Source organism: Nelumbo nucifera, chromosome 2 (genome assembly GCF_055504915.1).
Source record: "Nelumbo nucifera cultivar China Antique chromosome 2, China Antique-T2T, whole genome shotgun sequence".
Taxonomy (NCBI): domain Eukaryota; kingdom Viridiplantae; phylum Streptophyta; class Magnoliopsida; order Proteales; family Nelumbonaceae; genus Nelumbo; species Nelumbo nucifera.
The window spans coordinates 100,119,369-100,263,547 of NC_142650.1; the positions used below are offsets into that span (position 1 = coordinate 100,119,369).

Genomic DNA, 144,179 nt, shown 5'->3' on the forward strand with positions numbered 1-144,179 from the left:
ACAAACAGTTCAGAGATTAGAACAAACACTCAGTTCATTTCAACCCCAAATTAACATGCCCAATGACTCCAATCTGTCAAATCGTTTTAGACAGTAGTTGATACAAAATATTGCAGAAAACGGTATGGCTGTGATCATTCAATGGAAGTTATCTGTTTTTTTTTTTTTTTTTTTCCACCGTTAGGGCCCCTCTTGTTATGGACATGCTAGGTTGCTCCCAGCAAATAGTCTGTATTTGTCCACTATAATCACATAATCAATCATGGCTGTAGGAATTTTGTAGTGGTTTAGTGTTAACAGCAGCATTGATTACCTGAACATAAGCCCAGCCATTGCCATATCTGAAGATGTTCTCCATGACTCTGAGGCAGCAATGGGCACAAGAGAACATGAACTCATCTTCGCCTTCGAGCAAATTGAGACCCCGAGCGACAATTCGCAGAGCTTCGATTGCTGGCACAAAGAGGGAACCCAGACTAGCGCTTCCAAGGTTCCTAGTCATCGCTCTTTGGAAGCAACATTGGGTGTTTGACTGCATTCCTCTAAGATAATATAGAGCTATAACCCGACTAACTGTCAAATTGGATACATTTCTCATCACTTCAGCCGTCCAAGCTAAGCTCAAGAACAGTGCAATCACGATCAAGGGGGGAAAGTAGAAATTCAGGGCTCCAATCACTGCTACAACCCAGAGAGTAATCCACATGAATCCAATACCCAGCATCCAGTAAGTAGGTTGGTTGAGATCAGAGAATTTCGGGACTGGTTCGAGTGATTTTACGAAGACTTTTGCGCAGAAACCAATTCTATGAGAAACCCAACAAGCATAGAGGCCATTACCGACTGCGAAGCAGATAAAGGCAACTCCGACGACGTCTGTAGTTGCCCTCTGGAAGCAAAGCAGAAGAATCCCTGCAGCCAGCGATGTCACAAAGCAGCTCCATAGTATGACCCTAACCATGATTTGAGGCCATTCCCTAACTGCCTTTTGCCATACAAAGGCAAGAAAAATGCTTAGAATCGCTGAGACTTCAACCTGTGGCAACCAGAACTCTAGTATCCGTTTCTCTCTTCTTTGAGTGCTATTTGTTTTCAAGAGCCCTTGAACTGCCTTGTATCCAAGAAAAAAAACTAGCCCAACTGCTGCAACCATGTGCAGAAGAAACAGAAACAGAGAGATTCGGTTCGTGTAAGACCTTGAACTCAGTGTATTGAACGGTTGCTGATTCGATCAGGAAAAAACAACAAAAACCCAGAAAGGATAAAGGTCAATAACTTGTAAAAGAAACGAAACTTCAAGCATATCAGTCTCTTTCTATATGACTTACTTGTGGCTGTGGGGTCGGCGTCGGTGCAGTCTGTGCAGGAGAGGGAGTTGCAACCCGGGAGGCAACCGGCGGTCGGGAGAGATTTGGAACTCGAGCACCCTGAAAGGCTATCCTTAGAGGATTGTAAGGGTTCAAATTCCTCAATCTGGACACATTGAATCTTCTTCCAGTAGAGCTTTCAGCAGTTTTTTCTTGAAGACCCACTTCCTGTTTCTCTGCATCCTTCACATCAACATTAACTTTGTTCTCCTTCTCACCTTCTTCTTTCGCTTCGTTTTCTTTACCCCCTCCCTCCATTACCTAAGAAGACAGAAAATCTCTGCAACTTTAGTAGACCATTAGAAGAGAAACAGAACAAAGCGGCCACTCTGTAGTTCGTTGCAAATGTTCTTACCGGTTCTTCTGAAGCACCCATATGGGAGAGCTGCCTGTGAAATCTATGCCCGTTCGGTCGTCCCCGGCGGTGGCCGTATCTGGTGGGTTTGTCAGTTACTTTCTCTGGCTGTTGTTGTTTAGCTTTCTTTGAGCCGTTACCCTCAGGCCTCAGCTTCTTCTTTATTATTATTTCTTTCTGTTTTCCTTTTCTTTTTATCGTTTTCAACCTTACCTCAGCTCCACGTACGATCCATCCAATTCCAACCCACTTATTTGCAGATTGATTAGCAGAAACATGTGGGTGGCTGGGGATTGGGTTTGGATCTGATTTTGGTTTGAATCTAGTCGGGTGAGAAGGTTTGATCCAGATAGGTAGACAGCCAGCTTTGGCTCTTTGCCCATACAATTCGGATCAAACAATCTTACAGTGGCTAAGTGATTCAGAGCCCAAGAGATATGAACCACAGGATTGAACATGTAGACAATCCAACCGGTTGGATAGAGGGTCTGGATTGATCATAAAATCTTCTACGTGGTAGAAACAGGATTGGTCGTGAACCTTTGTCCCTATTATTTTGACTATTCTTCTGGTAAAGGGGTGGCCATGTGGAAGGAGCAGTGACCGGTTGGAGGGGGACAGCCGGCGGCAATGCCACAGCAAGGAATACAACTGTGCCGGTTGGCCCAGTTGCCACAACCCACATGACTGCTTGACACTATAAAGCCCATTGACTGGCTAAGTGGCTAGCCAAAGTTGGTCGACCAAGGATCTCAAACCACACAGTTGGATATTCTGGCAGTTCAGATAATGGGTCCCACACACAATGTTCCGATTTCCGAATGTGTAAATAGTTCCAGCTTTAGACCGGTAGAAAAGACTTGGGTGGATCCGAATCCTGCCCAAACCAAGCATTGGAGACCGACCCATTTGGTGAGATAAATTTCCTATCTCAGTACTTTGGAAGCTTGTTGGGCATTTGAGTTGGATAGGAAAGATAAAGTTGAGATGTTGAACGGTTGGGATTAGTCTAGGATGTATCTCTAGAGTGTAGAATCATGAGAATGACTGGATATTAACCCCTGGATGTCATCACTTGGACTTGGGAGGCTGTGCCTGTTTTAAGGCATTATTACCAATTAGGGTTAGATGGTCCTTTGGAAATTCAACTTGAAGAATAGATTAATATTAACATATGACTACTTGTGTAAATGAAGTTTGTTTAAAAAAAAAAATTGAGAACATTCCAAGGAGACGGCAAATTTTTTGAATGAGGTTGTTATTGTATGTACCTAACTTCACTCCCCCAGTGGCCAAAGTCTGCCTCGGAATGAGTTGAGTACTTTGAGTGGAGTCACCAGGCAAAGCTTTAATTAGACTGTTTTCTTTCAATAAACAAGTGGTAAGACCTTGGTCTTGATGCTTGATAGTCTTACCAAGTTGTTTTCACTCACTGGATGATTCTTCTCACTAACTCCTGTTGTTTGGTTGGGATGGGTCATAGGCTCATAGCCTTATAGGTGGGGGGAGTAATAGGTCTCAACTGAACCTGGTGGAGATGTCAATTAAGCATGGAAAGCTTCTCTCTTTTCAAAGGTCAAATAGTTCCTTAACATGCCTGTTATGAGATGTATTTGCCCATTGTATTAGTGGCTTAGAATTAGTCTAGTTTGATTTCACAGAGCTTTTCTTGGTGGGCAGGTAAATGGGCTATAAGTCTAATACCTAAAAGCTTGATTAACTGAATACGCCCAAAAATAAAGGTGGGTTAGGTGGTAGAGCCTTACAGATGAGACAATTGAATCCTGCAGGGATAGTAGAATTTTCTTTGGAGCTTTTGGGCTTCCAAAATCCTAACCAGAGAAAAAGAAGAAGAAAAATCAAAACAAAACTCTTGCGGTCTTTGTACTGAAATAAAAAAAAACATCTAACACGTCAACATTGCAAGGAAGAAAAACCAAACAGAAGAAAAAATAGTGAAGTTTCATACAACTTTTTTAAATCAAAATCCATGGGAGATATCTCTTTGGGTTTGGCGTGGTATCCCTTAAAGCAAAAACCTAAGACCTAAGTCCTAATCAAAGGTATTAGGTGGAGGGTCATAAAGGGAAGAAAGATCCATCTTTGGCTTGTTAAACAGACAAGCATCCTCTCATTCAACCAATCTATTCCTCTCGACCTCTGCCTTGGCGATTTAGGGAAATTGGATGTAGGCCCATAATTAAATTAACATCTTTCTATGAATTAAAATTAGGATTCATGTATCTGATCCCATATGGTTGGGATAAGGTTTGGACGATGATAATATTAAATAAATTGTATTTAAGAAGAAATTAGATATTTAAATTTAACTTAAAAATAAGAAAAATTAATATGAATATATATAGAAATTTATCTAATATATAATACCAAAAAATAATAATTAATAAAAATGATGAAAATTAATACAAATTTACAAGACAATTCATAAATCCAAAGATAATGCCTAGGGTGGATTCAATTAGGCTTGAAACTGGAAGACTCTTTTTGTCTTAATTTCTTTTAACAAAGCCCATATGGGATTAATTTGCAATTCTGACTTCTGAGGTAACTCACCTCCACCTCTTCCGATTTTTGCTTATTAGTTATATTTTTGTTTGTTTCTCTTTGTAAATTACATTAAGGCTTTTTATTAACACAAATAAATATATACAGTATAAATACAAAGGTTTACAATGCAATGTATAAGGTTTTGCACTCTTACCGAACGGACTATGAAGTATTATAGCATAGTTTGAGATGGGTGTAAATAAAATATGCATAATACAAAATCTTGTATATAATTATTTGTATTTTTCATCCTTGGATATAAAATTTGTATTATAAATATTTGTCTTTTCATTAAATTGAAGAGATAGGATACACAATTTTCCGTGTAAAGGGAAAGAGATGATGATCGAAATTCGTTCAGTCTCAAAAACTTTACAGAGACTTCTCAATGCAGCCAAAGTGACTGGATAACCCACTGAGAGTGATGCGATATTCCATTTTGGATTTGGCATATTTCCAAAGAATGATGAGAGGTTGGACTTGATTTCTCTTGACCTTAGAGAACGTTGGCCATGACATATGGTGGTGGTGTGGCTTGACATCACTAAGACGATGGACACAGCTTTCAACATCGATCCTACGGCCAAAGGCAAACCGCAAAAGAAAGTGAAACTTTATATAGGTCAGATGGTACCTCCTAGCTAGAGCAATATTTTCAGAGTATAAATGTTAGTTTTGAATAGACCTTCCAACCAAACACAAGAAAAATAGGGCGGGTCCATATATATAGCAGAATAATTTACTATAAAGTAGATTGAGAGACACATAAAAGAAAAAGGGGTTAATGAAATCATCATCTCAGATGAGATGATCGATAGTGGGTGCTTTAATTATTCTAGATTAAGTGAGAAAAACATGTGTTGGTAGAAGATGACTTAAAGTTGATAATGGAAAAACGACATCAACCCATTGAGCCTTTAGATGGATAATCCGGAAATCATTTGGTAATTGAATCTGAAAAGAAAGAAAGAAAATCTTACAGTTGTCTTTTGGGTTGATCTGAGAAATATTTGTTGTTACGTTATATATGAGTGTTGTCATTTTAATTACAAATATATATATATGTGTATGATTAATCATTTGAAACGTTAAATTTGTGGTTTTAGGTAGAAATAACACTTTGTATTGATCAATTCGAAACATTTTCATAATTTTTCATGTAGAAAAATCTCTCCACATAAATTTGTATTAATCAATTCAAGATGCAACTGCAATAGGACACTGTACTGTACAACACACCCTCTAATGGCATAGATGAATGGTGGATGGTTCGCGATACCTACACTTTTCTAGTAAGGATCATTATCATGGTTGCTTGTTTTGGTACCAAATGCCAATCATTCTCGATGGGTATAAAGGGGGCCACCTCTCTCTTCTAGTATATTGTTTTCTCTGATTTTCTCTTTCACTAAGGTTATGTTTGGTTTGAAGGAAAAAGTAGGGAAAGGAAAGAAAGGTAAGAAAACCTTTACAAACCTTGTATAGGTTTTGATACCTTCCCCTTCCTTTACCTACATTTTCCTTCAAACCAAACATAGCATAAAACAAAGGCATTGCTGCAAATTGGAAAAAAAAGGGAAAAAAGTAGTTATTGTCTGTTGGACTGGAAAAATAGAGTCCCTCCCATTGCTTTTTACGAGCTCTTATTGGCTAATGCCACTGTTACAACCAGCTAGAAATCAGTGGAAAGGAGCATATGTAGGATTTCCATTTCCATAATTATACTAGAGATATTAATATGGAAAAGCAAGGAAAAAAGAATAATAAAAAATACTTTTCCTTTTGATAATGAATAGAAAAATACTTGGAAGATGTTTTACATCAGTTCATGATTATATTTAAATTCCCATCCCCTACCTGAAAAACGGAAGAAAGTCACCTTTCCATTAGGACTGTGAATCGATCAAATCAAATCGAGTATAGGTAGATCCAAGTTTAATTCACTTATATTTTAATTTGAATCAGATCTTACCCATCAAATTTATATGGACTCAATTTAAATTTGGATTGCAATTGAATATTGAATCGTATTAATAATTTAAAGAGAAAATTCCCGATTAATACCCTGTAGTCTAGTGCCGCTTTGGACCCTTAAATTTAAAATGCGATAGTTCAGTACTCGAATTTTCAAAACATGTCAAAATCCAGTATCTATTGTTAACCAGTCATTAAATGGCATTTGAAAAAGACACAAATGCCCTTCAAGTGTTATCTAAATTTCTTTATCAGCCATTCAAACATTGACAAAAAATTAACAATCCCAAATCCTTGTTTCTTCTATTCAAGAAAGTTGGGGTTATGTCTTAATAGATGTTCTGGGCTCCAACTTTCTTAAATAAAAGAGTTAAGGATTTAAGATTGTTAATTTTTTGTCAGCGTTTGAATGGTTGATAAAAAAAATTATATGACACTTGAAGAATATTTGTCTTTTTCAAATGTCATTTAACGACTGGTTAACGATAGATACTGGATTGACACGTTTTAAAAATTTGAATACTGAATTGTCGCATTTTAAATTTCGGGAACTAAAATGGCACTAGACTACAGGCTACTAATTGGCAATTTTCCCTAATTTGAAAGTTCGAATACTGAATTCTCCAACTTTCAATTGGACTAAATTTAAAGATTTATTAAGCAAAAAAAAGGAGAAAAGGAGAAAAAAAAAAGATATGGGATTTGTGGGCCATAACATGTTTGGCATTAGGGAGGGGATTAAATGGACAGCTAAACAAATTTTTGGGGGCTCTCATTTCCTACATCCCATAGTATATCTTGTATTCCAAGGGATAACACCTTGGCCTCTTAAAGCCATAGATAAAGAGTTCGGTGATCCAAAGGTAGAACCCTTGGCCTCGGCTTATACCAAATGCAAAATTTTACTGTAAATCATTCATCAGAATTAATTCTGGTGTTTTCTTTATACACACAAATTGTTGAACTAGGTTAATTCTTGTATGTTTTAATTTTCTCTATTTTATCTTATTTCGCAATCTACTTTTTTATTGTGGCACATTGCATGGACAAAAATGTGAGTGATCAATTGTCTCAAATTTGAATGAATTCATATTATGGGAGACCTCTAAGGAGGGGATCTGAGGGCAATTTACCCTGAAAATTTAAAAAAAAAAAAATTCATTGAAACCCGGTGGACATGGAAAGACCGTTGACTATTTAGTCAAAAAACCATTCATAGGTCATGGTTTGAACCAATCAAAGTCTTTCAAATTTAAATTATGTAGGGGTATTCCACAGTCTGGTTCAAAGAAGATTTCAGACCAAATCAGTAAATTACAGTTTAAGAAAATTTAAAATTGAACCAAACCATTTTGGCTAGGGGTGCAAGTGGGCGGATTGGGCCGGGTTTATGGTCAACGCAAGCCCAATTCAAAGATATTGGCCTAAGGCCTGAGCCCAAACTGAGCCTGAGGTCAAGCCTGATCTTCCCAACCCAAGCTCAGCCCACATTGTAATTTGAAACACTCAGGTTGGGTTCCGGCTTGGGATGGGCTCAGGTTGGTCAATGAATCTATTCTAAAATTATACATGTATGTATGCATTTATGCAAATATTAATACATATATGCAGGGGTGTTGATTGGACTGGATTTGGTCCGATCCAATCTAGTTCAATGTGAGTCCATTACAAATGGACCAGGTCCAATCCAATCTAATGAATAATTTGGACTATTTTGGACCCATCCAATTCAATGTTTGGACTGTCTAATTTATTTAAATTCATTAGAATTTAGATTGGTTTCAACCCAAACCTGGTCCATTGACACTTATATTCTTATCTTATATCAATAGACCGGATATTGACTTAATCCAACCAAATCCAATATTAATTTATTATGGATGGACCAGGTCCAGTCCAATCTAATAAATATTTTGGACCGGATTGATCCAATCCACTATGTCTTTTTGGTCCGTCCAATCCATCCAAATTGATTTTGGATTGTACAGGGTCCAATCCTAAGCTGGTCCATTGATACCCTTACATATATGTATGCATAATGTAAATATGTATGTATATAAATACATATCTATATATGTATATATGAATGTATATAGTCGGGTTGGTTCAGGTTCAGGCTACCTAAAGGCTAGGCCTGAGACCAGTCCAAATTCTTAGGCCCAAGCCCAATCCGAGGACCAAAAATTCAAGTCCAACCTTTGTAAAATTTTGGACTAGGTTGTTTTGGGCTCGGGTTGGGCCTACCCAAGTTAAACCCTAATTTTGGCATAGAAACCAAGCCAGACTAAAATGTTTTATTACGGTTTGGTTCAGTTTCTAGTACTGTTTGAGGACATTGGACCATTCTATGATTCTTTTGAATTTTAACCCAATTAAAAATCCCAAAGAGTATCCTTAAAAATTAAGACTTAAAACTTTTATTTTATTATAAAATAAAAGAGTTTATTATATATTTATAATTTTGTACATTCAATTGAGATATATTATATTATATATAATATTTATACAACATATACTTACGTTATTATATATTATAAACGTATAATATAATATAAATTGTATTGTATATTTATACGGTTTGATTTTTGGTTTCTAAAATCCAATAAGCTAAACCATTTTAGGTATAAACCGAATTAAACCACAGATTTAGTTTGATTCAGTTTAGCTTTACAGTTTGAACTATACAATGAACAATCCTAAAATTATGACAATATTCATAATGCCCACAAAAAAAAAAAAAAAACGTTGACCAATCAAAACTCTCACGAATAGCAATATCAGTTGATTATTATACCTTTCAAAGATCATAGTCAGACTCTTAAATTATATTGTATGTGTTGCAGTCTGGAATGGGCCGAGGGCGACAATGTAAAATCACTTCCGTTAGCCGAGGGCTGATAGAACCAAGGGCCTGTTAGTCCGACCTATGGAAGAAGAAATGTGTGAGAGGCCCCATGTATTATCCCAGGGCAGAGGCTCCGATAATCAAGTTAGCAAAGGAGTGGTTGAAAGGAGGGACGAGGCTTGAATATAGTAGGTGAGAGAAAGTCACTTAAATGGTTAAAAAATCAGAGCAAAAAATGCTAAGATGTCTTAATTACAAGTAGACGGCCAGAATGTGATCTGCCTGGTACCATGCGTTGCTATCCTGAATCTACCATGTGCACGCATGACATTGCGTCTGCCACATTCGCCTACATCATTATCTATATTAGGAGGGAGGAGGTGGGATGGGGATGACTAAAGCACCAACAACAACGACAATGATATTGTGACGATGACAGTGATGACTCTAAGTTGTCTCAGTTGTTCTCCCTTCTTCTTAGGATATATCAAATAACTTAATATTCAGATCCAAGGGCTTAGATTTTCTTTTGACAGTTTAACTCGTTCAACTCAGTAAAATTGGTGATCCATCACCCGAAAAGAGTTTGATTTTTAAAAGATTGATAAACATCTTCTTAGACTACTAACTTAGAGATGCAGAGAGATTTCTGGCTCCATGTTTTCAATCCAAAGTTGAATCAGCCGGTCAGATTGGCCGATCCATCATTGGGCATTTGGGCCATATTTTTGGGTCCATTTCACTCCAAACTATTCATCTACAAAAAAGTGAAAAATGACTTGATGTTTGGTTTAGTGTTTTCTTTGGACCAGTCGATCAGATTGATTGATCTACTACAGGACCATATTTTTGAACATCCATTTCATCACCCCAAACTGTACGTTTACCTGCAAAAAAACCGTTGACTCCGTAGTCGAACCATCCAGTCAAATTGGCACTATTATTGGCCGGTCCATATTCTTTTGTCCATTTCACCCCAAGCTGTTCACATGCAAACAAACCATTGACTCAGCCAATGACCTGATGACCTGACCGATAGATTTGTACCCGGTCAGTGGGTTATACATTAATTAGATCATTATTCTTTTATTTGTATTTTCAGCATTAATTCTGTAATTCAAAATAATGATATTTCTAATTTGTCACACTTATTTTTATTTAGCATGACTAATATATTAAAGTCATAGCCAATTTCTTTATGCAGTTTTTTCATGAATTTTTCTATTTTTTTACATAGAAAAATACTGTTATTAATTCCATCATTAATTAAATTAGTATATATTTGGCATCGATGTTGCAGATGCGATGCAACACTGTTTTCTAATGTGTGGGTTGGAAGTACCGTTTTCTAAGAAAACGATATCTTTTATTTTTTGTTTGGAACCGTTGCTACCAGGTAGGATGTTTCCTGGAGCAACAACAACTTTTTCTGTTTGGCACCAATGCTCCAGGAAATGTTTTCAGCATTGGTACCCATTATCCAGTGCCACATCACTGCCCTGTTGGCAGCAACGAGCTGCATCTCCTAGAAATGCCAAATTTGGCATTGCTCCAAGCCATACTTTCCCGATTTTTGAAGCGTGATTTGGAGCACTGTTTTTTTTTTTTTATGGAAAAATGATTCTAAACAAATGCCCGTTTCTTGCAGCACCGTTTTTTTCCAATGTAATGCTGATGTGGCACCATTTTCTGGAGCAATGGCAACGATGCCAAACAGACGCTTAATTTATGATATCACATGTTAGAACCATTAACCCATGACCTAGATGAAAAAGTAGGTCTATTTCTAGGTCAGTTTTAGAAACATTGTTTAGTTATCATAAATAAACCTTCCACCACCCTTATCTATTATCAATATTATGCGCTGATGCGGCGCGATCCGGACACTCCTAGCTGGCAGCTGGCTAGCTCCTTGTTGCCAACACGCGGCACCTGAGAAGATGAAAGGAAGGATTCCCGGGGACTTGCCCGGTGGGAATACTCCGATGCTTAAGTTAGTACTGTGTATGGGGAGTAAAGAGAGAAACGAAAGCTAAGAGTGGAGGTCACGCTTTATCACTATATTCGAGAGGTTAGAGGTCTCAATAAGAAGTTTCTCCTCTGCCCCGAGGGCTTTTATAGGAGCGCTCTTGCGAGATCGGGCATAACTGCCACTGGGTCCCTGCCATAGCCGTTACCTGCTAGGGCTGCGCAGGTGGCCGTTGGGACGTACTCCTTACTCGGGCGAGTGACACGTCCCCAAAGTGACAGGCACGCCTCCGCCTACCGAGAGACGTGGGCACAGTCCCTATCGAAAGGACAGGGACTATGCCGTCAATTAGGGACGTGGCCCAGTCTGACTGGTACGGCTTATTAAATAGAAGCTTCCCGAGGAATGCTCGTGCGGCCCATTCGCGAGCTACTTTGCAACGAGCTTCGAATACTTCAAAAGTACCCTTAGTAGAATTGGTCCTCGGATGACTTGCCTTGTTCGGGAGCTCGGGCGAGCTGGCTTTCTTAGCTCGCAAGTTAAAGTTTGTCTCGGAATATCCCTTGAGGTAGATCGGGGGACTCGGAGCCCGCATTGTGGCGAAACCCTCCTTTACCCCGCCACCATGTAGCGAGCTACTTTATGGGCCTATCACTTAGTCGTACTAGACCACAATGCTGAGCTGTCGCTTACGCTGAGTCAGCATCCACGTGTCGCAGTTTTATAGGTCGGGTCAAATCATCCTTCATCAATTGCCCCCCACTCCTTGGGCTAAGAGTGCCGCCTTAGCGTGGGGAGTTTATGAAGCGCGATGGACTGATTTGACCGAAATTCAAACTTGATTGATTGTCTTCAATAAATGCATTTGCGGGAATCAAGAGATCTTCTGACTTCTCTGACTTTTCGGATTCCGAAAACGTGCTGAGGTGGCCTTTAATTCCGAATGTCGTGTGGCTGCGACTACCTTAATTGTGGAAGACGTGCCGCCAATCGCCTTCGGTTTTCAGAAGGCGCGCGGTCAGGGCGCCCGTGGACCGTTGGATCTGCTTTGATCCGGGCCATCGGTTTGAGAGGGCGAGGGCTATAAATGGGGAGCCCCCCTCGGCCCTATCTCCGTCCACGCCATCTTGCTTTGGGCTCTTAGGTTGTGTACTTCGCTTAGTCTACTCGAGTTTCTCAGTCCGCTCTGTTTCGTCTACTCTGGTGAGTCCCAATCGCCGTCAGCCATGTCTGGGTACCCACGCCATACCTACCACAGGGGTGATAGCCAAGATGATGATGCTCCCTCGGGCTCGGGGGGAGCCTGGGAGCATATCCCAGAGGCTCAGGAGGCCTCTGGCGACGTGGCATCCACTTCTAGGGGGAGGGAGCCTAATACCTTTGGCCCTTCCTTAATGACAGCGGAGAGACTCAGGTCTCTGATCTGCTACTTTCGCCTTCTTGGGGACCTGGTTTACAGCCTCCCTACTGGCAACTTCCCTTGGGAGCATGGTCCCAATGACATAGTGATCTTTCAGGAACAGCTTGAGGCTGGCCTACGTCTTCCCCTACACCCCTTGATAGTGGAGGTGCTGAACCACTTCAACGTCACTATTGACCAGCTTCACCCCAACGCTATTCGAAACATGGTTGGGACTATATCCCTATGTCACGAGTACTGCCTCCCTTTGGACCTTGACATTTTTGCCTCTATCCTTTGTATAAAGAATGCTGCTCCTGGGGTTCCCTCGGAGAGGCGCTTTTACTACCTCTCTCCCCGTCGCGGCTACAGACTTTTGTACGAGCTGCCGAATAAGATCCCCGCCTGGAAGAGGGACTACTTTGTGGTTCGTAACCCCGAGGGGTGGCCCTTTCCCACTGCTTGGAGGGGTGCCATCCAGGACCCCGGGGCCGAGCTGAACCCTGAGATTCGGAAAAACGATGCTGTCCTGGGCGTCGGTAGGCTTCCTTTGCTCGGACTACTTGGCCGAGGAGAAGCTTGTGCAGGCAGGCTTGAGCCCGGGTAGGTCGGCCTTTTAGATCGCGTAGTGTCTTGTGACTATTGTGTACACGTGCATTTTGCTTCCTGTTGGACTAATATCTTGTGGTCTTTTGGCATCCATCATGTCTAGTGCCGATTCGCACCGCCTTCTCTCGGGCAGCCAGAGACGCCAAGTGAAGAGGACGCGCCTCGATCGGACCCCTCCTTCGGGAAGCACTGAGTTTGGATCTGCCAAGCCGGTCTCCTCCGCCCGAGGTTCTGATGCCCCCTCCTAAGGGGACTAGTGAGGTAAACCCTGGGGGAAGCGAGCCCTCTCTGCCGGGGGAGGCTCCCTTCAGCCCCGTCCTTACCCCCGATTCCCAATGAGAAACTGGGAAGGGGTAAACGATTATCTGGTAGCTCGCCGGAGGAGTCGGAAGGCAATCAATAATGATGAGATCACTCAATGGGGAAACATAGAGCTCGGGGATCTCTCTATGTTCGCCTCTGCCCACTACATGGTGGTAAGTGGCATTTTTCCCTTTTTCCCTCTCGTTTTGCCCTTTTTTCGTTGTCTTCTGATATTCTTTTTCGTCGATAGGTAAATTCCGCCATCCATGCCATGGCTCTCCAGACGCGCATCCATCGCATCGACGCCCTCGACCAATGTGCTGCCAATCAGAAGCTCCAGGTCGAGCTTGACCGGATCCGGGGCGAGCTCCATCACACTCGCAAGGGGAGCGAGTCTTAGGAGCTGCTCGTCCACCACCAGGAGGCTCAAATCGCTCGGCTTAAAGACTCCTACTGAAGAGAGCGCACGCTATAGGGAGGAGTCGTCGAGGATGGCGGGGGAGAGGGAGCTCCTCAAGCAGCAGGTGCGGGAGTTGGAGTCCACTCTTCTGAATCGGACCCGAAACTTTGATCAGATGGTGGAGGCTAAGCGAGAGGAAGCGGTCTGGGATTTTAAAGACTCCTAGGAATTTCATGACCTCCAAGCGGAGTATGGTTCGGGTTCGTACCGCTCAGGGTTTAAGCTTTGTCGGTGGCTGGTTCGGAAGAAGTTCTCCGGGCTCAACCTCGACGGCATTACTATGAAGGGTCTGTCCCCTGAGACAGCAGACCAGGCAGATGAAGAGGAGCCTGACTCTCCGGAGGATGAGGAGGCGGATCCTTGAGGTGGCATTTCTCTGGGCTTCTGTGGCTTCTAGGTGCCATATACCCGGTCTTTCACCAGTTTTTCGGTTGGGTGGTTGTGCCCTATGATGATCAAACCTTTCCCGAGCTATTTAGCTCGGTTGCTGCACTTGTTATTTTCCTTTACTGCATTTGTTTGTTTGTGTTTTTTTTTTTTTTTTGACAATGAAAGTCTCTCCCCTCTTCTGAGTATGATGAACTCCTTTCATTTTTGCTAAAGCGATCTCATCATTTGGGTTATTGAAGTTACCTACCCAAAGTAGGGCTCTTCGGTAGGCGTTCTCCCTATTTGTCATGTTTAGGGCCTCCGTGGCATACCGCGAAGTGATTACTACGTACATCCGAACTAAGCATTGGTTGGTTATCCCTTAGTTCGACCGATGTATCGAGATGAGATATGCTTCATATGGTTTGAACCCGAGCTGCTTACGCCTTTAATATTTCATACTTTGCCTTTACCATTGAGGTAGCTGTCTTTCTTCACGCCGAGGTCTTCGTTAGCTCGGTGTTTTGGCCCTTAGGTTTAGGGAGGGACCCGTAGTCCGCTCTTGGATTCTCCCAAGCCGAAGTGGCGATTGGGGTCTTCTTGTGCCGAGGTCATGTTAGCTTGGTATTCTGGCCCTTAGGCTTAGGGAGTGGCTCTTGGCCTACTCGATTCTTATAGGTAATATTGCCTCAAGTTGACAATATTCCATGCTTGAGGTACTTGTTTCCCTTCGAGGGTCTCGAGCTCGTATGTTCCTTCCCTAAACACTCGTTCACTCGGTAAGAACCTTCCCAGTTGGACCCGAGCTTGCCAGTGCCGGGCTCAGGCACCATAACTTTACAAAGGGCCAGGTCACCAACGCGGAGGTTTCGCTTCTTGACCCTGGCGTTATAGTACCGAGCTACTCTCTACTGGTAGGCTGCGGTCCTAATGTACGCAAGGTCCCATACTTCGTCGAGTAGGTCAAGGTTGGTACATAACTCATCTTCGTTTGTTTGATCACTGTATGCTCTAGGCGCAACTTAGGTACTTCGATCTCTACGGGGATCTACTTTGGTGCCGTAGGTGAGATTGAAGGGTGTTTCTCCCATGGCGGTCTTCTCCGTGGTCCGATAGGCCCATAGGACACTGGGTAGTTCATCTGCCCACAATCCTTTAGCTTGGTCTAGCCGTGCCTTTAGTCCGCGGAGGATGGCTCTGTTCGTGACTTCTGCCTGGCCGTTTGCTTGAGGGTGCGTGACTGAAGTAAAATTCTGTTGGATCCCCATGTCTCGGCACCAGTCTTGAAATTTGATGTCCTCGAACTATTTTCTGTTGTTGGAGATCAATACCTGAGGTAATCCGAAGCGGCATACAATGTTCTTTCAAAAGAAGTTTTGGACATTTCGAGCTGTTATTGTTACAAGGGGTTCGGCTTCTACCCACTTGGTAAAATAGTCCACTGCTACCACTAAGAACCTCCTTCCACCCGTTGCTGTTAGGAATGGCCCGAGTAGATCAATGCCCCACTGTGCAAAGGGCCACGGACTGGTGAGGTATTTGAAGTCGGCAGCGGGTTGGTGGTGAACATTGGCATGTCTCTCGCATTTATCACATTTTCTAACGAGTTCAATGGCTTCTGCCTTCATTGTTGGCCAATAATACCCTTGTCGAAGCGCTTTTTGGGCGAGGGCCCTGCCCCCCAAGTGTCCGCCACACAGACCCTCATGAGTGTTGCAGAGTACGAGTTCGGCTTCGGTAGGTCACAAGCAACGCAGGTAGGGGAGTGTGTAGGATCTCCTATATAGCCGCTCGTCTATCATGACGTATTTAGCTGCTTGACGTTGCACCCTTCTGGCTGCATTGCGCTTTGCAGGGAGGGTCCCGTGTAACAAGAAGCTCATGAGTGGGTCAATCCAGCTCGGCTCTACTTGAACGACGGGAGCGACATCCTCTGCCCCCACGAGAATGCTAGGCCGAGGCAGGTCCTCTATGTACACGGTTCTCATGGTGATGTCACTAGTGCTGGTTAACTTGGACAGGGCATCGGCCTCGGCGTTCTCCGACCTAGGGATCTATCTGATGAAATGTGACTGGATGTTGGGCAGGGCCTCTCTGACTTTGGCTAAATAGGTGACCATGGTCGGCTTGCGAGCTTCATACTCGCCCGTGACCTGGTTGACCACGAGCTGAGAGTCGCTGCAGATAACGATGTGCTTGGCTTTTACTTCTCTAGCTAAGGCTAGTCCGGCTATCAACGCCTCGTACTCTGCTTCATTGTTAGACGCCTCGAACTTGAAGCATAGCGCGTATTCCAGTTTCATGCCGCTTGGGCCGTGTAGCACTATTTTGGCACCGCTGCCCTGTTGGTTCGAGGAGCCATCTACGTGAAGGATCCAGGGCTCCTCATCCCAGCTCACGGTTGGCCGAGCTAGGAGAGGTGCCACACTAGCTACTACTTCACGGGGTTTGGACTCGACCGACCTGGGAGCTTCGGGCTCACCTGAGGTGGGAGCCTCGCGCTCAACCGGCCTGGGAACTTCGGAGCTGAATGTGCATTCGACTATGAAATCTATTAAGGCTTGGGCCTTAATGGCAGTTCGTGGCTTGTACTGGAGGTCGTACTCGTTGAGCTCAATGGCTCATTTCGTCAACCGATCGAAGACCTCGGGCTTAAGCAATACTTGCCTCAGAGGTTTGTCGGTAAGGACGATAACAGTATGAGCTTGGAAGTACGGGCGGAGCTTCCGAGCTGCAATTATCAATGCGTATGCTAGCTTTTCCATCTCCGGGTATCTCGCTTCTGCTGCCTGCAATACTTTGCTAACATAATAGATGGGTCGTTGGACCCGATCTACTTCCTTTATTAGTACCAAACTGACCACCTCATCGCTTGCCGAAAGGTAGAGTTCTAAAACATCGCCCTCATTGGGCCGGGTTAGGGTCGACATGCTAGCAAGGTATTCCTTGAGCTCGTCGAATGCGAGCTGGAAATCTTGGGTCCATTCGAACCCTTTGCCCTTTATTGCCTTAAAGAACGGCAGACAGTGGTCCGCCGACTTAGACATGAAACGGCTTAGGGTGGTTATGCGGCCATTCAACCTCTGAACCTCCTTCGGCTTCCGGGGTGGTTTCATGTCTAGGATGGCCTTAACCTTATCCGGGTTGGCCTCAATGCCGTGCCGGTTAACGATGTATCCCAGGAATTTACCCGAGGTCACATCGAACACACACTTGTTTGGATTCAATCTCATATTGAACTTACACAAAATTCCAAAAACAGAATGCAAGTCTTGTATTAATTCATGTGAGAACTGGGTTTTGACGACCATGTCATCTACATAGCATTCTACTTTTCTGCCGATTAATGGTACAAACAATTTATTTACAAGCCTTTGAAAGGTTGCCCCTGCGTTTTTCAACCTAAAGGGCATAACCTTGTAACAGTACAGGCCGAATTCAGTGATGAAGGCAGTCTTTTCTTCGTCCGCTGGGTCCATCTTGATCTGGTTATAGCCTGAGTAGGCGTCCAAGAAACTTAGCAACTCATGCCATGAGGTCGCGTCCACCAAACGATCGATTATGGGGAGCGGGAAGCAGTCTTTCGGGAAAGTCCGGTTCAGGTCGGTGTAGTCGACGCACATGCGCCACTTGCCATTGTCCTTCTTTACCAGGATGGGGTTGGCTACCCAGCTTGGGTAGTGGACTTCTCTTATGAAGTCTGCCGCGAGGAGCTTCTCGATTTCCTCGTTGACCGCTTTCCACCGTTTCGGGGCTAGGTTGCGTTTCTTCTGTCTAACGGGCCTAACTACAGGATCAGTGTTCAGCTTGTGAGTTATGAGTTCGGGGTCTATACCGAACATTTCTGCCGTGAACCATGCAGAAATATCTTAATTTTGAAGTAAAAAACTTACATGTTCGGATCGTAGGGGCTCCTGGACGGAAGCGCCGATCTGGAGCGTCCGAGCTGGGTCTGCTGTTGAGGTCAGGACCGCGACTATTTCTTCCATGGGCGCGGCTCATTCTTCGCCTTGCTCTGTGGGTCATTCCAGTTCAAGGTTATCGGCCACCTTGGTTTTCCCCTTTAGGGCGGCAACGTAGCACTTGTGGGACTCGAGCTGGTCGCCTCGCACTACTCTCACACCGAAGTCTGTTGGGAACTTCATGGCCAAGTGGTAAGTGGAGACCACCGCCCGTAGGGCATGGGTGATTGGTCGACCTACTATGGCATTGTAGGGAGAGAGGGTCGCTACCACTAGGAAGTTGTGTTCGAATCTGACCACACAAGGCCATGTGCCGATCTCTACAGGTACTATTATTTTCCCAAGGGGCCGGACTTCTTCTCCGCTAAAGCCTACCAAAGGAGTGTCTGCGGGCTTCAGGTCGCTTCTCTACAACTGGAGCTGGTCAAACGCGGCTTTGAAGAGTATGTCGGCCGAGCTGCCCGAGTTGACGAGTATGCGCCTAACCTCGAAGTCATTGATTCTCAGCTTTATTATGAGCGCGTCATCATGGGGGTAATGGACCCCTCGCGCATCGTCTACTATGAAGAAAATTGGCTCTTCCGTTCTCGGCTGCTTTGGGGGGTTCTGTTCCTCCCGGGTGACCTCGTGAACCGATGTCCGAGCTGCCGCTGAGGTGCACCCTTCCACGATCGAACCTCCCACTATCATGTGGATAGTTCCCCGAACTGGCCTCTCCTCTGGAGACTGTCTCTACGGTTGTTCGGCCGGCCTGCTACTGGACTCGGGAGCATCTTTACTGTGCTCCCCTTGCCGACCTGTCCTATTACTATTATTATTGTTATTATTATTTTGTACAAAGTTTCTCAAATATTCGCGACGGATGAGCTCCTCTATCTCGTCGCAGAGGTTTTTACAACTCTCGGTATTGTGACCGTGGTCCTTGTGAAAACTGCAATACAGACTCTTATTTCTTTCATTGGGATTCCCCCTCAGACGAGGCGGCCACTTCATGTACGGGGCGTCCTTGATTGCCATCAGGATTTCGGCCCGCTTTGCGTTCAGTGGGGTGTAGTCAACTCGGTCTAGTGCAGGAGCTCAGAACAACTGACTCGGCTTTGTACCCCAAACTATTTTCTTTTTTCTTCGGGTGTCCTCTTGACTGGAAGGTTCCCCTTCTCTCTTTCTTTTTTCGGGTGCACTCTCACCCTTCTGGTTGATCTCCTCTTCGGTGGCTATGAACTTATCCGCAAGCTTTAGAAAGTCGGTTATGGTCGCGGGTTGGTTGACGACCATGTGCCACTTGAACTCTTTGTGCTTTACGCCCTTCTTGGCCGCTGCTAGGCATACGGCGGGGTCCAGGTGCGGTATCTACATACAAGCATCGTTGAACCGCTTGATATAACTTCAGATGGATTCTCCCTCTCTTTGGGCTACGTTGAAGATGCTTTCTTCAGTTCGCGGGCACCATTTGCTGGTGACAAAGTGGGACGTGAAGGCTTGTGTGAACTGCGCCTAACTTCTTATCGACCCAGGTGCCAAGTTCCGGTACCACGTGCGGGCTGCTCCCCTAAAAGTAGTGGAGAAGGCCACGCACATGCATGACTCACTGGCTCGCGCCAGGTGCATCTGTGACTGAAAGGCGTCTACATGATTATTTGGGTCGAACGACCCATCATACTTGTCAAGAGGGGGAAGCTTGAAATCCTTGGGCATCGGGACTGCCAAGAGTTCGGAGGACAGGGGGGACAGAACCGAGAGGAGGGGAGCCTTGGCTTCAGCTGAGCCTACCTCTTCTTTGCCCATGAGCTCGAGCAAATCGTGGGTGACAGATCGGCGAGCTCGGCGGCGGCGTCTCTGCTTCTTGGTGGGCTCGGCCTTCGTGCTGCTCACCTCCGCGCTGTCTAGAATGGTTTGCGTCGGGAGTAGCCCGGTCTGCTGGTAATGGCTGTGGACAGAAGGGGCCTGCTTAGAGTCTGTTGCCAGGATCTCGAACCAGTTTTCAAGGATCGGGGTTCCGAACTTCGACTGTCGAGGTGACGTTGACCTTCCGAGCCGAGGTCCTCCCGACCTGTCCACCCGTGGCGAGATCGGGGTAGCCGGTCTCTCCCGTCTACCGTGGGGGGAGGCCTGGTTTTTTGGGAGATTTTGGGGGGCCTCTCCTCAGCCAGAGTGCTCGCTCTGGCGGTGAGATTTGGCTTGCTGTGAGGCCAGGTGCTGAGGCTGGAGCTAAGGCTGTTGAAGCTGGGGGAATTGCTGCTGATACTGGTACTGGGAGACTTGGTGCAGCACGTGCTGTTGATAGAGTTGAAGTTGTTGGAACTGTTGCATTTGGGCCTACATGGCCTTCATGCACTGCATCATGTCCTTTATCTGGGCCTACATGAACTATTGCATTTGGGCCTACATGGCCTTCATGCACTGCATCATGGCCTTCATGCACTGAGGGTTCGGTGAATGTCGTTCCGACTGTAGCGGGGAGTGGGGCGATGACAGGTGCCATTGTGAGAGGCACGTTCAAGCTGGGGATTCCGCCCGCTGAGAGGGGGACGGTGAACTGTCCAATACAGACAGTAGGAGACTGGGGTTGCTCCCTAGAGTTACCCATTTCCATGCTTCGTCCGACGTTGCTAGAGGAAGCCATGAGCGCTGGGTTGTTTCAAGGAAGAAGAAGTAACTGAAAGAATTTAAAGGGGAAGGCCTTTTGAAGCGTTCCCACAGACGGCGCCAAATGATGCGGCGTGATCCGGACACTCCTAGCTGGTGGTTGGCTGGCTCCTTGTTGGCAACACGCGGCACCTGAGAAGATGAAAGGAAGGATTCCCGGGGACTTGCCCGATGGGAATACTCCGATGCTTAAGTTAGTACTGTGTATGGGGAGTAAAGAGAGAAACGAAAGCTAAGAGTGGAGGTCGCGCTTTATCACTATATTCGAGAGGTTAGAGGTCTCAAGAAGAAGTTTCTTCTCTGCCCTGAGGGCTTTTATAGGAGCGCTCTTGCGAGATCGGGCATAACCTTCACTGGGTCCCTACCACAGCCGTTACCTGCCAGGGCTGCGCAGGTGGCCGTTGGGACGTACTCCTTACTCGGGTGAGTGACACGTCCCCAAAGTGACAGGCACGCCTCTGCCTACTGAGAGACATGGGTGCAGTCCCTGTCAAAAGGACAGGGACTGCACCGTCAATTAGGGACGTGGCTCAGTCTGACTGGTACGGCTTATTAAATAGAAGCTTCCTGAGGAATGCTCGTGCGGCCCATTTGCGAGCTACTTTGCAACGAGCTTCGAATACTTCAGAAGTACCCTTAGTAGAATTGGTCCTCGGATGACTTGCCTTGTTCGGGAGCTCGGGCGAGCTGGCTTTCTTAGCTCGCAAGTTAAAGTTTGCCTCGGAATATCCCTTGAGGTAGCTCGGGGGACCCGAAGCCCGCATTGTGGCGAGCCCCTCTTTTACCCTGCCACCATGTAGCAAGCTGCTTTATGGGCCTATCACTTAGCCGTACTGGACCACAATGCTGAGCTGTCGCTTACGCTGAGTTAGCGTCTACGTGTCGCCATTTCATAGATCGGGTCAAATCATCATTCATCATGTGCTATTAGGTTATATGTTGAATTCCCATTTAATTTCTTGTCTCATAAAAAAACCATTTAATAAAGCTTTAAATAGATTGATAATGAATACCTTTGAGTTTATTAAGAACCAGTTTTTTTTTTTCATTAAGGTTGATGCCTTGATGGTGATGAAATGAAGACTGAAATTTCATTTATTTCATCGCTATAACAACAACCCATATTGTTTGATTCTCAAGCTCTAGTACCAAGCTCTACTATTGATTTGATATTCCTTGATTCCTTCTTGTAAATATGTGATGATTTTTGAGGAATTGAGGTTGTTATCTTGTTTTCTCTTCTTTTTTTCCATTAAAATTGTCCTTGCAACTAATCATCTACTATTGCAACATATTGGTTCTAAGTTTGACCGGCAGTTCAATAATCAAATGTTTGGCTGCAATTCAGATTTACTGTCTCCTCCATCTCCCTGTCTTGATTAGTTTTCTGCTCTAGCTTTTATGAGAAAACCATTAATCACTGTGTGATGCTTACAAAACAGATAAAGCTGTTTCAGCTACTTCCGGGGACCTTGGGGTTTGAGCTGTGGTTGATATACGTGGAGCATCAGAATAATGAATGTGACCAATAATACATTGTCCTTTTCTGATGTCAGAATAAAGCAGATTTTATGAAGATCAGATGTATATGACGTGGAACCATGTCAGATTGTCCTGATGAAAGAATCCCTTTATTGAATTACAATCCTAAAGAGATAGAGCAATAATGGGACAAGGGACGGCACAATCCAAGCACACTGATTGCTGGTTAAAAGGGTCCCACTCTCCTACTCCTTCATAAGTGGCTGCTTTGATTCAGTGACAACCTGTTCTTATACATACAGATTGCTCTGCCATCACTGTTTGGATATGTCTTGTCTTTCATTAAAGCTCATGGTTTGATGGGTGAAATCGTGAAGGGTATTGAACATTTGAATTGAACCCGATCACCATGTATGTATGACACCTGTTAATAACAGAGTTAAGATGGGTTTGGGTTGTCTACCTAACTGGATTAAGAGATAAGACATCGTGGATCAGAATTATCTTACTGTCGGAGGGATTTTTTCATAGTTGGGTTCTTTGGAGAAAATTGGAAAAGAAGGAAGAAAGAAAGGGCAGTTCTGAATTCAATTCCAAATCTCTGCTACGACCAACAGGAGACCTGTTGGCACCTTGCAAAGCCATATTTGGATGTCTGAGATGCCGGGGCTGGCCAAGAGTGGCCAAATGACCGTTATAGATTTCGGATATACTACCTACAAGACATTACAGCGGTACATTGGAAACATCTCAGTTTTTATTCATGGGAGATGTTCCTGATGTGCAGATTGGATTTTTGGCTGATTTGAAGAATTTCAATTATATTGGGCTCAGGTAAGGGCTCGGGTCCATTCAAAATTTAACAAATTGCCCATTTGGCCCTCACCCAACTTACACCCCTAGCAGGGTCTTGTCGATACGTTCAAGTGTGGGTAGTAGATCCCAATTTGATTGTGTTGGCATCCTCAGGAGCTCTGAAATATCCACAAGAATGCTACCCACACTACCTACAAGATACAACAGCCATATATTGAGAACATATCTCTATAAATTACATGCTGGTTCGACTATAATATGGAAAAGATATGATATGGGAAAAATAATTGACCAATAATCTGAAAACACAAACCTGAAAACAAATAAGGTGTTAATTATTAAAATTCATGGGTGGGAAACAAGATCTAAAAACTCTTCCCATATCATATCTTTTCTGTATCATAATTTCTCTCCATACAAATACAGAACATGTTTCCCAACTGTGGCTACAGTCTCTCGTGGGTAACAGTGGATAGTGTTCTTATGCCTAGTAGATCCAGCACGTCTCCTTATATGGGGAGTGAAGGCTGTTAAAGGAGTAGATTGGAATTAGACCAGATCACAGGCCACGCTGGGCTAGATTTGGGCTATGCTTTTTCTCTTTATTAATAGAATACATGCAGGCCTGATCTTAGCTTGGCCCAACCATGAAGCCTAGATCTCGAGCCCAAGTCCAATTCTCATATAATGCTTGATGCTCGATCTAAAAATTGGTCAAGAAGAAATTTTTAATTTTACTTAAAGAATTTTTGATTTATTTATATTGAATTACCTCAACCTAAAAATACCGAAAATTGAGAAGAAACAAAGAGAAATAAAAAATATATTTTTTTATTATAGAAAATATTATTGGGCTGGGCTGGGCCGGCCCGACCCATGAAGAGATCTAATCCGAACTTCAGTAAACCTCATTGGTAGTGCATCAAAGATAAAGGTACGGATCGGAAGATATTCTCAATACATGACGAGAATGTGCTGGGGGGTTGTGAAGGGCTGATTTGAACTCAACTACAAGAAATGCTCTCAATACACGGCAGAGATGTATTATAGGACGTAGTCGGGGACAATCTTGGGGGGCTGATTTGATCTCCTCGTAGCCCTGCCCGAACCCAACTTTTCAAAGCCCAACTTTACCTAAAAAACTGATATACAAATCAAACGATATCACGATATCATCTGATTTGGCAGCCAACCAATCAACTGGTATTCATTTTAAATTCAAATTCAGGTGGGTTTTTGATTGGTTAAAAGTTCTTCACGGCATTGGGATGCATAACTTCAGCATTTAAAATCAAACTGTCACAAGAATTAAAGAGTTGTCTGGACCTTCTCTTTGTCATCCACGTGAAGACTGAAGAGAGAGTCTACAATCCAGACCATCTGACCAATCCTCTAGATTGGACATCCTTCAGATTTACCATCCAAAATCTTTCTTTATTTCTTATTTTTCAACAATGAATCAATATAGCTTAGAATGCTTAGCTTGTCCAATCCTCCTCACCTAAAGCGAAAACAGAAACCCAAGAACCAGAGATGTTTTTAATGTAAACAAACAAATGGAAATGATGGTAGGAGAGCTAGAGTCTTGTTTGGTATCATAGTGAGTGTTTTGGCACCATTGTACTTGATTAGAGCATTGGAAATTGAGAAAAAAATTCAGTTCTGACATACAATTGTTTATTGTTATTTGGCTGTATTTGGTTTCCTTTTCCTACCTTTTCCTTCAAACCAAACATAGCCTAAGTGATTAAGTGTCATTAGGCATCAAACGTCATTAGGTGCCACATAAAACACCCTAATTGAAAATGCCCTGAATAATAAACATCCTAATAGTGTTATCAGTAAGTGATTTTTACATAACCCACGGTAGAGTAGTACAAACAGTTGTACTTGAATTAGCCCAATCAAATAGGATTTTGGTTTAACAAAGTCAAAATGCTTATGCAGTGCTTATGTGGCAGTAAAATGACTGTGTAACACCATTGGACAATGGTTTCTAGCTGACCTGGAAAACTGGCACCTTAATAATTATCTGGCCCTTGGACCATATTGAACTGGAAGTGTCTCTCCTTATCCTATCCTGAATTCCTGATATCCAAACTTTCCAAATCTATCCTGGATTTGGTCCAATCCAATCCAGTCCAATGTGAGTCCATTATAAATGGACCAGGTCCAATCCAATCCAATGAATGTTTTGGATTAATTTGGACCAGTCCAATTCAATGTCTGGGTCGTCCAATCTGTTTAAATTCGTTTTGATTTGGATTGAATTCAATCCAAACCCGGTTTATTGATACATATATTTTTATCTTATATCAATGGACCAGATATTGGCTTAATCCAATCCAATCTAATATAAATTTGTTACGAACTGACCGGGTCCAATCTAATCTAATAAATATTTTGGACCGAATTGATCCAATCCAATATATCTTGTTGGTGCATTCAATATGTTCGAATTGATTTTGGACTAGATGGGGTCCAAACCAAAACCAGTTTATTGACAACCTTAATGACCACCAACAATTGAAATCTTGATTTGCCATGGGAGAATATATAACAATTGATGGAGGGTGATTTGGCCCGACCTCGTAGCACGGGTACACATGGGCATGACCTTGCTCAAGCGATGACTCAACGTGACAGCACAACAAGCGCAATTGCAACTCGGTGGGAAGGGCTCACCGAGTTTAGTCTGGCAACTCGGCGGGTTAGGCTACTCGCCGAGAGCCGCCTGGCTTGCACCTCCTTCCCAAGGCTGAGGCGCTCCGAGCTACCTCCGAGCTCGGGGCCCCCTGACCTTTCCTAATGCCCGAGCTCCTCCTAGTGGATTTTAGGCCACTCCCAAACAGGAACACCCCGATCCACCTCTAGATACCCCGAGGTAGAGACACCTCGAGCTAGACAGCTCGGTGTAGCTTGCCACAGGCAGCTCGCCACTTGCAGGGTAGCTCGGTACAGGGTAGCTCACAGAAGAGCAGCTCGACACATCACAGGAAGGCCTCCTGCCCGACCACCGTACCTAACAAACCTGGAGACTGCAACCACGTCTCTCGTTAGACAGTGTTGTGCCCGCCACCTTTAGAAGGTGTCTTACACCTGACAGGTACGTACCTTGCAACGACGGCCCCGCGCGTGCCACCTCAGCCCTAGCTGTAACGCCTGCGGCAGGACGACAGTGGCGGTTATACTTGCCTTGTCAGAGGCAGGTGGGCCTGATTCGACAAAATTCTTTTATAAGTAACCCAATCCCAAAGGACAGAGGTACTAATACTCGCGCTATCTGCACTCTTAGCTTTCTTCCTCTCTTTACATCTGTCACAGAACTCTAACTTAAGCGTCGGAGTGTTCCCGCCGGATAATCCCCCGGGGATCCCTCTTCTTCTCTATCTCAGGTACCTTTCAAGAGCTACGCAAGTGCCAGTTAGGAGTGACCGGATTGCGCACCATCAACAATATTCTACAGGAATAGTGAAATGTATATTTGCTTCCTACATGACTAATCACATTAAGACTATTTACCCATCAGCAGTGCACATGGGAAACTATGTTCCAAAAGTTTATGCATGCAAAATGCAGTTTCTTATTAAAAACTATTAATATGACATTTTTTTCCTTTTTTCTTCATGATAATACAACCACAAATTAAGCTAAACTACTTTGAAATTGAAAATGAATAAAGCTACTTTTATAGGTAGAATCTTGATTAATTTTAAATAAAATATAATCTGTATTGAGTCAGGCAGAATCTAAGGGACCTCGTTTATATTCAAGGAGGAAACTAATGCTTACTTGCAGCATAAAAAGAGAAGCTAATGTTTGCTTGCAGAATTGAAAGTGAAGGGAAGTAATCCTTGAACAAGATGTAGTACCCAGTAAGGGAGCATCACCCATTGGTTAGAGTATGAATGTTGACACCAACAATTTTTAAATCTTATAACACAACCCAAAAAAAAAAAAGGTTTTTCCCTAAAGTTCCCCTGCTTTGCCAGCATATCAGCCACATGATTGGCTGACGTTACAGACTTGGATGTTACTCAAGCTTCCCTTGCTAGGCAAGGTATTTCCCTCATTTGTTGTCTAATGGTCCATATGCCTAAGCTTTTTGTCTGCAACCATCTTATTAACAGTTTAGAGTCTCCTTCCACTCAAGGTTTTGAAAGCCCCCTCAGAGAATTTCCTGCACCTATAGAGCCAGAGTAAAGTGCTATCAGCTTGCCCTCCCATCTCTGAAAACTCCCCCAGCTCTAGTGGGTCTTGGATTACCCAAGAAAGTACAACTATAACAGATGTACTGGTTGAGAAATTTGCGGACAGGGTTACAGGAAACTTTACTGATTGAGACTTCTAAGGGGTAGTCATACAATGGAATGAGGAGGTAGTAAAAGCAAGTAGATCCCCTCTAACAAGATGCACGAAAATATCAAAAGTAGCCATGCCATAATAATTGATGTTGGTTTCTACAGAAAAAGTAATACAAACTTTATAAACAACGAAAAATAGAGAATTTTGAGCAATTAATATGAAGGACAAATTTGAAAAATAAATCAATCTCAAAATAGAGATTGAAAGGGTTTGGTCTGATGATTCATAAGAGAAAATTTAAAAAACAAACATTTTGGTCAAAATAACTAAGGCGATGACTTTTAATTTTTAAGTTAGATATCCAATTGGATCAAATTGGGTGGGATATCTGTAATCCAGATTTAATGAGTTAATATTTGGATTGAAATCATATCTTGTCCTTGTAAATAGATTGATTAATCACCTTTGACTAATTCAAATTCGAATTCATAGCGAACAAATTTACCATCCTGTATTTTGGAAACCCCTGAAATTTCATTTACGATAAAACTCCATAAGCATTTAGATTCTAACACCTTACCCCCACTGTTAACCGGAGGGTGTTAATATATTAACAGTCCTTTTCCAGATTTATATGAACAAAGGATGTATTTCAAAATGACAATAATAGGTAGGGCAAAGCGAAACAAAGCCCTCGCCAAAAAAAAGCAAAAGATTTATACGAATATTGGGAACACCCATGAATAATAACATGTTGATGTACGTGTGAGGTCGGTGTGAGGCACCCTGAGTGAGGAGCGGATCCCCCTTTTAATATCCAAAATCCCTCATGAATCTTGGTTCAACAACTGCTTTCCCTCATATTACACAATCTCTTGTGATATCAATGCACCATTATCCAATAATTTTGAATTTGCTCCTTCTGTCTGGACAAGTAGCTTGGTCTGGAATGTCCATTAATCTAAAATCATAAATAACAAAACCAATAGCTTACATGCTAATGTAGCAGCATCATCCTGCCTAAAGCTAAAATTTGGCTACTAAACATTGGTCTGAAATGTATTATAGTTCACATTGCCCACAAAAACATACTTGTAGCACATGAAACTCATGTCATGAACTAAAATTATTCAGCCTAAACCTAAAACCTGGGTCGCGATTAACTGAATTATGAATTTAAGACATACAAAATTATATTTTATTGGCTCAAGACAAACCCAAAAACCCAAACCACGAATTTAAAGGATTTTGAATGACCCAAAAGTGGAATTCCGTAACTATGACCCATGTGTGGATCATGATCAAAGAAACATATGACATGTGTTTTAACAGAACATTAGATATTAGATTATTATTAGACACCACTAAGTTACTTGTGCAAAAGCCAAAAATAATCTTAATTCTCCATTCTAAATCAAAAGCTTAATCAATCTACTGTATAGCTAAAAAAATCTACCTCACAGCCTAATCTATCCATATGTTACACCAGAGCATACATAACCCAACTCGAGATGGATTTACCAAAATATAATAATCAATGGTGTGACTTTTACTTTTATTACACGTCCATTTGTATATCTTCAAGGAGTTCCTAGTTGGATGCAAAATTCTGGTAGGCTAAACATTGCTTGTTGTTCACCCCCATCTGTGTTTCTTTTATTTGGATCAGGAAATAAAGAAAAGAGAAATAAACAGAAAACAACTAATCTAATGAGCATCTATTATAAGTAACAACATATAAGATCATAATATGTTCCCCTTTGATGTATACAAAAAATACAGATGTATATCTTTGTTTGGAAAGATAATAAAGAGGATATATAATGAGTCACCATTTTAACCGCTGATAATGAGTGAGAGAGAGTAAGACAGTTAAAAGAAAGTTCTAAAGACATGTTCATCATCATTCTTGTAAACTAAAGAGAGGTATACAAATTTATACAAATTATAGGGAGTAGCAAATAAAATAAATTAAAAAAATACAGAGATGGAAAAGAGAAAGAAGCCTTCTCAATTGCCTTCGTTCATTGTGAGGCCCCATCCTCTGAACTATGATGCCTATTGCAAATCAGACAACTACAGAACACCCAGTCTAACCAAGTTTGATATCTTCACTAAATAGGAAATCCTTGTTGTTTGTGAATAACATGTCAGACCCAATTTCAGCATGTTCTCTCTTTCATGCCATTAAGCTGCTCACAAAGGTCATCAAGCTAATGCTGCATGCTGGATAGAACTTCATATCTGAAAAACCAGATGAAACATCAAAGTCGGATGTCAGAGCTTCTTTGTTTCTAGAATAAAATTCAGAAAAGCAAACTGGAACATCTCCACCACCAAACCCAAACACCACTAAACCTACAGCAACAAACCAAAAAGGAATGAGAAAACAAATATGAAAAAATAAAAAAAAAACTAAAACAAAATAGTGCTTCAGTTGAAACATGGGTCGCGATCATCTTGAAGGCCGACAAATACAGAGGTGAGAAAATAAATAAGAGAGTTTTCAAAAAGAGAAAGATTGTGATAGATTGAGAAGAAAACAATGACATGGGTCAGAGAGGCGAGAGATAGAAGAGCTGAGTAGACATTACACTCAACAGGACAATAGAGTGAGATAGGGAGGGGATAGAATTTTCTAGACAGTTTAGCACAGAGAAGGATAAACACGTACCATATCATGCAATAAAATATGTATGATGCACAGGCACGTATTGCACATGCGATCAAATATCCTATTTCCCTTATTCATATCCGAGTTCACCTGATAATTCAACATCACACATTCGAGTGCGAATACGTTGGAATCTACAGTAAGATTCCATTTTCTTAAATGAAAGGGTGCCACGAATCACCCAATCGTATTAATATATATATTAGATTTCGCTCAAATTAGCGAAACAGTTTTATTAACTCAGTCCACTTCAAGCTTCGGAAGTTTAATCTTATTTCTTTCAGTGATTCAAATTCATGAGGATTTTTAAATGCTTATGTAAATGGGATGAAGGTAAGTTTGATTATCGACAGAGTTTCAGTATGAATAAAAAAGTTAATAAAAAACATGTCTCCAATCATCCAATTGTTTATTTCTTCCAATAAACAATGTTTTCCTAGAAAGGAAAACAAAACTAGAAACGACACAAGTCATTTAGTGCTTATCCAGTATCCCAGCCTCTTGGTAGCTTCTAACAGAATCAGAAAGGGTCTCCTCCAATGGTCTGTATTTCCACCCCAATTTCTGTAATTTCTCAGAACTATAGGTTTCTTCTGCCATGATCTCCTCAAAACTGCAAAATGAACAATACGATTAGAAGAAGAAGAAGAGATTTCTGAAATTTGAGAGGCCAATCATGTAAACAAAAGAGGGTTTTGTTGAATGTCTGATTTTGTTTTTCAAAACAAAAAACAACTGCAACACGAACAAAACTAAGAAGATTTTGCTGATGTGAAAATTTTGTTTTGAAAAACAAAATCATACATATTTGCTAAGGATGCTGGTTCAGTTTTCAAACCAATAGCATGAAGATCTTAAGTGGAACAAAAGAAAAATCTAGCAGAGTAAAATACCAATCAGCTGACAATATGGCAGATTGACTGCCATATTCTAATAACAAAATTGGCAAACACTACTGACTAGGGGGATGATTGAAACCGTGGCCGTTTTTCTGAAAAAGAGTGTCACGTCAGATGTGTTTCAACAAACACCCATATACATAATTGGAAAAACGCTTGAACCATGGACACATTTCATGCACCGGTGAACCATTGTCCCCAACGGTTGACTGATTAGTGATTACATGTATCCTATGTCATGCTTATCTGTCAGCATATACATGAAAAACGGTGATGAAAATCACCTTACCAAACAGTATAATGTTACTGCCTACGTGACAGAAACACTCTCAAACAAAATCAAAACATTTTTTATGAAAAACAGGTCTTGAAAGCATAGACGTTTTTTCTTAAAAATTGGTCCCAAAAAACACCTGCGTTTCCAAACACTATCTAGATTGAAATACTTACTTCTTTGGATAGTTGTAGTCGGGATACATGATCCTTAACTTCTCGATCAGGTCCTTTGTTCTGATCGTATATGCTAGACATATGTATCTTCCTTCTGCTTCAGGCTTCTCATATGCCAGTAGAAGTGCTTCAGCTACATCACGGACATCTACGATTATACAGATTTTGTTCTCCAATGATTCAAATCCCTCTGTTTGGTTTTGGACACAATAGAAGAAATTGTACTTAGAAATGGAAAAAAAAGAAAAGAAAAATTGAAGTCCATAAATTCCATGGAAGTTCATTTTCCCGTTCTTTTTATTTCAAATAATTACAAGATACTAAAAAGTTTCAGTTGTACTTGGAAAGAAAAAAAGCGTTTGAAAGATAATATGCCTCCTCCCTTCTTGATTGTATTTATTCTGTTTACATATTGATTGTTACAACAGACTGCACACTTGCTTTTGTTATGCTACAACAAATTGTTCAACTTGCTTTTTGTGAAGAAACTATCTGATGCACCATATTGCTGTAGTTCCTATTGTATTTTATCTCTTATTTTATTATTTGTTCTTCAGCTCTGTAAGGGCCTCTCTGTAAATTCTCTAATTTCATTTTCTATATAAAGGACCCTTGGGATAGGGTTGAAGTCCATTTTCTTCACCCCAGAATTCTGTTTTCTTCTCTGGGTTCGTTGGCATGGTATCAAAGCAAGCTGCTCTGTAATTTCTGTTCTTTCTTTTCTTTTCTTTCTCTTTGGCCATATAGAGGGTATTGTCTTCTGGATGTTTCGACTGGTGTTAGGGCTGTGCTCTTCAACCCTAATCCTTGTTCTTTGTGGAGGTTTCGGTCTGGTGTTAGGGCTGTCCTCATATCTGTTTTTTTCTCTCAGAAAATCCATAGGATCTGAAAAGTCTTGGGGGAGTTCTGACCACCTCTCCTGGGTGGCAGGAGCCTTTCTTTCTCCCACTGTGAACTGGTTCCTCCAGGGTGGCAGCAACTTGGCCTCTTAAGGTTCAGTTTTGAACAGTAGTAGACTAAGAAATCTCAACAGTTTGGCTTCTTTCTCCTTCAACAGCAGCTGTTTTTGAACATTTTTTTGTTTCTTATGCTTCAAACTGAGGAACTTCAATAGACATAAGGTTTCCTCTTAAAGCTACTTTGGAAAACTTCTCATTTCAGGTTGTTGTATCTCACTATTTTCTTAATCGACTATTGTCCTAGGGTATTTTCTTCTCTCGATTATCAGTTCTTGGAACCCTAGTTCGTGCTGCCCTAGTTTTGTGTTGTTTTGGACCATTTATTAGAGGATTTTGATTCTTCTGTAAAGTTTTATTGCTGAAGTTTCTCAGGATTGGCTGAAGTAATTCACTGCCTAATTCGTTGCTGATTTAAGTGTACCGATTAACATTGCACACATCAGTTTTGCTATCATTTTCCCTTGTTTGATTTTGCTTATGATGGCTGAAAAGATTAACTTTCTCCCTGTAAAATTTGATAGAACTAACTACAATATGTGGAACTAACTACATAGAGTCAGCCTTAGAGATTACCTTACATAAGACCTTATCTATCAAAGTGAATAGAAAGGGAGAGAGTGGATCACCTTGTCTATAACCTCGGAGGCCCTCAATGAAATCAACTGCCAACCCGTTAACTATAACAAAGAAGTGGCTTGCTTGCAAACAACTAAATGGATGGGAGATCCATCATATGGATGGCTGAACCCTATAGGAAGATTGGGCGAAATTTCAAAATATTCTCTCTTTCCATTTGGGAATCGCATTCCTTATTTTAGAAAAATGCATTTTCAATGATCAATCTTAAACTAAATCGGACCAGATTTGAAACCAAAAAGGGAGGAAAGGGATATACTTGATACAGAGTAGCAATAACTCCCAATGAAAGTGTTCACGCCCAAGGAGAAAACCAAAACCCGCTTCCCCTGAAGATGACACAGTGTGTGGTGAAGTAGGATTAGCAAGACGACTCTTCAACAAGAACCGAATTCTTTAGCAAGAATGGAGTAGAGGGCTGGTGAGCACGACTTCAGATTGTTTCTTCTACCAAGAAGCAATATCAAGAACAATTCTTGATCACTCCCATAAGACGACACTCTACAGTTTGCTATGTCTTGTATGGTATCTTTTGCATGTCCACCCTGCTCTCTTATTTATAGCCTTAAAGACACAACCTTCTAATCTGATTAGGAGTTTCCTGATCCAAATCTTTATTTGGATCTGGACTCCCATCAGGTATTACCCTCAATGGTCTTACACTTAACCTCTCAACCCATAATGATCAAACATTGCCCGACAAGAGAGAACCTCTCCCTCGACTACAAGGAACAATACTGCACTCTCTACTCACATGGATCCTGGGAATTAAAACCTTTTGCAAACATTTTGAAACATATATATTTATATATATGTATATCTTTATATAAATATCTTTTGCAAAAACAAATTTCAACAGTTGAAATCAACTACCGTCAGTTTTAGGTTTCCATCAGAGAGAATGCACCCCCGATCATTCACTTTATCCAATAAAGGGGTTGATCCTGTCACTATGATCACCCTCTCAGATGAATTCTCAAGCTGTCATAACATACCCAGGTTTTGACCCCCTCTAAGGATCTCACTGATTGGCATATCAAAAACAGCCCAATCTGACACCTGGTGCAGTACCATAATCGGGTCTAGGGGTCAGGTGTAACATTCCAGTTTTACCCATCTATCTCCAAGGTCTAGGGCAATACTGGAATTTCGGTCCGGTTCAGGGCTTCAAGAAAACCCACACTACATGTACCTCAAGTCTCACCCTAGCAGCTGAAACAAGCCACCCCAACCAACTTGGCGGTACATCAGTGTCAGCCTTGGCAGGATTAATCTCCCTAGATCTATCCAACGGATGTGAAGATTATAAATTAACACGAGTCTCATAAGTGTCCAGTTTAAGGGTATTACACAGAAACACACTACAATGACATGAATCAATTATGTATTTTATTCATTTACAATAAATGTCAAAAGGTACATCAATCTGATTGGAGCTAAGGGCATAATTGTCTAACAACAACCTTTGATCCATTTACACCATAGAACCCCAAAGCCACACCTCCTCATAATATTGATAAAAAAAGCCCAATCCACTAAATCGTAAGCTTTCTCCAAATCCAACTTTATTGTTATTTCCTTCTTCAACCTTTTTTGAGCCTCCACACACTCATTTGCAACTAGAATCTAATTAACTATATCATCAATACAAACATCCCTTAGAGAGGCACTAGGTGTAACCTCTCCAACATAATCAACGCATTTACAACCTAAATTAGGTCCCAAACAAATGGTCCCTATTCATCCCTTGCTTAGAAAGGGTATCAACAAAGGCATTGGCAGTCCTCGATCACCTCTTGTATTCTCAATTCATGTTTATTGTCGGCCACTTAAATTTCATCTCATTTCAGTAGCCCTAACTTACAAACTCCAATTCCTTCAACCACCCCACCATCACGTTATTACCACCTTTATTTATCACATTTTCCAAATCTTTCTCATTCTGAGAAATAATTTTTTAATTCCCTCATTTTCTTCTTTGGCAGAGTCGGTTTTAGATGCAATTTTGTTTTATTTCCGATTTGCAATTGTTCTAAGTACTCCTAAATAGGTTTACTATTTCAATAAAATTATATTTATTGTTCTTAGCATTAATGGTAAACTTTGGCAGTGCATAGTCTCTCTCCCTCTCTTCTTCTCCCCTCAGATCACAAAGACAAATTAAAATCACAAAGAGACATGTTCACAACTTGCTACACCGGTTGTACTAAAAATTATTGAATGTATGTTCATCAACCAATTTGGAGTCATTGAGAATCATCATCTTTGCTGTTCTTAAGCACATTTCTTTGTATGATTCCATGATGTTAGGACAACATTAGTGTATGCATTCTTTGTATAGAAAATTTATGCTCACATTTCTTTTAAGCTCAACTCCCTAGAGTGAAACGTTGTAACTCATGTAAACATATATGCCTCCACAAAGACAAACTACATGGATATATGCATAAAACAAATGAAAAGAAAGATAGTGAAAGTACAAGAAGAGACCTTTCAAAAGATTGATGAGAACCAAGCTGCTGAAATTAATTGTTGGCTGCAATATTGGTCCAAGAACAAGACCTGGACAGACTGTCACAATGTTGAGACCATTCTGTTTTGCATACTCTAAAGCCTGACTTTCTGCTAAAGTTTTGGAAAGGCAATAAAAGTTCTGGCATGAACATGAAACAATGCAAGCTTAGATTTCATAAAATCCTTCCAAATGGTCTACACTCAAATTATATTACTGAAAGAACAAACATACAGTCTGCATTTCTACTTTAGTATTAATGAAGCAGAATAAATACTCAGCGTTACCATTAAATGTAAAAAGGAAAATCTAAAGATAAAATCATGATCATGAGAATGTCGTCAAATGAGGTCATACATAAAGATGGTCCCATCCGCATTACATGTCAAGTTCAAAAACTTGGTCCCAATCACAACTCAACCGAGAACATGAAAAGCCCAAGAGAAAGACAAGACTATTCAAATTCTATATACTCAGGCACCTTAATGGCTTAATCAACTAATCAGTATAGTTGGATTGAGAATTAATTGGGTTTAACATACCAAAACCCTCAAGCCATTTCTTGTCCCTATTAGAATATTTAAATTCTGCGAAAACATGGGCGAGGAAATGGATGCAGAAAGTTGGGGGTGTTGCAAGCAAGCTCCTGTTATCAAGCTAGTGTGTGCTAGCACATCCATGGATGATACAAAACTATTATTGTGCTATCATGAAATCACATGGAGGCCCTGAAACATGGAGAATGCTAGCCTAGGCTTCTGATCTGAGCAACAAACAACTATATGAAAGTTGATAAGCTCAAACCATTGCATCAAATGGGAAAAGTAAAGTGTGCACCGCAACACACATCTTTTTATCCATCCATTCCTTGCTCAGATGTGTTAATGAAGATGGACTAATTAAACATGTGCAAGTGATTTCGAAACATTATTAGTGTCACACTATCACCTCTTAAGATTTTAAGCATGGAATAATTAAATGAAAAATCAACAAATGTAAACTTGATTTTGCCACAACAGAAACCATCAAACATGCTTCGGGTAATACATTCTAGGCAAAAGAGAAAGGATGACTAATTTTGTTTCTCTCATTCAATTATAGCATATTTTATTCATGTTATGAATATGCGGTATAGATGCAGATTTGAGCCTCCCCTATTCAGTACTTAGGCGTAGGGATCAACTGCTAGATGGCTTGAGTACAATTTGTCCATCAAAATAAGGTTAGCACATGGCAGAATGGTAATAATTTTTATATGCCTCAGGTTGTTCTTGTTAGAAAGTGTATGCCCTTAGCTTCAATCAAATTGATGTATAAATACATTTATTGTAAATAAATAAAGGTACATTTTTATTTATGTTGATATTGGTATGTTTCTGTGAAATTACACCTTAAACTAGACATTTATGAGACTTGTGTTATCTTAAAATATTCTCAGCTGTTAGATAGACTTGGGGAGTTTATCCTGCTAAGGTTGACATTGATGTACTGCCAAAAGAAGTTGGGGCATCTTGTCTCAAATGCTAAGGTTAGACCCATAGCACATACAATATGTGTTTGGTTGAAGCACTGAACTCAGACCATTTTCCCTTTATGCCCTGGACCTTGGAGATTGATGGGCAAAACTAGTAAGTCACATATAACCCCTAGGCTTGATTATGGTACTGTACTAGGTATTGGATTTGGTTGTCTTTGATATGCCAATCAATTATCCATTGAGGATCATAACCTTGGTATGTTGGGGCAATATGAGAATTCACTTAAGTCGGTGATCATAGTGATAGGATCGGCCCCTTTGATGGACAAAGTGAATGATAGGGCCTCCACTCTCTCTGATAGAAACCTAAACTACTAGTAGTGGATTTCAACTGTATTTGAGATTTGATTTTGTAATATATATATATATATATATATATGTTTTATGAAAAAATTTTTGCAAAAGGTTTTAATTCTCGGGATACATCCGAGAAGAGAGTCCAGATCCAAATCAGATTTGGATAATCTCCTAATTTGATTAGGAGAAATGCTCCATAAAGAGACAAGAACACCTCTCTATTCTTCTCTCTGTTCTTCTTTTGTCTCACAAGAAACCTTAGTTCGACCACAACTATTTTGGGACTGATAGATATCAATGTTCTTCTGATGTTTACAATAAAAATGAAGAGGAATTTCATGCTTATTTCTCTAATTCGACCCAAGCAGTTGCATTGCAGTTTTGTTGAAAATTGCATTGTTGGACCGGCTTTAGAATACGATGCACCATCTTTAGTGGAGGCTAGTTTTAGGACTAATTTGGGTGTGAATTTTCACATTGGGATCTGCGTTTGTGGCATCTATATCAAGTATACATCTCCCTCTTTGTTTGGTTTCAAATTTGGTCCAGTTTAGTGCAAAATTGATAATGAAAAATGCAATTTTTTGAAACATAGGGAATTCGATTTCCAGAAGGATTATGAAACTTTTGAAAATTCGCCCAGCCATCTAGCATGAAAAATGCAATTTGAGTAGTTAGTAGAACATTCTAAGAAATCAATTCTCAAAATGGGTGAATGATTTGAAATTTTGGTGAATATATTCTAATGCATTATAGAATTGTTCTATTATGGATTCTTGAAATCTTGGGATAAAAGTGTAATGGAGACCAAAATTTTGTTGGCGTCAAGTTTTGTGTACATCGAGTACATTATTTCGATTAGGTGGTCTATAATTAATTTTTTTTCTTTTCTAGAAAGAATGTATTAGGTTTTTTTATGTAAGCAATAGAAATTAGGGTTTTCTATTTTTTTTACATCGAAAAATCACTAGAGTGCGTAGAGAAGACAAAGCTTGTAGATGGAGATCGATCTGAAGATTGCAATTTCGTAGGGATGCAGTTTTTGTCCGTATTGGATTCAAACCATCAAACTATTAACCCTAGCCATTTATTCTATTTGTTTGCTACCTTTTTGTTGTTTTGATTGTGAATCATAACTAAGAATTTCATATCATTACCTATGTGAATTGATGCATGTTTTGGACACCAAACCCTATGCTGATTTGACCTTGTTTTGGTCTAATTTTGTTGGGCCAAACATATGGTTCTTTGGAGTATGACCACAACCACTTGGGTCACGGTTTAAGTGACCCAAAATAGGGTTTAGGCCAAGTGTTTGATGGCCCATTGCATGGACCAGTTTGACCCATACTTGAAAAACCCTTTTACATTAAATTAAAGCAAGACTAGCCCATTTCAACATGGACTTCTATATGGGTCGAATTGCTTTTTACAATTTAGCCCATATACCAAGATAAAATTATTAGATAATTTGGTCCATTGATGGGCTGATCATGTATTAATCTAAATGGATATGAATTTTATAAGTTTTAAATTGATTTGGATCAATTGTATTTGTATTTATGATGTGTTTAATGGATGTGATTCGTTCATGAGCCGTAAGTGCTTGGCCCATGTATTAACTTATAAGACTCTCTAGAACATCATGAATGAATGCACATCATTGTCATAATGCCCATAGGTCATTACATGATCTTCTTTTTCAATGGGCCCCCTAAATAGCTTCCTCCCCAAGAGGAACCTCGTGGGAACCCTATCTCATTAAGGGAACATTTGAATTTGACTTCATGAAAGTCAGTGGAAGCCACTATGGTATTACATAAATCTGACTTAGGGAATAATATACATGTTCCCTCCCGATTAATATAAGTGCAATTTGATAGGGAATATCATAAGATGATTTCTTTAAAAGCCTTCCATCATTAGCATAAAAATGGATTGAATTGGTGGGTGGAGATGCACCATAAAATTGGTTTATCCATTTCACTTAAACAGTCAATGGGATTGTTTCATAAAATGATAGATGCATCATAGACTAGTGGGATGGGTCTATCCTAAAATGGAAGACTCTTCCACGGTACCTTGGGGTTCATGATATGACAGGTTTGCACTTGCTAGACAGAAATATTTAATCTAAAATGGTAATGAACCTTGTTTAATGGAGTCTAAAGGGAAAGTTCATTTGATGAGCAGATATGTGATCTTTCGCAGAAAGTGGTGGGGTTATGCACCTAAAACTGTTAACCCTATACACCTATGTGATTTCCCACATTTCTAGGGACATGAACTGTGTCATCGTCATTGAGATAGGAGGAAAATCTCAGAGATGAGCAAATAGAGATGGAACATAGATAAAATTCCATTCTATGAAAGATAACATGAAATAATATTATGGTCATTGACTACTACTTATTAATGCCTTTTATCAGAAATGGCACACAAACAATTCACTAAATTGTTAGACGACAACAAACTGAAAGGACCCAACTACGTAGATTGGCATCATAAGCTAAATCTAGTGCTCACGTCTGAGAAATTGGACAAGGTTACCAAAAACCCAACACTGGAACATCCAAGTGACTGAGCTTCTAAAGCAATGAGGGAATATTAGGAATGAGAAGAGAAAAATTCTCTTGCACAGTGTTATACCATAGCCTCCTTGGACAATTCTATGTAGAGACAATTTAACAAAATTGATTTCTACAAAGATATCCTGGATAGTCTGAAGACCATGTATGAAGAGCAGAATTGTTCTGCAAGACAAAAGGTCCTCAAACTGTTGATGACCATGAGGATGAGTAAAAGCCAATTAGTTCATGACCATGTCATGCGGATTATAGGTTATATAAATGAATTGGAGGCTCTTGGCTTTCCACTTGACGATGACACCAAGACTGATGTTGTCTTGAACTCTCTATTTTCATCCTTCAATCAATTTGTCATGAAATATAATATGAACAAGTTAAAAGTTAGTTTGTAGGAGCTCAACAATACGTTGCAAAGAGCCAAAGAACTAATCAAGAAGGACAATCCAATAGCTATATTTGTTGAAGGTGGCAAATCTAGCAAGAAGAAAAAGAAGGGTAAGAAGAGGCCTCAGAAAAAGGGAGGCAAATAGAAGAAGAAGAAGAAGAAGAGAGACAAGTCATCAGATGAATGTTACTTCTACAAGCAGACTGGGCACTAAAAGAGGAATTGTCCTCAGTATCTGAAATCCCACAAGAACAAAGGAGGTTGTTTCGAATCTCTTGTCATAGAGACCAATATATTGATCACTTCTGCATCATGGTGTATTGACTCTAGGGCTTCTACTAATGCATGTAATACATTGTAGGGGTTCAGGGAAAGCAGAAGGTTAAATGATGATGAGGTTGTGCTTTACTTGGGGACAACTGCAACTGTTGCGGCTACTGCTACAGGAACTGTAGATTTGATTTTTAGAGTTGTTACGGTGAAAGATTGTCTTTATGTACCATTACTTAGAAAAAATTCGATTTCAGTTTCTAAACTATGTAAGGATACTATTTTATTTAGTAATAAGATTACAATTAAATTGAATAATAAATTACTTACTCATGGAGAACATGAGAATGGTCTTTATGTCCTCCATCATTCTCTAGAAACAAATATAACTGAAACTGTGTTGGAGCATATCCCCAAGAAAAGAACACGTGATGCAGTTAATCCCACGTGTCTGTGGCATTACTGATTTGGCTATATAAATATAGAACATATTATACGATTGATGAAGTATGGTCTTCTAGATTTTCTCACCGTGGAAGATCTACCAACTTGTGAGCCTTGCCTCCAAGGAAATATGACAAAAGGTCATTTACTAGTAAGCCTGAAAGATCTACAAGCACACTTGATCTTATACTTACAGATGTATGTGGTCCAATGAATGTTAGGACATGAAACCAACATTGTTATTTCATAACTTTCACCGATTATTATTCTTGGTATAATTACGTATACCTAATGAGACATGAGTTTGAATCCTTTGAAAAGTTTAAGGAGTTTAGACAAGAAGTTGAGAAAAAGTTGGAGAGACAGATCAAAACCCATCAAATAGATCGAGAAGGTGAATATCTCTCCAACAAAGTTAGGGATCATTTAAAGGACAATGGGATTATATTACAATTGTCTCCTACTACATCTCAATTAAATGGTGTCAAAGAGAAAAATCAGATTAGATATGGTTCGATCACTCCCCATCCATTCAGAGCTACCCATATCCTTTTTGGGACATGCATTTGAGATTGCAATTTACGTGTTGAATTAGGTTTCAACCAAGTTGGTTCCTAAGACTCCTTATGAGCTATGGATTAGCAAGAAACCAAGTGTAAGACACTTGAAAATATGGGGTTGTCCAGCACACGTCAAAAGGATAAGTGCGGATAAATTAGAATCTAAAACCACATATTGCCTATTTGTAGGCTACCCCAAAAAGACAACGTAGGGCATCTTTTTTATGACTCACGAAAACAAAAATTGTTTGTTAGTGGGAATGCTTACTTCTTGGAGGAGGACTACATCTTGAACAATCGTCAACAAGAAATTGTTCTTAGTAAAGAAAGCTTAGGAGTAGTAGGAAATGACCCACAAATTCCAGATAATAATACCTAGCTTAGAAAATATACTCGGGTTTCTATACCTCTAGTTCGTTACGACTGTCATCAAGAAAGTTACTTAATGAAAGCAACAAACAATGAGGAAGATCCCGTAACTTATACGGAAGCTATTTTGGACATAGACTCCTTGAATTGTGTAGATGCCATGAAAGTCGAGATGGACTCGAGGAAAACCAACAAAATTTGGACTTTCGTAGACTCACCCCCTCGGGGTGAAAGAAATCAATTGCAAATGGATATACAAGATAAAGAATGGCCCTAATGGAAAAATTGAGATCTATAAAACTCAACCTGTAGAGAAAGAGTACACTTAGAAAGAAGGAATTGACTATGAGGAGACATTTTTTCCAGTGGCCATGCTCAAATCCATAAGGATTCTATTAGCTATATATAGTTGCACACTATGATTATAAAATATGGCATATGGATATTAAAACCGCATTTCTGAACGGAGATCTTATTGAAGATATCTATATGCAGCAGCCGCAAGACTTTGTTACCACGGGTCAGGAACACATAGTGTGTAAACTGAACATATCTATTCATTAGGTGAAGCAAACTTCTAGAAGTTAGAACACTCAAACAATTTGATTTTTAGCAGAATCCGATGAACCCTGTGTTTACAAAAAGATAGTGGGAGATAATGTTACATTCATGCTTGTATATTTAGACGACATTCTGCTCATTGAAAATGATGTAGGAATGTTGACTACGGTGAATGTATGACTTTTGCGGCAATTCTCCATGTAAAGGTGTAAATTGGGCAATATTGCCCATGGCCTGGCACAAATTTGGACTGGCCCAACCCAGAATGGCACGACAGCCTACGAGCCATGTCAGGCCCAACATAATGGTCATTGCCATGTTGGGCTAGGGTTCATAGTCCACGGGTTGACACGACTTGAAGGGCCCGTAGCGGGCTGCGCTTAGCCCATCCGAAAACTAGCCATTGGGCCCCCCAATGGCTAGTTTCAACCTTTTTTGGGGGGTTTTACATAAATACCCCCTAATAGCTATAAATAGCTATATAGGGGGGTATTTATGTATTTTGCTTATGGAGAGGAGAAAAAAATAACACAAATTCCCCCCCAACAACTATATAACAACTTGTTTAGGGGAGCTTTTTAGTTAAAATAAATAATTTTATAATGACCAAAATACCCCTCCCAAAAACTAAAAAGCAAATAATTTTTAGGGTATTTTGGGTAATTGAATTATTTTCAATTCCTATAAATAGGCTTATCCTCCACCATTCTCATCACACCAATTCAACAATTGTCTTAATCTCTTCTCTCTCTCTCTCTCACTCTCTCTCTCTCTCTCTCTCTCTCTATCTCATACATTCTCTATAATCTGAGTAAACTCTAATTGGCTGATTTTTTTATTCTCTAATTCTCAAGTCTTAACCAGCTCAAGTATATCAAGTTAGCAATTTGGGAGGCTTGGACGTTGAAAGGCTTTATCCGTTGAAATCAAGTTGGGATTTTGAACCGACAATCCAAGTAAGTCCAATTAAATTAATTTTTATTCTTTTAGAATTTAAAAAAAATGGTCGGCTCTTCCCAAAACCAATTTCCCAACATGTTCACTGTTGACAATATTCAATCACATCATGATAGTGTTAGAATTGATGCTATTGATATTGACGGAAGTGGAACCTTTACCCCTGGTAAAAGTTGAGTAGGGGAAAAAAAAGAGGTAAGTTGAGTAGCCCAGTTTGAAAAATATTTAAAGTAGAGCATATTGAGGTGAAGGGAAAAAGAGCAATTTGTCAAAAATGTAGAAAAGACATTAGCTATTGTAGCAAAGGTCGTACTGGCCATTTGAGCAGACATTTGCTCACACATGAGAAGGAAGAAGAAGAAGGGAAAGAAACAACACAAATACAAATTGAGAGGGGGTTTTTGGTACATTTAAATATTCACAAGAAAATATGAGACAAGAATTTGCAAAACAAATTGTACATGTAGAACAACCATTTTTGTTTGTTGAAGATACTAAGCTTGAAAAATGGTTGCATAATTTTGAAAAATCCACAATATAAAAAAGTTTGTAGGAATACTATTAGATAAGATGCTTTAAATTTTTTTCTTCATATAAACAAAATTTAATTTATTTGTTATCAAATTTTAATTCTAAAGTTGTAATTACTTCTGATGTTTGGACATCTAAATTTAACATAAGTTATATTTGTGTTATTGACCATTTTATTGATGAAAATTGGCTTTTAAATAAAAGAATTTTAAGTTTTACTAGGCTTGAATGGCCATATATTGGCTTAGCTATTGCTGCAACCATTTTAAGTACTTTACATGCTTATGAAATAGAAAATAAATATTTTGATAATGCTAGCAATAATGATTCTGCAATAAATATTTTAAAATCTCAATTAAAACAAAGTTTAAATGGTAAATTATTTCATATCAGATGTGCATGTCACATCTTAAATTTATGTATTCAAGATGCCTTAAATATTATTTCTACTCATATTTGTAAAATTAGAAATTGTATTAAATATATTAAAAGCTCAAGGGGAAAAAACAATAACTTAAATATTTATGTCAGAATTATGGTTTAAAATATAAAGATTATATATTAGATGTAAAACATAGATGAAGTTCTATCTATGCTATGCTAAAAAGTTGTATTTCTCATAAACAAATTCTTACTGATTTTTATAATGAAAAAATGTCTAATGATATTATATTCGATGAAGACTGGGAAATGGCAATTTGTATAATAGATTTTTTAAAACACTTTTAATATGCAACTATTGAATTATCAGGTATTTATTATCCAACTAGTTGTAATTTACCTTATCAATTACTGGTGATTAGTGATTGTTTTGCAAAATATAGAAATCATCCACAATTTAATTGTATTATTGAAATAATGGAAAATAAATTTAAAAAATATTGGGAGAACATTTCTCCCATTTATTGTTTAACTACAATATTTGATTATAGGATTAGGAAAGATGGTTTAGATATTTTACTTGAAACATATTGTGAAAATATGAATATTGAAATTGGAAATAAAAAAGAAGAAATTAATAATTTGTTATTTGAAATGTACAATTTATATGAATCTGAAGTATTAGGAAATGTTCCTACAACTTGTACAACATCTTCAACTTCTAATCTTGATCCCAATAGTAGAAGAGAAACTTTTTTATTTAATAAGTAGAAGACAGAAATCTGCTACTTCCACAACAAGTTCATTTACTTAACTTAATTTTTATTTATAAGCAAATTTTTGTACTTTAGGTGAGGGAACAAATAATTTTGATATTTTAGCCTGGTGTAGTGAACATTCAAAAAACTCGCCGCCATGGCACGTGATCTACTAACCCCTCCGGTGTCTATAGTTCCATCGCAGTCTTGTTTTAGTGCAGGTACCAAGGTGTTGGATGACAAGAGAAGCTGCATGAACAATGAAAGTATAGAGATGTGCATCTGCTTTAAGGATTGGCTAGATGTAGAAGATAGATTACAAGACAAAGGAGGGCATGATACTACAACGGATATTTCACCTGAAGCAGATGGTGAAAGTCATGATTCATGAAGCTGAATAGTTGTATAGATTTTTTTATTCAAATTATTGTAATTTTTTTAATTTTTTTTAATTTTTTTTAATTTATTTTCTATTTTTTTAACAATGTAATTTTGTATTTTTAATTTGTAACTATATTGTAATTTTTATATTTTATTAATTTATTCCATTTTCATATTTCATTAATCCAAGTTTCCAATGATCCAATCATATTTCATTAATTTATTCCATCATTCTTATTTGGTTAAGTATTTGTTTTTAATTTATGTGTTAGATGACTTAGATTTCTCATTTCTTAATTTTTCAAATAGTTCCCAAAGTTCATAAGAAAGTTAAATATTTTAGTTTTACACTTTTAGTTAAAAAAGAAATCAAAAATTTCAAAGAAAAAACAAAAAAGTCAAAAAAATCAATGTCTGCCCTTAGCTCTAATCAGATTGATGTACATATACATTTATTGTAAATGAATAAAAGCACATTATTGTTTAATGTTGTATTGGTATGTTTCTATAAAATTACCCCTTAAACTGGACACTTATGAGACTCGTGTTAGTTTAGGATGTTCTTACCTGTTGGATAGACTTGGGAGTTTATCATGCCAATGCTGATACTGATGTGTTGCCAAAGAAGTTGGGGCAGCTTGTCACAGCTGCTAGGGTTAGATCCAAAGCACATGCAGTGTGTGCTTGTTTGAAACATTGAACTCGAACCATTTTCTAATTATGCCCTAGACCTTGGAGATTGATGGGCAAAACTGGTAAATTACATATAACCCCTAAACTTGATTATGGTACTACACTAGGTGTTAGATTGGGCTCCTTTTGATATGCCAATCAATGAGATCCATTGAGGGTCATAACCTAGGTATGTTGGGGCAGTTTGAGAATTCACTTAAGTGGATGATCATAGTGATAGGATTGGCCCCTTTGTTAGACAAAGTGAATGATAGGGCTTACACTCCCTTTCATGGTTCAAAGTATCGATACAATACGCCTCGTATCGAGCGCATCGTATCGTATCTTTTCAAAATGATACGGTTTGAAACACCTCTTTCTAGGTGTTTCAGACCCCCCAATTTTTTTAATAATAAAAAGCATGCTAAAAGCTTCCAAAAAAGAAACAAAATTTGAAAAAAAAACTAAAAAATAATAAAGTTTCGGTCGTTTCTAAGTGTCGATACGATAGGATGAAACTTGTATATATATATATATATATATATATGTGGAAAAATGTTTTAATTCCTAGGATCCATCCGGATAGAGAATGTGATACTGCACCTTGCAGCCAAGGGAGAGGTCATTCCCTATCGGGTAGTATTTGATCATTACGGGCCAAAATGTTAAGTTTAAGAAACCATTACAGGGCTGATTACATGATGGGTTTTATCTTACTTAAGTCTATTATCCTTGGGTCTTTATAGAATTGTTGGATTCAATGATCATTTAATTGTAAATGTTTGACCCATTTGAGTCCATAGTGATGTGCCGAGGGGTTCGCTGCATTTGGTAGTGAATTTGATTAGGCCTTTTTATAGAGGTTGGGCCGAAGTCATGTGGGTTTATGTGAGGTCATTGTGGGGTTCCACACCATACAAATCAAACCTAAATTGGCCAAGCAACACTCTTAGGTCGTTACCCATATAGCTAATGGGACTAAAGCCCATAATTAATATGATTAATTAAGTTGTCACATGACAACTAAGTTGTCATGTGACATGGAGCGAATCTAGGCTTGGAAATGGGTATGGAGCATCCATCCTCTTAAGAGGATAAGGCTTATCTCTTAATAGATTCCAAATTCAAATTAGATTTGGATAATCTCTTAATTTGATTAGGAAAAGTGTTCCATAAAGAGATAAAAGAAGAAGAGGGCGAACCAGATAATAACACCTCTCTATAATGCTCTCTCTTCTTCTTTTGTCACCCAAGAAACCCTAGTTCGACCACATCTATTTTGGGAACGATAGAGATCAGTGTTCTTCTAATTTTTGGAAGAAAAATGTAGAGGAGTTTTGTGCTCACCTCCCTAGTTCGATCCAAGCAGTTGGATTGTAGTTTTACTGAAAACTGCATTACTGAACCGGCTTCAAGAATACGATGCACCATCTTCAGTGGAGGCTGGTTTTAGGACTGACCTGGGCATGAAATTTCACCTTGGGATCTGCGTTTGTGACATCCATATCAGATATACATCTCCCTCTTTGTTTGGATTCAAATCTGGTCCGGTTCAATACAAGGTCGATTCTGAAAAATGCAATTTTTCGAAACATAGAGAATTCAATTCCCAAAAGGATTAGAAAATTTTTTGATATTTTGCCCAACAATGTAGCATGGTTCAACCATCCATATGATGGATCCTAACACTTCCTTCAGTTCTCAAGTCTCTGTTAAGCCATTAGGAAATACCTAGCATGGCCCCAAGAAATTTCTTTCAACACAAAATATTTACAGAAGAACTACATAATTGTCAATTGAATAATTTAAGAGGGGATAGAAAGGTAGATAAAATCATTCTTACTATTTCAATGGGGACAAACAAAATATCAAAGCATACCAGAATTCCGCATTTATTATCATCTAATCTATTACTTCGTTCTCAATCATTTTCAAAAATGACCATCCATCATAGAAATAAATCAAAACCAAAATAATCTTACTTGGTGGTATTTTTTTGATCAGTTACCTTGATTTCCTTGCAGTATTCCTTATCAGACCAACACATTTCGTCCATAACTTGATTCTTTGGCCAATTTGGATTCTTGTAGACAGCAGATATAGATGACACAACAACAACTTTATGCACCTTTTCTTTAGAACATGCTTTGAGTACATTATGCGTACCAGATGCTGCAGGCTCAATGAGTTCCACCTGAAAGATAGTAACTTGAGAATAGATGCAGCGAACATAAAATAAGTTGAATACACGATATTAGAACTGCATTGGCAGGAGCATCATGCACTAGGCTACCCACTTTACACAATATTCTGCATGAGAGATGTAGGATATCCTAGTTGGATGATTTTCCAAGTAAAAAATCAACCCCTAAAGAAAGAACAGAATACAATGAAATAAATTATGTTTCAGTCAAATGCCTGGACTTCCCTAGAGAAACAAGTTTCCCATATCACAGGCCTCTAAGTGTATCTTTAAAAGAAATGTTATAACATCAGGTGAAAGGATTCCCTAGCCAGGTCCAAATTTTCTCATGTCCTATTCCCATAGAGGCAACCAAACGCCTTGCTTACATGATTGTGTGCAGTACCCAAAAGCAGATGATGGCACAAGATATGTATGAAGGTTATCTTCTTCATTGGGTGGGGGAGATTTGGAAGCATAACTTTATGTACGAGGAAAGGATTCTTCACATTAGAAGCATATATACCCGCCATGATGGTGATTTGAAGAAAGGAAGTGAAAATTGAAGCCAAGAGTTTTTGTTCCGAAAAAGGTAGATATGAGGGTTGGTTCGTAGCAATACAAAGCTGTGTGTGCCAGAGGGTTGGTTCGTAGCAATTATGGAAGTTGGTGGTGATAATAGAAAACACATGGTGTGTGTGCCAGAGGATGGAGAGAGAGTAGGATGGAGAATGCTTACAGAGGCCCCACAGGAATTTCTACTGAGTGTAGATAGAAGACAAAGCTCAAATGTTCATGGTGATTCTGAAATCTATGCTAAGCAGAGCCATAAAGATAAATCGAAGGAAGAAGAACAAAGCTTTAAAATACCTCAAGCCATAGTTTGCAGTGACTCTAGAACTCAAAGATTGCTCTTAGATGTAGCGGAAGGAGAATGGGAGAATGAACGAACTGAAGAAAGAATATGAGGTAAAGGGTTCCAATGCAATGAGAATTGGATACCCATGAGATCAATTATATAGTGAACGTACAAATAAGTACAACAGAGAGATAAGCATGATACAGAGATAAGAATAACAGAGAGATAACAGGAATGGCTACACAATGAATCTAATCCTAATATCTAGATGATGCTAATCTCTTGATCTCAACCTTCAGATAACTACGTTATCCGTTACAGAGAAGAACTTGATTCTGACTGCAGCCAAAAGAGTCCAAGATTGGGAGAATGTTGTAGAGGCGGTTAAGAAGAGATTTAATATAAAAGATACTGCTAAAGTTAGACCTTTTGATGGCTCAAAGGCTGTATTTTATGGAGCTGGTGAAGTAGTGATCCCAAATTAGAAAAAGAGAAACACAAGAAGTATTTAGCGCAATGAATTGGCCATTGGCCTTGCATTGTATTTATAATAGAAGAGTTCTACAAAGGGAAAACTCTATCTTAGATAGAGTCCTAGATAACAACCAATAAAGATAACACAACAGATCTCATCTCATTAGGATAACAATTATCCTAACCTCTAAGGATAAATGTTATCCTAAGGATGGAATCCTAGATGTACATAATTGCAACTATTGGATATACTCTAATACACCCCCTCAAACTCCATGATCATCATGAACATGGAGTTTGTCCCGCAAGAAGCAAAACTGATCACCGACAAGTGGCTTGATGAGAATGTCAGCAACCTGATCTTTGGAAGAGATGAATCGCATGGTAAGCCATTTAGCAAGAACAAGATCTCGGAGAAAGTGAAAATCAACCTCAACATGACGAGTCCGAGCACGAGAAACAGGATTGGCCGCAAGGTAGGTGGCACCGATGTTATCACACCAAATAGTAGGGATCTCAGAGAGTAGGGATCTCAGAGAGATTGACATCAAGAACTCGAAGAAGAGAGGAAATCCACAACACTTCAGTAGCATATGTAGCACAAGCACGAAACTCAGACTCGATGCTGGAGTGTTCTACTGTGGCCTATTTGCGAGAGCTTCAGGCAATAAGATTAGGCCCTAAATAAACAGTAAATCCACTAGTAGATCATCGGTCATCCGGGCAACCGGCCCAGTCAGCATTTGAAAAAGCGTTGTAGAGACCATGCATAACGGTGTGTTTGAGATAACGCAAGATGCATTTGACAACTGCCCAATGAACATCAGTAGGAGACTAAAGGAACTGAGAGACTTTGCTGATAGTGAAGGAAATGTCTGGACGGATTATAGCAACATACTGAAGAGCGCCAACAATACTCTGATACTTAGTAGGATCAGAAAGAGGAGAGCCATCATGCTGAGTAAGCTTGGGGTGAACAGCCATAAGAGAGGAAATCGGTTTAGCAACATCCATGTGAGACCGTCAGAGCAAGTCAGAAATGTACTAACGTTGACTAAGAAGTATCCCATTAGAATGCCTGAGAAGTTGAATACCAAGGAAGAAAGCGGCAGGGCTTAGATCCTTAAGAGAGAAATGACGAGAAAGCTCTTGAATGCAGTTATGAATAGCACTATGGGAGTTCCCAATCAGTAAAACATCATCCACATAGAGTAGGAGATACAGAGTAACATATTTAGAGCAAAACACAAATAGAGAAGTATCAGCAGTAGATGCTTGGAAACCCATTTGTGCTAACTGATGAGTGAGACAAGCATGCAAGCTCGCGGAGCCTGACGAAGTCGATAGAGGGCTTTGTGCAATTTGCACACATGTTCTGGTTTGGTAGGATCCACAAAACCCTTAGGCTGTCAAATGTAGATATTTTCACGAAGCATCACATTCAAGAAAGCATTATCAAAGTCAATCTGATGTATACACCATCGATTCATCACAGCAAGAGAGAATGGTGCAAATGGTTACGAGTTTGACAACCGGGCTAAAAGTAGCTGTAAAATCAACCCCGGGAATCTGAGTAAAACCCTGTGCGACCAAATGCGCCTTGTACTTGTCAATGGTACCATCTGCCTTCCATTTGATTTTATAGACCCACTTGCTCCCAACCACATTCATGTAAGGGGAATATGGAACAAGACTCCAAGTTCCATTAGAAACCAAGGCATTAAACTCCTTAGTCATGGCATCATGCCAATGAGTAGATTTGGCTGCTTGGGAATACCTGGAGGGTTCCAAAGTATCATCACCAAAATGAACTAACAAAGACTGTGGTAAGGGATACCTGGCGGCGAGATGAGAACAAGGTGGGAGAGACCCATCCATCAAGTGAATAATCATAGGATGCTGACAGGAAGGCTGAGTAGCAACCAGTACTGATGTAGCAAGGATATCCTATATGGGACGAGTCCCACGGGGTCTGTGATAACTTTGTAGTTTGATGCCTTAAGGGCATCATTTCAGGGGTATTTTTAACTCTGTAGTAAAAAATATGCCCTTTTCCTAGTTAAATTCAATATTGTGAGGTCTAAGGGTCTCTGTGCAAATCTTAGGGAAAATTGGGGAGTTTCAAGGCTAAAATGCAGTTTTTGGGAAGCTGGTGTGAAGTCCAACTAAGAGAGGGGGTGTTTTTGTGAAAAACTGAGCACAGGAGGACGCCTTCTATCTACTAAACCCAGAATGGCACTCCTCCTACTATATTAGCGTGCTTCCCTCTCCTTAGCAAACCTTAGGGCGCCTTCTAACTCATTCTTTTCATCCTTAACAAACCCTAGCTGCCTCTAACTACTAAATCCCCACCTTCAATCCCTTCTAATCTCCACCATTCATTCTAGGGCACTTTCTTTTTAGCATTCTAACCCTAAGGCGCCACCTAACTTCTAATCCTCACCATTCAGCCTTTAGCCAATAGATCTCAACTCTCTATTCCACTCTCTATCTCAACCATCCACTCTAGGGCACTACCCACTCCATTTAATCTCCACCTTTCAACCCTAAGCGTCTCAATCTCCACCATCCATTTCTGGGTGCCCAAATCTCAGTCCTACATAATATTGGGCACCCTCTCCTTTTCTTCTCAGCCTTAAGATCACCTTAGAACCATCCTAACCCTTCATTAGAAACCTTAGGGCACCTAGATATTTGCTAAAACCAAGTTGCCGCCCCCTCTTTCTCTCTAATCCCAATTCTATCCACCATTCTCTATATAAAGGACTCAAGGGCTCCTGAGAAGGGGTTAGATTCTGCCCCCAGGTAAGACGGAAGGCTGATTTTGAGAACTTCAAGGGTAGAAGAAGAGGAGGACGCCTAGGCAAGAGGAGGGGTTCCTGCTTGCAGTTTGCCTAAGCTACTACTGCCACCTTTGGATTCGGATCCTAACCAGTAGTCTTAGATTTAATTTCTGTTCTTTCATTTCCAGTTCCGTTATTTCCTTTCTGCAATTTACTTTCATTCAGTTTGATTTTTGTTTTCTTTTCTACAAATCTGGAATTTGGCTAGGTAAGACGGAAGGCCTTGCTCAAGAAGTTCGAGTGTCAAAGGAGAGATCCGGAGACTGCTACCTCTGATCGGATTACAGACTTTTCATTTCATTCCTTTTATTTACTTATTTCTGTTATTTATTTATTTTTCTTCAACTCTCAATTATGTTCTCTTTCCTGAATATAAGTAAATAATGATTTTTCCCTCGCTTCCCTGTGGATACGACCCGTTCTCACCATTTATTGCATTTGTAATTATTTGAGAATCGAAAAAAAAATTATAAATATTAAAATTGGTGTTCCGAAGTGGTTAACGACATGCTTCCAAACACACCAGTTTTTGGCGTTGTTGCCAGGGAAGCAGTGGAGAAAATTTTTTATTTGCTTTGTCTGGATCTGTTTCATTATTTTTTTTATATTCGTTTGATTACTTGATCTATAATATCATTTTAATTCTTGTTTCTCTTTGATTTTGCAGGACATAATAGCGAAAGGTGGGGTACCGGAGCATTACCGGACTACGGAAGAAAAAAGAAGAGAAGAATTAATTGGGTTGCGTTTCAGGTGTAGTTGTCCCATTTTATTTTTGATTTTTTTTATTTTATTTTTGAACTCTTTTTTTAGTAGAATAGTGATTTTTGAATTTCTAATTATTTTTTTTCTAGATCCGATTTATATTTTTTTTAGTATTATGTTTCTTTTGTTTTGTTTCTAGATCTATTTTTTTCTTTATTTTAATTTCTTGTTCGAATTTTTGTTCTATTAGGTTTGTTTGTTTTCTTTTCAGATAAAAAAGTTTTTGTTCGTCTATTTTATTTTATTTTTTATTGTCGCATAATCTTTTTTTTTTTGTATTTTCGGTTTCATCTTTTGAGTAGCTATTTTTTTTCTTGCAAGAATTTATTTTGGTAGTTGTTAATTTATTTTTAGCGCAATTATTTTTTTATTTTCTGTTTGGAATAATTATTTGTTGCTTTATTTAGTTTCCCTTTAATTAGTTATTTAATTGAATAATTAATTGTTAAATAGAAAATTGTTCAAAATTTCAAATTTAAGTTTAAATTTCAATTCCGAATTTAAATTTTAATTTTAATTCGAATCTGAATTTGAATTTCAAATTTCAAATTTCAAAATTTAAATTTCAAATTTTGAATTTCAAAAAATTAAATAAAAAATATAAAAATATAAAAAAAAATTATTAATATTTTAAAAAAAGTTTTGCATTTGCATTCCAACATTTAGGGTGTGATATTTTAGAGCATGCATCATATAGGTTTATTTAATTTCTGAAATTATCATTGTTAGTTGTGAATGTGTTAGGTTTTCTTTTTATTATTTTAATTGTTCATTTCGCTTAATTAGTTTGCTTTATTATTTTATGTTTAATTGCTGAATTGCATATTAGAAATAATTGTTCATGCATTGTAATTAGTTGCATTTGCTTTGTTTATTTTGTTTCTTTCCATTAATCCATTTAAGGGCAATCAAACTTAAATAAGATAAGGTGGGGATTTCATCATCCTTCCTTGGCCCAAAAATCGCCATCCTTCATGTGTGGTTCACCCTAAACCCTATTTTAAAATTTGTATAGTAAGATCCATTAAGGAGCCTCACATTTGTTTCAAAAGTGTGTTGAATTTTAGGGAAACTTGTGATTACTTTCCATAACCGACGGTTGGTGTCTAAGGGAAGAGGTTAAACGATTAAGCCTAAGTGGGTTTTGTAATTAGGTCTTTGCAAGAGTAAGGGGAGCCTCCCACATCCCCACCTCTTACCTGGCTAACCAAAGCAAGTGGTACAATTCCAAAAGAACGTAAGAGGATTCACATTGGTTGGACCACTAGTTTAGAAAACCCTAGGTCAGCCCTAGGCCATGTGGTTGATTTGCTTGCATTTTTTATTTAAAAATTCAAATTTGAATTTAAATTTCAGAAATTTAATTTTCAAAATCTAAATTTGAATTTAAATTTCAAATTTCAAAAAAAAGAGAAAATCAAAAATTAAAAACAAAATAAAAAAAAAATCAATGGCCGAAGTTTGTGGAATGAGAAACTACTTCTAACCTAAGCCACAAATACATTAGAACCATGTGTCTCAACAATTAGATAAGATTAATGGAATGGCCCAAAGACTTGATCAAGTCCTTGCATTTCATCAACAAAGTGGCCCATACCCAACCTTGTCATCCTATCCAACATGTTTCATTGTGCAAGCCCAGCCCATCATGTTAGCTAGTGCCATGTGGCGGGCCCATGTCAACCAGTCATTCCAAACCAAGTACATGTGGCCAACAGATTTTTCCAACCTAATGCTAACCCATTTTTTGACCCATATAACCTTGGGTGAAAAAATTAGCCCAACTTCACTTATAGGGCCCAAGTCCAAGAAACCACCCTACCAAATATGCACTCTCAATGGTCTGAAGCCCAAACTCACTGTGAGTATAATGATTACCCTGTGACTCAATCGGCTCAACCATGTCAAGCCTATACACAGTCCCAGTAGTACCGCCCATCTAACTCCTTGGCCTAGCAATTTCAGAGGCCACAAGTGCAGAACCAATTCCAGTAGATGTACCCTAGAAATCAACCAGCTCAATCTTATCAAGCCTACTCACAACCTCCTCAAACCCATACAGTTGATGACCAATTCATGCAGTTTCAATAGCTGATCCTAAATCAACAACATTCCATCGATAGATTAGAGAGCCAAATAGGACAGCTAGCCGAAGCCAAGGCGAGGAGAAAAGTAAGGCAACTACTGAGTCAACTGGTTGCAAATCCTAGAAATCAGCCACCGAGTTTTCCTCCACAGCAGATTCAACCATCTCCTAAGAACCCTCAGCTTGAAAATACCAAGGCTATTACAACTTTAAGGAGTGAGGATTTTAGAGGACCCGTATGAGAAAAAGAGAGTTAGTGAAGAAGAAAATGAGCAAAAAGACCCTACGTTAGGGGGGAAGAAAAAGGAAAGGAAAAATTAAAAGAAGAGCCTATAGTGAACCAACCCGTAGTTCCCTTTTCAATTGTACTCACAGCTAGGCCGATGCGAAGGAAAAAAGAGACTCACAAAGAGGAAAGCAGGGGAGTCCATATTAACTTCCCTCTCCTCGACGCGATCCAACATGTCTCGACCTATGCCAAGTTTTTGGAAGAGCTATACACTCAAATGATGGAGCCATGATCGGCCCCAAAAAAGTGATGCTCTCGGCAGATGTTAGTGCGGTCCTCTCGAACCAACTTTCCCGAAAAATGAAAGACCCGGGTGCTCCTCTCATAAGTTGTGTCATCTTTGGAATTACCTGCAGTCGGGCCCTATTGGATCTTGGGGACAGTACAAATCTGCTTCCGTCCATTATTTATAACAGGTTTAAGATTGGCGAGTTAAAATCTACCTTGGTAATTCTGTAACTCGCTGATCGATTGGTCAAGACTCCTTGAGGTGTTATCGAGGATTTCATTGAGAGAATTGTTATTTCCCTATAAACTTTGTTGTCTTAGACAAGACCCCAACTGAGGAATTGACCATAACCTGATAATCCTAGGACAGTCGTTTCTAGCAATGGCCAATGCAAACGTTAACTATAAATCGGGAGAAATGGGCATTTCATTTGGGGAGCAAAAGGTCCAGTTAAATGTTTTTAATGCCTCTAAGTATCCAAACCTAGGGGAAGATGAGTGCAATGTGGATATAGTGGACAATCTTTTGGATGACTTGTCTACCCCTTGGTTAGCCTAGTCTGAGCCCTGTTTGTATGAAGAAGAAAGTGAGTCTGAGAGTCTGGATGAAAGAAGTGCGTAAATGTGTCCGACTGAAGACATTAAACTTAGCGTTGGTTGGGAGGCAACCCAACATAGTTTCTAGTTGTTTTTAGGATTAGAGTTTTCTTTTTTGATTTGAAACCAGTTGGCAAACCTTAAACCCTTCAGGAAAACCCTATTGATTGTTTCCTTTGGCCCAAGTCTTTTTTGCGTCAGTGTAGTCATGCCATTAGGTGAAGGGATGATAGATCCATCCTATGGACGCCTAAAGATTGAAGAATAAGGGGGCAAATTTCAAAAGTTTTTCTCTCCCTTCAACTGGGAATCGCATTCCCTATTTAGAAAATCATATTTTCAAGGATCATTCTTGAACCTTAAACTGAATCAGATCGGAACCAAAAGGAGTAGGAGAGAATTATACCTGATACGGAGAAGTAGTATCTCCCAACGGAGGTGTTCACGCCCAAGGAAGGATCCAAAAACTACTCCCACTGAAGATGGCGCAGTGCAGAATGGAGCAGAATCAGCAGTGTTCTTCTCCAAGAACTCTGTCCTTCGCAAGAATCAGCAGAATGGTACATGAGCACAGCTTCCTTTCAATCCTTTCTTAAAGAACTGATGTCAAGATCCAATATTGACTTCTCCCACAACTGGAGATCGAACTGGCAAACAGGGCGGCAAGAACAGGAAGGCGGCAAGAGAGTATTCGCAGGGTGCAGAATTCTCTCTTCTTGTTTTCAGCACTAAAGGAAATCTGATGTGTGTCTCTTAGGCTACCGCCCCCTTCTTTTGTTAACCTAGAAAGATCAGCTCCTAATCTCATTAGGAGCTGCTTATCTAAATCATATTTGGATCAGCCTTCTCTTCAGGTGATAAGGATAAACCCTTATCTTATCTGCAGATTAGATTAGCTTTCTCCTAATCTCATTAGGAGGTTTTAAATCTGAATCACATTCAGATCTGGACTCTCTGAGTGGATAGGGTCAAGACCCTATCCTATCTGCCAATCCATCTCAGAATTCGCCCCATTATTAACCAAATAAATAGCCCAGTTCGAAATGGGCTTTAGGCCCATTAAGCTTATGTGCTCACTTAACCTTCCTAACTGCCGCCCAGTTGGGCTTCATTGTATGGCGTGGGACCCAAACATTGATCTATACATCAGCCACATGGGTTCGGCCCAGCCTTTGTTACAAGGCCTGGCCGAATACACTGTTAAAGATAGTGCACCCCCTGAAACCCATTGAATGGGCTCTATGGGCCCAACACTTACCCTAAGTGGTCCCTGGGCCAAGCCACCTTGTAACACCCAGGGACTGTGGGCAGATGCAAGATTAGCCCATCAGGTATTATCCTCAATGGTCTTACACTTAAGCTCTCAGCCCATAATGATCATACACTGCCCGACAAGAGAGGACCTCTCCCTCGGCTGCAAGGAACAATGTTGCACTCTCTGCTTATATGGATCCCGGGAATTAAAACCTTCTTGCAAACATTTTAGCAACCATAATATATATACTTTTATATCTCATATAAAATATATTTTGCAAAACAAATCTCAACGGTTGAAATTGGCTGCCGACAGTCTTGGTTTCCATCAGTGAGAGTGCATCCCCGATCATTACCTTTGTCCGACAAAGGGGTTGATCCTGTCACTATGATCACCCACTCAGATGAATTCTCGGACTGTCCCAACATACCCAGGTTTTGACCCCCGCTAAGGATCTCACTGATTGGTACATCAAAGATAGCCCGATTCGACACCTAGTGCAGTATCATAATCGAGTCTAGGGGTCGGGTGTAACTTTCCAGTTTTGCCCATCAATCTCCAAGGTCCAGGGCAATACTGGAAATCTGGTTCAGTTCAAAGATTCAATTAATCCTACACTGTATGTGCCTAGGGTCTCACCCTGGCAGCTGAGACAGGCCACCCCAACCGACTTGGTGGCACCACAGTGTCAGCCTTGTCAGGATAGGTCTCCCCAGACCGACCCACTGGCTGTGAACATTCTAAACTAACACGAGTCTCATTAAATGTCTAGTTTAAGGGTATTACACAGAAACATACCAAGGGAACATGAATCAAATATGCACTTTTATTCATTTACAATAAACTCATAAAGTACATCATTCTGATTGAAGCTAAGGGCATACAAAACTGTCTAACATTAGGGACAGTGACACTTAAGTTGGGGGTGAGGAAAGAAAGAGAAAAATTGAAAAAAGAAAAAAAAATTGAAAAGATAAGCCTTTAAAAATGCAGAATTAAAAATTTTACTGAGAATTTTTTAAAATTTTTCATTAAAAGAGATTCCCAAATAGAAAAAATTGAGGAAATTGATAAAAGAATATTGAATTTTATAGAAATTGGTAGCAAGTGATAGGAGTCAAAATTGGTCTTATTTGAATATTGTCGAAACCATTTAAAATTTGAAAAATACTCCCAAGTTTGCCCCCGGTAGGATAAGAAGAGAAAGATTGAGAAATTAAACAAACATTCTTCAAATTGTTAGAGACAATGGACTACCCTGAATAGTGTTTAAAAAAAAAAAGAAGAAGAATAAAAAGTCAATGGACACCCTAGACTTAATAATTGGGTCTCTTCACCTAAGTCAAGTGTCGAGATTTGCATCAAACGAAAAAGGGAATGCCAAAGACACTCACCTAACAATTAGTAACTGGGTCTCTTCACCTAAGGCAAGTGTCGAGATTCGCGTCAAATGGTGGAAGGTAGCAATAAAAATATGTGTGTATATCAAGTTCAGGGGTAGAAATCCACTATAAAAAATGATAAGAAGAATACCTACCTGATTTTAAAAATCAATCTCAGCTTATCAAGACAATTTTGCAAATGGAAGGGTATAGAAGATTTTTAAGCCAAGCTTCTGTAATATTCAAAGCAAGATAGTTTTACGCCTAAAACCCAATATTGATTTATACAAAGTTTGAGAATTCTAGAATTTGGATACTTGACTAATTTTGTTAAGGATGATTTTACGATGGGAATGATCTCTATACTCAGTGTAAATTTAAGGCTTCATTGCTAATGGACTAGCAATGGTTAAGTTGGGGGGTGTGATAATTCTGTAGTTTGATGCCTTAAGGGCATCATTTTAGGGGTATTTTCGGCTTTAGAATAGTCAAAATGTGCCCTCTTCCTAGTTAAATTCAATATTGTGACCTATGAGAGTCTCTGTGCAAATCTTGGAAAAAACTAGGGAGTTTCAAAGCTAAAATATAGTTTTTGGGAAGTTGGTGTGAAATTCAGCTGAGAGAGGGGGTGTTTTTGTGAAAAACGAAGCACAAGAGGGCGCCTCCTATATGCTAAATCCATAATGGCGCCCCTCCTATTGTATTAGCATGCTCCCCTCTCCTTAGCAAACCCTATGGCGCCTTCTAACTCATTCTTTTCATCCTTAACAAACCCTACTCGCCTCTATCTACTAAATCTCCACCTTCCATCCCTTCTATTCTCCACCATATTCAATCTAGGGCACTCTCTTTTAAGCATTCTAACCCTAGGCGCCACCTAAGTTCTAGTCCTCACCATTCAGCCTTTAGCCACTAGATCTCAACCCTCTATTCCACTCTCTATCTCAACCCTCTATTCCACTCTCTATCTCAACCTTCCACTCTACGGCGCCACCCACTCCTTTCAACCCTAGGCATATCAATCTCCACCATCCATTTCTGGGCGCCTAAATCTCAGCCCTACATAATATTGGGCGCCCTCTCCTTTTCTTCTCAGCCTTAGGATCACCTTAAACCATCATAATCCTTCATTAGAAATCCTAGGGCGCTTAGATCTTCGCTAAAACCCAGTTGTCGCCCCCCTCTCTCTCTAAAGCCAATTTTATCCGCCCTTCTCTATAAAAAGGACCCAAGGGCTCCTGAGAAGGGGTTCGATTCTGGCCCCAGGTAAGACGGAAGGCTGATCTTGAGAAATTTAAGGGTAGAGGAAGAGGACTCCCAAGCAAGAGGAGGGGTTCATGCTTGTAGTTCGCCTAAGCCACTACTACAACCTCTGGATTCGGATCCCAACCAGTAGTCTTAGATTTAATTTATGTTCTTTCATTTCTAGTTCTATTATTTCCTTTCTGCAATTTACTTTCATTCAGTTTGATTTTTGTTTTCTTTTCTGCAGATCTGGAATTCGGTCATGTAAGACGGAAGGCCCAGCTCGGGAAGTTTGAGGGTCAAAGGAGAGATCCAAAGACTGCTAACTCTGATTGGATTACTGACTTTTTATTTTGTTCCTTTTATTTTTATTTTTGTTATTTATTTATTTTTCTGCACTTTTCACTTTCAGCACTATTCGAATTTTATTTTATTGAATTTCAGTTTAATTAATTAAATTTTGTGTTTCTTCAACTCTCAATTGTGTTATCTTTCTCAGACTTAAGTAAATAATGATTTTTCCTATGCTTCCCTATGGATACAACCCATTTTCACCATTTATTGCATTTGTAATTGTTTGAGAATTAGAAAAAATATTTATAGATATTAAAACTGGTGTTCCGAACTGGTTAACGACACGCTTCCGGAGACACCAGTCCGATCGTAGGAGAGGTTGTCTCTAAAGAAGAAGGAGCCAACGGAGTACTGCTATGAGGGGGGATGGTGAGTTCGGACCTCCTTATAACAGAGAGTCGATAACTGAGGATGCTAGAGGAGAAGCTGAAGAGGGATTTGGAGGTGATGGCGGTGGCTGCAAATTTACCCCAGTAGAGGAGTCAGGTGCAGTGCGAGTAATCACAGAGCACCCTGGGAACTTCTGCTCATCAAAGATAACATGTCTAGAGACGCACTCCTTTCCAGTCTTAGGATGCAGACAGCGTACCCTTTATGTTTATTGTTATAGCCAATTGAGAATCATCCGACTTCCGTCAGCCAAACCCGGTATATACTAAGGGGGTGCAACAATAGAACCGTCTACATAACCCATTAGACGATTGGTGTAGAAAACTGGCAGTAGTTGTGCCTTCCAAATCTGGTAATTGTCATTGGAGAGCTTGATAGGGAAATAATGGATCCCACTGTGGGGAACCAAATTCGAGCCAGCCATATTATTGGAAGCTGACGTACCTGATGATTGCTGGGAGGCCGAACTGAAGCTGCTGGTGCAATGAATTGGTCATTGCTGGGAGGCCTTGCATTGTATTTATAATAGAAGAGTTCTACAAAGGGAAAACTCTATCTTAGATAGAGTCCTAGATAACAACCAATAAAGATAATACAACAGATCTCATCTCATTAAGAATAATTGTTATCCTAAGGATGGAATCCTAGATGTATATAACTGCAACTACTGGAATGACAAGTGCTGAGATGGCGGAAACTCCAGTTGGAAGAGTAAGGGTAGAACTGGTTTGCGTTTTGTAATCAGAATAACATCTCAGAAAGTCCTCTCGAGCTCCACCTGGTAGGGCTTCCCTTCAACTACTGGAATGAGGAAACTCTGGTAAAATTGATCCAAGTCTTAGGTGATTTGTTGATAATCTTTAATCTCCAAGATCTTCGTGCAGCAAGAGTAAGGGTCGAGGGTCTGAAGCTCGAACAAGTTCCTAGATGCGTAGAGATGCTCATTAATGGCTGCTGGCTTAAGGTTTGGGTTCTGTTGGAAGGTGAAACGACTTCATGGATGAAAGGTTCTAAGGAAGAAGATGTCGACATCATTGAAGGTTGGGTTACACGTGGAATAAAGAGTTCGACCAATCCCAAAAGGTCTTGAATAATATCCAGACGCGTCGAACGAAGAAGAAGAGACTCCATGCGGGTTAGTCGGTAAGTCTCTGGATAAGAATGGTGATAGTTCAAATTTTTGAAAGTGGAGATCTAAGTGTAGGAAAAAAAGTCTTACGCAGAGATCATTAAGGGTAGAGCCACGTCAGCTAATTGCTTCGAAAGGAAAGGTCCAAAGGCAAAGGGGATTTAAATCCTCTTATTCAACTCAAGGCAAGATCCCTGGTGATTCGGAGATTGAGGGTTGTAGGAGTGTCTCCACAAGGGCCAGAGGGTTGTAGGAGGGTCTCCACAATCAGCCTTTGAGTCTTTCAATTAAGAAATCTGGCCTGGAATTTTCGACTAGTAAAGATTTGCAAATTCGTAGGAAGGAAGTTCAGTCTAGAAATAGAAAAGAAAATAGGAGGAAGCAGCTAAGGCCCAAAAAATCTAACTTGAAAAGAAAGGGAGGGATGAGAAGAATTATCTCGTCTGAGATTAGAAAAAGAGAGGAGGAGAGGTGGGTCTGGGTGATTGCCAGGTTTGACATTGACAAATGCGATAAGAAAGGTTTGTTATTGACACAGGAGAGACTCTCATCGACCGTCCTCTCTCGTCAGTGTCTGGTGATGCCGGATGCTACACTGAGGTCATGAGGGGTTCCGACAAGAATCATGTTCCCTATTAGTCTGAGATCTTGAGTTTGGCATCCTCAGAGGATAGGTATGACTTGGAATGTCCAGATTCTTCATGTGCGGAAGAGAAAGCTCCCGTTGAATTGGAGAATTTGGAAATGGGGAGGCAACAACTAGGAAAGAGATTGCTGGTATCAATGCACGATGCTGAGTAGTGGTGGCAATTGGACGGGTTGAGTTGGGTTTGGTTTAGGTTGAGTTTCAATCCAATCCATCTAACCTGCCAATCCATTAATGATCCAATTATATAAAATTAAATGGGTTGGGTTAAACCCAAACCCGCTTTAACTCAATCATCCAAACTCATTAATCTTATATTTATGGACTTAAAAAACAAACTCTCTCTTAACAAATAAGTTGGTCATAGCTTGGTGGTAATAGTAGTTACTATTTACACAAGTGGTGAAGGTTCAAATCACATTAGATGCATGTTATTTTAACATAAGCGGCAAAGCCATTTGATTATGCCCGGATTTCAGGTTTGACCGAACCACTTAAGTTCAAACCGGTCAGACCAACTTGAACTATCTATTGGACTGTCTTCGAGCTAATCACATAGGGGTGGTTGAACCGTTTAGATCTAGATCAGTCTGGTTAGATCGGATTGGACCGGTTCAGTCAATGGTGGATTGACTTGGATCGGCCCATATCAGGTTTGTGCACGGGTTTGGGACCGAACTGACTGCCTCAAAGTGGGTCAATGTAAGTAAATCGGGTTGACCCCGGATTCGGGTAGGGTCATTGGTCGGGATGGACAGTCCAAACTGGGCAAAGCAAGCGGTACTGAACCATCCTACCTAGGATCTATTTCAGATTCAGCTTGACTCAGATCGGCTTGTACCGGGTCGGTTGGTTGTGTGAATACTAGTTGGACTGGACAACTCGAATCAGGCAAAGAAAGCGGTACCGAACCATCCTGCCTAGGATCTAGGTGGGTTGGGTGGATTAGATTCTAGGTGGGTTGGGTGAAAAATTGCCACCCCTAATGCTGAGTCAGAAACTGGAGGCAATGATGGAGGTAAGGTTGGTGAAAAGGACGACTTAGCTGTTGAAGATTCTTCCGGTGGACAGCCTGAGTGCCAGGATGAAGATGGTTTACTTTATCAGGAGGCTGAGATTGGAAGGCTAGGTGTAGATCTGGGTCGAAGGGACAAAATGGAAGAGAAGGAAGATCAGAATCTGGTGCAATGCAGCTACTACAGGAGAATGAAAGTGCTGATAAAGCTACAGGTAAGGTGACTATCCAAAAATTAGTTGATAGGGAGGTCGCAATTGGGAAAAGCTTGGGTTTATGTTAGTGGGGCAGTGAGGAATTTGCTAGGAGGGCTTTTGAAGAATTTGAAAGAAAGAAAGAGGAAGAGAAATTGAAGACCAAAGCGCATTTGAAAGCAGGGAGCAAGGTCTGGGATGAGGAATTCACAAATCAAGAGGATGAGTTTACAGATAAAGACTGACGTTGGAAACTAGGTAGGTTCTGCTTTTGTTTAGAGTTGGGCGGTGGTTTCGGCTTTAATGGGGTCTTGTATACGGTTTCTTTTTTGTAGAGTCTGTTTGGGTTTTATTTTGCATGTGAGGTGTAATATTCTTAGGCCTGTTTGGGTTTCCTGTGGATGCTTCTTGCTCTAGGTGATGTCTTATCACCTTCTGCTGTAATCTTTTTTCTCTTTAACAAATTTTCTAGTAATGTACGTATTCCAATTTCAAGATCCATAGCAATAAGATATAATCTATATAGTGGGCACATGGAAATATTTGAACTGAAATTTTCTTGCCTCTGGATTTGATACAGTTCCTAATGGAACTGGGCTCGCAACATGGAATACTCCTTTGCATCCTGCAATTGCTGCACAAAGTGAGTCGTAGTCCAGCAAGTCTGCCTTGAAAAGATGCAAATTCAGTGCAGCATGCTCCAGTTTTTTCAGATGAGCATTCTTTTCATGTCCTGAAATAGATTTTGGATAAATTAATATAAATTTCTTAAAATATGCCCACCACAGGAAACTTTTCAAAATAATTTGAACACATGCCTGTAAATGAAATCATATTCATAGGTATACACGAATATAAATTTCGACAGTTGACATGGAATTTTAATGTCTAACACGACATTGAACTGCAGAGCTTCATACAGATTTCGGTTTGTTTATTGAAAGTGCATTTTAGTTTAGGTGTATAGGCTCTTATCGTTGCACTTTCTTTGGGAATTCTATACGTCACTCCATCTCTAAGAAATGGTATATCTCCACAAAACATGTAGAAAGACATAAAATTAAGGATTCAATGGAAGAAATTCTTGTAAAAGAATCAACTGGAATTCATTAAAAATGATTATACGAGCCTTTACAGGAGCCCTGCGGTTGCAAATCACCCACAAACCAGCAGCAATGGGACAAAATAGCAGTGTGAATACTCTTGCCTCTCAATTCAAGACTCACCAGCCTTCCAACTACAGTCCACCCATCACCTTGTTCATGTCTGCCTCTTCAGCTCAACCTCCAGTCGCTCCTGAAAGCAAACGGGCGCACATCCATCCAGACCTCATCAACTTAGCACCTTCACATGTTCTATTCTCCATCCCACTTATCTTCCTTGTCACCACCTATAGTCCTCTTACATCACCAATAATGGTGCTTGGTGTTCACGGGCCGCCCTGGAGTTTCCTACCCTCCTCTGTTTCTAGTGTCAAACACCCAGTTTGCTATGGGCATAACCCAAAACCCTCTTTCACATCCCTCGGTGGCATAAACTCTAGCCCTACATCCCATTCCTTCTTCCTCTTCCCACCAGGAGGAACTAACACCGATCATGGACCCAACTCAAATCGCTCACTCTTCGTCCTTCTCTTGTCTTGCTTTCTCTGGGGAAGACATCCTCTGGACTTACTCTGTCATCAGTCCGGGTTATTGCCTTCAAAAAGGTTCAGTTTAATCCAGTAAAATACAGGGTGAAGCATAATGATAAACCGCCAATGGAGATGGTGCCACTATTTCCCTACTGCAACTACGAGCACAAACTCATTGTTGGATAAGCTCAGTGATCTGGGTGCCCTCGTCAAGCTATTCTGGTGTGGACGTACGTTAGCTCTCAAGATTTGGCATCGGAGGCACAAGGGAATTGATATGAGGGGCATGAGAAGCATCGTCATCTATTCAATGATAGCATCAACCATGCCCTCACTTGACCGTTGTCATGATCATTGCATTGAGAAAGTTGCCAAGAGCACAAAGGTTCCCTGTAACACTAGATGGGGTGTTATTGGCTACAACAATTGAAGAAATGGAAATCAGTGACATTGTCTTGGGGAATTTGGTAATGGCTGATTACGTTTGTCGTGGATTTCCAGAGCTGGTCCTTGACCTCTTCAAAGATATGGATTCTAGAGGCCTAAAAGAATGAACACTCTCCTGCTTTTCTAATTTGGTTATTTGCATCAATTCAGGGTTCTATTGAGAAGGATTTCAAGTTTACCGCATAGTGATTCTGTTTAAATTCAACTCAAATCCGACTATTAAATCTGCACTGTTTGCTTTGTACTTAGAAGCTTTACATCTCATTCTTGTTTTGTTCGATGAATTGCCTAACAGGTGTTCAACAATGTGGAATGGGGGTTTGCATGGATTACCATCTAGTTCTATTGGATGTAGTGCCAAGATTCCACTTAAGGATGAGACCAAATAGCACTTGGTGCTTACTATTCATGGTGATCCAAGGTCAGATCACCATCTATGAGGATGCAATTGCATGGGAACCAAACAAGCTATTAGTGAGCATAGACATGCAGGTGGCTTCATCTTTGGCCAGTGAAGTCCGAGTGAAGGTACCCCTGCTGCTTTCTACTGTACCAACTCTCATATTTGGAGTGCCACACATTCTGAGGATCTCTTCCCTTGCATCTTTGGTCACAAGGATACAATAATTAATGTTGAAGGTGTTGGTGGAAGTGTGAGTCATATAACTGAAGTTCAACATGGCGACCATGTTGTATTCTTTTACACTGCAGAATTTAGAGAATGCAAGTTTTGCAAGTCAGAGAAGATAAAAGTCGACATCAAGGTACAGGGAACTATTGGAGTTGGAGTTATGTTAGGTGATGGGAAAGGTCGTTACTCAATGCATGAGACTCCCATCTACCATTGTATGGGAACCCCAACTCTTGGCAAGCGCACAGTCATGCATGTTGTGAGTGTTGCATAAGGTTTAAAGTATCGGAAACGTCAAGTGTATTAGAAAGGCAATTTTAAGAGATGTATTGAGATACACCTTGTATACACATACATATCGGAGAAAAACTAAGATATACATAGATACGCTTGGAAACATTATAAATACATTAATAAATCATAAAAATACATCAATAACACTAAATATAAGACCTCAATAAGGTATATATAAATTAAATTAATATATTTTAATGGTTTTATGAAGAAATATAATGTACTTAATTATAATTTCATTAAAAATCCTATGCTTAACTATAATTTATAAATTATAATTCTTAAGTTTTAATGTTTTATGGAATGGGAAAAACCCAACTCTCTTGTCCAACCATAAAATATGCATTGGCACAACTTATAAGTGAAAATATAATTAATAATTATTTATTATTTATTTTCAAAAAATATAAAAAATAAATAAACATTATATAATATATTCAAAAAATAGTTATTAAAGAAGAAATTTCAATTTGTTTGTGGATATGATAGACCATCCATAGAATTATAATATATTCAACCATTGTGATCAAATAATAAAATATAATTAATTAATTTTTAATTCTATAAATGTAAAAATAAAAAAATTATTAAAGAAGAAATTTCAATTGCTCTATGAATATGATAGATAAATCCATAGATCTAAAACATATTTAGTCTTTATAGACAGAGATAAAATTACATTTTCAATCTTTTTGTTAATTTATATTTTCCCCAAATATCTTCATGAAATTTTCATAAATCTACCAATAACACAAAAAATAGTTATGATTTTGAATGTAAGAAATGTAGATTAATATAAATTTATACATTCAAGAAAAGAATAAATCATAAGATATAATAAAAAATTAAAAAAAAAAATTTACCTATTCTTATCATATTTTTTCAAAATTTGAAAAATCTTAAAAAAGTTAATGATTCACACTTGTTTCTTGCAATTTTTTTTCAAATCTAGCACTCTAGGAATGAGGGAAAAGAAGTTTACTTTTTTCCTTTATTTTTTTTCAGTTTTTGGCCATATCTTTTTTGTTGATATGCCCCAATGCATCCCCGATACGCCTCCAATATCCCTCCAATACGAGTCCGATGCATATGTACACACGATTTTCATGCATATTCTTTATCAATTTTTAAAAGATACGATACGATATGCCTCATATCATATTGATTATAGTTTGATAGACCAAAGAACTCTAGAGATATGAAATTTCTGAACCTTAGGGATCAATAAAAACCAACACAATAGATCATTTTACATCTCACGGAGGATAGTATTGACTACAGTTCTACGTGGCTAGGTAGAGCTGCTAGTATGAGGCTTGCACTGGATTGTAATCATAAGGGTTGGGGCACTTCAGATACAGTGGTTGTTGCTACATTAGGCCCAAGGTTTCCAAAGTTTAAAATTTTGACAAAGGGTGTATCGAAGCTCACCCACCCATTTTTTTTCTTTGAAACTGGTTTAGATGGATCAATCTAAGGCTGGTCTACCCCTGAATCAAGTTACGAAATACAAAGCATTTCGTACCAAAATTTTGAACCTTGACTAGGTCAAGGAATATCTATTCATTTCTTTCAACTGGATATGAGGTCGTATGATATCGAAATTTTGAACCTTAACTAGGCCAAGTCTACTCATTCCAGTTTTAGGATGTGATGGGAGGGAACGCCCCTTGGTGACTTCAAGAGTTGTGCTTAGTTGATAAACATGGGAAGAAGAAAATCGAACTTGAAGAGTACGTTACCCACATAATGACTTCTATTGATCCCTCTTCTAGTGATTGTTTGAATGGAAAATCAGCAACAGTAGAGAGGAGCTTTGCCTTTGGAGACAACATCTCCCTCAGACTGCAATTTTACCCACCAAATTTGACAGCAACCTACCGCTCACAGAAACTCTCATCTAGGGTACCTTGGGCCATTTGACCTTCTCAAGGATGTCAGTTGGCATCTTCAAACCGGATCCATTTTACCACCACTTGCACCAAACGGATTTCTTCCTCCTCACCTGAATACTGCACTGGATCTCCACATGGTCCGCATCCGCAGACCAGACAATAGACCCAAACCTGTGGTCCTGACACCAAGCGAGTGCAGGATGAGGTGGCAAGACAATTATATCCAGGTTCCTTACAGCTAAGGACAGAACTTTCGCTCCTATTACATTTGAGGGGTACAATCACCTTTTCACGGTGGATTTAGAGCCACTCATTCGCCCATGGACGATTAAACTCTTCTTCTTCCGTGATCTTGTGATTGCTGAAACCCTCTTTGAGCGGTGATTCAACACTACAGCTCGAGGGCAGATACAAGCTTATTCCGGCGACGGGAAGGGTTTGTATCAGACGAACATTTTCAATGAACTACAACAGGTAAAAGAAATAAATAACTAAATAGTCAAAACAAAACCAAGAGAAAACAGATGGAGTAAGAGAGGAGAAATACGACAAAGAAACAAGTACTAATTCAAAAAAAGGCATAGAAGGACCAAACAATTATAAAACAAAAACAAATCTTTATATTTATTAACTCACCGCAAAATTCAACCATGCATCTAGAGGAAAAAAAGGAATGAATACCCATATTAGTAGCGTAAAGCCTCTCACCCAAATAAACAATTAACCAAGTAATACAAAAACGAATAGAATTCATATCAGACTCAAAAAACGTAAAGAAAAAAGAAAGAACTAAAGGAGTATTGGTCCAAACCAAAAACTAAAACCAGACTAACATTAGCAGAAGCTTCAACCCATTTAAACAATCTACAGATTTCATTAATCGCACCAAGAAAATGAATTGGAAACCAAAAGTTCGTAGTTGGAGAAGAGACCCAACAAATTTCGTTGCATGATTTAACCATTCCAAGTATTATTTCAAGCCATATCCAACCATAAGCCAGTAGAACTATTTCCTGAAATAAGAAGAAGAAGAAGAAGAAGCAACCTGGGTCTCTAACGGTTCCATGTACTTCGTAGCCCCTAGAGAGTAAAAACTTCACGACCCACGAACCCAAAAACCCTCCTGCCCCTGTCACACAAACTCTTCCCTTCTCCGCCATTAGCGTGTAGAGAAACCAAAGTTCCTCTCTCACCCTGCTTTGGTTCGGTACTCTACCCCTTTTTCACGAGAAAATCAAGAGATTCGAGAAGTTCTAGGCTGCTGTATGATAATCGTGTTCCACGTGCTTTATTGGAATTCACGTTTGTATTCATTACAACTGAAAGGTTATTTATTTGGTACGAAGATAAATTTATGGGTGCAAAATTAATCCAATTTTTCAATTTATATAAACCATTTTACACTTTACATTCACACTTATTTGCATTGTTTCCAATCGCAACCTTGGTTCTTGTTTGGACACGTTTTAATCGGTGCTAGTTTCTTTATGCATCTTAAATATCCCCAAGCATAAGTTTCTTTTAGTCTAATCTGAAAGTCAACTCGTGTTAGCAAAACAATTTGGCAAATTAATTTGCTTATCACACCTACATGCTTGCGTCCATTTAGTTATTTATTATGGCACATTGTTTTCGGGGTCTTTTGGTAAATTACAAAGATCCTTCTGTTCTATGGGATCTGTGACAAAAACCCCCTATATTTTGCTTTGCGACAAAGACTCCCCTTATACAATGACCGTGAGACAAAGACCCCTTAGTCTTTCATTTAAAAAGGCTCGTTATAATATTTTTAATCTCCATATTATCCTTTTAAGATAAACACTTTTCATCTTCCCCCACCTCACGATACATAAACACGATTGTAACGGCGTCAGACTTCCGAAGTCCTCCTCTCTTCTTCTCCCTCGATCTCTCTTCTTCCCCTTCCCCTTTCCTCCCTTTCCTCTTTCTCTGTTTTCCGTTCCAAAGTCCCAACACCATGTAATTGTAATCCGTTTTGTTTTTCTGATGAGATCGACTGTCAATTTTGATTTGGATGACTCGTTCTAAGAAAAAAAAGGTTTGACAAATTAGAGACAGAGTACCGACAATGCAACCGTCACCGGTGGACGGTGGTAGCTCGTGACAGGGGAGAGCAGAGGCCGGGAGACACAACGAGAGAAAGAAAGGGATTTTAACCGTTCAATACACCCCGTTAACTTTTAAATCATCCGAGCTCCCCACCTCCTCCCTCCTCGATAAGGCAATTTCTTTCCATCGGGCCCGGTGAAGCTACATCGACTGGTTGTACTGTAGGCTGTACCATTGGTGTGGCGTGTGGGTGTTAATGGGACGCGTTTCCCTCAACACGAGGAGGAGAGACGACTGACGACGGGTTTTTGAGTAAACATGGATGGGACGGAATCTCTGACTGTACACAATGTTAATATCACTGAATCGTCTAATATCTCTCGATTTTAGGTTACGACCTTACATTTGATTTGGGTTTGTAATACTTCAAAAAATTATAGTACCAAATACTTCCGTGTTCACTGTAACTTGGAAGGGAAACATCCCATGTGAACTCCTTATATTTGAAGTGACAAATCCAAGCCCAACAGCTGCTGCTTCTATTGGTTTGCACTTGGAGAGTTATGAATTCCCTGCTCATCATGCTCGGACAAGAGAAGTCACCTAAACGTCAACCATTTTTTTCGAAGAACGAATCATCCAAATCAAAATTGATAGCCGATCTCATCAGAAAAACAAAACGGATTACAATAAATAGACGACCTGTAGCAGATGGTGTTTGGACTTTGGAACGGTAAATAGAGGGAAAGAGGAAGAAGAGAGAGAGGGAGAGAGAGGGAGGAGTCAAGGACTTCGGAAGTCCGCCCTACTGCGGGTGGGGAAGATGAATAGTGTTTTTCATCTATAAAGATAGTATGGGGATTAAAAAATATTATAACGATACTAACAAAAAGAGGTTTTTGTGTCAAAGTCATTATACGGGAGGTTTTTGTCGCAAAACAAAATATAGGGGGTCTTTGTCACATATCCCAAAGTACAGGGGGCCTTTATAATTTACCCTTTTTTTTAGACTTTATTTGTCACAATTGATAAATCCATTATCGCTAGTGTTCCAGCTTAAAACACCCATCGGTTTAAAACTTTTGCAATGCATAATTAACGTGTCCTTGCTTGTTCATTGAGTCCTTTTTCTTTTTCTTGTGATTTTCATCATAGAGAATGATGAGGGACATTTTGGTCACCCTATACAATTACAGACACATGGGCGTTGTCAGCAACATAGCATCCAATTCATCAAGATAGCTTAACAAATTGGCACGTGGCAATCCATAGTAGGTACAGGCCGAGCTAAGGCGAGCTCGGCCCACCGGTAACTGCAACTCGCCCAAAACTGTTCCATACTCTGCGCCCGCACAAACACCGTAACCGTGGTTATAAGAACAGCTCATCGAACCATACGCCACAAGACCCATGTGTCACGGTTTGACATAGGCTTAGCCTTGCCTACGCTTGGCAGGCTTACATTAAGAGACATCACCGTCATTTTTGCTAGTAAGATTATTGGGAAATCTCATGTCATCTTCAGACAGACCACCAAAAGCTTAGTGTACTCTTTGAAGAGGGGTGGTCGACCTCGTTGGGTGCCTAACTTTGGCACTCCTAGACCAATATCGCTTGTGGGGCGGCCCTAGTTAATGGCTAGCATGGCTACCAGGGTTTCTCATAGGCGCACACATGCTCATGGGGGTAGTGCATGGACCGACACTACGCCAATAATACTCAAGGGAGGCTTGGCATGCGAGCCTGGCCTAAGCATGACCCTTCACTATGCCAGCCCCTTGCCTAAGTTGAATGAGCTATCTCGTTGCCCTAGCGCACGGGTGTGTTTCGGCTCAGCGGTTGCCTATCATTAGCAACACATCGGGTGCCTACATCATTAGCATACAAGAGATCCTTCACATCGGTGCCAAGTCACCTCACATCATGGCCATCCCCCTTTAGCATGTAACTGGCGCCTCCCATAGACCGGCAAGAGCTAATCGAGTGCCCTAGCCATGAGCCTTGAGGTCATGATCCATTGCTACTAACATTGGTGGAGCCATCTCATTGGGCAACTCCTAGCCTAGCAACACACACAAGGCATGTCCTAGCCCACCTTGGCCTAAACACCACACGGGTTTCTTCCGCTACAGAACTATCCCCGTGACACGTGGGCAACCGGTAACTGCCGCGTGAATCTAGTAACTAACGGCCTAGCATGCCCCTAAACTGTGGAAACAGCTCTACAGCAGGCCCAGAGACGTTGCCTGACACCACCCGAACCCAGATAGCTATAAAAGGACCCCAAGATCACTTTAGAAAGGTATGCACACTGAAGCTCTAGAACTCTCTCTAAGATCCTCATCAAATCCCCTTACTGACTTAAGCATCGGAGCATTCTCCTGGGTAAAATCTACCTGGGCGCTCTAACTTTTGTTCTTCTATAGTATCCCTCATCCTTGGATTCTCAGCTCGGCAATACAACTCGGCATTGTCAGGCCTAATCTTAGTTCAAGTCACATCATCGAACATGAGGCAATGAGTAGATTTGTGCCTCACTAATTGGTGTCGTCTGTGGGAAATGCAACAAAAGGCTAATGTTTCCCTTCATTCACCTTTAACCTTTCTCATTTTCCTCAAAGAAATCTTCGATGGCATCTTTCAGCAATACTTCAGCCAACAATGTTAATGGTCAAGTACCAACAAGCATGATTGGCGTTCCTTTGTCGCCCACCAATGTACAGGAAAATGTGAGCATGCCACCCCCACCTCCAGTTGTGGATCCCGTGGCACCTCCCACAACGATGGATGTACAATAGTTCAACAACTTGATATGGTGCATGCACAACATAAATGAATGCATGCGGTCATGAAAAAACAGGTTCGCCTTCACTACTGGGCAACAACAATAATAACAACTGCAATAGTAGTTCCAACAACAACAGCAACAATTCCAACAACAATAGCAACAGTTTCAACAATAGTAGCAGCAGTTTCAACAACAACCACAACAACAACAGTATCAGCAACAACAGCAGTCCCAACAACAACATCACATGGCACCCAATCGGCCACTTCCTTGTGATGGTCAACAAATATTGCAAGGCAATCAACAACTCCCTCCACAGAATAATGATTTGAACCGAGAAGACCCACCTCACCCATGGATTTGTAGTCAAATTCAGATCTCGAACAAAAAAGAAGTAACAGCTCAAAACAAGTAGGTGCTCACAGAAAGCCAAGTTGAAGCACCTGCCGAAACTAATGAAGCTAGCTTCATTGAGTGCACTAGGAAGAAGAAGCATACATATCGTGTAGGGAGAAAAATACAACTCGTCCGCACAAACAATGGTGCTCAACCTGGAAAAAGTAACGTGGCGACCAGTAAAATGGCCCCCTTTTTTGAACAGCCTATAGCCTTACCCGAGAAACCCCACTCGCACCAGAGATTCTTAAAGCACTGTGCCCAAAAAGCTTTCAAGCTCCGATTTTGGAATCTTACCAAGGAAAGGCAGACCCAGTAAAGCATGCAAACAACTTCCAAGCCCTTATGCTCCTTCATGGAGTGAATGACGCCAGCATGTGCATCGCATTCCCCATGATGCTGAAGGAAGAAGCATGGCTGTGGTATTCAGGGTTGGCCCCAGGATCCATCAGAAACTGGGACCAGTTCACCAAACTCTTTAGTAACTAGTTCATCTCCAGCATGCGACACTCGAAACCACCGACATGCCTATTCAACATTGTACAGAAGCCTGGTGAAATGCTTAGGGAGTATTTTTAAAGATTCAACATGGAACGACAGATTCCCTATCCGGATCCCTCTGCACAACTCATAGTAGCCAAGAAAGGTGTCAAGCATCGTGAGCTGAAGTGGGAACTCGAATTACATATACTAGCAACCATGGAAAAATTCCTTGAAGTAGTGCATGACTTCATCATGGCAAAGGCATTAGGAACTAAATCTAAAACAACAGGGAAAAGTAAGCGAGCAAATGAAGATGCAAGCACAAGCAGGACTAGATGAAGATGCAGGTCACCAAGAAAGAGCAGATCTCCAAGGAAAAGGTGTAGCAGTTCTCTATGCCGCAAAAGTAGGTCTCTGGCTAGGAGAACAAGTCAGCATTCAGCAATGCCACCAGCATATACCAGATTGTTTACCCCATTAAACACTAGGAGGAAGGAAATCCTAATGCATATTCGCTCCAATGACAACTTGAAATGGCCTCCCAATATGAGGGGAGACCCTAGCACCCACAATCCAAATAAGTATTGCCATTTCCACAAGGATTTTTGGCTTGACACTGAGCATTGCTGGAACTTAAAGAATGAAATTGAAGACCTCATCAAACGAGGTTACCTAAGATGCTTCATTAAGGATGAATGACAGTCTGAGACGAGAACTAGAAAGGAGACATCCCAAGACAATAGGCAACAAGAGTAGACTACCCAGAATCAACAAATGCAGGAAAGGCAGGTCTGGGGGACCATAAATGTAATCATTGGGAGCTCGATATTAGTAGGTTGCACCACATTAGCTGGGAAGAATGCGGTGCGAGAATTGAAGCAAGAGACAGCCAACCGTGCAAGTGCCCCCAGAAGGAGGAAGTTATTTATTTTGCAAAAGATGATATTTGTGAGGGTTCAGTACCCCCACGATGATGCCCTAATAGTAAAGCTACTCATCAACGACTTCAAGGTAAAAAGGATCCTAGTAGATTCGGGTAGCTTGACATACATTTTATTGACGGAAGCATTTAATGGGAAGGAAGTTAAAGCAACCTGCAACCCACCAACGTACCCTTAGTGGGATTTAGTAGTGAGGTGGTTTGCCCAATTGGCAAGGTCAGGTTGCTGGTCAAGGCAGGCTTGTCGCCCCACACGGTGCATTTTGAGCATGATTACCAGTGGCTGCTGCATCACCATATAATGTGATTTTGGGATGACCAATTTTACACGCATTGCAAGTTGTGGTCTCAACGTACCACCTCGCACTAAAATTTCCGATAGACATAGGGACAGGTGTGCTTGAAGGAGACCAATTGGAATCTCGAAAGTGTTATGTAACTTATCTAAAAGCCAAGGGTAAGACGACAGTGGATATCAACCTAGAGCCCCCACCAGAGAGGATGCAAATGAAAGAGCTCGCCCAATCGAGGAAACAATTGTTATATAGGTCTCCAAAACTGAGCCTAAAAGAATGCTCCAAATAGGAGCTCACCTAAAGGAACCCATGCAATCTAAATCGGTAAGTTTTTTGTTAAATTATTTAGATATTTTCATCTGGTCATCTGTTGAAATGCTTGGTATAGACCCTAAGTTGATAACTCATAAGCTTAATGTGGACCCTACAATCAGACTAGTCTGATAGAGGAAGAGAAACCTTGCCCCAGAAAGGTGGAACATAGTGAACGAGGAGGCGAAAAATCTATTAGCAACAAACTTCAGAGAGGAAGTTCAATACCCGAGCTGGGTAGCAAACCCAGTTTTAGTAAAAGAGCAAACGACAAATGGCAGATGTTCATAGATTTTACAAACTTGAACCGAACCTACCCAAAGGACAACTTTCCCTTACCCAACATAGATCGCTTGCCTTTACCACCAAAACGGGCCTGTACTGCTACAAGGTTATGCCACTTGGCTTAAAAAATGCTAGGGCGACCTATTAGTGCTTAGTGAACTTTATTTTTTCTAATTTGATTGGCAACAAAGTAGAATGTTATGTCGAGGACATGGTTGTAAAAACAATTTTTTCAAAGGATTTAGTTTTGGATTTAAATCTTGTGTTTGGTGTTCTTCGAAAACGTAACCTAAAGCTAAACCTAAACAAGTGTGCTTTTGGTGTAACCTCTGGCAAATTCCTGGGTTACATTGTTAGCTAGCGTGGCATAGAAGCCAACCCCGAAAAGATACAGGCTATCCTAGACATGAGACCACCTAGGTCAGTTAAAGAAACCCAGAGATTAACAAAACAGATAGCAGCCTTGAACTAGTTTATGTCTAAATCAGCAAGGAAGTGCCTTCCCTTCTTCAAGGCCATAAAAAAACTAGGCCTTTGAGTGGACAGAAGAGTGTCAACTTGCTTTTGACGAGTTAAAAAAATACCTCAGCTCACCACCCCTGTTGTCCTAGCCAGAGGTGGGAGACGAGCTTAAACTCTACCTCTTCGCGAGTGATGAGGTGATAAGCTTAGTTCTTGTGAGGGAGGTAGACAAAGTACAACAACCTGTATATTATGTTAGCAAGGTTCTCCATGTCACCAAGACAAGGTACCTCAACATTGAAAAGCTCACATTTGCATTGGTACTAGCCGCCCGAAGTTAAGGCCCTATTTCCAAGCCCACACAATAGTGGTGTTAATTGACCAACCACTGAAACAAGTCCTCCTAAAGCCCAAGGTTTTGGGGAGACTCCCCAAATGGTCAATTGAGCTCAATGAATACAATATCTAGTTCAAATCACGCGGAGCAACAAAAGCACATGTCCTGGAAAATTTCCTTGTCGAGTGTACCTACAGCTTGCCAATCGCCCAAACAAATAGAGCCAGAAGCTAGAACCCCACCCATCATGATGCCCCCTCCTCGCGAGATAGCGAATTGGGATACGGAGCCCTAGATACTTCACATAGATGGCTCATCCAACCAGGGTGGAAGCGAAGCTGGGTTAATGCTATACGGACCTTGTGAAAGAAAGCTAGAGTATGCGCTCCAGTTTCAATTTCGAGCATTAAATAACGAGGTTAAATACAAGACCCTACTAACAAGTTTGGTGCTAGAGAAGGAAGTGGGAGCTAAACACATAGTCATCTCAAATCACGCGGAACAACAAAAGCACATGTCTTGGAAAATTTCGTTGTCGAGTGTACCTACAGCTTGCCATCGCCCAAACAAATAGAGCCAAAAGCTAGAACCCCACCCATCATGATGCCCCCTCCTTGCGAGATAGCGAATTGGGATACGGAGCCCTAGATACTTCACATAGATGGCTCATCCAACCAGGGTAGAAGCGAAGCTGGGTTAATGCTATACGGACCTTGTGAAACAAAGCTAGAGTATGCGCCCCAGTTTCAATTCCGAGCATTGAATAACGAGGCTAAATACAAGACCCTACTAATAAGTTTGGTGCTAGAGAAGGAAGTGGGAGCTAAACACATAGTCATCTCAAATCACGCGGAGCAACAAAAGCACATGTCCTGGAAAATTTCCTTGTCGAGTGTACCTACAGCTTGCCATCGCCCAAACAAATAGAGCCAGAAGCTAGAACCCCACCCATCATGATGCCCCCTCCTCGCGAGATAGCGAATTGGGATACGGAGCCCTAGATACTTCACATAGATGGCTCATCCAACCAGGGTGGAAACGGAGCTGGGTTAATGTAATACGGACCTTGTGAAACAAAGCTAGAGTATGCACTCCATTTTCAGTTCCAAGCATTGAATAACGAGGCTAAATACAAGACCCTACTAACAAGTTTGGTGCTAGAGAAGGAAGTGGGGGCTAAACACATAGTCATTTGTAGTGATTCACAACTTGTCGGGATCAGGTAAACGGGGACTACAAAGCCTGAGAACCCTCCAGGGCAGCATACCTCACCAAAGTAAGAGAGCTCCTCCCCAATTTCGACTCTTGGTACCTCCAACAAATTCCAAGATCGGAAAACATAGAGACTGAAGTCCTTTCTAAACTTGTGAGAACGATTGACTCGACAAAACGGACTATTTACATAGAAGAACTACCTTGCCCTTCGATACAAAGTAGGTGAATAGATCACCAGTATCACAGATGTAGAGCCGAGCTGGATCAACCAATTCTACAACTACCTAAGACACAAAACATTACCGACAGAAAGAAACACAGCTCGGCGAATAAAGTGACAGGCAGCCCGCTACGTAATAGTAGGTGAGCTACTCTACAGAAGGTCCTTCACATTACCTTACCTACGATGCCTAAGGCGAGAAATGGCAACGGCATTCAAACATCTTACATTAACCCGTTGTTGACTTGAGGTATTTACCAGTCTGTGGCCATTTGCACAGTGGGGCATAGATTTACTAGGCCCCTTCCCACTAGCCAAAGGATAGAAGAAGTTTTTGATAGTAGCCATGGATTACTTCACCAAGTGGGTGGAAGCTAAGCCTTTGGTAACAATAACGGCCTGCAGTGTCCAGAACTTTTTCTAGTGGAACATAGTATGAAGATTTGGTTTACTAAGAGTTTTAATCTCTGACAACATGAAGCAATTTGAAGACATTAAATTTCAGGATTGGTGTGACCAAATGGGTATAAGGCAGAAATTCATGTTGGTAGCACACCCACAAGCTAATAAACAAGCTAAAGTCACCAATAGAGCAATCCTATGAGGACTCAAGGCTCAACTATCTCGAGCAAAAGGTTTGTGGGTGGATAAGCTACCCAGCATGTTGTGGGCATACAGAACCATTGTCAAGACAGCGACTATAGAAACATCGTTCAACCTAACTTATGAGATCGAGACTGTGATACCAACTAAAATAGAGATTCCAACCTTGTGATCTGAAATATATGCTGAAGACCTAGATGAGGAAGAGCTGCGAGCTAACATCGACCTAATTGAAGAAACTAGAGACCTTACCCACATTCGGACTATAGCATGCCAACAATGCTTAGCTTGGTATTACAATGCATGATTTAGTTAATGCAACTTCAAAATTGGTGACCCGGTACTCAGAAAAGTCATGGTACTCGAACTGGGAAGGCCCTTATAGAATTTCCAAGACCTTCGGTTGGAATGCATACGAGCTTGAGATGCTTGAAGGCAAAATGGTCCCTCAAGAATGGAACGTAGATAAACTGCTTCGATGTTATGTCTAAAAAGATTTTTAGATAGCTCGCAAGAATCATTTAACAGCTCCCCTAACAGTGATAAAGGAAAGAAAATACAACTTTATAGTACAAGGTAGTCAGGTCACGAAGATCAAACAAGCACAAAGTATTGGGGAAAACAACTACACTTATTGATAAAAAAAGGAAAAGGGGGCCAGGACACTCCTAAAAGAACCAAGCCAAGTGGCCGCCTAAAAAAGAAAAAAAAAACTTTAGCAAGGTTTGGACAATGCAGAACATGTAGGCCCCAAATCTTATAGGAGCATAAAGCCCCTGGAACAGTTGAGAGAATCACCAAAACCACCACAAATTCCTTGGCTGAGCTAGGAAGTAGGCTACTCGTCATTGGCAGTATCACCTTGAGCCTCCTCGCCATCTTCTCCTTCAACCCCTTCTTCACCATCTTCCCCTTCCTTTTCCGGAGTCAATGGTTCCTTGTCCACCTGGGTAACGAGCTTGGGTAGGACCTTCCCCGAAGTAACGAAGCTGATGTCGAGGTTGAGAAACAAAGACTTGAGGTAGCAATGACACAGCTTGAAACCCCTCTTCATCAAAGGTATACCATCCAACACCCGCTGCTTTTCATACGCGGGTGTTGTGTGATTTATGCACAGTTAATTCAGGTAAGTGTACCTTAGTCAAATGCGCATATAATGATAAGAAAAGTGTTGATCCCACAGAGACTAGATCACAGTACCAAATCAATTTTAAACTAACCTAAGTTGAACTCGTGAATCAATTGATTGAATACAAACTAAAAGAATTAATGCAAATCTAAGAATTTAATGAAAATTGAATCGATGGATGAATGCAGCTAGGGTTTAGATTTCATTAGATCAAGGTTTATAATTACCTATTTAATCCAACTCAAGACCGAAATTACCCTACGATATATTAAAGTTATTTGCATGTGATGGTGGATTTCCCTAAATTAATTAATAAGATTTCTCAAGTCATATTAATCCAATTCTACCATCAAATTTCTAAGTGGTTGTCAAAAGGAAAAAATAAGCATTAAGTTCTTTGGAAACCTCTAATCGTAGAAAGGGATTTGACTCACTAAGCTTCTATGATTCCCACACATGAGATAATCATCTTTCGAAATCATAGTCTAACATGCGATTTTTATTGCTTAGGGATTTAATTCATAATAATTCTTTGGTCAGTTATGCATGAATCATCAAATCATTAAAAGATTGGCCAATTCTTTTAAAGCATTAAGCAAAACAATAAAAATTCCTCATGCAAATAATAAAGGTCTTCAATTGAATTAAGCAAGTAACTATATAATCTTAAGATCAAAATCCATCTAAGCCCTAGCTAAGAGAATTTAGCTAGACATCACTAAATTCAACATACTCAAGAAAATTAAAGGGGAAACACAACAAGAATACATCAAAGAATGAATAGAATAACAAGAAAATTTTAGCCTTTGGAGGTCGAAGACAAGTGCAGGAACTAAGCCTTCCTCCCTCTTGGATTCAAATTCTTCCTCTCCATCTTTAGTGTGCTGAAACTGCTTCCTCTCTTCTTCTGATGTGCTGAGACTGCTTCTACGTTTTTTCTCTTCCAAATTCTCTCTAAAAATGTGTCCCCTTGCTTTGAATCTATGGTCATTTTTATAGTGCAGCCTCTCCTTAATTTCTTCTCAATGCAGACCCCTAATTCAACACAAATTAGGTCTTTTAGTCTTTATCTCAGTTGAATTCCTATATCTTCTACATTATCAATTGTCAGACCCGAAACTTGTGGCTCGAATTGCACATAGTTGGTGGTGGAATTAGGTTGAGTGATAAGCACAAGAGTTGTAGCCCTATCTCTTACCTTTAATTATCCGTTTGAATCACCTCAATCCTAATTGTATGCAGAAAATTATGCCCAAAATACAGGAACTATATCAAAACAGGAAATTTTCCGATTTTTGTGCATACATATCAAATCCGATTTCAATGGATTCTCTCCTTCATGGCTACATCATAGAGCAACATTGCTGTATGGTCCTTTCTCTATGATTATCTTGATCAATTAAATCGAACTCCTCCTTAAAATTGCACAATTAAACTCCAAATCATTTTGCAAGACAATTTCATCATAATTAGTGCAATACTATACTAATTCCAAAAACATTATTACCAAAATAATCAAGTTAGAGGTATGAAAATATGTACAAAAATAGGCTTATCAAATACCCCCAAACTTAGCTTTTGATCGTCATCGATCAAAATATGAATAAAATCATACTTAAGCTCATGAATTGATCATGCTTTGCTTATCTTGATTTTCCAAAGTATATGCCTCAAAGATTGTATAAGATATATAACTTAGAAAGCATTCAAAATACCATCCAAGAATTATCATGAATCTTATGCTAACAAAATCACATCATAAAAATTGAAGTATTTGTGTGTGTTTTGCCAATTTTCGTGTGTCATGCATGCTTCTTATCTCAAATTATGCAAACCAATGGATCTTTGAAATTTTTGGATATTCCAAAGGCTTGCTCTTTATAGTCCTTCTCCACTAATGTAGACAATCATAAAACCTTAGATCAATAGGTCTTTATTAAGCTTGTAATGTGAGGCTTAGGTAGGGGCTAATAAAGAAAGGATAAGGAATTAGAAAGCAAGAGAGGGTAGAAGGATATGCACATATAAATGTACTCTCCAGATATCCCCATATTCTTTGTTTTTCTTTCCACATGTATCATAACCCCCAAACTTATTTCTTTTGATTTTCTTGGATAGTGAATAAATTTTTCAACACATAATTTTAAGCTCATGATATATTTTTGAAGCCTTTTTTCTTTCTTTCTCAAGACTTTTTTTTCTTTTTCTTTCATCTTCCCTTCTTTCATTCATCAATTCATTGTGCAAAATTAAGTTCTCTTGAAGGGTAGATCATGGTTTTTTGAGTTTGACAGGTTAAGTACAATGAGTATTAAAGAAAAGAATTTGAATGGTGGCTAATCATATGCTTTGCATATTCCATTCTTTTGAAACAGTTCAAAAGGGTAACTAAGGATTGAAATATATTAAAGTTGGTTTGAAAAGGCTTAAACAATCCAAAAATGGCCTAAATCATCTCCAATGTAATTTGTTGTCTAGGATTTCGCCTCAAAGGCTAATCAAACAAGTTCTAGAATATCACATAATAATCATATTGTTCTATATAGCTCACATAATCATTCACCAATTTGCACACAATTCACACGATCATGGCATAATATGCTCAAGAATTTCAACTTTCATGAGACAATAGAGTTAACAAGAAAATCAATCAATCCTCAAGATTAGCATTTATCTTCCTTTTCTAAGTCATATTCGATTTCAATTAAGAATTTATCATAGTTTTTTAGTCATCAAGAAAAATTCAGCAATCACAAACTTAAGCTAAAAGCATATTTCAAAAAAAGATTTTAGTGCAATCATACCATGCTCATGGTCTCGGGTTCACAAAAATTGCATTCTCCACCCCCCCCCCCCCAAAAAAAAATAAAAAAAAAACTTAAATTTAACATTGTCCTCAATGTTAAGTAAATTAAAGAGAAAAAAGAAGGGAAAGAAACTTCCTTTCGAGTTGGTCTTGGTTTCAACTATACGTCCTGAAATTTCCTGTCCATAGACTCCAAAATTGCAACCTACCTTTCATCAATTGTAAGAGAAGAAAGAAACAACAATAACAAGAAAAAGCAAAAATTGAAACAAAACTTAAAAGGAAATAAAGAAACATGAAACAACTAGAAATCCTAAAGTGCATAAATGAAAAATATAGTTCTAAGTTATAGTCGTTAGCTTGACCCTGTTTCCATTTTCATAGATCCTTCAAGTGAATGGTGGACTTGAAGAAAGGATTATGTCCATCATCAATGTAGGGCTTCAATCTTTGCCCATTGACTTTAAAAGTCTCCTTATTTTCATTAGATACTTCAATTGCACCATGAGGAAAAACTCTAGTTATTATGTACGAACCACTCCATCTTGACTTTTGTTTGTTGGGAAAAAGCTTCAATTTAGAATAATAAAGAAAACATTGTCTCCAACTGTGAACTCTTTCTTTTTAATGTGTGCATCATGTCATGCCTTGGTTATTTCTTTATTAATTATAGAATTATCATAAGTTTGGTGCCGTCATTCTTCAAGTTCATTCAATTGCATCTTTCTTTGTTCATTTGCAACTTGCAAATCAAAGTTAAGCAATTTCATTGCCCAATATGCTTTATGCTCTAATTCAACAAAGAGGTGACAAGCCTTACCAAACATCAACCTATAAGGAGACATTTTAATGGGTATTTTTAAAGTTGTCCTATAGGCCCAAAGTGCATCATCCAATTTCATTGACCAATCTTTCCTAGATATACTCACAGTTTTTTCCAAAATACCTTTCAATTCCCTATTTGAAATTTCTACTTGTCCACTAGTTTGGAGACGACAGGGGGTATCAATCTTATGGGTACACCATATTTAATTAATAAATTATCAAACTATTTATTGCAAAAGTGTTTACCTCCATTACCAAATCTAGTAAAAATATTTTTTTTCAAGAATTTGATTACAACCTTAACATCACTAATGGGACATGCAATTGCTTCTACCTATTTACTCACATAATCAACAACAACATACTCATTATTGAAGAATTTTGAAAAAGGACCCATAAAAATCATACCCCAAACATAAAAAATATCACAATTAAGAATATTATTTAGGGGCATCTCATTTTTCCTTGATATATTACTTGTCCATTGGTATCGATCACAAGAACTTATATAGGCATAAGCATCCTTGAATAATGTAAGCCAATAAAATCAAATTTGTAAAACCCTTGCCGCCATCTTGGATGGTCCTTGGTGTTCACCTGCTTCATTGTCATCACAAAAACTAAGTATACTCAACATCTATTCCTTTGGTATGCATCTTCTCGCCATGCCATCTGTACAGATCTTGTATAGATATGGTTCCTCCCAAAGATAGTGCCTTACATCAGATAAAAATTTCTTTTTTTGATGAAAAGAAATGTTAGGGGGCAACCCGTCACTTACAAGAAAATTAGCAAAATCAGCATACCACAGTTCATCATTATCATGCGCAAAACATAATTTCTCATCAAGAAATTCATCATGCAAAAGGTGTTCATCCATGCTCTCCATATACTCCCCATCCAATCTAGACAAGTGATAAGCTACCATGTTTTTGATGCCTTTCTTGTCTTTGATTTCTAGGTCAAATTCTTGTAACAATAAAATCCATCTTATTAACCTAAGTTTTGCATCTTTTTTAGCAAGTAAATACTTCAATGCAGAATGATCAGTATAGACAATCACTTTAGACAAGATCAAATAAGGTCTAAATCTTTCAATAGCAAATATTACAACAAGTAGTTCATTTTTAGTTGTTATATAATTTTTTTGTGCTTCATTCATGGTTCTAGTTGCATAATAAATGGTATGAAATTTTTGTCTATTCTTTGTACTAAAACTGTAGCTAAAGTATCATCACTTGCATCACACATGATCTCAAAAAGGCAAATTCCATATGGGGCCGAAACTATGGGAGCTTGGATCAATTTCTCTTTTAAACAATTAAATGCATGCAAACAAGCATTATCAATTACAAACGGTGTTTCCTTCACTAAAATATTAATTAGAGGCATAGCAATTTTAGAAAAGTCCTTAATGAACATTTTATAAAAACTTGTATATCCCAAAAAACCTCTAACTTCATCCAACGATTTTGGAGGGGGAAGTTTTCAATTAATTCATTTTTAGCTTTATCCACTTCAATACCTTTAGAAGATACTTTGTGGCCTAAAACAATTCCTTCTTTGACCATAAAATGACATTTTTCCTAATTAAGAATAAGGTTAAATTCCTCACATCTTTTAAGCGGACAAACTATGCAAGCATGCATCGAATGAAGATTCAAAAACAAAGAAGTCATCCATCAATATCTCTATAAAATCATCAATGAAATCCGAAAATAGAAACATCATGCATCTTTGAAAAGTAGCAAGGGCATTGCACAAACCAAAAGGCATTCTCCTAAATGCAAATGTTCCATAAGGGCATGTAAAGGTAGTTTTCTTTTGGTCTTCAAGAGCAATGGGAATTTGGTGATAACTAGAATAACCATCAAGAAAATAATAAAATTCCTGACCAGCAAGTTTTTCAATCATTTGATCAATAAAGGAAAAGGGAAATGATATTTTCTAGTAGCATCATTCAATTTCCTATAGTCAATACATACTCTCCAACATATTATTGTCCTTGTAGGGATTAATTCATTATTTTCATTTTCGACTACAGTGGTCCTTCCCAAGAAGAATCAGAAATAGGAAAGATAATACCTGAATCAAGCCATTTTATCACCTCTTTCTTTGCTACCTCTTTCATATTAGGATTTAACATCCTTTGAGGCTGCAGCATAGGCTTGAATCCTTCTCTCATCATGATTTTGTGCATGCAAACTGATGGATTTATTCCTTGAATGTCGCCAATGCTCTATCCAATCGCCATTTTGTGTTCCCTAAGCACCCTTATCAACTTTTCTTCTTCAAGACTTGTCAAGTAAGAAGAAATAATCACAGGTAAGGTAGATGAATTCCCCAAATAAACATATTTTAAATGCAAAGGAAGATGTTTAAGTTCAAGATTAGGAGGCTTCTCGATTGATAGCTTGGCTTTTGAAGAAGAGGAAGAAATATCTAAAGGCAAAAATTTTTCTCTTTTTGTTACAAATCCTCTTTGCTTTTCTCTCAAATAGCCTACGGCCTCCTTATGCTTCTCATCTAAAATTTGTTCCTTCACATCAAAAGAGTTAGCAATGCAATTTTCTATAGGATTATCTAACATAAATGCATGAAATTTTCTTTCTACCAAATGAGCAATGCAATCTACCATTAAGACTTCTTTTTCATCAATGGAATATTTCATAGCCTTAAACACATTAAAATAACTTACTCATCATTAATTATAAGGCTAAGTTTTCCTTGTTGGACATCAATTAAAGCTTTTCCTGTGGAAAGAAAATGTCTTCCTAAAATTAGGGGCATATCATAATCTTCTTCCATGTCTAAAACAATAAAGTCAATAGGAAAAATAAATTTATTTACTTTTACCAAAACATGTTCCACTACTCTCCTTAGATATTTGATACTTCTATCGGTTAATTGTAGAGAAACAGTGGTAGGTGTTGGCTCCCTTAATCCAAGCTTCCTGAAGACAAAAAAAAGGCATCAAATTAATACTTGCACCAAGATCACATAAAGCCTTATCAAAATTAATTTCGCCAATAGTGCACGGAATAGAGAAGCTCTCTGGATCTTTGAGTTTTGGAGGTAATTTATTTTGTAGGATTGCCGAGCATTCCTCATTAAGTTTTACCATCTCAAACCCCTCCAACTTTCTTTTATTTGAAATTATTTCTTTCAAGAATTTGGCATAACTTGGCATCTGAGAAATAGCATCAAGAAGAGGAATGTTAATATGCATCTTTTGAAACACCTCTAGAAATTGCTTATCCAAGTTAGCATTAAGAAATCTTTTAGGAAAAGGAAGAGGGGGATTGTAGGATTTAAAACTAAGAGTAGAAGAACTTCCCTTTTAATGGGGAAGTGAGCCTGATGACTTTTGTGGATATCAATGTTAGAGTCTCATGCCATACAAAGAGAGCCAAACTAGCCAACAAATTAATGGAGAAGTGAGCCTAATGACTTAATGGGCCTAAGGCCCAATTCAAATTGGCTTAATGAGATTAATAAGAAATGGGCGAATTTGAATTTAGATCTACTTCTAGATCAACAAGAGGATAAAATATGTCATATCCACTTAGGAGTTTTTATCCAAATAAAGATTTGGATAAAAAAACCCTCTCCTAACATGATTAGGAAGATGATCCAAGAAGGATAACAAATAGAGGGAGAAATCCTTCTGCTAAACACTTTTTGCAAATCCCGGATCTTCTCTTTGTTCTTGCCACCCTACCCAGTTCGATCTCCACTATTGGATTGATCAAGAAAGGTTCTTAATTCTAATTCTTGCTAGAAGAATAAGATCTGAAGTTGTACTCACATCTCCTGCATGATCCTTGTTGAATGATTGCAATTCTTATTGAAGAATTGCTTTGTTGATCCTGTCTCATCCTAATCTGTGTCATCTTTAGTGGAGGTGGGATTTGGTACCCTCTTTGGGCGTGAGCACCTATGTTGGGAGCTACTTGCGTGGATTCTGCATCAGGTATATCCCTCCCTTAATCTTGGTTTCAGATTTGGTCTGATTTGTTTCAAGAATGAACTTTGAAAAGTGTAGTTTTTCTAAATCAGAGAATAAGATTCCCGAAAGGGAGAAAGAAAATTTTTTGAAATTTCGCCCAACCACCCTTCATGGTTCAATCATCCATATGATGGATCTCCCTTCCCTTTGAAAAGAATCACTGCCTCTAGTTCCTAACCTTGTTCGGGAAGTTGAACATTTTCCTCCCACTACGAAAAGAAAGGTAGAAGCGAAAAGGACCCAAAACTCATTTCATGTGCACCAAAGCCAAGAGGGCCTCGATGCTCAAAGGAAAACTACCGTGATGAAACAAGCTGATAGCCCAACCAGTGTTCTTCGTTAGGGGTGAGCTGATCCAAAGACACTCAGTAGTGCTTCAGAACTGCAATAATAAAAGGATGGAGGGGAAAGTGGAGACCGGCTGCCAAAGACTCCTCATAGACACACAACCCCTCACGGACATGCTCCTAAGGATAGTGACCAGGACCAGGCACGATCCATTGGTACTCGTTAGGGATCTCATACCTATGACACAACTCTACTATTTCTTCCCTTAACAATTGGGTTCCCTGAACAAACCTGTTGCAGCCTCAACTTCTTCCGTTTGCCTACTAAGGCCCCATTGAAAAAGGTCTCAAAAGACTCCTCGCTGGAGGAGCTAGATTCCTCCTCTAACCCACTCCAATGTATTCTATTTTCGGCAAAACTTTGAGACATGCCGAGAGATTAGAGGAAGTACTCACCAAAAAAAAGCTAAGTGGGAATCAAAACAACAACAACCAAACTCAGCAAAGGAAGAAAATATAGCTCGTCTACAAAAAACAAAGGTTGCCTTAGCAGATCAGCAACAAAACCCCAAGAAACAAGCCACTCACCTCTTTCCAGAAAAGTCCAAGAACTGTGGCAGAGTGGGGACCTCAGGGGACCCCATATTTAAAGCTCGCAGAAGGAGGAACCAATGGCCCAAATGTGAAATGAAACTGATAGGAGCACGCCTCTGCGATCTGATGGCGCCTGCACCTGACAGGCTGGTGATAGTTGAAAACCAATGCGCGCACTGAACCTGACAGCGTGCATATTTCAAAAATTCGAAATAAGGGTGCATGCCTTTTTGAAATTCAAAAAAAAAAACCCCGCCATCCCACACATGCAAAACAACACTAATCATGTCAGAATGTTCTAGAAAAGAGCAAGGCTGAACTGATCAAATTGGACCAATGATGAAGAAAAGTCAAGCCGGTCGTAATGGCAAGCTGAACCAGCGATCAGAGCAAGCCAGCCCAAAATGCTCCATGACACTTCTACCCTCTTCACGAGCTAGGTAGTGGCTCGAGAGTGGGGGGCAATTGATGAAGGGCATTTTGGTCACCCCACACAATTACAAACACGTGGATGCTATCAACAGCATAGCATCCAATTCATCAAGACAGCTTGATAGATCGACACATGGAAATCCACAACAGGTACGTGGCTGAGTTGAGGCAAGCTCGGCCCACCAGTAACTGCAGCTCACCCCAAAACTGTTCCATATTCTGCTCCCGCACAAACACCATAACCGCGGTTATAGGAACAACTCGTCGAACCATACGCCACAAAATCCACGGATGACTTGTAACCGCCACGCAAATCTAGCAACAAAACGGCCCAACACACCCCCAAACTACAAAAACATTTCCGTAGCAGGCTCAGAGACGTTGCCTAACAGCACCCGAACCTAGATAGCTATTAAGGACCCTGGGATCACTCTAGAAAGGTATGTGCACTGAAGCTCTTGAACTCTCTCTAAGATCCTCATCAAATCCCCTTACTGAATTCGTCCTCCTGGGTAAAATCTACCTAGGTGCTCTAACCTTTGTTCCTCTACAGCATCCCTCAACTCGGATTCTTAGCTCGGCAATACAGCTCAGCATTGTTAGGCCTAATCTTAGTTTGAGCCACATCATTGGACACGAGGGAGTTAGTAGATTTGTGCCTCATCATAGAGTAATTGCATAGTCATTGTCTTGCAAATAAAACATATGGTCGCTACTTTCTCACCAAAACATTAGCTAGAATCTCTTTCTTGTTAGTTTAAATTTTCATACTTATTGCAATTTTGAATCCTTAGTTGCATTGTCGTAGAACTTTTAATTCCTTGATTTGTTATTGCTCTAGTTTTATTTTAACAAATCTTTCCCAAAGCCACGCGACGTTCAGATACAATCCTAGGGGTTAGATGTAACTTTCAGATACGTTCAGATACCATAGGCACTACGCTCATACGTTCATACATCAAAGCCACTTGATTATGGTACTGCACTACATTCAGATACGAACTATACAAGGGTCTGGCGAGATCGTCTACCAAAGCCACGCGACGTGCTTGGGTTGGATCCATCCGGTCTGTGCCTGAGCCCTAAGTGTCCTTATTGTACACTCAAGCTAACACCCTCTGGTTGGACACGCGTCAGCCCCTTACCAGCCAGCCAAATAAGCCTACATCACTGAATAAGATTGATGAAGGATGTTAATTTACTAAAATGTCCTTTAAGAGGGACAAAATGCTCACTTTGATTTTAAACCCAAATCAAGCAACACCACACCAAAGAAAGAAAAAGCGCAAGATTTATATATGTAAGAGAAAGGGCAAAATGATCCCACAATAAGAAAAAGATTTTAAACTATTTAACAAGCACATGACAGTCATATATAATCACGTAGCTCAGTTTGGAAATAGTACAAATACAAATATATACAGTGCAAATACTTTGAACATTTTTCATAATCACTGTTACTATGATGAAAACCATCTCCAATAACCTCATGATGTACTGCCAACTCAAGAGAGTTCAGACATAACCACTCCTTATGGGATTGATAAGCAGCTTGGATTACCACAGAGGACAACAAAGGGATACTTTGAAAAATGCACTTATTATGGGCGTCCCAAATTTTCCACAAAACAATTGCCTCTAGTCCAAAATCCTGTGTAGCCTCATCATCATTTAATTGCAGGTCCATCACCGTTTGTTTGATCCAATCTTTCACAGTAGTAGCAGAGATTTGATCTGGTCGGAGGCTGAAATTTGAACCAAACCAAACTACTCGTGTAAATTCACAATTCCAAAAAGTATGCTACTTGGGGTGGCTGTGAAAAAAGAGTCTTCTGTCATGACAGGCGTCTCTCCATCCTTTCTCTCTAAGGACGAGGATGTGGAAGCACTAGGACTCCGTTTGGCATCAATTCTGGGATTCTCATTCTCAAAATCCTTTCAGAAAAGAATGGATTCTGAGAATTTCATCCAAAGAATCACTTAGGTGTGTTTGGCACAGTTATCTGATTTCTGTTTCTCAGAAATAGAATCTCGTTTAGCATCACCCTGTTTCCTCATATCCATTCTCCATATGAGTGCTTATATTTTAAGACAAATTACTCATATTTTTATTGGGTAAATGGTGTGAGAGCTGACAAATAAAGGGGAAATACCCATAGGAAAATATAAAAATAAAGCTCTATACTGATCTCCTTATAATTATAGGAAGGTTCCGAGGTGAGCGGGATGGTAAGATTAAAATTCAAGACTCAAAATCAAGATGATTTTTTCAGCTTGAACTTGGGAAAACTAGGTTTGAGTAAGACTCAAATCCAGATTCAATGTACGGATGCATTATATATACTCTCCCACTCATCTGCCACTCAAAGAGCCCCACAAAAAGAAAACAACAATTCAACAAATAGCAACATTATATTGCTATATATGGACTAGATCATTGGTTGTGCTAATCAATGTTTGGCCATGCCCACATGGGTTGGGAACAAGTACATGAAAGGAAGAGAAAGAATACTTCAAATATCTTCACAAGCACAAGAAAGATTTTGTGGGTACATGACTAGGATGGAGATGCAATTGAGATTGCATTTAGTAAAAGGAAATTGAAACTAGGAAAAACTAGCTTCAGCAATTTGAGGCAGAGAAATTGCAGAGAGAAATTCAAAATTGGCCTTAAACCAGACCAAAGAAATATTTGCAAAAGGTCATCCCTTCGATGGTGGATGACCTTAAACCAGGCCAAAGGAAGACCAATTTTCTATCCTTTCAAGAGGTACTTCATCAAAGAAACCAAGGTTTCTCAATTCTGCTTGAAATGTAAAGGTTTTATTTGGAAATATGCAAGACAAAGACCTGAAATGGGAATTGAATCCAGGGCAGTTGTTAAATCCGAACAGATATTACAAAGAGATACCAGATTACCTAATTGGAGTAGTTCTGATGACAAGAGCAGAACGGTGTAAGTGGCGATAATAGGAGCACTGGCGAAGCTTGACACTGCTTCAAAATTGCCTCATTGCATGCTAATGGGAGGGCACTGGATTGGAATCTGAAAGTTCAAGGGGATGTGTCATTAACCCTAAATTGAAGTACTCGGTAGGATTTCTAACTCGTCAGAATATGGGGGGATGGGCTACTAACTCGTCAGAATAGAGGGGGATGGGCTACCCCCGTTGTGTAGCTCCAAGAAGCAAAAAATTTTAGTATTTTTTGATATATTAGCCCATGTGGAAAATTCCCCAAACCCCTTTTATTTCCCCCAAAATCTTTCCAGAATCCTGGTTCAACAACTGCTTTTCCTCATTTTACAATTTACATAACCTCTGTGTCCATGCAACATTGCTTGTAATTGTTGCCTCGTAGGTATGATCCCTTCCTCTGTTTTGTTTACTGAATTTCTCTCAAATTAGCGAAACAATTCTTTTAGTGAGTGGTAAAAATTCATGAGGGTTCTTAAATGCTTATGCAAATGGGTAAGTTCGATTATCGGCAGTTTCAGTGTGAATAAAATAGGTCAATTAAAAGCATGTCCAATTATTTATTTTCTTCTCAAATAAAATTGTTTTCCTAGAAAGGAAAAGAAAACTAGAAATGACAAAACAAGTCATTTAGTTCTTATCCAGGATCCCAGCCTCTTGGTAGCTTCTAACAGAATCAGAAAGGCTCTCCTCCAATGACCTGTATTTCCACCCCAACTTCTGTAATTTCTCAGAACTATAGTTTTCTTCTGCCATGACCTCCTTAAAACTGCAAAATGAAGTTGAAGATGTTTATGAAATTTGAGAAGCCAACCGTGCAAACTAAATGGGGTGTTGGTGAGTATGTCTGATTTTGTCTTTTCAAAACAAAAACAACTGCCACATGAACAAAACAAAAACATTTTGATGTGGAAATTTTTATTTTAAAAAGCAAAATAATACATGTTTGATGTTTGCTAAGGGATGCCAGTTCAGTTTTCAAACCAACAGCATGAAGATCTTAAGTGGAACAAAAGAAAAATCTAATAACAGAAGTGGCAAGCACTGCTGAATATATTGAAATACTTACTTCTTTGGATAGTTGTAGTTAGGATACATGCTCCTTAACTTCTCGATCAGGTCCTTTGCTCTGATCGTATGTGATGCACATATGTATCTTCCTTCTGCTTCAGGCTTCTCATATGCAAGTAGAAGTGCTTCAGCTACATCACGGACATCTACAATTACGTGGACTTTGTTTTCCAATGATTCATATCCCTCTGGTTTTGGTCACAATAGAAGAAAATTTAATTAGAGATGGAACAAAAGAAAAAAAAAACAGTTTGTAACACTGAAATGCAAAAATTCCATGGAGTAAGTTCATTTTCTCATTCTTTTTATTTCAAATCATTATAAGATACTACAAGGTTTCAGTTGCACTTGGAAAGAAAAAGGGGCTGCTTAAAAAGAAGTCATGCAACAACACGGCGTTTGAAAGATAATCACCATTTTTTGTGATGGCTAACAATAATGTATTTAATTAATTCAAGAGAAATTCAGAAACCATACCATCCAAACATGGACAACACAGACAATACAAACACAGGTTTCAAACAATATAGTTGGGACAAGTCTTGGATGAGGTGGTGGCTTGAATCAGTTCTTCAGCAATAAGTTGGGTTTAATCCTGCCAGATTTCCAAGGACTAAAGAATGAAGCTTTTGGAGCAGACTTTTGGAGCTCTTTGAATGCTTAGTTCTGGATTTTTTTTTTCTGATGTATTTTGTTTAAGTCTGTTCTGTTTTGTCTGATTGTTTCTTGGGGGTGAGTCGTGACCTCTTGTCACCTATGAGATGTAAACTCCTTTAGTAATAAAATGTTTTCTTTATTTATCTTCAAAAACAAGTTTGGAAGAGGATGATGATGACACAGGTTACAATTCATTCCCAGGTCCCAGCATTCCCCATAATCAGTCTTGCCTCATCGCCCCAGCTGTTGCAAGATATCAACCACCACATTTGCAAGCCTAGGAATCCACCTGGATGGTTCAGGTTTCTTCTCAAGGCCTTAGCTTCTCTCACAAAAAAAAACCAAAAGTCCAAAACATTCACGGAGTCTCTTCAACTGACCTTAACCATGAGAAAATAACTTGACAATCTCCTTCAACAATCACATTTCTCTAGTTCTGTTAAGCTATCAATTTAGGCCTTTGATTTTTTTTTTTTTTTGGAATATAAACAAACTATAATATAATAACGAGATGTCCACAAAGTTAGTTACATCAGGAATATCACTAGAACGGAAAGGCAAAAAAAGTGATCCTCCCATTTGTTTTGGCTAACTGAGCATCCTTATGGGCTGGTAAGTTAAAGTTTCTTTGTATAAAACAAAAAGAAACAGAAAAAAAGCTTTGGCAGACACTCTTCGTTTTAGACAAAAGCCCATGGCAGGTCCAAGAGAGAGTAGACTTCTGGTTCAACGCTTGGATCACTTTCTGAGAATCTTAACACACTATAACTTTTGTCAGGCTCCAAGAAGTTGCTTTCTGTAAGGCCTGCAAGATAGCAAATAATTCTGCTTCATCAACCGAGCACTGAAGTTGTCCTACCTCCATAAATGCCTAGACATTAGTGCAAAAAACAACTCCAAAGGAGAACAACTGGTTTGCACATTTTCCAGCATCTGTGAAAATAATTAAATCAGTTGCAACGTGCCTAGACATCAAAGGATGATCAAGCGGCAACTTTGGATCCCAAGTCCAAATACCTAGGTCTCCCTATGCTTTGGTCAAGGAATAAACATGCCAAGTTGTCCTATGTCCTGGGTAATGTCAAGGCCAAACTAAATAAATGGATAGCGTCAGCTATTAGCAGTGTGGGGAAACGGGTTATAATTCAGTCTGTGCTCCAAGTTACCCCTCTTCACTCCATGGATCTTGTCAAATTCCCCAAAAACAATTAAGAATTTCTGGTGGGACAAATCAGAGGCAAACAAATATCCCTAAAGTGGTGCCCTTGGGGTAAACTGGCTCAACCAAGGAACAATGGGGGTCTTGGCTTTAGAAATATGAAAATAGTAAATTTAGTGTTGTTAAAAAAACTAGCCTGTCGTTTTCTCAATGAACAACAGAAACTTTGGGCTCAAATCTGGAAATCCAAATACCTGAGGAACTGCAGTCTATTCCCTTATTCTCCTCCCAAAAAGGTTTCCTAACAGCACTGAATTTCTAAGTAAGGAAATCTGTTGCTCCGGAACTAGGGGAATTAAGTAAGGAATGTGGGTATCTGGTTTCTTCTAACAGCACTGAATTTCTAAGTCAAGTGCCCTGGATAGTGTCCAACTGTTCTTTCAGATTTGTGGAACAACCTGTGTCTCCCTACTTGCAGGATTTGCAGTTTAACCAAATTACCTCCTTTAATGCGTGGGATGAAAATGTCCTACAAAACCATGTGAGTGAGGAGGAGCACTTAGTAATTAAGAATGTCCAAATATTCCCAGTTGAAAATACCCTGAGATGGATTTAGACCCCAAGCAAAACAGGAATATTTTCGTCCAAAGTGGCTTATAGGGTGTTACAGGAAACTTTACTAAGCCCGATCTCTGACCAACAAATCATTGGATCTGGAAGCTCCCTGTTCCCCCAAGATACCAGCTGTTTATCTGGAGACTAATTTTTAATTACCTCCCTCTCAAATTTCAGCTCCCCTTGGAGCCACACGAACAGCTTTGTGTGCTATGCAATCAACAGGTTGAAAATGCTAAACATCTGTTTCTGGAATGTGATTTTACTAGGTCCATATTATTTGAAGCCCCTTGGAACATTAACCTGCATTCCATTTTCATGGATTCTTGGAGGGATTGCATATTCTCTTTAATTAGGAATTTACCTGATAAATATATGATTCTTGAGGTCATCAGCTGGTATGCAGTAGCTCTTTATTACATCTGGCAGGCAAGGAATGAGAAATGCTTTAGAAATTGGACTTATCTCCCCCAATCTGTGTTGATTTGCATTAATAGCATTATTAGTAGGAGGCATTGTGACACCCAATCTGAGGTCCATCATGTAGTTCCAATGCAGAAGTTTCAATTATGTATTCCTAATTTAGGCCTTTGATTACATTCATCATTTCAGCTCTCAAATTGTGTATGAATTCCTTGAATAGAAAATTTATGCTCATATTTCTTTTAAGCTTAAATCCCTAGAAAGAAACATTATAAGTCATAGACAAAAATATGCCTCCACAAAGACAAACTACATGGAAATAAGCATAAAGTGAATGAAAGGAAAGATAGTGAAAGTACAGGAAGAGACCTTTCAAAAGCTTGATGAGAATCAAGCTGCTGGCATTCATCGTTGGCTGCAATATTGGTCCAAGAATAAGACTTGGACAAACTGTCACAATGTTGAGACCATTGTTTTTTGCATACTCTAAAGCCTGACTTTCTGCTAAAGTTTTGGAAAGGCAGTAAAAGTTCTGGAACAAACGTGAAATAATGCAAGCTTAGTTTAAATAAAGAACTTCCAAATGTTCTGCAGTCAAATTATATTACCAAAATAACAAGGATACATTCTACATTTCTACTCTAGTATTAATGAAACAGAATAAATATTCAGCAGGCCTTTAGTGTTACTGTTAAACAGAAAAAGGTAAAGTTAAAGAGAAAATCGTGATCAAGAGAATGTTCTCAAATGATATCATATATAAAGATGGTCCTGTCCATATTACATACTTGTCAAGTTCAAAAAATTGGTAATCTTAGAGAGCCCAATTACAACAAAACTAAGAACATAAAAAGGTTAGGAGAAAGACAAGACTATTCAAATTCTATAAACTCAGTCACTTTAATGGCTTAATCAAGTAATCTAGTTGGATTGAGCATTAACTAGGTCCAATCAAGTTTGAAGTTAACATTACCAAATCTAAAGGCATTTCTTGTCCCTATTAGAATATTTAAGTTATAAGAAAAATATGGACCAGAAAATGGATGCAGAAAGTTGGGAGTGTTGCAAGCAAGCTCTAGTTATCAAGCCAGAGTGTGTGCTAGCACATCCATGCATGATACAAAGCTATTGTTGTGCTATCACGCAAGCACATGGAGGCCTCGAAGCATGGAGAATGCTAGTATGGGCTTCTGATCTGAACAACAAACAACTATATGAGAGTTGGTAACTCAGGCCATTGCATCAAATGGGAAAAGTATAGTGTGCACCAGAACACACATATTTTATCCATCCATTCCTTGCTCAGATGTGTTAATGATGGACTAATTCAACATGCGTAAGTGATTTCAAAACATTATTAGCGTCACCTCTTAAGGTTTTACACATGGAATAATTAAATGAAAAATCACAAATGTATACTTGACTTTTGCTGTAGCATAAACCACTGAACATGCTCTGGGTAATACATTCTAGGCGAAAGAGAAAGGACAACTAATTTTTTTCTCCCATTCAATTATTGTATATTTTATTCATGTTATGAACATAGGGTGTAGAGTGTAGATGCAGATTTGAGCCTCCCCTATTCAGTACTTAGGTGCAGGGATAAACTGCTAGATGGCTTGTCTGCAATTTATCCATCACAATAAGCTTAGCACATGGCAAAATGGTGAAAATTTCTACATGCCTCAGGTTGTTCTCAGGTCTCTATTAAGCCATTAGGAAGTACCTGTGCACCCCAAGAAATTTTTGACAGCATGAAATTATCTATAAAGGAACTGCCTAACTGTCAATTGAATAATTAATTTAAGAGGTGCTAAAAAGGTAGAAAAAATCCTTCATACTATTGCAAAAGAGACAAACAAAACATCAAAGCTTACCAGAATTCCACATCTATACATCTAGTCTGTTATTTCATTCTCAATCATTTAATGCATTTTTTTTAAATGACCATCCATCAGAAAAATAAATCAAAACCAAAATAATCCTATTTGATGGTATATTTTTTGGTCAGTTACCTTGGTTTCCCTGCAGTATTCCTTATCAGACCAGCACATTTCGTCCATAACTTGATTCTTTGGCCAATTAGGATTCATGGAGACAGCAGATACAGATGACACAACAATAACTTTATGCACCTTTTCTGCAGAACATGCTTTGAGTACATTATGTGTACCGGTTACTGCAGGCTCAATGAGTTCTACCTGCAAGACAGTTACTTAATAATGGAAGAAGCGATGATCATTAAGTTGCATACATGATTGTGTGCATCACCCAAAAGCAGATGCTAGCACAAGAAATGCAATTTTATCCCTTTATCAAAGTTTTCCTCATGGTTCTAGCAGTGTATGTATTCCAGTTTCCAGATCCATAGAAATAAGGAATAATCCATATACTGGATACATGGAAATAATTAAACTGAAATTATCTTGCCTCTGGATTTGGTACAGTTCCTGATGGAACTGGGCTCGCAACATGGAATACTCCTTTGCATCCTGCAATGGCTGCACAAAGTGACTGGTAGTCCAGCAAGTCTGCCTTGAAAAGGTGCAAATCCTGTGCAGCATGCTCCAGTTTTTTCAGATGAGAATTCTTTTCATCTCCTGCAACAGATTTTGGATAAATTAACATAAACTTCTTACAGAAAATGTCAACAAGAGGCAATTTTTCAAAATAATTTGGTTAACATATGCCTGGAAATGTACTCATATTCATAGCTATACATAGTTGTCAAATTTACATTTCACAACAGCACCCCTACCAGCATTCTCTCTCTCTTTGACTTTCTTAGAATTTTACTGTCTAACACGACATTCAACTGCAGACCTTCATACAGATTCCGGTTTGTTTATTGAAAGAGCATCTTTAGTTTAGGTGTATAATTGGCTCTGATCTTTGCACTTTCTTTGGGAATTGTGTACGGCATTCCATCTCTAAGAAATGGTATATCTCCACAAAACATGGAGAAACACATAAAATTAAGGATTCGATGGAAGAAATTCTTGTAAAAGAATCAACCGGAATTCATCAATGAACTACAACAGGTAAAAGAAATAAATAACTAAATAATCAAAATAAAACCAAGAGAAAACAGATGGAGTTAGAGAGGAGAATAACAACATAGAAACAAGTACTAATTCAAAAGGGCATAGTAGGACCAAATAATTATAAAAAAATCCTTTATATTTATCAACTTACTGCAAAATTTAAATGAACCATGCATCTACAGGCAAAAAAGGAATGAATACCCATATTAGTAGCGTAAAGCATCTCACCCAAATAAACAACTAAACAAGTAGTACAAAAATGAATAACATTCATATCAGGCTCAAAAAACGTAAAGAAAAAAAAAAGGGACTAAAGGAGTATTAGTAAACTAACATTAGATGAAGCTTCAACCCATTTAAACAATCTATAGATTTCACTAGTCACACCAAGAAATTAAATGAATTGGAAACCAAAAGTACTTGGAGAAGAGACTTAAAAAATATGAATAAGTAACAAAAAAGACCCAACAAATTTCGTTGGCATGATTTAAGCATTCCGAGTATTATTTCAAGCCACATCCAAGCATAAGCCAGTGGAACTATTTCCTCAAATGCGTTTAACAAGAAGAAGAAGAAGAAGAACCGACCTGGTTCTCTAACGGTTCCATGTACTATGTAGCCCCTAGAGAGTAGAAGCTTCACGACCCACGAACCCAAGTACCCTCCTGCCCCTGTCACACATACTCTTCCCTTCTCCGCCATTAACGTTCAAGGAAATCAAAGTTCCTCTTTCTCACCCTGGTCAGCAACCAACTGCTTCGGTTCGGTACACTACCCCTTTTTCATCAGAAAATCGAAGAAATTTGAGATTCGGGAAGCTCTAGACTGCTTATGATAACCGTGCATTCCACGTGTTCAATTCACTGAATCCCATTTCGCTAGGAGACGGTGACTCGCTAAAATAAATATAAATAAATAAAAATAAGGGTATGGTCAATGACAAAACATCCCCTCTACCTTAATCTGAGACAAAGACTCCTCTTACTTTAGCGGTTAGATGAAAATTCCGCTGAGTTAGAGTTCTACCAATTAACTTTGAAAAGAGCATTCAGCTTTTTAAAATATTTTAGGGTAAATTTCTTATAGTATCTTTATAGTTTAGTTAATTTATTAATTCTATCTTTATTTTATATATTATTTTAAAGACTAACCGTTAGATAAAAACTCCTTTGCTGTTAAATCAGATGACGGAAAGCATTAAATTGCCAAAATACTCCACTAAAATCGAAAATTTTCGGATTAATGCATTGGTCCGATCATGGTAGGAGAAAAATAAAGTGCAATTCAACTCTGTTTAAACTTTAAACTTGGTTGTGTAAAACCCAAAACACCATGAGAAAAATAAAGTGCAATTCAACTCTGTTTAAACTTTAAACTTGGTTGTGTAAAACCCAAAACACCATACACAGTAATAAGATAAAGTCCGGCATGCTTTTTTATGCTCATCTTATTGTAGGAAAATAATAAAACTATAAAAGAGTTGTCGAAAGTTGTTTATTACCATTACTCCTTCGGATTTACAACTGCCAGCTTATTTCCTGGTTTTTTTTTTATGAATGAAATTGCTATTTTCACTATGTTTTCTGAAGAAAGGCTTATCTTCCAGGATACTGTATATTTTTAAAGCCATTCGGGTTTGTATTTCGAACTGAAAGTGGAAAAGCATAGGAACCCATCAATGCACTCTCTCCTTACCTCAGAAGTGTGGCATTTTTCGAGCGCAGAAACTGAACCTCTGATTGGTACAAAACTGACAATCCGCAGTGGTAGAGAATCTTCTTGGATCTGTGAGAAAGAAGAAAGAAAGAACAATGATCTGGTTTCTTTTCCTTGTTCAAAGTTGAATTGAGGAACCAAGATAGATTCTAACTTTCAGAGCTTCAAGAGGCTGGTTTGAGAGGGGAGAAGAGAGAGAGATAGAGAGAGAGGGGAATCCAAGCCAAGCCAAAGCTCTCAAGTCTTCAATCAAAAGAAACACCAATTCAAGGTCACTATTGCCAGCTAGTTGTGCATTGCCAGAGAAAAAAGAGAAAAAGAGAGCAGGTGAGAACCAATTTAATTACAGTTTCCAAAATTAAATCCTCAAACAACAGAAGAACCACGTGCTTCCCCTACTCCTCTTTCTATAGAACATTAGACTACCATTTATTACCTCCTACCCAACCATCACAAAATTCACAAGTAACTGCGCAGGAACAAAGACCACGATGACTCTTTTTCCCTTCCAATTGTCTTGTCTGACTTTTGACCCACCCAAGAACTTTTCAATCCAACGTTTCAAAGATGGGTTAACCCGTTTTTTTCTCCTTTTTTTATCAATCTTTGTCTTTGTTCTACTGTTCTGTCTCTGCATCTCAAGAATTGGGGTTCTGGGTTTCTGAAATTCTTGCCATTAAACTCTGTCCTCATTAGTTGTTTAACAGAGCACAGGGAGGGTGGAGAAAGAAAGTCAAGAACAACCAAAACCAAAACTAGAATAACAAGGAACTGATTTCCGAGGAGGGGAAGGAGAAAAAACAAGCACCATTGATGTCTGTTGTGTTAGAGATGAGATGGTGGGTGCACGAGTCATGAGAGAAGCTGCCATTGAGGTGGTGGAGTCATGCACGCACCCACTAAATGTTGGTTTAAACATTTCACTTGTCAAAATAAAATTAAGTTGTATTGGTTATGGCCGAGAGTGACGGAAAAACAGAGAAAAACAGAAGCTGCTGTTCGTGTATCCTGAGGTGGGGAAAGATGAACAGTGTTTTTCTTTCAATTGTAAGAATAGTTATTACAAGGATAGTATAGAAATTAAAAAATATTATAACGGCAGATTTCAACCAAAAGTTAACAGAAGGGGGTCTTTGTCTTATAGTCATGGTATGGGGGGTTTTGTCGCAAAACAAAATACAGGGCGGTCTTTGTCATAAACTACATAGTACAGGGGGGTCTTTGTAATTTACCCTATTTTCTTACTGTTTTTGATAATTGATATCATTATTAAATAGAAAGAAAAAAATAAAAATATTTCTTACTGTTGGAAAAAATTCTCATGATCATCATCCTGTACTTTGGTTTGAGTGGCAATTTGGTCTCCCAACTTTAAATTGCCACAATCTAACATCTGGCATTAACTTACCGTTAATCAACACGTAAAAAGACATAAATACCCTTTCATTTTCAATAACCGAGTTTGAATCAATTTGAAAAAGACAAAAATGACCTATACACTAACCTTTCTTGATAGTGGGAGCCACTATTCACTATGTGCTCTCCCGAGCTCACCTTCTTCGCACCACTCAGAACCTTTCTTTCCTCACGAACCTGTATATCGGATAAGTCCTACATTTCTTAATTTTGTTGAGTATCGGGAAATCACCATTATCGAATCTCTCCTTGGCTTTGGCTATCTCCTCGCCTAATCTCGCCTTGAGTTCCTCCTAAAAGGCTGGTATCTGTTTAAATGTGGAATATCCGCTTTCAGAACTCTCTTCTTCTGTCTTAGGAGATTGATTGAGCGCCTTCTCCACGAGGACCTCCTGCAATTGGAGTAGAGCATAGGATGGGTTGGTGGGATCGTTGAGGTAGTAGGAGAACACAGGCTGCATGGTGTTCAATAACTTGCAAGAGCTCCTTTTCACAGAAACGGGTTTCGAGCAATGATCTGTCCTGAGCTGTGTATAGGATCTTCCTCACAACTTGGTTGGTCGAGGATATGTTTTACTACCTCCCTCATATTCTCCTCTAAATGTCGAAGATCAATCACTTGGCAAACTGCCATCATGTATGTTGCAGACATGAGCTTTAAGATTTCTATCGTTTCCACGCTCTTCCTGGCCGAGATTAAACCAAACGAGTTCACGTCCTAGTTATGTTGTTCAGTGCTTTGAATATGAGTGGTGACTGGGTTTGCCAGGTATTGAAGCTCCGAGCAATATGCCGCCATGGCGCCATGGCGATCTCCACATCTTTGAACCCGTAGTCTAGTCTCGGGTTGGGTCCGCCGCTCAGATTAGAAAGCACCAATATTGGCACTTTTTGCCACATGGTCCCGGGCCTCAGCCTCGTTGAGAGTAACCGTCACACTAGACTGACGAGCAACCGTGGCCACTTGAGCGAAGATGAGAGTGGTACCCTGGAGATTAACTATCTGGGATTGCTGGAACTGTGACACCATTCGACTACTTCATCACAGTGGGTGCACTGTAGAGCCTCGACGGCCTTTTTCTAGAGTGGTGGATTGGAAACATATGAATCGCCCGCCACAAAGATGGGATTCCTTCCACCTTTTGGAATGGGCAAGGTGGGAAGACGACACTGGTCAATGGGGTTGTGGATCATGCTGGTTGCCATTGCTGGAATTTGATCGGAAATATTGGAAGGAGCAGAGGATGGGGTGGCACCGGTGCAGGTAGATGCTCTATATAGTAATCGCAGAACACTAAAGTAGAATGAATAAATGAATGTGTTGTGGTTATCAGCACCGACGGGGAGGAGGTGGTTCTAAACCATCAGCTTCGTCTAAACCCCCGCTGCAATTTGAAGTGGCGGAAAGATGCACCACAAAAGGAAATGGGATTGGGAATAACTTCCCGTAAGATAAAACATACAAGTACGGAAATATTCCCGATGCAAGGCTGTAAACGCTGTTCGAGTAATATTCGAACCGGCCTTGCAGTGACTGAAGCCGATCTGATATTGAAAGTTCTGATAATTGACATCATTATTAAATACTAATGGAAAGAAAAAAATATATCAAATTTGTCTATTGCTGTAACTTCCGATCGACAAGCAAAGAGAGAAGAAACGGGAACAGTGTTTGGTCTTATCTCATCATTCAATTATGAAGAAATTGATCATAAATTACAAAGAAAAGTGACAAATGAATGGATAGACCTTATAACGTACCAGAGCCGCCTCAAAATATTTCTCAATAGCAGCTCTCACAACATCATTTGCAGCATTTCCAATTTCAGCAGTTGTAGCAGGAGATTAATTTCTCATATAAGCAACACCATTAGCATTTATAGAAGAACCATAAGAAACAGCTTCATTGGAGTTTTCATATGAATTTCCTCGGTGGCAGCATTCTCAATAGTAGTAGGAGCACCAACAGCCCCATGTGTTGAGGGGACAGGTGTTTGCATAACGGAACTATTTATATTGTTTAAGGATCCATTTGACATGTCTTTTTAGGAAAATTTTCATATGCAAAAGATGTATTGAGCTTTTGCATGAAGATCTGAGTAGTCCAAAGCATGTTTGGCAGATACGTGTTTTTCTACGTGAGATTAAAACGCAAAAGATGCGAGAAAGTTCATTTGGAGCTTCCCGAAATCGGCCCAAAATGGACCTTTTGCGTCTTTTTGGTGATCCATCTTTTGGTAGCTAGATCTTCTGCACACCAAACGGAAATAAACCGAAAATCGATCTTCACAGTTTGTAAACAATCAAAAGACCGCGTGGAAAGACACACCAAACAAGCCCTAAATTTCTATCACCTGAATCAGGACCATTTGGGATAGGATTAGCCGCATCTTTTTTAATGTTATAAGCAGTTGAATCCATAAGAAATTGATAAACTTATACGACCAGAAATACCTAGAAACCCAACCCTTGTTATTAGAAGTGAATGTCAAGGAGAGAGAGGCAAGGCACTTCTATGGCAAGTTTCCCATACCAGATCTAGCTGGAGATGTAACATCATCTGATAAAATACAAAGACCGAATGAGGAAAAGAGAAGGAGAGAAACTGAGAGAGTTGATGGTTATCGTCAATTTTTCTATGTTTCTTACCTGAAATCAATTGGTAATGATAGAAAGAGAAGAACAAATCTAATTTTTTTTGGGCTTCCCCTATTATCACTCAGAGATCAGTGCATCATCTCGGTTTATGGGTATTTTTGGGTGAAATTCTTCGGCGACCTCCCTCAGTCACAACCATCTCTCTCTTGTTGCTAGTGTGTTATTTGGGTATTTCTGGGTGGAACTCTTTGGCGACCTCCTTGATTCATAGAGAACCTATGGAGGGGAAGGAAGATGGAAGGGAAGAGGGGAGAAAGGGAACAAAGAGGAATGGGAAGGAGAAGGGTAGTTTAGGAATTTAAAAAAAATACTAGTCACATGATGTCACATGTAAACGAAGTGTGGTGAAAAGTTAATGACAAGGGAGGTTTTAAACAATTATCAAAAACAGTAGGGATACTTTAAGATAATATGTAAACAGTAAGAGTGAGTTAGTCAATTAGCTAAACCATAAGGGCAATTTAAGAAATTTGCCCAATATTTTAAATTCCCAAATTACCCTTTCTTATTTATCTGAATGGCTAGAAGGCATCACTGACCAGGTTACCATGGATTCTAGTGACCATGGAGACAATTGATTTATTCAATCCTCTTCAATTGGTAGTTTTTGTCTTGAAAATCCATGACTGGTGATCTTGTTGATTGTGCTAGCAAGATTGTGAATGTTGAGGGTGAATGGTGATGGGTACCAACAGGGGATAAAGGCGGAAGCAAGGGGAAAGGAGAAAATGATGATTGGTGAGCAACAAAGATTGGGGAGGGGCATACGAAGACTAGATTAGGTTAGGGTTTAAGGGGAAAGGGCAATGAAAAGAAAAAAAAAAAAAAGCTCAAATGAGTATTATGGTAATTAAATGCATTCCATCTTCTAATACTTTATCTATATTTATATCCATTTTAATTTAACTATAATTCTTTATACAATAGATATATTTACATTAAACTATAATTATTAATAAAGATTAATTATATTGAAATAGAGATATTTAATGACATATTCTTAGGCCAAATAATCTATTTCCATTAAGAAGATATTAATTTTTAAGTATAAATTAATCAAGTAATATTCTTCCAAATATATGTTATAAGTTGAAATAAAATTGTTGTTTTAAAAACTTACTTTGAGGTTGATAGTTTTTGCCTCTATTTCACAAGTCAATAGTTCAACTATCTGGGTTAGACAAGTCAAACGGTGACATGTCATCCGTTTATATATGTAGAATATAAGGATTATTTGATTTTAATTTTTTATAAATATAAGAGCCAAAAATTACAATTTGAAGCCAACAATTTTTTTTTTTTTTTTTTGTATAATAGTGCTGCAAAGATCACAAAAAATTATCTAAAATAAAAAGTGGATCATCTCCAAATAGACAACTAAGCGCAAAGTTAAATACTTCAAAAATTTCTAATACATTTTATATTGTAATATGTGACCCAATGGTTAGGTTAAAGGTGTCAATGATTCAACTGCTTAGGTTGAATAGGGTGGGTTTAAGGAAACCCAAAATTAAAAATAGGGTCAACTGATATGGTTTGAATGGTTCATTTGTCTAAGCCAACAACAAGTTGAAAACATTAAATAAAACATCATAAAAATTATAGTCCATTTATTCTATGTGGAAATTATAAAAGTTAATTAACCATAGTAAAAATAATTTAGTAGGTTACTTAAATAAAATAAAAATAATTTATTGTAATTAATATAAATAATTTTGTTAATATAATAAAAATAATTTAATTAATAAAAAAGGAATAAAAATTAAAAACTAATATCTATTTAAAATTAATATGAAACTAATACAAAACTATCTAACAATTATTAGTTTTATAATTAATTTTTACTAATTTAAAATCAACTTAAGTTCATTGTAAAATAAAAACTTAATGTAGTTAATTAAACTTAATAAGGATTAATAAAAACAAAAATTAATAAAAAATATTAATTTGAAATATAATTTCATTAATTTAATTTAAAATAAATTTAAAAATTGAAAACATTATAAAAGACCTCCTTGGGTTTTCTAACAATCCTATGAAACTCCCCTATGTTTTGACCTTAACAAAACCTCCCCTATTGTTTTTCAAAATGGTACACATATGAAATACCTTTCTTTCGTTAGCATTCCAAATAAAAAATACTGTTGTAATGCCTCATTTTTGAAAAAAAAAAAAAAAAGAGTTACATTCCTTAGCCTCACCTTAGCCTTTTTACCTTTGTCCTAGAAGAGTAGGAAGAATTACTCTTTGAAAGTTGTTTGGAAAAATAAATTAGTGGAGCATAAAGTTGAAACTTGAAACTTTAAAATGTGTATGATAGTGCCTTAACAATGATAAGGGTATCTTGGCAAATTCATTTGTTACCGGAAAAGTCAAGAAAAAGGAGGTATTTGCACTTTTTTCAAAACTATAAGGGAGGCCTTTGTTAGGGCCAAAACATAAAGGTGGTTTATAAAATTTTTGTAAGACGAGTGCTTTTTATAATTTTACCTAAAATAATATGAAAATAATAACAAACCAATAAAAATTAGGGTTTGTTTGGTTTCCAAGAATTGGAATCGGAATGGGCCATTCCAATTCCTCTTGTTTGTTTAGCAGGAATGGGACTCACATTCCAAAGTCTGTTAAGAAGTAAAAGAACTCATGACAAAAAATCCCCCTAAATCCTAATATTATTAAAATAGTAATAATAATAATGATGATGATGATGATGATGATGATGATAATGATGATAATGATGATAATAATAATAATAACAATAAATTATTAACAAAATATTAGTAAAATAGTAATGAAACAATAGTACTATAATAAAATATTAATAAATTAATAATAAAAATAAAATATATTATTTATTAAATAATAACAATAATTATGTAGAAATAAAATATTAACATAATATAATTAAAGTAATAATAAAATACTAACAGTTTAATTATGTAATAATAATAAATTTAAAATAATAAACAAAAATGGTAGGAATTAATAAACTAAAAAGAAAATAATAAAAAGTAATAATATTAATAAAATATAGTAATAAAAATATTATTATAATAATAAAATAATAATCATATATTCATAAAGTAATAATAAAGGAATAAATAAACTAATGTAAAATTAAAAAATATGAGTTGATTATGATTTCATCTCCCAATGAACCAAATAGCAACAATGAGAATTCGATTTTGATTCCTGATTGAACCAAACAAGAGTTAGGAATAGGTGATTCCGATTTCGATTATGATTTCGATTCCAGTCCTGCTTATGAACCAAATGGACCCTTAATAAAGAATTAGTATTAAGATATAAAAACTAATACACATTTATCTAGAGCATAGGAAATTGGTCACTCTTACTAAAGTGCAACTTAGATTTTGATTGAATAATTAAACTAGATATAACTGAAAAATAATACTTGAACTGGACTTAGATGCGCACCTCATAATTGGAAATGCCATAGAGATTCATCCTTAATTTTGCTTATAAATAATTAAATAAACTGTATGCATCGCATGGGTTCTGACTAGTATAGTGTAAAGCTAAGTCCCTTGACAATCTCATTTAAAAAAATTAATCCTAGCCATTTCTTCCTCATTTCTGTAGGTCTTGATCATTAGTAACCTTACAAGCTCTGCAGACACAAAGAGCCTATCACGAACAAGACAATTTAATAGGACAACAAAAAATAATCCAAACTGCTTTTGTAAGGTCTTTACAAACTTAGTAAAAGAACTACAATGCCGACTATGAGTCCTTGTGTAATTCTAGCAATCATAGGTCACTTAGAGCAATCAATCGTCATTGTGGTAATTGGAATCCTTGGTGATTTGATCAGTGATGTCTTCTCATTGTTCAAATAAATATGAAAAGGGTAATTTGGGGATTTAAAAAATTTTAAATAGTTGATGAGAATCTTTTTCGAAGTTAATTGACAAAATTCTAATAGAGGGGGTATTTGTTGCAGGTAAAAGTTTAGGGGGCCATTGTCACAAATTTACCCTAAATAAACTTTATCGTTTCATTACTTAAATAACCTTGTATCTTTTAAAGCTAGTTTTAAACATGCTTTCTTAAGTCATTTAATGCCAAGAGTGGTAGAAAATAAATAAAAAAGATAAAAAAATACCCTTAGAAATTTAATAAAATTCTAAGAACTTTACATTGGAGTGATGAACCTCCGATCACTTTATCCACACTACTTCCTATTGACCATATGTGTTTTGATAATAGCAAACTCATTGAGAGTACTAATGATTAATGCTAATTATGCAGTTGCTTCCATTAAGTTGGAAAATTTGAAAAAAAGTATTATGGAGAAGTAGAGAATGAATGGAGAGTTGGCAGTTGTTAACCCTATTGAATGCCTCCAAAGAAGATGACATATGCTACCATGAGCTAAAAGAAGAAAAATGCATATAAATCCAAGTTGCTTATGTTATGTCATTTTTAGGACTTGATGCAAATCATAAGTTTGTGATGCACACTATAAGCTTAGGCCTAACCAATCTTGGTAAAACCAAACCTTAGACACCAATTGTTAGCACTAGGTCTGGTTCTTAGGTGTTATTGGACTTGAACATTAATTAATCTTAGTTTGGAAAACTAAAGAAACAAGTTCTTAACTGTTGGAATGAAAATATTCAAGTTTCTAACGTTATAAATAATGAGTAATCAACTACAGGAAATGCTGAGTCAACTAACCTTAATAGTTGAGGCTTGTATTATAAAAACACTGTTCATGAGCTGAATAAAAAATGATGAGTCAACTATTCATGACAGCTCATGCTGGTGTTTTTGAAAACATTGTTTATGAATTGACTAAACAGTTAGGAGTTGGTGAGAGTTGATAGTCAAAAACTAGAAAGGAATGGTTGACTACTAGAGAAAAAAAATTCCCTCCTATGAGTGTTAGTTGACCACTAGCTTAAAGCAATCACCTACTTGTAGAAAAATTAGACCATTGGAAGGAATGAAGACTATTTCTTCTTATGGTATTGGTATGCCTTCCATTCATTTGAAACTTGATCTGAACATTAACAATAATATATTGAATCATCCCCGATGGCTCTTTAATAGTCAAATGATCTCCACCACTATAAATAAGTAGTTTTGGTTTGAAATAAGAATAAGAACTCGATTTGTAAAAATTTGCTAATAGTGAGAGCATTATTGTGAGCAAGAATTATTCTTTGAAATAGAGATTCTCTATGCGAAATCAATTAGATTGAGAAAAACTGAGTAGCCTTTTGGCGTATTTGTTTCTTACTCAAATTTGTGAATCTCTTCAAGTGATTGAACTTATAAAGGTGTGCATCGTCTTCCCTTTGATATTAGTTTGTTCTATACTTGTTTTTATCATCCTATTGAGAGGCATTGTTTGTGTATTGTACTTTACATTGTATTATCTATTGTATTTGAGTTCAAAGAAAGGAATACCATTATTAGTAAGGATAGAACAAGGGAAGTTTATCCAAGTCTAGCAAGCACTTGGAAGCCCTGCTAGTTGTAAAAGTTTGATTGACATTTGAGAAGTCTAGTTGGTTGGCTAGTGGAATTCTCAAGAAATTTCCTAAGAAGAAGGTGTATGCCGAGGTTGGCTGAACCTCTATAAAAATCCTTATATTCATTATTTATTGCAATCTTTACTTTTTTGTTTTTGTTTATTTGATAGCATTACTATCCACTACATTTGCATAACACGCACATACAACCTTCACTTCATTGTTCTTGCATTTCTCATTCTAGAAAGGTTTAGAAAGAGGAAAGAATTTTCATTATCCAATTCACCCCCTCTTGGGATGGGTTATCTGGGCAATTCTTCCTTCAATCGAAGCTGGCCTAACATAAGATCACCCATTTTCACCTCACCTTGGTCTCGAAAATGGGGGCATGTGATATGATCAAAATTTCCTAAGGAATAGTTGTATGACATGTAGTAGACCTCAGAGGGAAACCTTATCTTTTCATATATAGACCTTAGGGGGTATAGCTAAGATTTTCCTCTACGACTTAATGGTAGCTTAACTCATGACCGTTAGAGCCTTGACTGCACCTTTTATCCCATTAAGTGTAGGCATAACATCTCGATCGTGCAGTATCAACATTTATGGCCTCCAGTTAACATGGTGAGGTACGAACTCTTACATACTTCATCACTCTAACGCTAGCACTCACTACCCACCTCGACTAATTTGATTGTGAGTCTCAACCCTTGAAACCACACCCACAACCTCTTAGCGCCTTTTTTTTGTAGGGGTGAGCATTTGGTTTATTAGGTTAAAAATGGAATCAAATAAATCGAATTTTTTAAAATTGAAATAAAAAAATAAAAACCGAAACCGAATTACAATAAAACCGAAATAACCAAACCAGAATTTTTGGTTCGGTTTTCGGTTATTTTGGTTAAAAATCGAATTTAATTAATATATATATATATATAATATTATATATTATAACCTATAATATATATTATGAAATTTAATTTCATTATAATACATTATATATAATATATTAATATATAAATATATAGCATACTATATATTAAATATTATATATTGTATATTATATATTACATATTATATATTATATAATTTTAGTTAATTTGATTTTTTCAGTTTATCAAATTTCTAAATCTGAAAACCGAAAAAAAACAACGAACCGAAAAACAGAAACCAAAATTTTTGGTTCAATAATTTGTTTTTAACCGAATAATGCTCACCCCTACTTTTGTGGTTGCAGGTTTGATTTGCCGCTAGTTTTTTAACACCAAAATACCAGTTCTACCCTTGTAAAATTTGATAGCAACAAGTGGATTTATTGCTGGTCTGTTTATGTACTCAGGTTAGATCATAAAAGAAAATGCATATATGTTGGATCTATGTCTTGTTCATATTTTGATTCAATCCTTAGAGTTGCTAAGTTAAGCTTTTGGAATATATGTTTTCATCAGGATCCAAACCCACTAAATATGGGTATGGACCAGGGCTGAATCTCAAGTTGACTTGTTTCATTTCCTGATTTCCTGCCCTAGATATTGCCATTTAAAAATCCATTTGAGCTTTTATGGTCCAAATTAATTGCCCGGGGTTTTCATGCAGTGGCATCGGGCTTTGTAAAGTGGACTCCATTCTCCATGCGAAAAGCCTACAAGCTAAGCTTGGTGAAAAATCTGTAGAAAAGCGAAAATGGACTGTCATCTAGCCATGATACTGACTTTCTCGTGAAGTTTCTTTTTTTAATAGTTTCTTCAAAGCAGCTCAACTAAAACCGATGTTTTTGAACTGTTGTGGATCCTGGATCATTCAGCTTGGAAATCGTCTAAGCAATCGGATCCGTTTTACCTCTAACTCGTTTTTGGGTCAAAAATCGTTGACTTTGTTAGAAAATCGTTGACTCAAATGGTCGAATCGTCGACTCGTTTGATCCAGACAGCGATTCTAACCCAGGAACTCTCTTCTTCGTCAAAAAACATACGAACTCAGATCTGAGTTCGTGTCTCAATTGTTTCAGATCTGAGGAGGAAGAAGAAGATCTGAGAACTCAGATCTGTGTCTGAGTTCGACCCAACATCTCTTCTCTTTTTTTTTTCAAATCTCATAACTCATATAAAATATTTGTCCTAATATGCAAATCGTCCAAACCGTTCGACCCAGACGGTCAAACCGCTGACCCGGCAACCGGTAACTAGAATGGTTCCGTTTTCAGGTAAGTTTTTAAAACCTTGATCAAAACTTCAATTCTCTTAAACAGGCCTTATACAATGATTTTTATCTTTTTCCAAATAGTCCATGACCTATTAAAGGATTACATTTTCAACTTGACGTTTGGAATACATGAGGGACGGGTGATCAAATTAAAAAACCCATTTGGACTTTGTCCACAAAAAACTATTCATATGGAATTTTTTGATAAGTAAATTTACATGGAATTTGGAATTTCTTTCAATATTTGTTAAAATGTACCTTAGTTTTTAGCAATAAAATTTGTTGTCAATTTTTTTTTTTCTTTCTTATCTACTTTTTCTTCATTTGTCTGAGATGCCTAGCTTTAGGCTCCAAATGACAATCAACCCATTTAAGTCAGGGAAAATTCTAGTGGGTTTATATCCTCTAGGCTCTAGATCACTAATGACCAACTATTGTCTACCCTCTTAAAGAGGGTATAATAAAAAGAAATGACATTATATACTACTTTTTCTTTGTTACATGAAACGAATTAACTTTTGATTAAAAAAACAAATTAGTTAACTTATCAAGATATAGATCCCTTCCCCGGACCCCGGTAGTTTGTACAAAATATAGTGGTCTATTAATGACATACATTAATTTCTTTTTCTATATATACGCATATATCATCTTGATCCTCATTTGGTTTGTCATTTTTACACTCCATATGTCCGTTTTATTCTTTAGGCTCCATTTGTTTATAGTATAAATCTGAATGAGACAAATTTTGTATCTGGTTCTGTTTTGCACCTGTTTATGTCTAACTATGATTTATTCTTTTACCTGATACAAAATTTGTACTTTTTATCTCATTTACACTCATTGTCAATGAAAATTTTTGCATTCCAAAAACTGATGTCAAATTTGCACCACCTTTCTCCTAAATTCTCCTTCATATAAAAATGGGGACCACATCGCCTTTCTACTCACACCAAAACAAATAACCCTTCTACCAAGTTCAGATTTGCTCCTCACACCCACCTCACAGATTTTGCAGCCATACATATTGAGAACATCTCTATGCTTGTATGTTGTTATTCATGGGGAGATGTTCCCAATGTATGGCTGTAAGGGCTGTGAGGAGCAAATCCAATTTCTCTCCTACCTCTATTATTATCTTCCAAAGGTAGGGACGGCATCATTTGGATTGCTATTTTGCTTCTCAAAGTCAACCAAAATCACATTAACCATGCATATTTGCACTCCTATAGATTTACACCATATAACTGCAATGAAATTCACACTACAATAAGTGGTGCCTTTGGAGTACACCTTTTTCTTCTTGAAGTAAGTTCAAATCTATCCCCCACATGGATGGCACCCCTAAATAAAGGTCCCACACAATAAGGAGTTCACATCTGTGCCCCACAATGTCCCACAGCACATACTTATTGTTGTGTATTAGAAACATCTCTCGAGAATAGTATTAGAACTGATGATGTCATCATCATGAATGTTCCCAATACACGGGTGGGATGTTGTGGGGCGCAGATCTGAATTCCACAATAAGGCCTCATCACGTGTCCTCCCATACGCATCCCACTTTCAATTCATGCGGAGCTAACGGATGAATGCCAAAACAAATTTTGGATTCCGTTCCCTCTCTTATCTCGACCTCCCTATTGTGTAACCCAGCATGTCCTCCTCGTTCATCCCTGGCACTGATGCCAACAACCATTCTGGCGGTGACCGTTCCACCGATGCTGTGGTCGATGTTGCATCTGAGGTTAAATGGATTCCTAAGAATGGATGCAAGAACTTGAAGATCATTGTTGAGATAGATAGTGACATATACAGATGGTCAAAAGGGAGCTAAAGCATCGCCACAAGAATCTAGGTTCACTAAGAATTGTAACCGATAGAGGATTACAGGTACATTTAGTTTCAGTTACATTTCAAATGTATCAAAAATGTTCTTCTAGGAGACGACTACTGAATGCTCAATAAAATAATGGAGATCGAGTGCAATAAAATGAAATGTACACAACATACATGAATAACTGTTGTGGGAAAAATTAAAAAAAATAATAATAATCAAAGAAAATGAAGGTTTCCAAAGAAATTACACAGCCGTTCACGGGTGAAAGCCTAATATCCTATGCGCTTGGCAACATAGCAAAGGATGAAAAAAAAATACAAAATAAAAATAAAATAAACAAAAATGAAGAGAAAAAGAAAGCACCTGAACAATGGCCGGGTGGTCGCTGATGAGCCTTTCCTTCTTGAAAAAAATAATAAGTTAAAAATGTGAACGGAGGAGATGAGGACGGTCATCGGTGGAACGGTTGCGCGTGGAACAGTTGTAGCTGGAATGGTCGTTGGCATCGGCACTCGGGATGGAGGAGGAGGTGCAGGATTACACAAACAGGGAGGTTGAGAGGAGAGGGAACAGAGATTAAAATTTGTTTTGGTATCTTGAAGCTAACGAACAAGCTAACGGAGGTCTTATTAGCTGACTCCATCACCTGCCCACATCTATCCACAACACACTATCCCCGTGAATTGGGAACATCTCTCCCGACATAATATTATGTAGGATGATGAGATATTCTTTATGTGTGGCTGTGATGTTATGTGGGTAGGCGTGGGTAGGAGATCCAGACTCCTATCTATCAACTCTTGATCTCCTGTCATGCCTACCCACAATACACTGTCTCCTGTGAATTGGGAACATCTCCCCCTGCATAATATTATGCAGAGGATGAGATATTCTCCATGTGTGGCTGTGATAAATGTGGGCAGAATTCTCATGGGCACGAGATCCGGACTCATCTCTATCACCTTACATTTCAAACTGACCATCTTGCTCCTTAAAGTTGTGTTTAGTTTGAAAGAAAAAATAGGAAAAGTAAGGGAAAGGTAAAGAAACCATTATGAACCTTGTATAGATTTCCTTAAGTTTTTCCTTCAAACCAAACATATATAACCTAATAGAACTTATTACAAGGGTTTCATAAAAAACATGTCTCCACTGATTAATCCTTCTTTAATCCTTCTTTGCTTCTAATATAGCTTGTATCGCATACCTTCCTTATAATTGAAAAAGTGGGCTTTTCAATTTTACAAAGAAATTCAATGCACGCACCTCTCTACTCGGTTTCAACAACGCGCGTGAGAGTGGGTAAGTCCACCTTTAAAAAAAACAATGTTAAATTTTAGGGAAAAATACCCCAACTTAAGATACATGACAATCCGAATATATATATATAGAAAGAGAGTGAGAGAAAGAGAGAGAGAGGAACAAATTGAAACTAACCCATGCCTATGCAATCTACCAACCTCAGCAATCACAGAGTTCAAGTGTGTTGAATTCAATATAACACACTTTTTTTGTTTTTTCTTTTTGTCCTTCAATCTAGCACTCTGCATTCTGTTCTTCAATCTCAAACTCTGAAATTTCTTCTTGTTTCTCTGCGTCAAACTCGGCATTCTGCTCAGATGTCTTTCGGTAGATTGGATACACTTGCTTTATATACGTCTTACTTCAACCACGTACTTCCTCTCAGGTTGGTTACACTTCTAAGATGCTTGGTTCTTTCGGTTTTCCCTGCTAAATGTATTTCATAGTTGTATGTCAAAATCCTTATGTCCATCATAGTTTTCTAAACCGGATCAGACTGGACGGTTGGACCGGAAAAACCAGGAACCGGTCACTTGACCGGTTTCGCTTTCCCCTAAAACTGTTTTTTTCCTAAAATCATTGATTTTGGTCAGCAAACTGTTGAACCGGCCGGTTAATTGTTCGAACGGTTTTGACCATTTTTTCAAATTTTTTTATTTTTTTATTTTTTTGTCAGAATAAACCAACCATTCGAATCAACAGTCGGACCGTTTGAACCAGTAACCAGACCCCTGACTGGTTCGATCACCGGTTTGGATTTAAAAACCATGATGTGCATTACATATATAGTTGTATTTGTTAATGACACAGTTGTTGTAAATGTATTTGTTCAATGTATGTTGTTTCGGTTGTTTTCTTTTATATTTAAAACAGATTTCAATCTATATCTGAACATGCTAATACAAAAAACAATGCTTAATGAGTATAAAGTTGAATTTTGGATAATATCGAACAAAAATTCAAAAAAAATATCATACAATTATCATTGCTTTGATTCCAAATCACTGGTTGGTTAACCTGACGAGTTGTTCGAGTTGACCTGGTGAACATTAACGAGTTGAATCGGTCGTTTTGACCTCGGCCCAACCTAATGAAAAATCGGTTGACTCCACAAATCCACTTTGGGCTAGACTGGTTTTTAAAAACGAACCGGAAATAGAACTGGTCAGAGGACCGATTTTTAGTTTAGTGGTTCAACCGTCTGGGTTGAATGGTTTGACCAGTGACATCATAAATAAATTAAAAATAAAAAATATATTTATAAATAATAAAAATACAATAAAATTAAAAAACAAATAGAAAAAATACAGAAAATAAAACTATCTGAATAAAAAGTAATAGTGTACAAAACAAACAGAAAATATAAAAATAAAATACAGAAAAATTTTTAAAAATAAAGAAAAAACACAAAAATTTCAAAAAATACAGAAAAAAATCAGAAAAATAAACCTATCTAAATATAAAAATAACAAAGTACATAACAAATAGAAAATACAAAAAAAAAAGTACAGCAAATACTGAAACATACAGAAAATCAGAAAAATAAAACAGAAAATTGCAAATAAATAGAGGAAAATACAGAAAAATAAAACATAAAAGTGCAAATAAATATAGAAAAAAAATACAAAAACAAAAACAGAAAAATAAAACGAAGAGTGCAAATAAATACAAAAAAAATACAGAAAAATAAAAAAGAAAAATGCAAATAAATACAGAAAATACGGAAAAATAAAACAGAAAAGTGCAAATAAATGCAGAAACAAAAACTAAAAAAATAAAACAAACAAGTGCAGATAAATACAGAAATAATTAAAAAGAGATTTTAATATTTTATCATTCTTTGACATCATCTGATCATCATCATCATTCACATAGCAAATAAGCAAGAAATTGAAAAAAATTAATAAAACAAAATTAATTAAGCTAATGTGAGTATATGAATCTCTATAATTAATTAAGCAAAGAATTCAGAAAAAAAATTAAGCAAGATTAATTAAACAAAAAAAAATCAAAGAATCAACTAAACTCACAAAAAAAATTTATACCTTCAAGTCCTTCACGGTTTCATTGCCGGTAATGGTGATGTGGCAGTGAGCTCGGGCTTGGTTGTAGGCAAATTGTTGCTATAAGTGCTGCTGCAACTTGCAGAATCGCCAATGGTGGTGGTATTTCCATTGCAAACTCCTTGCCCGTTGCTGCAAACTCATCGAACAGCCGTTGCAAACTTGTCGCCCGCCGTTGTAAACTTGTCGTCGCCGGTCGCCGTTAATTGCCGTTGGTTGCTGTGTGTCGCCATCGGATGTCAAAGGTGCTAGCTGAAGGGATGGGAGATCCATCATATGGATGGCCAAACCCTGCAGGAAGGTTGGGTGAAATTTCAAAATTTCTTTACTCCTACCTAGGAATCATATTCCCAATTTAGAAAACTGCATTTTCAAGGTTTGTTCTTGTAACCAAACCAAATCAAATCTGAAACCAAGATTAGGTATACCTGATACGAAATCCACGCAAAAAGGTCCTCCCAACGCAGGTGCTCACGCCCAAAGAGAGTACCAAATCCTCCCTCCCCTGAAGATGACATAGCTTAGGATGAGGCAGGATCAGCATGTGGTTCTTCACCAAGAACCTCAGATTCTTCAGCAAGAATCGAATGGGGTAGTGAGCACAACTTTAGAATTATTTCTTACAACAAGAAACAATATCAAGATCAAATCTTGATCACTTCCAAGAGATGAAGATCGAACAAGGTAGGGCAGCAAGAGCAAAGAGAAAAAACTGGAGGCAGAAACAACCAAACTGTGTAAACCTTTTCAGGTCCACCCTGCTCTTTATGTATAGCCCTTAAAGAAATAATCTCCTAACCTGATTAGGAGTTTCTTGATTCAAATATTTATTTGGATTTGAACTCTTTAAGTGATAAGGATAATCCCTTATCTTATCTGTAGATCAAGATCAGCTACTCCTAATCAAATTAAAAGTTTCCTAATCCAAATCTCTATTTGGATTTGGACTCTTTAAGTGGATAAGAGTTATTCTCTTATCCATATCTGTTGATCCATACCTAGATTCGCCCCTAATTAATTAATCCAATTAACGTAGTTTGAAATGGGCTTTAGGCCCATTAAGCTTTCAGGCTCACTTCCTTTTAAAACTAGCTAGCTTGGCTCTCTTTGTATGGCGTTAGACCCTATCATTGATCTACACATCAGCCACATGGGTTCAGCCCAACCTTAGTTACAAGGCCTGGCCGAATTCACTATACACACAGTAAAACCCTGAGTCCATCACCATGGGCTCTTAATGGGCCCAACATTTTCACTAAATGGTCCTTGGGTCCAACCATTTTATGAAGGCCCAAGGACTTTGGGCAGATGCAAGATTAGCCCATCAGGTATAACCCTCAATGGTCTTACACTTAACCTCTCAGCTCTTAATGATCATACACTGTCCAACAAGAGAGGACCTCTCCCTCGGCTACAAGGTATAGTGCTGCACTCTTTACTCACATGGATCCCGGGATTAAAACATTTTTGCAAACAATTTGAAACCATAATATACAAGTATATCTCTATATAAATATATTTTACAAAACCAAATTTCAAATACATTTGAAATCCACTACCAGTAGTTTAGGTTTCCATCAGAGAGAGTGCATTCCCCGATTATTCACTTTGTCCGACAAAGGGGCCGATCTTGTCACTATAATCACCCACTCAGGTGAATTCTTGGACTATCCCAACATACCCAGGTTTTGACCCCCGCTAAGGATCTCACTAATTGGTATATAAAAGACAACCCAATCCGACACCTAGTGCAGCACCATAATCAAGTCTAGGGATCAGGTGTAACATTCCAGTTTTTCCCATCTATCTCCATGGTCCAGGGCAACACTAGAATTTGGTCTGGTTCAGGGTTTAAAAAAAACCCACACTGCATGTACCTTAGGTCTCACCCTGGCAGTTGAGACAAGTCACCCCAACCAACTTGGCGGCACTTCAGTGTTAGCCTTGGCAGGATAAATCTCCCCAGATCTATCCAATGGCTGTGAAGATTCTAAACTAACACGAGTCTCATTACTGTCCAGTTTAAGAGTATTACATAAAAACACATCATAATAACATGAATCAAATATATAGTTTATTCATTTATAATAAATGTCATAATATACATCAAGGTGATTGGAGCTAAGGGCATACACTATCTAACAATGGCCGTCGCAGGTGGTTGGTTGGGTGTGAGGGCTAAGAGGAGGGAAGGGTTAGAACAAAAATGGGGGTTCTAAGCCTAAAGGGCCTAAACATTCGATTTGCAATGGAGATATTGAAGTCATTTATTTTACTTTATTTAAATAGTGAAAATAAAAAAATATACCCACGAACTGTTGCTCGGGTCGAACAGTTTAGCAGTCCGATCGCTCGGGTTAACGATTTTCTTACTTTTTCAACGTTTTTAAGGAATTCCTGTTTATAGTATAACCAGACCCGGGGGCTGACTGGTTACCGTTTTCCAGTCCGGTTTTGAAAACCATGAGACTCGTTCTAAGAAAAATCATATTAGGCTTATTTTGGTCAGACCATCCCGGTCTATTGAACGTTTAAACTCCGGTCGGTTCAAGCAATAATTATTTGTATTATTGGATTACCCAACATTCTAAACCTCTCTGAGTGGGTCCCGCATCCAAACTTTCAATAAAATACACTGGTTCAATAGTGGTTCACTAATAACCCGATTCTTTGACACACCGGTTCATGGGTTTTCAAAATCCATTGTCACTCAATATCTTTACCACAGTTTTATGGTAGTATGAGCTATATCCTTACGAAATTTCATCATTTTTCTAAAATGATTTGGCCATCGGTTCGACTGAATCGAAGTAACAAACACTTATTAGGGATTCTTCCAATCGGAACATCTGGTTAAACCATTTAACTTAAACGACTGGTTCTGCCATAATTATTTCTATTATTGGATTTTCCAAATTATAAATCTCTCTGAGTGGGTCCCACGTCCATATTTTCAATAAAAATCATCGGTTCAACTCCGGTTCAATGATTAACTGATTCTTTGGCACACTGGTTCGTGGGTTTCTAAACTCCATTTTCACTCAAAATTTTTCCTAGTGTTTTATATATATATATTAAAAACAAAAGTAAAACCCCTAAATTAAATTTACACTATTAATATTGACTACAATCACACTAAAGCCAAAAAATCTAACCTCAAATAAGTACCAAAAAGAAAGTTGGATAAAATTAAAATATGTATATGTACCTATATTAATGTATTATTAATATAAATAAATATAAAGGAGCTAAACCAAAGCTGACTCAAATCAACTTAAATCCTAACTCAATCCGTCACACATATAGTAAGCCTATTGTACTAGGTACCCAAATCAGTCTCTGACCACGCTTAGGGGCAGACCTGATCTTGGATTGGGCCTCCATTAGCACTGAACGTAGCCCAAGGTTCCCCCTTCCAAATGCTTTCATGTAAAGTAAACACAAAAAGGCAAATTTGATGTATGTCATTACAATGCAGCCATATTCATGAATTTGGTGAAGCCCACACGTACACATATTCATAAATTTGGTGAAGCCCACACGTAGACATATTCATTATACCTTTTTTTTCAAGTGATCATATACACTCATACCTTAAACAAATTTCTACAACACCTATTACTCATGTCTGCTATGGTCGTTCCTCTCAGCAAGAAAACAAAGGATTTATTAAAGAAATTGAGAAAAAAAGGTTCTTTCAAGTCATATCCATACTTTAAGAGATTGGTGTGTCAACCTATGTTTTAAAAACCGATTCAGAACTGGAAGTGCTTTGGCCATTGGTTTCCAGGTCAGTGGTTTGATTAATCAGTTCGAATGAATGGCCCATTTTAATTTAAAAAATAATTAAAATATAAAACAGCAAAAAACTATTGTCTGAATTAAGCGGGTTGATGGTTAGACTGCCCAAATTAGCGGGTTGTTGATCAAATCAATAATTTTTGGCCAAAGAATAGATTAAGAATGAAAGAAACTGATTGCCTGAACTTTTTTCAGGCTAAACGGTCCGACCATCTGGGTATGACGGTTTGAAAATCATGGAATCAACACTCTCAAGTTAGCTAGCTATAGGTAACTTTGAGTATATATTCATGACGAATATAAGTGGGCCATCTCAACCATTTGGATTTACTCTGCTCGTTAGGAAGGAGGTTGTAAATCATAGATTGTAGGAATGGAATGGTCCACACCAAAAGCTATGCAATAATAGTGCTAGAGTGGAGATTGGGCCCCCATTAGAACTGAACTTAGCCCAAGTTGCAACTCCAAATATGGAACACATTTAAAGTAATGTGGTTAGACTAGACTCCAAATATGGACCATGGATGACAATGGAATTAATTTCATCCTAGAAAATCATTTTTATAATTTATTTTTCTCCGTTGCACCCAATGTTTCTATTTTAATTTTACTGACTCTCCTCATCAAATTTCTCATGATATCAATTTGATATTAATGCATCCTCCTGACCTTGCAGAGGTTCAAGCAGCTCTATTCTCAATGAAACCATGAAAAGCACCAGGCCCTGATGGCCTCCAAGGTTGGCATGTCATTGGAGAAGAAATGAAGAAATTACTGAATGGGTTCAGCATATCTTCTACTGTCCTCAAGACATTAGTGAAGTTAATTTCACAAACACATGCCTCATACCTAAAGTGGACAATGTAGAATCAACAAAGGATCTTCAACCGGTTTGTGTAATGTCGTCTACAAACTAGTAACTAAGATTATCATAAGAAGGTTGAAAACTGTTTTGCTAAATTAAGGGCCCGTTTGGTAAGTCTTTCTGAGAAGATCTTATAGCTATGACAGTTAAAAGACGCATTGAACTTTTGACATAAGATTTGGGCAGTTCAAATTAAAGATCGTTTGGCAGATACACCTCTTTCCCTGCATCATTCTGCATCTTCTTGTGTGAGCATAAAACACAAAAGACGCGAAAAGCTCCATTTGGAACTTCCTGAAATCAGTCCAAAATGGACTTTTCACATTTTTTCGGCGTTCTGTCTTTTGGTGGCTAGATCTTCTACGCACCAAACGGAAATAGTCCAAATTCGGTTTACTCAACTTGTAAACAGACAAAAGACCACGCAAAAAAGATGCACCAAATGTCCCCTTATTCTCTCCTATCCAAAGTGCTTTTACCTAGATGAAGAATTACAAATAATACCATCATCATTCAGAAGGTGCTTCACTCTATGAAAAACTGACAATGTTGATAGATTGGGCTTTTCTTCGGAATTTTGTGAATTAATTCGTTGTTGTGTTTCCACATGCAAAATGTCAATTCTTGTTAATGGGCAACCTACACCTGACTTCCAACCTTCGTAGGGTTTGAGACAAGGCTGTCCTCTCTCACCTTATCTTTTTATATTGTGCATGGATATTTTATAGCGCATGCTTGACCATAATTTACAGCTTGATGCTCTGCATGGATACAAATATGGGAATTTGGGTGTTCGTTTGTCTCATCTATCCTTTGGAGATGATCTTATTCTATTTGGTTGTTGTAGTAATAATAGAGAGGTGATTACTATTCTGTGGTTGGTCTGGTCAAGAGGTGAATTTCTCCAAATCCTTTATTTTCTTTAGTCCAAATACTCACGGCATAGCACGTACCCACTTAGCCAACCAATTTGGTATACTTATTATGAGCCGTATTGAAAGATATCTTGGAGGTCCATTGCTCTTGGGTAAATCTAGGCGTGGATTCGAACCGAGCCGAGTTGAATAGTACCAGGTTTGAGCTCGGCTCGAGACTATTCTACAAGGCTCGAGCTTGAGCTCGAGCTCGGTTCGAGCCAGAACCTTGAGCTTGAGCTCGGCTCGAGTCAAAAGTTCATAAGCTCGAGCTCGGCTCGGCTCGACTTGTTTTATATTTTATAAAAAGTAAAATTATATATAAAAAAATTATTTTGTATTTAAAAAATTAAGAATTATAATAATTAATAATTATAATATTTTATTATATATATTATTTTCTATAATTTTATTTTATATATATATATATTCGAGCCGCCGGCTCGTGAGCCTCACGAGCCGAGCTCTAGTAGGCTCAAGCTCGACTCGTTTAATAATTGAGCCACTAAATTGGGCTCGAGCTTGGCTGAAACCGAGCCAAACTGATCTTTTCACAAGCCGAGCTTGAGAAGCTCGTGAAAAGCTCGGCTCGTTGCCACCCCTAGGTAAATCCAAAACAATGGAATGGAATTATCTTTTAGAAAGATTAAAATTGAAGTTAAGCAGTTGGAAAAAGAACACTCTAATAGAACAACTTTAATTAAATCCACTCTTCAAGTTATTCCACAATACATTATACAAACTTACCTCTTACCTAAAACTAAGGTTTTAAAAACCGACCCAGAAATGGAACCGTTCTAGCTATTGGTTTTTGGGTCAGTAGTTCAACCGTTCGAGTCAAACGGTTTGGACAGTTTGCTGTTAGGGCAAATATTTTATGAGTTATGAGATTTGAGAAAGGAGAGAAAGTGATGTTGTCGGCTGAGAAAGAAAAAAAGAAAGAAGAAAGAAAGAAAGGAGAGGAAAAAAGAAAAGAAGAGAAAGGAAAGGAAGAGGGAAGGAGGGAAGAAGAAGAAGAGGAGGGTGGTTCGACACTCACCGGCAACGATAATGGTGATGGCAAAGCGGCAACAATAGACTCTGAGTTCTCAGATCTGAGAACTCAGATCTTCTTCTTCTTCTTCTTCTTCAGATCTAAGACACAAATTCTCCCCTGCAACTTGATACTGCGAACCGCTGTCCGGGTCAAATGAGCCGATGGTTCAACCGTCCAGGTTAGTGGTTTTTTGACAAAGTCAACAGTTTTTGACTTAGGAACGGGTTAGAGGTGAAACAGAACTGGTTGCTTAGACGGTTTCTGGGTCAAACGGTCCGACCATCCGGGTCAACGACGATTCAAAAACATTGTCCAAAACTACATGTTCGACAATGAACAATGTATGTCGGAAATTTTGGTGGTGATGCTCTGATGCTAAGAAGTTGCATCTCTATTCATGGGGTACTTTTGTGAAGCCAAAAGGCAAAGGTGGCTTGGATTTTGAGATGCCAATGTTCGAAATATAACCCTATTTATCAAATTGGGATGGCGATTCTCCCTCTACGTGCCCTCTATGTGAAATTCATGATGAGACTCTTGACCATTTATTTCTTACACTGTCCCTATGCATGCATTGTATGGTTTGGTTCGAATTTATGTTTTAAACCATCATCCCACCCAAAAAGAAGTATTGTAGATTGGATACAGGAATGGATTTTATATGACCCAGATTCATCAATGCATTCAATCCCAATATGTGTTCAATTTTTCAACATTATGTGGCACATCTGGTTGGCTAGAAATAGTCTCCTATTTCAGGATCAGTTCATCCCTCCTGAGACTAATATTCTTCACTCACATTGTGCATGGATGACTCTTTGCCAAGCCTTACAACACTGTTTCAGACTTTCGAGCACAAATTCTCCTGAGCCTATCCCCCACTTTCTACATTGGACTCCTACAATTGGAAAAGTCAAGATAAATTTTGATGGTGTCATATTAGAGAATATCAACCTATTCAAGGACCTCACCTAATAGCTTAAGCTTTTAAGTTGAATGGTTCTTTAAAATGGTATCAGAGCCACTTTGACCAAGTGGTCTACTCTTCGATCCTCATTACTCCTATTATAATTAATTAAGTTTCAACACAAGGTATGGGTGGGTCTGTGCTTGTTCACACTTTAAGCCCAATAGGTCTTCGTGTGAGGGGGCATATTAGAGAATATCAACCTATTCAAGGACCTTACCTAACAGTTTAAGCTTTTAAGTTGAATGGTTCTTTGTTGAGATGCCACTTCAGCACAACATTCAAGAATTAGAATTATGATTCGCAATGATTCAAGATCATTTCTCTTTGCTCGAGCTTTGTAAATAGAAACCCAATCTTCTCACGGAAGCAAGTGCCTTACTAGCCAGCTTTCATTTTTCTTGTTGTTTGGGGATCTCTTCTGCCATCTTTGAAGGCGACACTCAATTTTTATCAATCACTTGTTGGAGGATCATCCCTCTCCCCACCTTGGAGTGTCTACACACTCTTCTTTGATTGTAAGAGTTTTCTATCTCACCTACCAAACTACTCCGCTACTTATACACCTAGACTTTACAATCGGGTGGCTCACCAAACTGTTAAACATGCTCTTTCTTGTTTCACCTCTTGTACTTGGTCATTACCACCTAATTTCTTGATTCCTTTTTTGGAATAGGATGCAACTGAATAATTGTAGAATGAATTAGCCTAAGGGTTCTTTAAAAAAAAAAAGACTAGAGCCCCTATTCAAACACGTGGTTTCCTAAAATTTCAATAAATGGTATCTTAAAATTGGGCTCTTCCCATTTGACCCACTCCTCACAAAGAACTAAGGCAGTTAATTGCATTCACCAACAAAAAATAACTTTGAAACATACTTAGAAGTGTAAAGTGGGTCATGCCATGCCGTGCTAGTCCGCGGGCTGTTACGAGCCGTGCCGCCTTCCCTGATGAAAATTTTGGGGGTTGGCTCGGCATAGCCCACGGCCCAGGCCTGTGTGGGCCCGTGCCGTGCCGTAGGCTAGGCTGGCCCATGGGCCAAGCCTTGGGCCAGGTCGGGCTGTGTATCGGGCCAAAGCTATTTATTTAAAAAAGAAATTGACAAAAAACTTAAAATTTTAATTTTATATGAATTTTGTGTATACAATTGCTTATATATACAATAATTAAATAAATTAGTATAATAAAATTAAAAAAAAATATATATATATATATATATCTTATTAATATATTATATACCATATATTATTATATAATTATAATTTATATAATATTATATAAATATATATAAAATATATACATAGGCCATGTCGGGCCATGCCGTAGGCCGGGCCACAGGCTGCGCTGTACCAGCCCGTGAATCTAAAACCCCAGGCCCAGCACAGCCCGCATAATCATGCTGGGCCTGGCATGACCCGCAGACGATCATGCCGAGCCGGTCCAAGTTCGTGCCGGGCCACACTTAGAACCTCCCTCTTCAGATAAGTGGCACCCATTCATTAAGTTCTCTTAAAAAGCATCTCATAAGTGGGTTCCTCCCAAGAGAAGTTGACCCACTCCTCAAAAACGGTCAATGCGGTTAATTCACTTTCACTCCTAATTAGGTATATTATAGCTTTAACACGTTAGTAGGTAATTAACTCACAAACTTATTTAATTTCTTGTTTGTTTTCCCTCTTTGTTTCCGTTTATTTCTCATTTCTTCTCTTCTCAACCAATCCATTGATGGTTCAACATTTGCGGTTAACATGAAATTACAAGGGTGGAATGCTAAAAGTTTATCTCAGGCTGGACGAACAATAATACTAATCAAGTCCACAATTCCCTGTATCACAACATTCATATGGTCCTCAATTCCCTCTTTTCTACTCAATGTAATTTCTCGTTAGATGAATGAATTTGCCTTCGCGCTTTCAAAAGAAAAAAATAAAATAAAATAAACACCTAGTAATTTCTCAACTTTCCTTAATTTTTCTGAGGTGGTGGGGAAAGTTGTGATTTCGTATGTGATAGTAGGCAGGAGCTGGAGTCCTATTTGGAACCCCAGCACACAGAAATTCACAAACTCCTGTCAGTGGCCACCATCTTTACGTGGAGGTTCAGAGATATAAGAGTTTCATATCACACGTTTTTGGTATGAAATTTTAATCATTTTGAATATTCTTCTTTTTAATCTTTTACTCGCTAGCTATCCCTTACAAAAGTTTTTTTAGGAAAAATTTCAAATTTAGGGGTAATTTAAAACTCAAAAACTTCAATTACACATCTCCACCCAGGGGCCGCCCTACAATGTCTCACAGCACATAACAGCCATGTATTGGAAACATCTTCCAATAATAATACCTCAACTGATAATGTCATTATCAGGAGATATTTCCAATACACGGCGGGGATGTGATGTGAAAATTTGTGGGCGGAGATGTGAACTTAAAAACTTCCCAAAACTATCAATTTAGTCTCCATCTTTAATAGTCTGTCGGTTATCTTTATCACGTGACACACATGTGCAATATAACATTCTTTAAAATATCAAAATTATTCTTCAAAAGAAAATACTGTTCATTGTTACGTAGATTAATGAATTGCTTGCTGCTACGAGTTTAGCAACATCATGGGCTTGGGCGACCATCTTTGGAGTGGGGAATGTGCCAAGCCAGATTCTTGATTTCTTCTCCTCAGCCGGCAAGCGAAACAGAGGTCATTGGGTTGGGGGGAGCAGAGATGTTGAAAGAAATTGGTGTAGATGACGGAGGATGAGAAGGATAAATAAAAACGGTGAGAAACAGAGCATGAATGAAGAAGAAGAAGAAGAAGAAGAAGAAGAAAAGAAAACGAGAATACAGAACAGAGGTGAAAACGGGTAGAAGCGTACGAGAGTATAAAACAGACCGATGGAAGAATGAGTGGGGGGAGGGGGGCGATGACGTTCTTCGTTGACAGTTCTCGACTACTGTGAACAGGGGAGCCGGGGTAGTTCAGTGAGAGAGAGAGAGAGAGAGAAGGTAAAGAGGGGGCTGTGGTCACTTGAGGAAGATGAAAAACTGTTCAACTACGTTTCCACTCCTGGCCATGGTTGGTGGAGCTCAGTTCCGAGACTCGCCAGTAAAACTGTAAAACACAATTAATATCCACATCTTCTAACGTTTTATCAGGTTAATTTATGAATGTTGAATATAGCACGTACTGCATCTCCCCACCCCCATATTGCTGACATAATTTTATTAGAATTTCAATTCAGTTGCATTTGATTCACCTGTGTTGTTCTCCCATACACTTGTATCTTTTGCTTTGTTATTTAAAAGCTCTTACCCTATCTCTCTTGAAGAAATGAAAAGCATTAGTTCTGCTTCATTTCATGTTTCAGGCCTGCAAAGATGCAGCTAGAGTTGCAGGTTAAGATAGATTAATTACCTCAGACCAGACATGAAACGTGGGCACTTGTCTCCCCATGAAGCCGATCTCATAATCCAACTCCACAAATTCTAGGAAACAGATAATTAATTGATGTTAGGTCCACCCCCACAAATCTTAGCTCCACCTCAGTTGGGTAGGTGCTATTGATGCCAATCCAAGGGCCGGTATTGGTATATAGGTGGTGGTATTTGAAATTTTGAATTGTTGGAAGTTTATAGTGGATTTCAGAATTCTGAGGCGGAGTTCAGTTTACTTATCCCTAAAATTATACAAAATTTCTCGAGTAGACCCAATGACAATATGTTTTACACTCAAATCAACCCAAAACCAACCAAGAAATCCTTATCAAACCTTTTATTGTCCATTAAATGCACTAAAACTGCTCCAACCCATCTCCATCCGATTTTCTTACGTTCAGTCTTCTTCAAGGTTTTAAAAGCCAATCCGGAAACGGAACCTCTTTGGCCATCGGTTTTTAGGTCAGCAATTTGACCGCCCGGGTCAAACAATTCAAATCGTTTAAACATTTTAACAAATAATATGTCATCTTACCCATTAGATTGGAATATTAGGGTAAGATGCATATAAATATCATGAGAAAGAAGGTTTGAGAAGAAGAAAGAGGAGGTGGTCACTTGCAGTAGCAACAACGATGGAAACCATGAACGACGGCAGTGGCAATGGCAACAGTGACCTACAACGACAATAGTGGCAGTGAACTACAGTAGCAATGACGACGATGATAGTATTTCTCTCAGATATCCCGCTCTTTCTCTCGAAGATCTCTTGTCTAGATTGCTCTCCTAGATCTCTAAACTTGAGATCTTTCATATCTCTCTCACACATATCTCTCAACTGATCTGATCTCTTCTCTCTATTAGATCTCAGATTTGAGAGATTTGAAGCTATGAACTTCTTTTCATTCTTGTTTTGTCCTAAGTAAAATGCCATGAACCATTGTTCGAGTCAAATGGTTCAGTAGTCAAACCATCTACTCAACTGTTTTTGGCCAGGGACCGGGCTTGGAGTAAAATGGAATCGATCGCTTGGAGGGTTCCTAGTCCAAACGGTCCAACCGGGTCAACAACAATTTGAAAACATTGATCTTGATTCAAACTCAATCAAAAGCCTATTTTCTGACTCATCCATTGAGTGTTTAGTTTCAACAAAAATTTGATTATAATTTCTGTGTCAAATTTTCTTGACACATTACAATGAAATAACTATGTCATTTTGTGGTGATATCATGCATTGGATTGTAACTTTATTAAAAAAAAGGAAATTTTCAGATTAGTACCCTACACTTTAGGGGTAGTGTCAAGTTAGCACCTGAACTTTACATCGTGACACTTCAATACCTAAACTTCCAAAAATTGTCAAGTTGGTCTAAATCTGTTATGTTAACAGACGTTAAGTATCATATAAAAAGATAAAAATGCCCTTCACCTATCATATAATTTTCTTATGTTTCATATCGGATCTCTAACCCGAAACAGTAGCACCAATAGATATGTAAATCAGGCCATGTTGGGCCGGTATGGCATGACTTGCATGCAGCCTATGCAAAGTGTGGGTGGTGTTGTGCCAGCACACGGGCCGACCCAAGCCGTGCTTCCCTCCCTTAGGACACTTTGGGGGTCCGCCCGACATGACCCACGATCCGAACCCACATGGGGCCGTGTAGTGCCGCGCCATGCCACAGGCCGAGCTAGTCCATAGATTGGTCTAAGCAATGTTTTTTAAAAATTAAAAAAAAAAGAATGAAAATTTTAACATAAATTAAAAAACAAACAAAAAATTAAAAAAATCTTTAAATTTTATTTTATATGAATTTTAATAAATATAATTGTCTATGATGTAGGGTGGCCCAGCCCACAAACGCCAGAACCAGGGACGTGACTAGCCACAGCAGGGGCTACCCTGCACCCCTCGTATGGAGCCAATCGCAGAGCGCCCACGCGTCCCCGCAAAGCTCACTAACTGCTCTCGTACAGCTCCCATCTCAGGCATTCATCTCCACCAATCTCCAGGCGCCTCAAGTATAAATAGGGGGTACCCCCCTCCAAGTGAGGGATCCTGATCCTGAAATCTAATCCTACCATAGAATTTGGGTGTCCTTGCTTTGGGAATTTAGTATCCACGAGTAGCCCCCTCGAAGACCTCATCTGCACTTAATTCCCCTCTTTGTACCCTTGTATTGACTTGACCGTTGGAGTCTCTGCCTCGGGTTCTCACCCGAGGTCTCTGACATCCTCTGTCTTGCAACACCTTAGCTACCAGCCCTTGGCTTCCCCGGAGCTTGGCATACGAATAGCCTCAGCCTCCAGTATTCAGCCTCAACTCCTCGTCTTCGAGCCCTCAAAGCCTTCAACCCACTTTCAGAGCCTAGGGGCAAAGTTACCTATTTGTCCTTGGCAAACCCAAGCACCAACAATTGGCGTCGTCTGTGGGATGCATTGCTAAGATGATCCTCTAAAGAACCGTAACAAACTAAGAAGTCCTTAAGCTCCAATCATCATGGTGCGAAGAGCCAAGAACACCCAGAACCTTGTCACTAGTGAATAATTCTAGGTCGTGCTCGACTGCCTGGAGTATTTAACCCAACGATTCAAGCAAAGCTACCCCCAAGTAGGAGGTCCTCCCGAGGGGGACTGCCCCGTCGGGGAGTCAGCACAACCAGGACGGCATGGGTCTACAAGCTAGCTAGCCCTTGGCCCTGGACACGTGCCACAAATCAACCCCTCTAAGTTCAGCAACAGTCGCCCAACCAGCCTACATGGGAACTCCCAACCTCCTAGCCGAAGGGAGGAGAAACCAGCACAATCTGAGGATAGCCGCCAGCCTTCCGAACAACATCACCGGCGCCGAAGGGCAAACTTGAGGGATGAAGGCGGGCATCACAGTCGCCCCAGTGCCCATTCTAGGGCCGAGGGCTGATGTCGAGCCTCTTCCCCTCACGTCTCGGATCTCTGGGATGTCCTGAACGACCGCCGCGCCAAGCGCGAGGCACACGGTCTCGCCTTAGAACACTCCGGAGTCTGCACTGACCCTCACCGCGTTCGCGAAGACCGAGATGGCGCACAAGCCATGCCCGACCCTCAGTTCGTCGAACTGCGATCAGAGCTCAGTGTTGTCAAAGTCGAGCTCCGACAAGTCATAAAAGGCCGAACTAACACCTCGACCAGGCAAAGCAATTCTATGGGGAGAATGGATGCCTTCTCCCTCGACATAATTGCCGAGCCATTGCCCCCAAACTTCAAAGCTCCCACCTGGAGATGTACGATGGGAACACTGACTTGGAGATCACCTGGAGAGCTTCAGGGCACTCATGATCCTATATGGAGACTCCGACGCTTTGACATGCTGAAGTTTCCAGGCAACTTTCAAGGGAGCCGCTCGACGGTGTCTCAAGCCCCCCACCTCAGTCCATTAACTCATGGGAGCAGTTCTCCAGCCTGTTCCTCACCCGCTTCATCAACAGCTGACGACCATGGAAGAGTGTTGTCTCGCTAATGACAGTTAAGTAGAAGTGAGGAGAAAGTTTACGATCATACATTAACCGCTTCAAGAAGGAATAGCTTGAGGTCCGACCTCGACCCCATGGTCTCCATGCACACCACCATCAGCGGACTCCTCCCTGGCTCGGCCCTCAAGTGCTCAATCGCCAAAAGCCAGTCGAAGATGAAACTGGAGTTCGTTGAGAGGGCCCAGAAGTACATTGCAGTCGAAGAGGCTTCGGTTGGTGATGTTCAAGAAAGGGGCACCGAACACTGGGATGGAGCCCCAAAAATGAAAAGAAAGAATGGAGACCATGGCCGCAACAACGGCAACAACAACAATAGGAAGCCATCGGCCTCGACCCTGGCTTACAACCAGTATACACCACTCAACTCCACCTGCACACAGATTCTGATGCAGATCAGGGAGGAGAAGTTCATGAAGTGGCCTGAGAAGTTGAAGAAGAATCCCCGAAGGGGAGCCCAAAAAAGTACTGCAAATTCCACCAAGGCATTGGCCACGACAGTGAGGACTGCTATGATCTCAAGAATGAAATAGAGTCCCTCATACGCCAAGGCCACCTCAAGCAGTACTTTGGAGGTGAGGTGCCAGGTGAGGCTGGCACCTTGTCCTCTTAGCAGTAGCATCAACAGTAGCATCAACAAGTAGTCGCCATCATCGATGTCATAACCGAAGGCACGGCCTCACACGGGGCCTCGGCCTCGGCTCGCAAGGCCTACGCTAGGCAGTTAAACGTCCAGGAGCCAGCCCCCAAGAAGTGAAGCAGGAAGAGTTCCTCTCCTTTATGGACAAGGATCTGAAGGGGGTAGTAGTCCCCCACGATGACGCTTTGGTGGTTTTGGCCATCATAGCAAACTTCGTAGTCAAGAGGATTCTCATTGATAGTGGCTCTTCGGCCGACATCCACTTCTACGAAGCATTTGAGAAGATGAAGATAGCGTCGGAGCACATTCAACCAGCAAATGTCCCACTAGTTGGCTTCTTTGGCAATGTTGTCAAACCAGAGGCCAAGATCACCCTACCGGTCACAGTAGGGACGGAGCCCCAGCAGGTGACGAGGATGACATAGTTCCTAGTCGTAAGGATCAGCTCACCCTACAACACAATCATGGGAAAACCAACCCTTCATTCACTCCGGGCAGCCATCTCCTCCTATCACCTCACTCTCAAGTTCCCCACCAAGCACGACACCGGAGTCGTTTGGGGGGACCAGCATGCCGCCTGCCAGTGCTATGTGGAAGCACTGAAGGGCAAGAACAAAGAAACCCTGCCACTAGAGGGCCTCGACCTCAAGGAGGAACTAGCGAGCCGAGGACCTCGTCTCAGTTCCCCTAGATGAGGACGAGCCCGAAAAAGTAGTCCACATCAGGTGCAACCTTCCCATGAAGAGCCTGTCCGAATTGGTAAGCTTCATTAGACTTAATGCCGACGTCTTCGCTTGGTCCGCCATTGACATGCCCGAAATTGACCCTTCGGTCATTACTCACTAGACGAGCATGGACCCGAGGTCTAGACCAGTCGGCAGAAGAAGAGGAACTTTACACCTGAATGATGGAAGGCCATAGAAGAGGAAGTTGGGAAGCTACTCAATGCCGACTTCATCCGAGAGGTACACTACCCTAACTGGTTGTCAAATGTGGTTATCGTAAAGAAAACTAACGAGAAATGGCGGATCTATATTGATTTCACAGACCTTAACCGAGCTTGCCTCAAGGATAGTTTTCCTCTGCCAAGGATAAACCACCTCATTGACACCACTACAGGTAGACCTGTTCATGGGCCGGCCCGGCCCGGCCCAGCCCCCGGACGAGCTTGAATAGGTATATAGGCCCGTGGGCTTAACGTCGGGCCAAAAAGCCCAACCCACAATAAATTCAAACTCGAGATTTGCCAAAATAGCCCGGCCCGACCTATAACTAAACCTAAAACCCTAGTTGAATACCCCTCTTTTTTTCACCTCTTTCCCTTCTTTTTCCAACCGAATTCTTCTTCTCCACATCCTCTTTCCCTTCTTTATATTCTTTTTTTAATATAAATAAATTTTGAATTTATATATTTTTTTAATGTAAATAAATTCTGATTTATATTGATTATTGAATAGGGAAAGTTTCTAATATTTTATTAGGTCGGGCTTCGGGCTCGGGCTCAGGCTTTGGGCTTTTTATTAGGGCTGGGCTCAGGCCCAAGTTGTAGGCCCATTGGTCGGGCCGGGCTCGGGCTCGAGCCTAACATATTTTTGTTAATGAATAGTAAAAGCCTAGCCCGAGCCCGGCCTGACCCGACCCATGAACAAGTCTAACTACAGGGTATGAACTACTCAGCTTCATGGATACCTTCTCCGGATATAACCAAATAAAGATGCACCTAGGTGATGAAGAGAAGACTTTGTTCATCACCGAGCACAAAACATATTGCTACCATGTAATGCCCTTCGGCCTCAAAAATGTCAGGGCCACCTACCAACGCCTTGTTAACAAGGTGTTTAAAGAGCAGATGGGGAGGAACATCAAAGCCTACGTGGATGACATGGTAGTAAAAAGCCTGAAAGTTGAGGCCCATATCTCAAATTTAGCCGAGACCTTTGACACTTTGTGAAAGTACAACATGAAGCTCAACCCCAGCAAGTGTGCCTTCAGCGTCACATTAGGAAAATTTATGGGCTTCATCGTCACTCAAAGAGGCATTGAGGGTAACCTAGAGAACATAAAAGCCATACTGAAATATGGCACCTCCTCGGATGGTGAAGGAAACTCAGAGACTCACCAGCCGAATAGCAGCCCACAATCGCTTCATGTCGAAGTCAGTCGATCGCTGCCTACCCTTTTTCCATGCCATCAAGAAGCTGAAAGATTTCTAGTGGATGGAGGAATGCTAGCACACCTTTGACGAGCTCAAGGCGTACCTTACCTCACCTCCCCTACTCGCACGACTAGCAAAGGGAGAAACCTTATACCTATACCTCTCGGCCGGGGACAAAGCAATCAGTTCAATCCTAGTTAAAGAAGATGGTGTGCAGAAGCCAATTTATTATACTAGCAAGGTACTCTGCAATGCTGAAACCAGGTATCCCGAGATAGAGAAATTGGCTTTTGCCCTTGTGGTTTCAACTAAAAATCTCAGACCATACTTCCAAGCTCACTCAATAGTGGTCCTGACGAACCAGCCCCTCAAAGCTGTCCTTGCCAAGCCCGAGACCTCGGGACGCCTGACAAAGTGGGTCATCAAGCTTTCTGAGTTTGATGTTCGGTACCAACCAAGGCTCGCAATCACGGCACAAGCCCAACCAGACTTCATAGTGGAATGCACCTTCAGGAAAGCCCTCCACTAGACCCTAGAAAATGGCAAAAGGGATCACATGGACGATGAGGCTCACCCCCGATGAAAACTCTTTGTCGACGGCTCCAATGCTAATGGAAGCGGACGAGCCTCATCCTTCTCACCCCCGATGACGTTGCTATAAAGTATGCACTGAGATTTAACTTCCCAGCATCAAACAACGAAGCCAAGTATGAGGCCCTCCTTACTGGCCTACAACTTGCTAGGGACCTCGGCTCCTCACACGTTGAAGCCTTCAACGACTCTCAATTGGTTGTAAATTAAGTAAACGACGAGTACAAAGCTAGAGAACAAAGCATGTCCAAGTACCTTGCCAAAGTCCAAGATTTAGCCCGCCATTTCCAGCTCTTCTCTTTGTAGTAGGTTCCGCAAACCGAGAACGCAAGAGTTGATGCCCTCTCCAAACTAGCAAGCACCTTGAGCGGAGTCCTCGGTCAGACCGTGCACATAGAGAAGCTACTTCGGCCCTCCATTGAAGAAAGTTCAAGTGCTCCCAGTAGAGACCGAGACATCATGGATGGATTCCATCATCAATTTCCTATCAACAAGACAACTGCCCAAAGATAGGAATGAGGCGAAGCAACTTAGACATCAGGCAGCCCACTATGCCTTATTCGAGGGAAAACTGTACCGAAAATCCTTTACCCCACCCTACCTCCATTGCCTCCATTTAGAGGAGGGTGAGTATGTACTATGGGAGATACACGAAGGCATTTGCGGCAATCACCTCGACGGAAGGATCCTAGCCCAGAAAACTCTAAGGCACAGGTACATCTGGCTGACCCTCCACAAGGACGCCTGTTAGACAGTGTATGGCCTTAGCTCCAATCAGATTGATGTACTTGATGACATTTATTGTAAATGAATAAAAGTAGATAATTGATTCATGTGTTTTTGGTGTGTTTCTGTGTAATACCCTTAAACTAGACACTTATGAGACTCGTGTTAGTTTAGAATCTTCACAACTGTTGGATAGATTTGGGTAGATTTATCTTGCCAAGGCTGACACTAATGTGCCACCAAGTTGGTTGGGGTGGCTTGTCTCAGCTGCCAGGGTGAGACCTGAGGTACATGCAGTTTGGGTTTTCTTAAAACCCTGAATCGGACCAAAATTCTTGTATTGCCCTGGATCTTGGAGATAGATGGGCAAAACTAGAATGTTACACCTGACCCCTAGACTTGATTATTGTACTTCCCTAGGTGTCGGATTGGGTTGTATTTGATACACTATTCAGTGAGATCCTTAGTGGGGGTAAAAACCTGGGTATGTTGGGACAGTTTGGGAATTCATCTAAGTGGGTGATCATAGTGACAGGATCAGCCCCTTTGTCAGACAAATTGAATGATTGGGGATGCACTCTTTCTAATGGAAACCTAAGCTGTCGGTAGTTGATTTCAACCATTGAAATTTGTTTTTGCAGAACATATTTATATTATGGTTTCAAAATGTTTGCAAAAGGTTTTAATTCGCAGGATCCATGTGAGTAGAGAGTGCAACACTGTTCCTTGCAGCCGAGGGAGATGTCCTCTCTTGTCGGGCAATGTTTGATCATTATGGGCTGAGAGGTTAAGTGTAAGACCATTGAGGGTAATACTTGATGGGCTAATCTTGCATCTGCAAACAATCCTTGGGTTTTCACAAGGTGGTTGAACCCAATGACCATTTAGTGTAAATGTTGGGCCCATTAAGAGCCCATGGTGATGGACTCAGGAGTTCACTGTGTCCTACAGTGAATTTGGCCAGGCCTTGTAACAAAGGTTGGTGTGTAGATCAATGTTTGGGTCCCATTCCATACAAAGAGACTCAACTGGACAGCAAGTTAAGAGGTTAAGTGAGCACATAAACTTAATGGGCCTAAAGCCCAATTTGAACTAGGCTTAAGTCAGTTAATTAAAAGGAGGCAAGATAGGATTTATAATCCGATTAGGATTAGCTTAAGGATAAGATAATTCTTATCCATTCAAGAGTCCAGATCCAAATATCAGATTTGGATTAAGGAACTCTCTCCTAATTAGATTAGGAGGCTGATCCTGAGAAGGCTATAAATAAAGGGGGCGAATTCCTCAGTTATATAACATAGCAATCTGCTGAGTTCTTCCCTGTTCTTGCCGCCCCTACCCAGTTCGATCTCTACTTGTGGGAGTGATTAAGAATTGTTCATGAAAGAAGAAGCAATCTGAAGTCATGCTCACTAGCCCTCTACTCCATTCTTGCTAAAGAATTCGGTTCTTGTTGAAGATCTGTCCTGTTGATCCTACTTCACTACACACTGTGTCATTTTCAATGGAAGTGGGTTTTGGTTTTCTCCTTGGGTGTAAACACCTTCATTGGGAGTTACTGCTACTTCGTATCAGGTATATCCCTCTCCTCCCTTTTTGGTTTCAGATCTGGTCCGGTTTGGTTCAAGATTGATCCTTGAAAATGTAGCTTTCTAAAGTAGTGAATGCAATTCCCAGATGGGAGAGAGAGAAATTTTTGAAATTTCGCCCAACCTTCCTGCAGGGTTTGGCCATCCATGTGATGGATCTCTCATCCCTTCAACGCCGCCGAGCTAGTGCAAAAGTGCGATCCATGCCAGAGGCACACCAACTTATGCCACCAACTGGCCACCCCCCTCTCGGCCCTCAGCAGTCCCTGGCCCTTTGCCAAGTGGGGGATGGACCTCCTTGGCCCTTTCTCGCAGGCCACGGGGGGCAGAAAATACCTCGTCGTCGCTGTAGACTACTTCACCAAGTGGGTAGAAGCTGAGCCCTTAGCCACCATCACGACCTGAGCAATCCAAGAAGCTGAGCCCTTAGCCACCATCTGTCGCTTCGGCCTACCCCAAATGTTGGTCACCGACAATGGGAAGCAGTTTGATGACGCCAAGTTTCAGGAGTGGTGCGCCTCCCTCGGCATCAGGCAATAGTACACCTCGATAGGCTATTCCCAAACCAATGGCCTAGCTGAGGTCACCAAGAGAACGATACTAGATGGGCTGAAGATCATATTAGACTTGGCAAAAAGCCAATGGGCTTATGAACTAAATAGTGTACTCTGGGCTTACCGAACCACACCTTGGACAGCCATCGGGGAAACACCCTTTGGCTTAATCTACGACACCGAAGTGGTGATCACAGCAGAGATCAGCTAGTCGACATCCCGAGTTGAGGCGTACTACGAAACCGAAAATAGCGAAGCCCTCAGAGCAAACTTGGATCTATTGGAAGAAGCCCGAGAGCAAGCACAAATAAGAGTGGCTGCCTACCAACAACGAGTGGCTCGCTACTACAATTCCAGGGTAAAGGAAAGACATTATCAAAAAGGAGACCTCATCCTTAAGAAGGTTATGGTCCCCGAACCGAGAGTAAAAAAGTTGGGTCCCAACTGGGAAGACCCCTACAAGATTAAGCAAGTCACTGGCCCTGGCAACTTTCACTTGGAACATCTGGATGGAAGACCTGTCCCTCAGACATAGAACTCGGAGAATCTCTGGATGTACTACAAGTTGTTGTAGCATCTTTTTGGAATGATTGAATAAATGAAGAAAAGTTCCCCCTCGGCTCAATGCTCAGTGCGTATACCTACTAAGTTCTTACAACTCTTCGACTTCGTGACTAGCAGGGGCGCATAGCCTCCTCAGAGGATCGTGCCCTCTCGTTGGACCGACGCTAAGACTTAAACAACTAAGTAGTGAATACCCTAGCCGAGCAATGTGTCAGAATATACCAAGACGGCCGGGGCCTTACGTCCCTCAATGCCCCACCTCGGCAATGGCTGGCCTCTTGGACTTTTTCACTTAGTGCTATTGGCAAAGGACGACAGTGCCCTCCGAATAATAAACCAGACCTCATCGAAAGGAACACATGGGGAGACAAGAGCCAGGTGAGCCTTAGCTCTGCCTCGACCACTCCTCCGTGCGGTAGGCCACCTCAGCCTTGCCGAAGCCAACACTTGGGGAAATGGGTGCCAAGTGAGCCTCAGCTTCGCCTCGGCCCCGCCCGCAGCTCAACGGGTTAGCTTACCTTTGCCTAAGTACCCTCAGGAGGAAGAGAGCCAAGCAAGCTCCCGCTTCGCCTCAGCCTCCTCCCCCCGTCGTAGGTCACTTCGGCCTTGCCTAAGTGAATACTTAGAGGGAAGTTAAGCCAGGCAAGCTACAATTCGATCGTATGGCTCTGCCTTGGCTGCCCTCTGACACACACCTAAGGCACGCATGTAACAAGCCGGAATGAACTATTTTACGCTCTGATCTTTCTACTTAGGGGGGCAAGGGCTCCTCTACGAAAAATAAGACAACAAAGCAAACAAAAGAAAAAAGAACACAGCAAAAAGAAGAAAACAAGTACTCAAGAGGAGATTAAAAAAATGCCATCTCTTTCCATTATATTCAAAAAATGGGCTTTACAAAAACTCATTCACAAACTTCAAGGCCGAACACATGTACAGTATCAAAAAAAACAAAAGAAAACAAAAACCTAGTCTAGGCCTCACCACTTGTCGAAGGGGGAACAACAGAGTTAGCAACCGCCTCAGGGGAGTCGAGGATCACCTTCAAAGATTTGGCATCGAAGTCAGGTAGAGCCACCGCGAGTGCCTTCTTCGTATCCTCAATCTCGTCCAAGTACACCCTGAAGGCAAGATCAGCCAGCTCCTTGGCCCGCTTCTCGGCCTCCTGGGCCTTCTTATCAGCGTCGATAGCCTTCTGCTCGGCCTCCGCTACCCTCTTCACTACTTCCTCGACCTTCCTCTCCGCCTCGGCAACTCGCTTCTTTGCCTCGGTAGCGTCCCCCTCGGCCTGGTTGACGCACCGTTCAGCCTCGAAGAGAAGGCTTTCGATGCAGGCACTCTCCATCTGCTCCTTGGAGCGGCTCTCCTGCGTCTCCTTCAGTTGTGCCTATGCCTCAATCTGGAATTTCTGCTCGTCGATGAGGCATTGCCGAAACTTGTGGTACTTCTCTTCGGTGGCGGTAGCAACTTGCTAGAGCTTCTCCTTCTCCTCCTCCAGCTTATCCATTTGGCCCAAGGTCAGCTTCAACTGATCCCCAAGGCTAACAAAATGGAGGCAGACCTGCAACGAAGGAACAGTCAGTATTCCACAAAAAAGCAAATAACCGTGAAGAATAAGGGACAGGTGTTACCTTGGCCAAGCTTCCCAGACCCTGGGTGTAGACCTTCTCGGGAGCACTCCCTAGCATCTAAAAGCGATCCCTCGAGAGAAGGGCTCCACTCACTAGGGCCTGACCAACCCCCTCCTCGTGGATGGAGTCCCCTCTGCGAACGTTCCACTTGGGACGGAAGATTAGCCTTCTGCTCGGCCTCCTGGGCCCTCTTATCAGCGTCGATAGCCTTCTGCTCAGCCTCCGCTACCCTCTTCACTACCTCCTCGACCTTCCTCTCGGCCTCGACAACTCGCTTCTTTGCCTCGACAGCGTCCCCCTCAACCTGGTTGAGGCACCGTTCAGCCTCGAAGAGAAGGCTTCCGATGCAGGCACTCTCCATCTGCTCCTTGGAGCGGCTCTCCTGCGCCTCCTTCAGTTGTGCCTAAGCCTCAATCTGGAATTTCTGCTCGTCGATGAGGCATTGCCGAAACTTGTGGTACTTCTCTTCGGTGGCGGTAGCAACTTGCTAGAGCTTCCCCTTCTCCTCCTCCAGCTTATCCATTTGGCCCAAGGCCAGCTTCAACTGATCCCCAAGGCTAACAAAATGGAGGCAGACCTGCAACGAAGGAACAGTCAGTATTCCACAAAAAAGCAAATAACCGTGAAGAATAAGGGACAGGTGTTACCTCGGCCAAGCTTCCCAGACCCTGGGTGTAGACCTTCTCGGGAGCACTCCCTAGCATCTGAAAGCGATCCCTCGAGAGAAGGGTCCCACTCACTAGGGCCTGACCAACCCCCTCCTCGCGGATGGAGTCTCCTCTGCGAACGTTCCACTTGGGACGGAAGATCTGGTTGGACCACTTAGCGAGCTCTTCTAGGGGTGTAGGGGCAGAAAACGACTCCATCCGTTCTTTATGGGACCCCCTTGGGCATCCCCTGTTGCGTTCCCGGTGCGGGCCACCTTCTACGGTTGTTGATCCCCCGTGACCTCCTTAGCTGGCCTCTTCTGCCCCACCTTGGTCTCCAGGGTGGGCTTCTTCGACCCATTGGTCGGCTTCGACGGCACTTGTTGTTCACGCCGCATCTGACCCTCCTCGATGGGCCTTTTCCCCTTAGCGGGGACCTATGAAGTTACTCCCTTCATGGGAGCTGCTGGAGTGGTTCCATTGGCAGGGACCTGTGGAATTGTCCCCTTAGCAGGGACCTGGCAAGAGGACCCCCCCTTCACAGGGGCAAAGACCTTCTCCTTCAGTGTCGGCACCCCATTGGAAGGTCTTTGAGGCGTTAGTAACACAGTGCAAAGAAGAGGATGAGGGAACGTGTTAAGGGACTATAGGGCCTCTCCTACCAAGGGGAGCAGGGCCGAGCCTCACAAAGACTAGTGGGACCTCCTCCTCCACCAAAGGCTAGGCTCGGACTCTCTCGAAGTCAAGCAACCGCACGAGATCATCATTCTCCTCACTCGTGAGCAGGGGGACACTCTTCTCTGCAGCCTGGCTAACCTCTCCCCACCTCGACCTGAAAGACCAACCCTCAGGACAGGACAAAAAGAAAAATTTACCCTTCCAGTTATGCACAGAAGAGGGGTTGTCTATTGGCTTGGTCCTATGGGGCTGAAGGTAGTATATGCCATCTTCGGAAGAGTGCTTCCTCGGCACAAACAGCACTCGGAAGAGCTTCAGCATCAGTTCCACCCTTGAAACTAAGCCACCACCAGCAATGCCACTGTGGTCCTAACGGCGTTGGGCACCAGCTATCTAAGGGTGATCCCATACGCCCTCAACAGTTCTGAGATCAGCGGATGAAGGGGGAATCGAAGACCGAACTGAAGAAAGTGTTGGTAAACGCAGATCTCCCCCTCCTCAGGAGTCCACGGCCAATCGCCCACCTCGGGTACCCTCATGCCGTAGGACGAGGGGATGAAGTACTATCTTGCCAGAGCCTTGACCTGATCCCCATCTAGAGAATTCTCAAATCCTAGGCAAAGGATATCGGTCTACTGCCTGGGTAGCCCTTGTCCTAGAAACAGGGTCTGGGGTCTCCTCCCCCTCGACTTGGGAGGACCCCTTGCCCTTCCTCGGTGTTACGGATGCGCACTCTCGCAGGGAGGGTCATCACCTCAACAGCTGCCTTCAGCACCCTTGGAGGCTATGCTCTCCCAAAGTTTAGGGCAGCAAAAACTTCTTTGTGGTTTACGTGCACACCAATACTCAGAGGAGCAAAAACTTTCCGGGAACATTGTGTTGTGTTGTGATGTGTTTTTTTTTTTTCTTTTTTGACATTTTTTAACATTATATTGTGTGTTCTTTGAATTGGCCTTTGTAGTGCTTGCTTGCATTTTATGTTTTTGTAATTAATGCAGCCGAAGTTTCAGAGATTTAGTTTTGTTTACTACTGTTCTCCCATATTTTTGGCTTTGTTTATGTTGATTTTCAACAGGTGTGATGCTATTTCTTTTTTTGCGTGTAACCACTTCCAAACCTTTTCTCGATAAAAAGAGCCATTTTTTTAGAATAAAGTTACAGAAAGTTTTATGTTGCTTTTAAAATCCTTGTTATAATAAAAGGTAAAAGCATCCTATGACGCCTTGTTTTCTTATTAGTAACTGTAAAATGTTATAGATGAGATGAGTGTATAAACAATTACGAGTTTGCTACACTATAGAGCTAGCCCATGGCCATGGCTACTCTCCCCAAAAGCTCTAAAGCAGATGTACAAGCAGTACCTCATTTCAATCAAAAGGATATGCCCCCAGTTACGAGTATGCTACACTATAGAGCTATCTTGTACATCAGCAAGATTATTTTCTGGCAGTGGCATCCCTACAATGCGTAAGTATAAATAATTGGCTAAAAGATTATCTTCTATGATCTGATGTTGTAGATGCCATAGACTGCTTCTTCCTTCAGCCATCCTTGTACAATCCAATTTTCCTATTACTGTAATATCTCATTTTCTTTTTTACTGGAATATTATTGCATCATTTTTATTTTCTGCATCATACACCAAGCATGCGAAAAGACAATAAATTAGT

The 144,179-nt window shown here is 39.6% G+C and overlaps 3 protein-coding genes across 5 annotated transcripts in view; all 3 read right to left on the minus strand.

Moving 5' to 3' along the window:
- LOC104606315 (protein PNS1-like) overlaps positions 1-1,947 on the minus strand; it is a 2,854-nt gene extending 907 nt beyond the window's left edge. The window contains exons 1-3 of the mRNA XM_010271449.3: positions 1,723-1,947; positions 1,329-1,628; positions 314-1,222 (exon numbers count right to left, since the gene is read on the minus strand). Of these exons, the coding sequence (XP_010269751.1) occupies positions 314-1,222; positions 1,329-1,628; positions 1,723-1,743 (1,230 nt within the window). The 5' untranslated portion in view covers positions 1,744-1,947. The remainder of the gene's footprint in view (positions 1-313; positions 1,223-1,328; positions 1,629-1,722) is intronic.
- Positions 1,948-30,390: 28,443 nt separating this feature from the next.
- LOC104606316 (cinnamoyl-CoA reductase 1-like) lies at positions 30,391-70,299 on the minus strand. Of its 2 annotated transcripts, XM_010271451.3 has the most exons (6): positions 70,129-70,293; positions 64,747-64,916; positions 48,259-48,444; positions 35,538-35,700; positions 31,453-31,642; positions 30,391-30,716 (listed from the first exon to the last, which is right to left on the minus strand). In XM_010271451.3, the coding sequence occupies exons 1-6, from the start codon at positions 70,241-70,243 to the stop codon at positions 30,578-30,580; spliced, it is 963 nt and encodes a 320-aa protein (XP_010269753.1). In that variant the 5' UTR covers positions 70,244-70,293; the 3' UTR covers positions 30,391-30,577. The 2 variants fall into 2 exon arrangements, with proteins under 2 accessions (XP_010269753.1, XP_088754503.1); XM_088898377.1 differs by lacking the exon at positions 48,259-48,444 and having other exon boundaries at positions 70,129-70,299.
- A 20,254-nt stretch (positions 70,300-90,553) lies between these two features.
- LOC104606318 (cinnamoyl-CoA reductase 1-like) lies at positions 90,554-100,538 on the minus strand. 2 transcript variants are annotated; one of them, XM_088899079.1, is made up of 6 exons: positions 100,104-100,373; positions 98,903-99,072; positions 98,488-98,673; positions 96,842-97,004; positions 93,617-93,806; positions 90,554-90,742 (listed from the first exon to the last, which is right to left on the minus strand). In XM_088899079.1, the coding sequence occupies exons 1-6, from the start codon at positions 100,216-100,218 to the stop codon at positions 90,706-90,708; spliced, it is 861 nt and encodes a 286-aa protein (XP_088755205.1). In that variant the 5' UTR covers positions 100,219-100,373; the 3' UTR covers positions 90,554-90,705. The 2 variants fall into 2 exon arrangements, with proteins under 2 accessions (XP_088755205.1, XP_019054804.1); XM_019199259.2 differs by lacking the exon at positions 90,554-90,742 and adding an exon at positions 93,016-93,316 and having other exon boundaries at positions 100,104-100,538.
- Between the last annotated feature and the right edge of the window lie 43,641 nt (positions 100,539-144,179).

Excerpts from the sequence above, each read along its gene's own strand:
- LOC104606316 (XM_010271451.3), bottom strand. The coding sequence starts at position 70,243 with ATGGCGGAGAAGGGAAGAGTTTGTGTGACAGGGGCAGGAGGGTTTTTG. Across the intron at positions 64,917-70,128 it reads TGGAACCGTTAGAGACCCAG|GACATGAAAAGAATGCTCAT; the intron begins GTTGCTTCTTCT and ends AATCTATTTCAG. Across the intron at positions 48,445-64,746 it reads GAACTGTATCAAATCCAGAG|GTGGAACTCATTGAGCCTGC; the intron begins GCAAGAAAATTT and ends ACTATCTTTCAG.
- LOC104606318 (XM_019199259.2), bottom strand. The coding sequence starts at position 100,218 with ATGGCGGAGAAGGGAAGAGTATGTGTGACAGGGGCAGGAGGGTACTTG. Across the intron at positions 98,674-98,902 it reads GAACTGTACCAAATCCAGAG|GTAGAACTCATTGAGCCTGC; the intron begins GCAAGATAATTT and ends ACTGTCTTGCAG. Across the intron at positions 93,807-96,841 it reads TCTCATCAAGCTTTTGAAAG|AGGGATATGAATCATTGGAA; the intron begins GTCTCTTCCTGT and ends GACCAAAACCAG.